Genomic DNA, 120,670 nt, shown 5'->3' with positions numbered 1-120,670 from the left:
GAATTTAAAAATGGCACCTTTGGGAAATTCTAAAATTTTCGTTTAGTTTGCGTATTATGATAGACCTTTTTTTCGGGGGGGGCGAAGGGAGATGCTGGATAGAGATATAAAATTATATTTTGAAAAGGAATCTGTTAATTCAAGTTTTGTGGGACCTTTTTTAAATATCGAATTCTTCGCATGTGTAATTTTAATTTTCTGGCCAGGAAAGATTTATAGGTATTGTGATAAGGTCGCATAAATCTACGACGAATGATTTCAAATTGCAAATTCAGAGTGCAATATACGTGATGAAATCATGGGACTATATAATAATTTAATTGTTATTAAAATAATATTAAGTTATAAAAATATAGTTGTTATTAAAATAATATTAAAATGCTGGCAATGTTAAAAACGCAGGCTCGAGAGCCACGTATGTCTCTCGCACGATTGATGTATAGAATTTGATTTTTGAAAAAAAAGATAAGTTTCTCTCTTGTCGAATTGTATGTAGCCATTTTTCTAGCATTCAATAAATTCTTTTTATGCTGTGTTTTCTTTTCAACCTGATGTCACAACCCAAGGCTTGCATAGCGGTTGCGGCCACTACACCACAGCAGTAAATATCAAAAGTTGGTGGCAGCTTTTAGGGATTGTTCCTGAGAGTAAATTTAGGAACGGACTTTTTCGCCTGTGAACATTGAGTTTTATGTGAACAGTCAAGACTTTCTTCTCTTCAAGAACGATCTAATTTTGTGTGCAAGGACAGTTCGCGTGGTGAAGCCTCTTCAGTGACAAGTGATAGTGTGTCAGAAGGGAACGTTGGAGGAAGCGTGATCTAGTGCCGCAAAATAGGGGAATTTCCCGGAAGAATATCCAAGTAGTGCCAGGAGAATCAATCGAAGGCGTCTTCAAAATTGGTGAGTACCATTTTTGTGATTTTCGAGAAGTTATGCCAGTTATTCGAGACTAGGCTTATTTTGGATACAGAGCAGGAAAAGGTTGCCTCTTAATTAGCATTTTTTTATATACGCTTTGTTTGTAGGCATAGGTATTATCATTAAATGTTGTAAGGCAATTTGTGTTCAGAATTGTTAGGGAATTATTCAGTTTTGGAGAGATAGACCTGTTGTTGTTTTTGTGTTATTGTTTTTCGGGGTAGGTTATTTTTCTTTAATTTTCCATAATGGGTGAGTTTATGAGGAAATTTACTAAAGCTCTGCTATTGGAGTTAGCGGAGGAGTTTGAAACAAATGTGTCTCAGGAAAATAGAGTAAGAGAAATTAGGCAGGCTATTCTAAATGCCGAGGACTATGAAGAAGATGCTGCGAAAGAATACGCGGCAAGAATTTGGGCTGCGGCTGAGCAGAGAAAAGCAGAAGAAATAGCCGAACAAGAGAGAGCAGAACGGGAACGTGAACAAGAGAGAGCAGAGCGGGAACGTGAACAAGAGAGAGCAGAACGGGAACGTGAACAAGAGAGAGCAGAACGGGAACGTGAACAAGAGAGAGCGGAAAGGGAACGGGAGCGAGTGTTTGAATTGGAAAGGTTAAAAAGTGATGAATGTGGTTCAGACTAATAGCCTAGCTTCCCCGGTTTCGAAAGTTGAACAATCTAGAGAAAAAAATGTTAATTTGAAAGATCTAGTACCGCGTTTTGAACCGAGTAATATAGATATTTCATTATTCTTTATGCTATTCGAGAAACAAGCTCGAAAAGAGAACGTTAATGAGATTCATTGGGTCTCGCAATTAATTCCTTTATTACCTCACGATGTAGCCCAGTTAATAGTGAAAGAACCAGCGGATAAAGGAGATGATTATTAGCATGTTAAGAAATTACTCATGCAGAGATTCAAGCTTAGTTCTTGGGCACTAAAAACAAAATTTGCAGAACATTCTAAAAAAAACGGAATGTTATGGGTGGATTTAGTGTATGAATTGAGAGTGTATTTAGAGAATTGGTTGGATTCAGTAGAAGTTCAAGATTTTGCAAGTCTTAAGGAACTTATGCTCATCGAGCAAATTAAGCGGCGAGTCCTTCTATAAATAAGAGAGCACTACTTAGACAATTGGGAAAAATTTAAAACAGCTTCCATTTTAGTAGAGAAATGCGACAAGTATGAGGCTTTGCGAAGAGATACGAGGAAGTTAGAACAGAGAGCACGGTTAAAGAAATCATTCGAAAAAGATAGAGAGCGGTATATAAATTCTAACTGTAGTTATAATCAGAAAAGTAGTGGTCATCAAAGAATTAAATCAGAGGAGCATAGAAAAGTGGAGGCTCCTAAAAAGGCAAGTTTTCAATGAAGCAGGTTTCGAGAAACAGCGGAAAATAAGGTGTTACCAATGTGGAAAGGACGGACATATCCGACCTAACTGTCCATCGCTGGAAAAGAATAAGGCTAATCTGGTGAATAATCTAGGAACGGAGAGTTTAGGAAAATGTTTTGAGCCGTATTTCAAGAAAGCAGTAATTAATGGGATAGAGAGATAATATCTGAGAGATACTGGAGCTGGTATAGGTAATAGTACTTGGATTAATACTAGTGACTTATTAGGGGAAACTGTATGGGTGAAACAGCCTTCGGACACAGAATGTAAATGTTTACCTTTGGCGAAAGTCACCATTGAAGGTGATTTTGGTGTGGTCACCACAAAGGCAGCGTTTACTCCGGTAGAGTTAGATAAAGAGTACTATTGGTTAGGGAATAAAACTGCACAGTTGATTGAGGAAATTAGGGAACGACCGATTCTCTTGAATGCTGTGGAGACTCGTAGTCAGGCGCATGCGCGCAGGAATTTGTAGAGAGCGAGTGCAAAAGACTTCGATTCCAGATCGGAAGAAAAGAAAGATATAGAAAGTGAAAGGGCTTTCAATAATGAGCATTCGGAAGAAAGGAAGTTAACCAGTAATACGGAGGAGAACATTAAAATTCCAGACGTCAGTTTAGAGGAAAGGGCTATCCTTGCGGATGTTTCGCCAGCAGAATTCTCGGAAGCACAAGGAACAGAAACTCATAATAATGTTCTGATAAAAATCGAGATTAGTCGTGGGTTAAAGAAATGACATAGTCCAGGTCGAACAAATAAAAATATATTGGGAATATCAGGTTACATGGGAACAAGCAACCACAGCTATACACACCAGGCAGGGATAGAATGACAACAAAACTGTTGTTGCCAATTCTCATAAAGTAAATATTGGGACTGGCACATTTACATATATTTTTAACACGCCCCCTTGCCAGTCACACTATTTGCAAGATACTTACATACTTCCACAAAAATTTATCACGCTGTGGTTGTACACATTTACAGAAAAACAATGTAGCTGCTATTACATGCTTAAACACTATTGACTTCTACTTATGAATTACATCATTAAATGAACACATATTAAGTTATACTGGGAGACACAATGTTTACATAAAAGCAATTAAGAAAAATTTGTATCTAGGCTTCTTTCTGAAACTTTAAGTCAAGTCTCTACACAGACACTATCAGTCGTACACTTCAAAGGAGATCATTTTTACGTACAAGTCCCGGCATAGTTCATGTCACGTAAAAGTTTTTTTGAGGTCTGCTTAGTTAGGAGATCAGCGAGATTGTCGCTGGATCGCACATGATCAAATATAATCACATTTTCCTTCACTAGGTCTCTCAGAAAATGAAATTTAATATCAATGTGCTTACTTCTTTCAGAAGTAACATGGTTCTTTGCTAAGAAGATTGCTCCCTGGTTGTCGACTAGCACTTTTTGAGGTGAAGCAGCTAATTCACTACAGATTTCCTTGATCAAATTTTTAATCCATAGGATTTCCTTCGCAGTGTGACACATTGCCACATACTCTGCTTCTGTCGTCGATAAAGCTGTTGTGGATTGCTTCTTGCTCGACCATGAGATTGGAGCACCTGCGAGTAGCATTATATAACCACTATAAGATTTACGGTCAGTTCTGTCACCTCCCCAGTCAGCGCCTGAGTAGACTTGAAGTGGCTCACCTGTCTTCTGGAATCTCAACTTTCTGTGTCGTGTTCCCTTTAGGTATCTTAGAATGTGCTTCACACCTCTCCAATGTTCTTCCGTGTGTTTTTCATTGAACTGGCTCATATAAGTGGAAGAATAAGCCATGTCTGGGCGAGTACCACAAGTCAAATATAGAAGACTTCCTATAGCTTGTCTATAAGGGATTCCCTTGCTGTTTTCTTTGATTTCTTCCCACTGCTGTTCATCTACATTTTTATATTTTATGCTGGGGTCCAGTGGTGTGGATGCACATTTTGCTTCAGTCATTTTAAATGTTTCTAAGATTTCTGATGCATAAACGATTTGATCTAGTGTGTATGACCCATTATCTTCTTTGCATATTCGCATGGATAAGATCTGGCTTGCAGGACCTAGGTCCTTGACACTGAACCTTTTCTTAATGCCTTCCTTGAATTCATTTATCTCTGGCATGTTTCCAACTATCAGGAGGTCATCAACATAAACTCCAATTATGATGTTCTTCTCATGACAAAAGTAAATACAAGGTTCTGCATTTGATCTTCAATCCATACTGGATCAGGAAGTCATTCAAGCAAGTATTCCATGCACGTCCTGATTGTCGAAGACCATAGATGCTTTTCTTCAGGTGGCAGACAAGGTGTTCTTTCCCTTTCTCAATGCAGCCTTCTGGCTGTGCCATATATATGTCCTCTTCTAGGATTCCATTAAGGTATGCAGCTGTTACATCCATTTGGTGAACTTCTAGGTTTTTCTCTGCAGCTACGGCAAGCAATAATCTTACAGATTTGAGTTTGATGACTGGTGAAAAGGTGTCTTCAAAGTCCACTCCAGACATTTGCAGATAGCCTTTTGCTACCAATCTGGCTTTGAACTTTGCTCGGTTCCCAATCTCGTCTTTTTTCTTACGAAACAACCATCTGGATGGTATTACCTTAGCTCCTGGTGGTTTTGTAGTTAGCTCCCAGGTTTGAGCTTCAGTGGGGTTCTGAATTTCTTTCTCCATGGCTTTTAACCACATGTCAGCTTCGGGTGATTTCAGGACATCTTTTAGGGTTACTGGGTCTTTTTCTTCAGATTGTTGTATCTCTTGGGCATCGTACAGATAGAAGTCTTCGAAACGTTTAGGAATTTTGGTTTTTCTTTTTTCACCTCTCTCACTTCCACGGGTAGGATTTCTGGCTGCTACTTCGATTTCAGGGTCTAGGTTATTAGCAACGTCTTGTATTTGAGCAACTGATTGGCCTTCATCTTTGTAATCTGGAGTAGTTTCAAGCTGTATGTCTGGACATCTTTCGGAATTTCGGTAAATTGGATCTGTATTGGGATATTCGGTTTCATCCAAGTTATTTACATCAGGAGTTATATAATCTAGAGATGAGTCACGAGCTTCTGTTTCAGGTAGGTCCAAAGGATATTCTGATTCAAAGTCTTGAATTTTAAGGGTAGCTTCTTCTGCAGGATTGTCACACTTGCTCAGTTTTAAAGGGAAAACATTTTCTTCAAAAATGACATCTCTGCTGACGAAAAAATGTTTCTTCTTCAGATCATACAATTTGTAGCCTTTAACTCCTTTAGGATATCCCACAAAAACACATTCTGTAGCTTTAGGATCAAGCTTGCTTCCTCTTGAGTGTGAGCGAACATGGCTCCAGGCTCTGCATCCAAAAACTCTGAGGTGGTTTGTTTTGCTTCCATACCCGTTCGTTCCTCCGGAATATCGCCATCAATTGCCATAGATGGCCGCTTGTTGTGGAGATAGGCCGCAGTGGCCATTGCTTCAGCCCAAAACCTGTGATCTGCTCCGGACTCAATAAGCAAGCATCTCGTTGTGTTTAACAATGTTTGGTTCAGTCTTTCAGCCAGACCATTTTGTTGAGGCGTGTCAGGTACAGTTAGTTGTCTTTGGATCCCATGCGCAGCAAGGTACTTGTCAAACTTTCCACTTATATATTCCCCACCATTGTCACTTCTCAAGAATTTGATTTTTCTGTTTTGGAGATTTTCTACCATGCAACGGTACTGCCGTGGTATAGTGAGAAAATTCATCCGTGAAAGTCACAAAGTAATTTGAGCCTCCAATGGAAGGGGGAGAAATTTTGCCAACAACATCTAAATGTATAACTTCTAGGATGTCTTTAGCTTTTGTACTAGCGGCTTTTGGAAATTTCTTCCTTTTCATTTTTCCCTGAATACAAACTTGGCAAGGTTCATTTGCTAATACTGTTGATTTCAGGTTTCTGTCGATGGGGACAATATTGTTTGTTGTACAAGAATGTGGATGACCAAGTCTACGATGCAGCAAGTCGGCACTTTCAGTTTTCGTAGCGTAGGTAGTTGCTATCTTTTCTTCGATTATGTATAGTCTTCCTTTTTTCTCACCAGATAAAAGAGTATCTCCATTCTTATCAATCACTTTGGCTTTTCCTTCAGCAAATTCTACTTTTAAGCCTCTTTCTTCAATTCTACCAATGGATAATAGATTTCCTCCTAGTTCTGGAACATATAGGACATTTTCAATAGTGATGTTTTTTTCTCCGTCTTCTTCTCCAACAGAAAATGAAATATTTCCAATTCCAGTGACCTTTATTCTTTCTGAATTAGCAACTTCAACTTCAGATGTGTACTTCTTAAGGACTGAGAATTTTCTTTTATCAGAGGTCATGTGTTCTGTAGCTCCGCTGTCTAAAATCCACAGATTACTTTTTCTTGATTTTTCTTCATTTGCCAGAAGTGCAATGTTTGTCTTGAGGTCAACTGCAGTTTTGTTTCTGATATTTGGCCTCTTCACAATTTTTAGATATGTGCCCCCACTGGCCACAGCTGAAGCATTTAGTATTTCTTCCTCTGTTAGTTTCTTCTTCATTTAGCCTTTTAGCTGCATACTTCTTCATTTGTTTTCCAAATGCAGGCTTCTTCTGGTTAGTGGCAAAACTTTTAGTGTGAAGAGCTTGTTCTTCATGATACACTTTGGCTGAACTCTCATTTCTGACTATACGTTTCTCTTCTACGAGTAGCCTTGGTTTCACAATTGTAGTTGTCAGATTTGCTTTCATCCAAACTTAGGATAAGCGATTCATAACTTCTAGGCAGTCCCAACAGCATCACTAGGGCCACTTCTCTATCTGTGAATGCATATCCACCATTAGCTAATTTTCTATGTAAGTCCATTAATCTTGCTAGATAGGATTGGACAGACTCATTTGGCTTCATATTTATGTTAAAAAATTCTCTCATAAGCTGCAGTACGTGAAGCAAACCGAATTTTGTATGCATTTCTTTTAAACAGTTCCAGGCGTCTCTGGCTCTAATACAATCTCCGATATCATCTAGAAATGTATCTTCAACTATGAGGAATAATAGGGTAAGAGCTTCGTCATTTTTTTTTCTCTCCGCTTCATTCATTTCAATTCCATATCCGGGTTCCACTGCTTCCCAACATCTCTTCTGCACCAGCACGGCACGCGAACGTATACACCATGTGTGATAATTATCGCCGTTTAGTTTCGGCATTTTATAATCTTCAGATGTCATCTTTTAAGTAAATATATCGAGCTAAATTAACCAAAACAATTTTTATTTACTTCGTTAAAGGATGGTTATCCAGCTCACTTCAGATTCACAACGTGGTTAAGCTTCGGCGATCGGCGCGGTTAGGCTTCGGTGCGATCTTCAATCCTGGATCATAATGGCATTTCCTTTTGAGCTTTTCGTGCTGATAACGTGATAAAAATCGAGATTAGTCGTGGGTTAAAGAAATGACATAGTCCAGGTCGAACAAATAAAAATATATTGGGAATATCAGGTTACATGGGAACAAGCAACCACAGCTATACACACCAGGCAGGGATAGAATGACAACAAAACTGTTGTTGCCAATTCTCATAAAGTAAATATTGGGACTGGCACATTTACATATATTTTTAACATGTTCAACACCAAACAAAATTTATTATATCGCATACTGAAGGAACACAAGATCTTCAGAATTCGATATTCGAAAAACCTACTTCTATCAAGACGTTCTCTTCTGAGAAATTGCTTCCAAATAACCTTGCTGTAAAAATGATGTTCAATTATAATGCTGAATCAAATGCATATTCTATATGGCGTGCAATGTATAAGGAGACATTACCAGCCATTGGCGAGTTTTCTTTGGATGAACTGACAAATCATAAAGTCAGGAAAAAGAAATTGGGACCTCATCCAAATATAGTTGTAAATGTTGAAGAGTGTCCTATCTCAGTGATTGATTATTCGAGATCAGATCTACGGACAGCAGGAACTTTAGCATATGAAGTATATGGAGGAGCCAATCCTTTTTGTTCTGTAAACTGTTGTTTGAAAAATGATTTTTGTAGCATTTTGGAATTATATTTTTGTAGATTTAAATTTGTTTGCATAGCGTGTTTCATTTTTAAAATGGTTAGAATCAAATGTTTAAGTATTAGCATTTTGTAAACTCAAAAGGTACTTAGTGTAGATTCAAAATTTAAATCTTTTTGTTATATTTTTGCATTTATGTTATCTAGAAAATAAGTGCAGGGTAATATAACTGGCTTCTCTATTATCACTTAAATGGTTACCACTTGTGTTTTGAAAGCAGTGAAAAGTATTTAGAATTTTTCCTTCCATAGTCAAGAAAAATTCCTTTATGAGGGGAGGAGTTGTGATAAGGTCGCATAAATCTACGACGAATAATTTCAAATTGCAAATTCAGAGTGCAATATACGTGATGAAATCACGGGACTAAATATAATAATTTAATTGTTATTAAAATAATATTAAGTTATAAAAATATAGTTGTTATTAAAATAATATTAAATTGCTGGCAATGTTAAAAACGCAGGCTCGAGAGCCACGTATTGATGTATAGAATTTGATTTTTGAAAAAAAGATAAGTTTCTCTCTTGTCGAATTGTATGTAGCCATTTTTCTAGCATTCAATAAATTCTTTTTATGCTGTGTTTTGTTTTCAACCTGATGTCACAACCCAGGGTTTGCATAGCGGTTTCGGCCACTACACCCCAGCATGTTTTGTGATATGGCTGAAGTTATTAAATTTGCTTTTAAAAATTAGTCTTCTTGAGTTGCTGTATCAACCGATAAAATTCAAAATATTTTTTTTTAAAAAAGGATACATTAGAAAGAGATAAATTATCAGATAATGTAACAATGTTTAAATTGAATTCTATAGCGGCCAAAACGGATATTTTCTTTGAAATATGGTACCCGGAATTTTTTGTGATTACAATACTTCCTTTACTTCGTACAAGGAAGTAAAAATTTAAAACAAATATTTTAAAATTGAGAAAGGCTTAAATAATAACTTATACCAATCAAAAACATGCTATGCTTGCAAAATAGTTCAAGCTTTACTAGATACATAAATGTACCTAATCATTAGCTTCGTTAAAGTTACAAAAATTGCCAGTAATCTACCGAGAATTTGTGGCGTCCATGCCAAGGCGAGTTGCAGGCTAGAGGTCGTGCAACGCATCATTGTGTAAGTGTTCATAATGTTTTGTTCTTCAGTGCATATAATGTACAGATATGTCATTATTATAAAGTAATAATGAATAAAAACTATACTGTAAAAGTAAATAAGGAAAGTAACCACAATAAATCAGCTAGAGAACTTTTCATTAAATGTGCTTCTTTTTAAAATTAGTTTGATGCCATCTTCTTGACTTTCATGAGGAAGTTTTTTTGTTCAAAGTTTATAGAATGGAATACATTCGTAAATATGCTTGTCAAGTTGATTCCTCTCTTTTGGGGGAGGGGGTGTACTCTTCTGTTATCGGGACCGGATTAAAAAATGTATGTATGCATGTATGTATGAAAGTGTGTAAATACATGCACACACACACGTGCATACATACCTGTATTTCTGAATTCGGTTTTGATAACAGAAGAGTACCCCCCCCCTTTTTTTTTTTTTCAATTAGACATTTCTTCCTGAAAGACCTTTTGCATATAAAGTATTTCAAAATTATGGGATTATTTAATGATAGCAAAGCAGTTTAGGGATATTTCTAAAAGAGGGAAAACTCCTTTCAACTTTCAGATTTTTTTGCTCAACAGAACGAAGGTCTGGCCACTGAAGCTCCTGAACCCGTATCGAAAACTGTAAAGAAAATCGACAGAAGAGGATCCCCAAGGCAGTGATTTACCGTGCCCTAGCAGACAAGATGATTTTGAAAATACTTCAAATGATAACTTGCATGAGAGTGAATCCTTGCGTCCGAAAAAGCAGAGACAGCCTTCTTATCTGGCAGACTATGTAACTTATTAATAAACTTTGAGAGGGGTTGTGATACTTCTTTGGCAATATGAAGCAACTCCAATGATGGAACACAGACAAAAACTTTATTTAGCACTCAAAATGGCAACATACAAAACAAAAAGGAAAAAAAAAATTCTAACATTTTAAAATAAATTACATTCTTCGTGCGAGAGTCGCATGTGGCACTCGAGTCTGGTTTCAAATATTGCCATTCACAAATACCTTAATGTTAATCTATTTGAATTATTTAAACTACAAGATTTTAATAATGTTTAAAGCTGTTACAACCTCTCCCCCAACGGAGAGACTTTTACCGAAGGGAAAAGTTCTGTAAAATTCGAAAGTTTATAAGCTCGGCTTGCTAACTTCTCTCATGAGTTTCCAAATTTCAGAACAAAAATGTTAAGTTTTAAACAAATACTTTTACACCACATTTTAAGAGAAAAAAATGGAGAACGTTCAATACATCAGTTGAGCATACATTAAATAATAAAATAAATTCTAAACGTGGTTACATACACTAAGTTATTATATTACTTAATTCTACTCAGAACATCTACGTTCTTGTGCAAAGATCTTTTGCGATGAATGACCTTAAAATTATAAGGTTGTAATGAGAGTGCCCAGCGCATCAATCTAGAGTTACATTTGGCGTTGGATTGTAGCCAGACCAAAGGGTTATGATCAGTTTGAATCAATTCTTGCTGACCATCCAGATAAAAATGCAGTTTCTTGATAGCGTAGATGATAGCAGCGCACACCTTTTCAGTAGTACAATAATTCTTTTCAAATTTAGTAAATTTTTTGCTTATATACAAGATACGATGTTCATGTTGTTCATCATCTAATTGGCATGGGTATCCATGCCATTGTCTGAGGCATCGGTTTGTATAATAAACCTTTTATCAAAGTCGGGAGCATACAGAATTGGTTTTCTGCATAGCAACTCTTTTAAATTTTTAAAATCTTTGTCACATATTTCAGACCATTGTATATTTCCTTTTTTTGTTACCCCCTTCAAAGCGTCCATGAGGGGTGAAGCAATTTCCGAAAATCTCGGTATGTACTGGCGATAATACCCTACTAGGCCTAAGAAAGCACGTACTTCTGTTTTGGTTTTAGGTGTAGGATACTCCTTTACAGCGAGGATCTTTACTTCATCCGGGGTTCGTTGTCCTTGTACCACAACATGGCCTAGGTATCTCACTTGATCCTGTGCAAATTTACATTTTGATGGTTTTAGTCGTAAGTTTGCTTTCTGTATTCTCTCTAGAACAGAAGTTAGGCTTTTAAGGTGCTTTTCCCAGTTTTCTGAGTAAATGGCAATGTCATCCAGGTATGGTACAGCGAATCCTTCGCATCCAGCCAGGACTTTAGTCATAACTTTGCTAAAAAAATGTTTGGCATTTTTTAATCCAAAGGGTAAACGTAGAGGCCTGAAACTTCCAAAACTAGTTACAAATGTTGCATATCTTTGGGCTCTTTCTGTTAACGGAATTTGCCAGTAGCCTCTAGATAAATCTAATAGGGTAATATATTTTGCTTTTGATACAGTTTCTTCGATACGTTCTTCAATATTAGGCAAAGGATAGTATTCAGTTTTAGTAACAGCATTGAGTTTACGATAATCAATACAAGGCCGAGGATCCTTTGATGAAGATTCTATCAAAATCATGGGAAATGTATAATCCGATTCTCGCGGCTCTATAATTTTAAGATCGAGCATTTTCTGGATTTCCTTTCTGAGAATTTCAGTCTGTCGGGGTGGCAGTCTGTATGGCTTTATTTGTATTGATTCGTTATTTAATAGCTCAATATCGTGACAAACTAAGTTTCTTAGTCCAGGATTATTTGAAAAACAACCAGAATATTTCCATAAAATCTTTCGTAAATCTTCTATTTGCTCGGGTTTCAACCTTTTCTCGAGTTCATTCTCCTCTATGATGTCCGAGAAATTTAATATACTTGGATTGGAAGGTAAATGAGTTTGGAATTGATGGAATTGTAAATGGATTGGAAGGTCCATTTCTAAGTCTCCTTCCACTTCAGTTATCATATTAATCATTTCTGGTCTTTTGTAATATGGTTTAAGCATGTTAATGTGATATACTTGATTTGGCTCATTTTGTTCCTCGAAACTTACAATATAATTGGGTTCTGAAATTTTCTGCTCTATTTTTCCAGGTCCTTTCCATTGTACTTCTAGTTTACTTTGACAATTCGTTGATAAAACAAGAACTAAATCTCCTCTAGCAAATTCTCTTTTCACTGCGTTTCGATCGTACCATGTTTTCCTCCGTTGTTGAGCTTCTTTCATGTTTTCCAAGGCAAGTTCTTGGCATTTCTTCATTCGATTAATAAGTTCGAAAACGTAACTGACAACATTATTACTTTCTTCAATCGATTCTAGCCACTGCTCATAAAGTAAAGTGACTGGCGTTCGTAGGTTTTTGCCATGAACTAATTCTGCTGGTGTAAAACCAGTGCTTTCGTGTGTGACTGTTCTGAGAGCAAAAAGAACTGATGGTAGATAATTCTCCCAATCCGAAGTCGCTCCTATACATACGACTCTTAACATCCTTTTCAGCGTTCTATGGAATCGCTCAACGGGATTGCTCTGCGGATGATGCACAGAGCTTCTTACATGTTTAATGCCAAAACGCTCCAAAAATTCCTCTGTCAAAGCACTGACGAAAGAGGTCCCCTGATCTGTTTGGATCACTTTTGGGAAACCCATACGACTGAAAATCTGTAAGAAAGCATCAATCACAGATGGCGAAGAAATGTCTGTCACCGCAACAGCATCTGGATATTTGGACGACATACACAGAGCTGTAATAACCGTGCACGATGGTCGGGCCAAACCTAACTTTCACGGGCATAGCCCGCGTACGGTGATCGGGCCAGAAGTGAATATTATGTGGAATATTTGATACGCAATTACGAATAGTATTACGTGGAATATTTGATGCAATAAATGTGGTCGAGGCAAGTATTACAAAATGTTCATTTATACAAAATTCCAAAATACAAAATTAGTAATCTGTAACGGTATGATATATTTCTAAGCATTCTGGTACATGTAACGGAACTTTACACTTTATACACTCGTGTTCTATGTGGATTTTCTCGTACTTGATCTGCATACTGATTCGTTTCGGTTACAATATCGTTTCAAAATATGTCATCAAATATTAGATTAAATATATCAAATCCTCCTCTACTTCCCCCTAATTTACATAAGGCTTCCTCTCTTATGACAGGAGTCATCATATAGTCCCAGATTTTTGGACTATTTCTTATTTCTTTCCAAAGCCAAGACTCTGGTAGTTGATCGTCATCGGATATATCATCAATAATTATTCGCCTATACTTTCTTCGAAAATTATATAATTCGTCGTATTTACGATTGCCCGGATTAGTGTGTTACAACACTCGTGCAAATGTATTGAACGCAGCGCGAGCTTGTATACAATTTCGGCCCAACATCTTCGAACCTAAATCGTAGGTTAAGGGGTTAATATTGTTGGTAGCACTAAAATTATATTACATTGAACGGCAACAGTCATTATTAGTTTAAATATTGCTCTTACAATGTAACAATTGTTTTATGTGCAATTTTAGTTGATTCGTACCGCCTGTTGAGAACCACTGTCTTAACGTGTGATAATGCAAAGCAATTGATAGATTTAGTTTGTTGTTGGTGACATAAAATCGTAAATTTATTCTCTAAATAGTATTACAGTCAAAAGTCGTTAATTCGGACACCCATAATCCGGACCTCAAAGCTAAAAACTTTCTGCGCATGCGCCGCGTTGACACATGCGCATAGGCGTTTACGCTTGCGCGTAATACCTTTTACCACTGCGCATATGCGTTTGCGCAAGCGCAGAATACGTTTTCGCGCGCGCGTTTTATGTATAACGGACGGTATAATCTAAAATTATCTAATTATCTATTTCAGTTAATTTTGATGATTGCGTTGTTCCTTAATCTTCGAATTGGATCCGGTTTATTATTTTTTGAAGACTGTAAGAGCAATTTTATAAAAGTAAACTTGAACTTTTGATTATGTCAAATAGAATTTCCGTTTCTGGAGCTCCCAAAGGATCGTACAAAACGAAAGTATGTTTCGATGTCCATCAAACAAAAAGTGGAATTGCTGCAAAAAATGGATAAAGACATGAAGAATGTGACAGAGAGGTTAGTGAAAACGAAAAAATTTCGATTGACAAGTTAGTCGGTATTCTCGGCACAACAATTAACGGGACTTGAACAGCGGAACTTTGTAACTGAACAAGAAATTGTGTCTGTTTATAGAATTAAAGAGAAAGTATTATCACATAAAACGAAGCAACTTAAAACAACTTACATTGAAAGAAATGTTTAATAAAGTAAACAAATAAATATTAAGCTTTTTTTTTTTTTTGTAAATTTTGATACCCTTTAGATTATAATTGTTCTTTATTTCATAAATTAAGGTTTCATATTTTTAATTTTAGAATTTCTGCATGCCATCTTGCGAGATTTAAACTGATGATCTATAATCCGGAATCGCCGAAGTCCCGACGAGTCCGGATTAACGACTTTTGACTGTATTGAATCTATTACCCCCATCAAACTATATGATTATTTTTTCCTTTTTAGTACCTGAATTACCATATGCATTTTAAATAAAAGTTTATTGTATATTTCTTTAAATCGTATTTTATTTTATGTATTTCAGCCTCAATTACACGTAATAAGCGATGAAATTTTTAGTCATAATTAAATCACATGAAGCAATAAGTTAGAGAAAATTATGGAGTAATGAATATTAACTGAACGTCATTCGGAGAATGAAGAAATCGCTTTAAATTTTCAGTTTCAGAAATTGGATGTAATAACGATTTTATAACGAACATTTTAGTTGAAGCCAAAATGAAAAAACTAATATGACCAGTTCGTCATTAAGTGTGCCAAAAAGGTGGCAAACTTTAAAGAGACTTTTTGGCAAGAAACACTTTTTTCTTCTGCCTACTTCAGGCTGCATATTATTTTCTTAAAAAGGGTAGAAGATCTCTCAGTTAATACTTTTTTATCGTTTAATAGAGCTTTAGAGAGATTAGTTAATATTTTTCCAACCTCCTCGTTTTAAAATGAGGACGAAAAGCTTGTTTTATAATCTGTGAAAATTTCAAAACTTTATATCCTATACATCTTGAGATGCTGAAATGTTTATATCCTAAACACAAAATAGTTTAAAAAATTAAGTGATTTTCAAAAATTCGCAAAAAATTTGTAATTAAGTTACAATTTTCATAGCAATTTTATTAAAAAGATTTTCACTTTATTCGACGGTGCAAACACTAAAATTCTGCTATGCTGAGCTTGTTCGTTAAAGGAATATATGTGCAAAAACTCGTTCAAATATCAAATAAAAAATCTGCATCAGTTTTGAAAAAATCCCTTCAGCACATCTTCATCGACCAAAAGTTTATGTCCAAAATTTGAGCTAGATTGCTTATGAGAAAGTACGTTCAAAATGATGACAACGTAGCAGTCATACTGAAATACGATGAATAACACCATGAAAGCATTTAAAGGAGAATAATACACAAAATGCATTTTAGCACACTGTTTCCTGAAATGCTAAATATTTACCTTGGAACACAAAGGCGAAGCATCTTCATTAATGCATTTGTTCATCAAGTATGTTTGTGTACGTGTAGAACTTTTCTGCTTAATGTTTGTGGCATGTTAACAAATATGAGAATGAATTAATACTCACAAAGACAGAATGCAGAATTGGAAACAAACTCATTTTCATAGATTGTGGCCACTTCCTACTTTCATTCCATTCTTCTGTAATCTTACCATTCGGAAATCTACCAACTCGGTCAAAGAAAATATCTCAGTTCGATTTTGATTGACAGAGTACCTGTTTTACCTAATTCGTATTGCTATATCTGGAATTTGCTACTCATTCTCCTCCGATTTGTTTTTTGAATAACGAATTGAAGTCCATTGACCTTGAAAGAAGAATTTCAATAACTATTTTGCGTATGTAAATAGGAGTGGGCTTACGAGACTGCAATCAGAAAAGGCCCCAGCGTTCCAAAACAGCCTCCAAATGTGGCCTGTCCAAATTTTTTTTTTAAAGTAAGCATATTTGTGTCTTAAGTTGAAAAGCTCTCATAAACGTTAGATGAGCTTCTTCTGCCTCAGCCCATAAATCGCCCATCGTATGCTAAACATATTTCCCCACTGTCTTCACACTGAAGTTTCTATATACACTGGTCATCTAAATTAAAGGAGAATGGCAGAAATAAAACGTAACTTAAAGAAACTTAAAAATTATTAATAAAAATTGTACAAAAGCATTAGTTAACAGAAATTAAAGTGTTTCGTAGTTGATTATTCGTAAAATACCGAAATTAAAACCGAATTTATTAAATTTGGAAAACAGTGGAAAAATTAAGTCACCTCTAGTGGAAAATAATGTTCTTTAATATGATGCATGGTCATCTCGAATAGATATGCATACTCCCATTTTCATTTCGTAGACTTCACCAAAATGGTAATATCTTGTGCAATTGCATGCCACGCTTCTAAAAGTTCACTTTTTAGCTCCTCGATGGTCCGGGGAGGAATTTGGCACCCTAAGAATCCCACATCATGTTCAACTCGTGTTAGTAAGGTGACCAGTCTACTCGAGTGATATCTTCTGTTTGCAAATATTTTGACACTATATATGCTGGATGAGACAGAGTATTGTCATCCATTAGCAAAAACTGTGGGCCAACAACACCCCTAAACACGATATATCGTCCACATACCTCCAAACGATCACAGAATCTCCTTGAAAGAGACGTAGCTCGGTGTGGCCATTTATCATGAATTCTCCCCAAACCATTAAACTGTGGTCACGGAAATGGGATATTTTACGGACAAAGGAAGGCAAGCTGAGTGTTCCTTCTTCTCTCTAGATCAAACCACGTTTAGAATCACTTTTCAGACAATATCTTGACTCTTCAGTAACTAGGTTCAGTCGTATTGGGTCCATGGAACATGATGACGACACCAGTTTAAACAAACACCTCTGAATCGTTTTCAGAGACACATTTTATTCCATATTATTAAAGTATTAATGACGTTATAGTTAGAATTTTATATTGTTTCAAGTGATACTGTTATCTCTTTATTAAGTTATATGCTTATTAAGTGAAAATATCTTTCTTATTAAGTTAAAAGCTTATCTGCTATCTTCGGGTGAATATGAAACCATGCAATGTCCAAAATAATTTTTGGGTGAAGATAAAACCATGACTTTATGCAATTTCCAAAAGAATCTTAGGGTGAGGACTTCACTGGTGAGAGTAGTACCTAAAACCTGGAAAAGAATACAAGTCGATGTCCTGCAGTCGTACACCAAACATGGTTTTTTTCTCAACTGGATAAATCATTCGAGCCGCATGTTGGCTACCATAAACAAAAGACTCACTTGGAATTTTTAATAGTTTTAATTAACAAAACACATTTAAGATAAAATATTACAAGTAAGGGCATTATAATTACAAATTTAAGTTACAAAGTAAATCTCGAGGAACAACATCTTGGGGAAACAGCGTGCTTAGTTCATGACTCCCATACATCGACTGATGGCTATTATCTTTTTTTCGCCGCTAGGTGACGCTTACTGAGCCATGGGGTTGCACATATATGTATTTTTTATAATAATTATTTTAGGTGGCTAGTTTCTTAGATTCGCTATTATCTGTGGATATGGTAGCACAAGTACAGGGCTTAAATTCAACTGTATTCCGGAATCGCTACAGCTTGTATGTTGTCACCATCGTCATTGTCTTTGTAACCATTACGTCCTTCTTCGCAGTTCTTCAGAACAATCAAGAGCATCAGATATTCCCATCTTCTTGAAGCTCTTCACTATTATTGCTTTATCAATAAAAGCCCATACACCCATAATCCATGAGAAAATCAATTCAATGGATGGTCTATGGACTTTTCCGGTTCTAGTAAAATTATGCAACCCAGCTGATACCCATTCGTTATTAAATTTCAGAGATAGTCTTTGAATGGTTTATTCACTGATCCGTCCAACAGTTGCAGAATTCCTTCTGGAATAATAACATGGGGAGTGTTTTTTCGATTCATTTTTTTTTTTTTTTCATGTCTTCTTCTACCCGTGGAAACTATCCAAGACTTAATAGATTACATATATTTTTAGCCTTTCATTAAGTCGGATGACATAGAACCTTTCTCACGTGCTTTAACTATGATACCACAAGCAAGTTTTAGCTTTGGCATAGTGTTCCATTTAAAAACTACAAAAGTTTGCAATTTTTTACCATCAGCAGTCACTGCTAATATTACTGTTCAATGTACCTTTTCAGCTCCTGTAGTTTCTACTAACACAGAAGGTGCTTCCTTTTGTTTAACTGTAGTCTTATTAGGCATGCCAAAAATACAGGAGTTTGACTTGCTTTTCCTAAATGTCCAAGATTGTAATCTTTTCCTTGCTGGATCATGAACCTGTAAAATTCTAGCAATTTATCTTCATAAGTCTCTGGTAGCCATTTGACAAGCATTATTCTTCCCTATAAACTAAGTCTATTTCTTCTCATGAAATGATTGATCCATCCTCTGCCCACTTCACATTGCTAGGGCTCGTAATAGCGCATTTTTCGCTTTATCCCTCGATTTCTTTGCGTCATTTCAGGTGACCCAGCTATGGCATTTTTGCTTTGCTCTGCTACGTAATTCAGCACTTTACTATCAATTTCTGGAAATTTTCTGATTTTCAGTCTCCAAAACGCTCTTTGCTCTGAATTTATCTGACTCAGCACGTCTTTTTCTTTAACTCTAGTACTGAAACAAAATAGGCTGAACACTAATACCAGGTTTAACACCATTAATTTCAGCGAAATTTAAAACCTTTAATTTAAAATTTTGCTATGTAGCTATAATTATTTTCCTTTCCCATGAGTCTAAAAATATGTAACACACGACAAAAGAAATATCTTTCTTTATATTCCCCCCCCCAAACTGCTGCTCAGACGGTATAAAGGTTTGGGGAGCCAACTGTGATAACCAAAGGATTCGAATCCCAGAGAAGGCCCGTTTGTAACTGTCTGTCTCTGTTAAAGATATAGCTTGTGCAGTTTAATATCATAATCCTTATTATAATTTTATTTACAACCTCAATTTGACAAATAAATTTTTGTATGAAAACCCCATTCAAAAGTTATCTACAATTCCAAATGATAAGTATTGATATAAGGTAGATCTAAAACCACAAATAAACAGGTTTTATAAGACATATCTTAGTTCACCTCTTATCTATGTAACAATATGAACTGCACAGTTCAGAGTCGTAGCTAGGTTTTTCAGCGCCCAGGGACAACTGAAGATTTCGTGTCCCCTACTGCTTGCCAAGGATGGAAAACATTTAATTCTAAAATGTCGTAACATCAGTTTGGCGCCCCTTGGATTCTGCACCTGTGGACAGATGCCCCTCTCTGGCTACGCCCCTGGCACAGTTGTGCATCCAGCCATCTCAAGGAAAGTATTACCAACTCAATAGAAAAATCCAAAACCACCAGAACAGGGAGATGGCACCCAATCACGTGGCCTGGCATATAAGCATAGACAAAGACCCAACACATTCATTCTCTTTTCCCTTTAACAGCAATCATGCACTTAAGCCGAGCCCACATCTCTAAAACTATAAGCATTGTATTTATTACAATTACACTGATATTCAAATTCACTTTTACATATAAAAAAATAATGATATTTCTTTAAATCTCCAATCAATGTAATCCATTTTTGCAGGAAATGCGTGAAAACGAGCCTAATTAACATTATTTATTCAAAAATGATCAAATGGTTTCTGATATGCAAATCAAGGCATTTCAAGGCCTTATGCATACAGCCATCTGAGAGTCAATCGAGCAATTTGTGTAAAATAAATATCTGAGTGAATTTCTGAAATACAGTATTTGATTTCTGGAAATAAAGACTGATGGCTTTGAAGTACCATTTGAAGGAATCTGTGAAGTGGCAAATCATCAACCATTTAGAAGCAGGAAAAACAATACATCTATTGCTCAACAGTTGTGTTCAGAGCTCACAACTGTCACTGAAACTGTTGTGTCACAGCAAAATGTATACAGAAGTCTTAATGAAAAAAGGCTTCACACCAAAAAGACAAGAGGGATCATTTTAATTGATAGAAACAGCATCAGAACTGGAGTAAACACCAATGGTAGCAGGTTATCTTTACAGATAAGTCAAGGTTTAGTTCAATGCCTGTTTCTATACTTCTTTACATTTGGATACTGTCATGAATGTAAAATTTTCTTCTGAACATTAAGGAATGTGATTGCAATAAGGATGTGATGATATGAGAAGAAGAATAATCAATGGACATACATATGTGATAACACATTTTCAACAATGGATTTGCACTCGACCAGAAGTACTGAGATGAGGTTTTAGAACTTTATGAAAGACTTTTCAGAGATGCGTGTGGATTTGACTTTTTATTTATGGATGATAATGCTCATCCACATCGAGCAACATTCACTGATGAATTCCTTGAAATAGGAGACTGAGACAGTAAAATCTTCTGATCTTAACCTATGGACGTATGGAGCAAAAAAGCAGTTGCACAATATGAAGACCACATTGCTGGAGAAGAGGAACTTATTCCCAAAACTGTGGATAGCAACGCTGTTACCAGTACGAAAACATTTTGCAATATGTGTGTACAAGTCAGAGGAGAGCACATTCGATATTAAATTCATAAAGGCCTGAATTTTTTCCCTGGGTTATACTTTCTTTACCCCTCAACTTTTTTGTAACATATCATACCATTTTTATTGTTTCATACTACAGCTATCTATCATATGCAGTGCTCTTATTTTTTTTTTCCTCCTTTTCTTTTTATATTTTCATAAAACCATAGTCCAAAATTTTTTAGACATCCATGATTTCATGCACATAAAGATAATTTTAGACAGTGTACATAGCTGAAATGTATTTGCGGCCTATACGCTAACAGTTTGAGACTACTGATCTATGTAACAATCACTTTTCTTAGGAAAGAAACCTTGTCTGATTCAACTTCAACTGCAAATAGTCTCAAGTTTTTGGCCACAGTAAACTCTTATGTTTACTTTCAAACTTACATCCAGTATTTACTTGTAATTCAATTTCAATAAAACTGCTATTATGTAGTTTCTTTCATTCCATTGAAAGAGGAAGAAAACAACAAAAAATGTATTCAATAAAATAATTTAATTAACAATATTTACAGACAGATATATAACTTCTATCAGCAGACCATAGTTTCATTACTCAGCATATCCCTGAAATAAAATTATTTTTATCAATTGCACATTTTGAAAGACAAAACTTTCTTTCACTATTTAGTTTTAAATTAAAAATTAGATTACATTAGGCAGAATTCTCATCCATTTTTGACAATAAAAGTGAAACATACAAATTGAAATTTTTGAAGTTTTTGATAAAACAATGTAGGAAGGAACTGCAAAATTTTTACATCCCTAATTTCTCTCACAGAAATAATACATGTGTTTATTACCATGTCATTTCCCCTATGATTCCTCAGGGATATACTATTTATATCGTTTTAATTATGTTTAACTAAGACATTTTTTCAAAAATTACATATGAAAGTAAATTGAAATTCCATTTCAAATTTTTCGACATTTTGGAAAAGATTAAAAGACAGAGCATGTCTCCTTATTTATTTGTTCTTTTTTCCCTCCTGAATCAGAATAATCAAATAAATATAATTATAGGCATTCACAAGCAATGTCAAAAGAGAAATTAAAATTCCTTTGAAACCAATCTGAAGACACTTTTTAAAAATAAATTCAAATTATTTTCTGAAACATTTAATTTTGCTTAACTTCCTTCAAAATTACGATTTTCTTCATTTAAGACAGAAGTTAAGTTTCAGTTCATTAAAGTTAAACTATAAAGCCAAAATATACTGTATACAAATTAACTTTAAGATTCAAGCTAATCCATGCATTATGGAAATGAACCAGTCAAATAAGAGATATATGACTTAAGATATAGACCTTATTCATAAATTCTTTAAATTGACTAACGAAAATTGTATGCATGAAACATAGACATTTGACAGGAGGCATACTCTAAGGATGTCTATCTCTGTGATGGAGACTGCTCTCCAATTATATTAGGCAATGTAAGTGAGAGTATATTATGAATATATCAAACACCAACTAGTCTTTTCAAAGGAACATTCATTGCTGATACCAGACAGATTGCTGACACTTGAAAAGGGTGGTAATCAAACAAAAGGAAAAACACTGCATGAAAATAACATTCTAGTAGTGTTCAAACATTAAACAGATCCTAGTAGTGTTCAAACATTAAACAGAGAATCAAAATACACTGCATTCCATGGAGGTTTGACAGTCATCAACTATACCAGGTACTACAGTTATCACCTTGATCTCAGATAATGTGCTTCATTTGAGCCAGAGCACCACTGGCCCGCACATTAGGCTGTGCTACAGATGTGACACATCAACTATTTCATGCAGTACACATATATTTATAAGCTAAGAAAATTTTTATTCTCCAGGATGGTGTTGTGTGAGTTGATGGTAACTCCTTCATGGTGGGGGACATGCCATGTTAGAAGCACATCTGTTATGTTAGTGGTAAATGTAAAGTTGTTAATGTTAAGAGTTCTGTTAGAAATAAGGGGAAAGCTGTACACATCTTCTGTTAAGAGTAAATGTAACAGAAGTACATGTTATGTTAGGAGTCTTTCTTGATTGCAGCAATATACAAATTTCCTAATTGTAAACAATTTGATCTGCAATACTTCCTAAGTGCAGTGGCTTGTATGGGAGTCACAACGCTGACTCAGTGAACAATCTACAGCAGTGGTTCCCCTGCTTAATAATGAACTCTGTTCTAGAGACTCTCCAAATTTTTCACTGGCTCCTATCCTCCCTAGATTTAAATCCTAAATGGCATTTATAAAGCATTCAGTACACTTTACTAAATGGAACTATATTAAGAATGTCAAAATGCACCTGAGTTGGTATACCATCACAGATGACTAATAACTTATTAATTTTATGCGACATTGTATAGCTCTTTGAATGAGCACAATAGGAACACTGTATTAGCTGTGATTCAGTGTACATCTCAATTTTAATACTAGCATGTCCAGATGAATAGTATCAGAAGTGATTAAATTACACTATATAAAATATTTATATATTTTTCTGACTTATGATGTTGCAGAAGGAACCTTTCAAATATTTTTTGCCATATTACTAACATGCATGCAGCTAGCAGCTGAGTGGTAAAGGTGTTGAACTGGGAGTCAGTTTGGGGATCCGAATCCCAGCAAAGGGGTTGGCTGCATGGGCGTTTCCATGGTTTTCCCCATGTGTAACATGTATATGTGAGCCATATTTCCTTAGAAAGTCCTCCAGTAGGGCATCCCTCCCCTTAGGCAGATAACTTCTTGGCTGTAATTAAATATACCATACCATATATGCATGCACCAACAACTGGTAAAGTGCATGGGCCAGGCCTTAAAAATAAGTAGGATCAATAGCAATTTGACAAAATATAAACTTGCATAAGTATTGTAGCTAGATAAAATAGAATTGACTTCTCCTAGAATGCATTATGGAACCTTTTATTAAAAAAGCATACAATTCCAGGGTTTGTAACGGTCCTTACAAGTGCTTATAAGTCCTTATATTTGAAAATAAAATATAGAGGCCCTTATAGGTGCTTACTTTTTCTTTAAAGCCCTTATTTTTTTGTTTTTAGTGCTTATTTTTTACTTTTAGTGCTTTTTTTTTAATCCTTTGTTTTTAATGAACGCGCATTTTTCCCCCGTACCAAAGCCGAAACTAAATAAACAACTTTTATTCCTTACATGCAATGTCAGATGGTGAATCATACTCCCGAAAATTGCTTTCCCCCCTTCCTCTGCATTAACGTAACCTACAGTGGCGGCCAAAATTGTAGACACTTGTGGAAATTTTTATGTTTTTGAACTTTGTATGCTTATAGAAAATGTTGCGTTTCACAAAATGCAAACTTCTATATATAATTTTAAAGAGAATTTATTACTGAATTCAATACAAAACACGAATTTCAATTATTTGCAATGCAAAAAAAGTTCAACGATAATAGTTATTGATATACATTAGATAGTGATGATTGCAGTGAGTTATCAGTACTTAGTGGTTACCCTTTATTTTTTATTACAGCTTCCCATCGACGTTTCATTGAGCTGACAAGTTTTAAGCTCTTCAATCGTTATTACAGGATGCCAGGAAACAATTATAGCCTCAATTAGTTCCCTTTTACTTGATGGGCGCCTCATTCGGGCAAGAGTTTTCAAACGGTGCCACAAATGTTTGATAGGATTGAGGTCAGGACTGTTTCCTGGCCATGACAGCAATTTAATGCTCTTTGTACGAAACCACTCTTTCAATATCTTAGCAGTGTGGCAAGGAGCAGAATCCTGCTGAAAAATAAACGAAGCATTGTTGGAAAACAGATCTCTGATGGAAGGTAGAAGTTTTGGTTCTAGAATAGTATCAATGTATTTTCTGGCATTCAGTGTATCATTGATGACATGAAGGTGGCCAATACCATCTGCTGACGTGCATGACCAAATCATTACACTAACTGGGTTCTTCACAGTTGCTTGAATGCAGTCAGGATGTAGCTCTTCTCCTATTCTACGTTTTACATATTTTCGCCCATCACTACCGAATAACGATATCTTAGTTTCATTACTCCATATAACTTGTGACCACTGATCATCTTCCAATTAACGTGTTCCTTTGCCCACTGTATTTCTTTCTTTCTTTCTTTCTTTCTTTTTTTTTTTTTTTTGTTGCTGAAAATTAAGATAAGGCTTTTTTCGTGGAATTCTACCTCTCAGTCCAACATCTGTTAATCTTCTCCTGATTGTTCTTGAACTGACAGAAACACCAGCATCATTCAGATCACTTCTGATGGCCGCTTATGACATTTTTCTATCTTGGAGACATAGCCTTTTTATACTTCTGTCATCAATAGATGTGGTGCACCTTTTTCGGCCTTTTCCTTCTTTGTTTTTTATTGAATTTGTCTCCTGATATCGTAAACAAAACTTTCGGACTCCAGATGTAATCACTGAACCACCCACCTGTCTTGCAATTTCAGCATAGGTAACTGTGTTTTTTATTTATATTAAAGTACATATAACTTTTTTTGTATTGCAAATAATTGAATTTTGTGTTTTGTATTGAATTTAATAACAAATTATCTTTAAAATGATATATACAAGTTTGCATTTTGCAAAACGTAACATTTTCTATAAGCATACAAATTTCAAAAACATAAAAATTTCCAAAAGTGTCCACAATTTTGGCCACCACTGTATAGTGCGCGCGAGAGTACAGACAGGTGCACGTCGTTCTATTGGCCAAAGAATTGCGAAAGGTGCACTTCATTCTATTGGCCAAAGAATTGCGAAAACGTAGAAAATTCTGGTACATTCGGTATTCTTTTCCTCCCACCCAAATACTACACACGTTTGAATTTCTATCAAGATTTTAATAAATTTGTATTCTCGTTCCGCGTGGTCAGTTCATATTCGTGTTTATTATGATCGTTATGCTTATATTATGAGCATATGTATGAATATTTATAATAATATAATTGCAGTAACTGCTGAAGTATAGATAAACTTCAAAAAAAATGGGTGTGTTTTTACACAGATTAGCTTTCTAAGGAATAATATTCGGAATGGCTTAAATAAAAGGAAAGTAATCAAATAGTCAAAATAATTTCATTTTCTTTGCCAATACATTATACAGTGCGGAGGTTGGGAGTTTCTCCGCAAAATCTCTATTATTGAAGCTGCGGACTTTTTTTTTTTTTTTGTCACTGTCCAATCTGGATTGAATAGGACTAAAAGTTTTTGCGGTCTACCCAACTCAAACGAAGATTGATTCTATTCCAGAAATTTAATACAGTCTGTTGAAAATTAGAATCAGAAACACCCCAGATTAGTAAGTCTCTTTCTTTTCCTTTATTTAGTTCTTCTTTCTCGGAATACCAGCAGGTGTTGATTCCGATTGCGTAATATCACATATGGAAGAATTACCGCAATAACATTTGCGGTATTTTCCATTGATAATTAATTTTGATGTTCAGTCTGAGATTTGTTTATGAACACTTAAAAGAGTTTTACTGTGCTTTCTAAGCAGAATATTTCTCAGTTCCATTGGTTTTTATATGATGCACATATCGAAATGTCAAAATCATTTATTTACCCTAAATTTAAATCTAAAGAACGGCTACAATCTCCCCCACATCTCTTTTTCCAGTCACTATCTGGAAAATTCCGGAATTTCCGAGTATGCTGGTTAGTTAAGCTTTTACTGTTAAAGGATGACTGAATGAAGCAATTTCCCGTCTTCTGATTTCAGAAATGTGCCTCTTTTTTACTTAAATTACTTTGCTTGGGATATATGTAAAACTGTTATGCAATGAAAATTTAGAAAATGTTCAGAATTTTGATTTAAGTTAAATTATTTAAATATTAATGTGAGTGGAAAAATAAATTGTATTTATTATTAGGTGCCAAATGAATACAAGTAATATGGCTTATTATTATTTATTTTCTATATTTTCAACTGAAATATCATCATTAAATTTTGTAATATAGTTTAGTTCTGCATAGTTTTTTTTCCTCTCATTGTAAACTAATTCTGTAAATTGAACTGTCATTTAAAATTTAAAAAAAAAAAAAAAAAAAAGTTAATTGTTTTCCATTGTTGAGGTAATGCTCATTCTCTTAATAAATATTGCATTGCTCATATTTTAAATTACAAGTCTAATTTTTCTTTTAAGGTTATGCAGTTGTGTATAATGTAATTAGACATGTGATTATTTTTTCTTTAAAATGTGCTTGAAAAGTGCTTATAGGTGCTTATTTTTTTAACTAAAATGTGGCTATGAACCCTGAATTCATATCCAATAAATGAAAAATTCCATAAGTATGCGATATCCAATTTCCAGAGATACCAGATATCTTGGAGAGCCCTTTTACAACTGTTATACTTTACAGGAATTTTTCCTTATGAAGCTGTATCAAAAACCATTTGCATTAAAAGAAGACAAATTTCAGTACTTAAAAACTAATAAAACAAGTACTCTGTTTAACAGTATCAATTCAATATGGTTTAAACATTACACAATGAGATCAAGTTGCTTGTCATGCCTACAAAAATTCCGTACTGAAATTCATCAACACATATACGGATTGAAATAAATATTTTCCAACCAATTATTGTATTATATCAAATATCCTTTAATTGGAAATTTTGAACCGGGCATTTTACGTTTAGATCCTACACTTTACACTATTCTTAGCGTGATACCAATTTTTCAAAATAGCCGTTGTTTCTGCATTCTCCATTCTTCTGTTTTTCCATTTATATCTGATAGGGAATTTCACCATCAGCTCACATTATTAAATTATGAATTACACAATAATGTTCTCATATTTAAAAGTGCCACATTATTTAAAGCCTTTCAAAAAATTGTAATTTAAATATTTCTGAATAAAAAAGTATCTTAAGTTACAAAATCAATCTCTGATGAATATCTGACTTTTTATAAATCTTTTAGTAATTTTAAGATCATACTAATAGCTAATTCTTTTTAATGCAAAACATACCTTTCCTTTTTTCTTTTTGAAGACATGCAGGTATTCACATCAGCTGCTCTTTTCTTTTTTACACCATCAGACACAACAGACATTGAATTCCATATCTTTTCCTCCTCTTCATCAACAATGTCTATGGCTTTTGGTTTTGAAACTTTCTCGGTCTTAGTATTTTCCAACGGAGGCTTAAGATTTGTTTTAAGCAAAAGGCAGTTGAGTCTTGTTTTCAAATAAATCTGCATAAGTAGTTAAAAAAAGGTAGTCTCTCATTAATTTTTTTTTTTTAAAGAAAGTACAGTTCTTTCATTACAAAAATAAATAAATAAATAAACTACATTTATTTTAGAAGTTAGTAAACATTTATACTAAAGTAAATACTGCCAATCAAGTGATACGCTTAATTTAGTATTAATAACTTTTCTTTTATGTAAACCTGATATGTACTAAGGCAAGTTAGATTTTGTAAAGTAAGATTAAAATTTGGAGCCTGTTTTCTTGTAGAACAACAAGCAGTTGTTCTACAAGGCAGGCTGAAGGACTGGTTATACTGATGCACATTTTCAATGCTGAAGGACTGGTTATGCTGATTGATGCACACACTCAAAACCTTAAAAGACTGTGGAGTTCATCAAAATAGTACAATAAAAGACTATATAAATAATAAAATATACAATAAAGTGAAGCACATAAGCCATTCAAATTCGCATTTAAGTCAGTTATGTGGCATTGAGTTCATAAAGAAAGTGTTAATTTTGTCACTATTTTATATTTGTTTTATGTATTTTTGACTGCTGGAATGATCAGAACTAATTTAGTCAGATAATTTCAACAAAATGTGTTTGTTTCAAACACATTTTGTTTTCCAAAATAAATATTACAAGCAAACTGAGGGATTAGCCATGGGAAGCCCCCTCAGTCCCATCCTGGCTGATATCTACATGCATTATTATGAATCAAAATTGTTTGAAACTTTAAAATTCCCGGCATGGTTCCGCTACGTAGACGATACTTTTACCCTGTTTGAAGGTAATAAAGATGATTTGAATAAAGTTCTTTCAACAATGAATTCTATTGATCCTGCTATTCAGTTCACTTTTGAACTTGAGACTTGCAATTCTCTTCCGTTTCTCGACATTCTGGTCACACGTAACATATCCAACTTCAGTACTACAGTTTACCGTAAACCTTCATCGGTTTGCCTTCCACCACACTTTAAATCATGTCATCCGACTAAACAAAAGTTAGCTTCATTTTATTCCTATGTTTTCCGTGCTCTTCAAGTTTGCTCCTCCAAAAAGTGAATCCTCCCTTGATGAAGAACTAAATTATTTAAAAGCTATAGCTATTGACAGGGGATTTTCACCCAACATTATTAATCAAGCAGTTAAAAAATTCTCATCTCAACACACTAAAAGCCACACTCTTATTTTAGGAGATTATAAAAATTCTGTTGTCATTCCCTTCTTTCCATCAATTAGCTATAAAGTTGCACATATTTTGCAGAAATTTAACTTTCGGGTTGTTTACTCTCCCATCAATAAAATTCCAACTTCTATACTCAAGGACCCCATTCCGGATATGAATTCCTGGGGTATTTATAGGATTCCTTGCCAGTGTGGTTTAATTTACATTGGCCAAACTAAGAGAGCCTTAAAATTTCACGTCAAACAACATGAGGCATATGTTAGAAAAAAAGAAACACAGAAGTCTTCTGTTGCTCAGCATTGTTGGTCCGAAAATCACACTTTCAATTTTTCTGCTGCCAAAATTATTCAAAAAACATCTTCCATTGGAGAACTGGATTTTCTAGAGGCATTTCACATTCATAAAAATCTTTCTGTTCTAGTTAACGATCCTAATTCCAATCCAAATTTGCCTTCGGCTTTTAGAGAAATTATGTTTTAGTTCTGGTTTCGCCAACAGATGGCGCCACTTGCTTATTCTTGTCCATGCTTTCTTATCTTATCTAAACATTATTTCCTATCTTGTTCATTTGCGGTTTTGCAGCTGAAGATGATGGTTCGGTAAAACCATCGAAACTAGTCCTGTGAAAATTTTTTAAATATAACGCTGATTTTTGTTGTTTGACTTCTGAATTAGTATTTATTCGGCGTGTTATTGTGTCTTAATTATCAATCAATTCACATAGATACTCGAAGTCATTTCTTGAACAGATTCATTTCACAACTGGCTAGTATTTTTGTATACAACATGATGAAATGACTTGTTTTTGTAGTATAATATGTATTTACCTCTAAAAAATGAATAATGAAAAAGGCCGATTTAAAAATGTTGATACAACTAGCTTTAATTACATTGATTTCGTGTTATTTTTTATTACATTTCAGTCAAGAAGAATTTTACTGTATTAGAATGCCAAGTATGAAAATGAAAACATCCAAAAATGGCAATAACCTGAACCTCTAAACTTAAACAAGCATGAAAAAACACTTAAACGGGTTTGTAAAAAGATGGAAGAAGTGAATTACTTATTTATCGCAAAATATCTTCTATTACCAACTTCTTGACAGGAATTTCAAATGGACAGATGTCAAATGGCTGCATTTCGCAAGGGCACAAATGACTATGCCTTATCTGAAGTGACAGAAAGTAATTCACTCAGCCTTTGCTTACCATCACAGAGTTCAGGCCAAGGCTGTGGAGTAAGAGTCATGGAGTCGGAAGTCAAAGGAGTTAGGCAGTTTTAGAAGTTCTGACAAGAAAGCCCCAACAAGAACCTCAAATTTACTGAGGCACATAGCACGCTTACATCCACAAATTTTTGATAAAATTGTGGAAAAGAAAAAGGCATGTGCAACAGAAAAAAAAGACATCAGGACCTTGTACTCCTACTGGTGGATAAGCTTACCTCATTAGATTTTTCACTATAGACAAGATAACTATAACTGCTGAGAGCTGTAAAAAAAAACTTAACTTAGTAGTACAAAATTGTGTATCTCTGAATGTCAAATGGCTGCAAGAACCTCAAATTGAAACAAGAACTGCTATTCCGCACCCTGCATTCCAAGGACTTAATGGCAAAATAACAATGAAACCTGGGATTTCATAAGACAGGGAAAGTGTCCAAAAACTTATTCGCAATGACACTATGAGAGAGAAACAAAATTTGAAAAATGACCTCAGAGGGAAGTTCATACACATAAAAGATGGATGCAGCTACCAGACACAAAGTGCACTATTTTGCAATTAATGCTAGATTTATTAATGATGATTGAGTGATCGCTACAAAGACGCTGGCAGTAAACAATAGTAAAGCTCATCACGATAGCCATTATCTCCATAAATTGACTGAAGGGGTTTCAAAAGAGTTTGAAATTAGGAAAGAGCAGATTATATGTATAGTTACTGATAATGCATCCAATATGGTTAAAACAATAAATGAAGATGAAGAAATTGTTACAATACATGAAAAAAAGGGCTGCTTTAGATATTGAAACTTTTCAAAAATATTCATATGAAGCTTTAGATGATGTTGCTGAAGAGGCATCAAAACTCTGCCAAATCCAGCAAATGCGTTTTGCAGTTCACACTTTGCTGGGTTGATGGAACCTCATTGCTGAATTTAGGCAAGCAGTAATAGCAGCAAGAACTCCCAAAATTGATGCCATTCTTAGGAGGTGAGCAGGAAAAGGAGCAATTATTGATCAAGCAACGCAATGGTGAAGTACATATTTGATGATAAAGAGGTTGTTAGAATTAAGAACTTTTTTTAGAAAGAGTAGATAACTCTAATGTTTCACTAACAGAAAGGCTGTGGAATAATCTTGCTGAAATGGACTCTTTTTTTCTACACAGTATATAGCAAAAAAAAAAAAAAAAAAAAAAAAAAAAAAAAAAAACCCTACATTCTGAAGAATTAACAGAAGGCTTGTTTCTGCGACAATGGAAGAATGTAACATTTGTTCTTTCTGAAATGGGAGGACTTAACTGCAGAAGGAATCATTTCCTCAATGAAGAAAAGAGAAACTAGTTTGCTAGACAATGAGATTTTGCTGAGTTCAACATATGTTGATACAAAACACCAAATTTTGGTAGATTATGAACAAATTAAAAAGGCAAAGAAAGCCATCCATGAACTTTCATATTCTCAGAACATTTGGAGTATTCAAATCAGCAGCGTTAAACTGCAGACACTAAAACTGAGTCTGTATCATCCTCTTCCAATGATGAATTAGGTTTTGAGAAATACACTGGTTATCATAAATTAAGCAAAAATCACGATTACTGAAAAAGTTACATGTAGAATTTTATGAAATTTACCCAATATACAACACATAGTAAGGTATAAAATAGCATAAAAATAAATTATGGTAGTATAGAAATTAGCACATGTATAAAATGAACAAATTGAAGGTGTCAGTTTGCTATAGGAAAAGTACCTTCAATAGGGAATATGGTCGCCTCTAGAAGCAATGCAGCACATACAGTGATGCGTGATGCTTTCAATTATGCGTTCTATAAGTTCCATAGGAAGTGAGAGCTATTGCTCTTGCAAAGCTGTTGCAAGGGCGGCAAGGGTCTGAGGGAGCAGACTGAGAGCAGCTAGACGTCTCTCTAAAGCATCCCAAACGTGCTCGATAGGATTCAAGTCCTGGGATCGAGCTGGCCATTCCATGCGCATAATTGTTTCCTGTTGAAGATAATCATCTACGATGTGAGCCCTGTGTAGTCTTCAGTTATTGTCCTGTAACAGGAAAGCATCACCTATTGCCCAGGCACATGGGCACACATAAGCATCAAGGATGTCATCTCTATAAACCGGAGCATTCACGGTTTCCGATGGAAAGACATGGAGGTCTGTGTGTCCACCCAAAGAGATGCCACCCCAAACACAGACACTGCCTCTTCCGTATGAATCTCTTTAACGGATGATAACGGGTTCCAGGTTCTCTCCACATCAAATAACGTCTACTATCACTTTCTAGACTAAATCTGGACTCACCCGTAAAGAGAACAGCCCTCCACTGGTCAAGCGTCCAGTGGACATGTTGTCGTGCCTACTGAAAATGGTCCCTCCTATGGCGTGACGTGAGCGGCACGCAAATGGCTGGTCGTCTCGCATACAGACTACCTTCGCGAAGCGTTCTACGCACAGTTGACGTTGACACCAACCTTCCAGTGGCTGCAGCAAGGGAGGATCTAATAAGAGTCAGTCATCAGCGCTCGTCGTAACAGTTGGCCGTCCTTGGCTGAACCTTTCAAACCACAGATTGGCCTCCTGAGGCCGAATCTGTGATTTGAAATCACCTCCAAAGTCTATGAACCACAGAAGGACTCACATTTAGCCATCTGGCCACTTCTGTTTGACTTTATCCTGCCTCTAGTCTCCCAATGGCTCTCCATCGTAGTTCTGCAGGCAAATGTTGCCTGGACGTCATTGTTAGGAATTGGCTATCTCAAATTTCTGATGTCACTATCACAGTGAAATATGTGGGCTTGCTCTCAAACATGGACTTTTATTCTCCTCCCAGATGACGTATTCTGAGTGCAGCGCCACTAATTTGCACATTGCAGTTTTACTCAGCTACTCTTACTTGACAACATATTCAAATTTTACACGGTTTGACTTATTTTTTAGGGAGTTATCGCTATTTTTGTGATTTTTCCTTAATTTATGATAACCAGTGTATTTGGATAATACTGAAAAGGCTAAGGTAAAGCGAATGAAAATAAAGAATCAAAAGCCTTTATCTATAAAAATATACAAAAAAAAAAAAAAAAAAAAAAAAAAAAAAAAAAAAAAAAAAAAGGATTTCTGCACAGCCCTTGAAGAAATGTGACCACTCTTGCAAGATACTTGTACAAATCTATCCTGAAATTTAAAAGTAGCCCTAACAGTAACAACTCAATTTATTGTGGAAAGACTATTCTCAGTTCTGAAGTTTATCGATTTGGATCTACGGTCCTCTACCAAAGGACCAGAGCTATACTGTTTTTTAGAAATTACTAATGTCAGTTTTTCCATTTCATAATAAATGCTAATTAATATAAATAATTTGCTATGACATCATCATTATTATTTTTGTTTTTCTGTAGCATCTATTACTTCTTTTATATGCAAAAAAAAAACAAGCTGAATATTATCAAAGACCTTGTTATAGATTTTTGCAATTTTAAATTCTCTACCAATAACAAGTACAATAAATATTACTGCAAAATCAACTTCCTACATCCAAATTATGACAATATTCAGTTCAGCAAGATTTTCAGAAAATGTCAACAACAATTTCTAGCTACTAAAGTACAAATCTCAGCAGCTTTCAAGTATCAAAAACCTCTTAGCAAATTGCTAATTAACCACCATGATCTAGCTTCTACAGCCCATTGATACTGCAAAGAGCTTCAATACAAAGACCATGTAGACAAATTTCATAAACATATCGTTACTGGCAATTTAACCATAGTTCAAAACCAGCTTTAATGGCAAAAATCACAGTTTTAATAGTTTCGAAAAAAATCTTGATGTGTTCATAGTTAAAACTAGTTACAAATTAAATATTCTAAATTCTACCTTTATGGCTTGGAAACATGAAGTGTTAGAAACATTGAAGCAAAGAATTCGAAGGATTGAATTTAACAGCAATTTACCACAGAATTTTCTCAATCCTCTATTGCAAGATTTGAAACAAAAATTCATAATAACCAAAATTGACAAAGCTAGTAATAATTTCAGCATTATTTAAAATTTTTTTTATGTCTCAATTAGTATTGAACTGAATTACACCATTTCTTAACTTACCAATACACAAGAAAATGTCATTGGAAAAAAGCTAAAAGCAATTCATAAAATACTACAAATTTCACAACCATCTAACTACAATAGATTAGCAAATCTATATGCTCTTCCTAAATTCTATAAAACACCACTTAAATTTAGATTTATAGCAAATGACCCAAATAATTATGAAAAGAATATAGATTACATATTAAAAAATCTGTATTTTAATTCATCAACAAGTTAACAAACAACACAACTATAGTTGGATTACTTATAATAATGCTCCAGTTCTCAACAAATTTAAAAGTTTAGAAATCAAGAACATTAACTGCTATGACTTTGAAAGCCTTTATACTTCTCTACCATTAGAAGACATTTTTACTAGTTTAATGACACTTCCACAACTTTTTCTTCACATGCTGAACATCCTTTGAATTGAAAGATGGAAAACTTACCTGAATTGTGCATTATTTAATAACTGCATTAAATTCAATAATAAGATCTTTCAGCAGGTGAAAGAAATACCAATGGGAGCAAACAGTTCTACACAGATATGTAACCTATTTCTTTTTGCTTATGACTATAAATTCAAACTCAGTTTGAATAATAATAAATTAAAGTATTTTGCAAATACATTTAGATACATTGATGATATTATAACTTTCAATAATAATTCTGTTTTTGAACAATTCAAAATTTATCCAAATAATTTAACACTTAATAAAACTAATACTAATCAAGATACTATCGAATATCTAGACCTACTCATAATTAAACACAGCAAAATTAAATTATATGATAAAAGGAGGAATTTCCAGTTTAATACTATTAAACTAATTAATTGGAACTCTAATATTTCTAGAAAAATAAAAGATAACACTTTTTATAGCCAAATAATCAGAATAAAAAATTCTGAATAAAATGAAATAAAATGTTCTGAAATAGAAGATTTAAAGGAAGAAATAATAAAGCTAATTAATGTTCAAGTTAATAATAATTTTTTTACTCTTTATGGTATGATAACATTACCTTAAACCTTAACTGGAGGGTAATGGAGGATATTGAAGAGTTAAGGGATTCTTGTAAATATTTGTAAAAATGTATATAATCAATACTGGATTCTTTCCTTTTACTAATGAAGTGCCAACTCTTTTCAAAAGTCTCAATTATAGCCTCAATTGAGTGAAGATTTTTATCTTTTTCTAATTTTCCTTAGTTTTTGGCCAGTATTTAATAAGTTTTAACTAAACATATTGAAATACAGTTTTAATAAATTAAGACTATTACAATAAATTTCTTACTTTAATTAAAACCATTTTTTTTAAATTTTCAAAATTAAAATTATTTTTATTTCAAAAACATTTTTGGTTTTTTACAATCCTTAATAATTTGCAATCATTTTTTCACATTACAGTTAGCATTTTTACAATACTTCACAGTTACCGGGGGGGATTCCTCCTTCCCCCCTGCAACAGTTCACACATTTTACATTACTAAATGTTTATAGAATAGGTTTTTAAATAGATCTAGCAGATAGCAGCTTAACACTCAACTTTATATTAGCGTCCTCTATTTATATAGTTAGAAGAAACACACTACTTAACATCACTTAGTTTGGCATGCTGCTCCACTCTTCAGTGCAAATTCAGTTGGTAAGTTAAATTAAAACTTACTTTTTACTTGCCTTTACAGTATTATTTCTGTATTTTTTACAAATAGCACCTAGTTTCTTTTTGATTTATTTGCATAATTCATGTCAGGGATGTTTTTTGTAGGCTATTACAATAAATTTCTTACTTTAATTAAAACCATTTTTTTTTAATTTTCAAAATTAAAATTATTTTTATTTTAAAAACATTTTTGGTTTTTTACAATCCTTAATAATTTGCAACCATTTTTTCACATTACAGTTAGCATTTTTACAATACTTCACAGTTACCGGGGGGGATTCCTCCTTCCCCCCTGCAACAGTTCACACATTTTACATTACTAAATGTTTATAGAATAAGTTTTTAAATAGATCTAGCAGATAGCAGCTTAACACTCAACTTTACTTTATATTAGCGTCCTCTATTTATAAAGTTAGAAGAAACACACTACTTAACATCACTTATTAGTTTGGCATGCTGCTCCACTCTTCAGTGCAAATTCAGTTGGTAAGTTAAATTAAAACTTACTTTTTACTTGCCTTTACAGTATTATTTCTGTATTTTTTACAAATAGCACCTAGTTTCTTTTTGATTTATTTGCATAATTCATGTCAGGGATGTTTTTTGTAGGCAAGAGTTTCGAAATTACTCTTACTCGTTGTGCCCATGTCTCGTACGGGCAACCAATACGAATAAATTTTGTCATGCCTGTATCACACACAGGCTCTGTTTTTGCAATAAAAAGGTCAAGGAATACCAATTTTTATCGTGCCTGTATCAATTCTAATTACACAGATGGCAGCACAACACTTGTAAGTTGATTACATAACAGTAGCATGTAGATGCAAAATATTGCTTCCGTTAGAACATATTTTGAAAGGATGCAGTTTCAGTGGTCATCACTTTTTTGTGTTTTAATGTTTGTAAAATGAATAGTTCAAGTGAACAAGAAGATTTAAGTCTTGAAGAATCGGGAAGTGATTCAGAAGGCAGCTTTTTTTAGATGTTTTTGATTCTGACGATAGTGACGATCTCGCGCAACTTTACCAGGGCACCAGTGGAATCAAATTATGTCGGATGTCCCAGATATTTGTCCTCCACGTTTTCAGTTCAAATTGTTTAAAATTGAACTGAAAATTGTTTAAAATGTGAATATTTCATTTTAAGCCAGTTTTACAATATTAGGAACATTTAATAAATGATGAAATAGTTGATGCAATTGTAAAAGAGACTAATCATTATGCTGAGCAATCAAGTAATGTTGTTGGGAAAAGAAAACTGAAAGGTAGAAGAGAATTGAAACCTGTATCGGCACATGAAATCCATTTGTTCCTTGCACTTTCAGTTTTACAAGGTATTGTAAAAAAAACCTGAAGAAAGCATGTATTGGACTAAGAAAACATCAGTAAAAACTCCTTTTTCCCCGTAAGATAATGTCATATAATCGATACCGTGAAATAAAAAAATACTTGCATTTTGTAAACAATGATTCTTATGATCCAGAAAATCATCCTAGCCCAAAACTCTACAAAATTTGGCCTATCTGTGAGCATCTGAATAAAGTATATCAAAAAAACAATTACTCCAGAAAGAGATATTACCATAGATGAAACGCTGATGTTGTACAAAGGACGTTTATCCTGACACCAATACATACCCTTGAAAAAAGCAAAATTTGGTATCAAAACGTACATGCTAAGCAAATCTAGTTCTGGTTATATATGGTCATTTATCATATATACCGGGAAAGGTACTTTGTTTCATCCTAAATTCCAATCTCTCTCGGTACCTTCACAAGTTGTTATGACTCTGATGATGCCATTATTGAAACCAGGTTACTGCACCAACTTAGATAATTATTATACTTCACCAGAATTACATAATATCCTTTAGACTTACCAAACAGATGTGGTTGGAACTGTTGGACAAAACAAAAAAGATTGATTTACCTTTAGCATTTAAAATTTAAAAACTGACGAAGTTATATCATTTAGACACGGCAAAATCCTCACTCTCAAATGGAAGGACAAAAAGGAAGTAACAATGTTATCATCTTTTCATGATTCTGAAACTGTCGAAGTAATGACCCAAAGTAAAAAACTGAAAACAAAACCAAAGGTAGTAATTGACTTCAATAAAACAATGGGAGGTGTGTTTTCCCATTGTTTTATTGAAGTCAGTGTTTTCAATTATATAGTTTATAAGCGTTCAAGTTTATAAGCGTTTTCAATGCTTATAAAAAGTTTATAAAAAAGTAGGTGGAAAAAAGTCACATCTCAAGTTTTGACTGGATTTAATCAATGAAATAATTGACAAATACCATACTTTTATCAGTTTTTCAAGACGAGGTCATCTATGGAGTAAACACCATCAAATCGTTTATTTGAATGACATTTTTTAGAACCTATACCACCTACAACAAAAAAAAAAAAAAAAAAAAAAAAAACTTCCAGAAAATGTAAAGTGTATTCATAAAAGAAGAATGCAAATGGAAAACGAATTAGGAGAGAAACAAGGTATTATTGTAAAGCTTGTAATGTAGGACTGTGCATACCATGTTTCAAATTTCACCATATCCAGAAAAATTATTAATTTTTGAAAAATATTACAGTTATTATTGATGTTGAATAAAAGCCTCACCATTTGCATATACTAGTGTGTGTTATTTAAATGTACATGATTTCTCTCTCAAATTTACATGTAATCTTAAATGCCTGTATTCAAGCTTTCCTCGCTGCTTGGGTGTAAGAGGATAGACAAATATAAAGTAAAACAAGGTAAGTTAATAAAAAATTTTACATATTTTAAAAATACTGTATAATTTAATGAAAAATATAGTATTTTTTATATAAATTTATTTTAAATTTCATAAGCATTAAAAACATTAATAAAAAATTCATGATTTTTGAATAAATTTTGCGACAAGTAAGAGGTTAATTAATTATTCCAGTCTATTAAATTATTCCAGTCTTTACTTGCTAATTTCTCGAAATTCCAATTGTTTAAATTTCTTTTTAGTAATTGACAACATTTGTTTTTACTTTCGGTTTTGAATTTTCCTTTTACCCTTGCCTACATGGACGACGAAACACGAATTGAATAATTGAACAGTTAGGTTTGAAGGCAACTTCCCCTTGATAAGTCTGTCTCCTGCTTGCTCAACAATTATTCAATTATACATTTTTATAAATTTTTAGGATTAAAAAATTTATTGGAATTATATATTATACATTTATTATATATACATAGATTTTGATACTTGCACTCGATTTACATATGCTCTCAGAATTTAAATGATATTGTACTGTAGATTAGTTTGCAGCAATAATTAATCATATATTTGTAATTCAATTTCATTTAAAATTTACTTTAAATTTGCTTTTTGCAAATAGAGAATGTTTGTTAAATTCAAATTATTTAAATTTAATTTAACTTTACTATATTCTTTTAAAACAATTATTGTTTATATACAGTGGTGGTGAAAATTGTGGACACTTTTGGAAATTTTTATGTTTTTGAACTTTGTATGCTTATAGAAAACGTTATGTTTCACAAAATGCAAACTTGTATATATTATTTTAAAGAGAATTTATTACTGAATTCAATACAAAACACAAAATTCAATTATTTGCAATACAAAAAAAGTTAAACAATAATAGTTATCGATATACATTACATAGTGATGATTGCAGTGAGTTATCAGTACTTAGTAGTGTACCCTTGATTTTTGATTACAGCTTCACATCGAAGTTTCATTGAGCTGACAAGAGTTTTAAGCTCTTCTTTCATTATTACACAATGCGAAGAAACAATTATAGCCTCAATTAGTTCCCTTTTATTTGATGCGCGCCTCATTCGGACAAGAGTTTTCAAACGGTGCCACAAATTTTCGATAGGATTGAGGTCAGGACTGTTTTCTGGCCATGACAACAATTTAATGCTCTTTGTACGAAACCACTCTTTCGATATTTTGGCCATGTGGCAAGGAGCAGAATCCTGCTGAAAAATAAACGAAGCATTGTTGGGAAAGAGATCTCTGATGGAAGGTAGAAGTTTTGGTTCTAGAATAGTGTCAATGTATTTTCTGGCATTCAGTGTCCCATCGATGACATGAAGGCGACCAATACCATCTGCTGACATGCATGACCAAATCATAACACTAACTGGGTTCTTCACAGTTGCTTGAATGCAGTCAGGATGTAGCTCTTCTCCTATTCTAAGTCTTACATATTTTCGCCCATCACTACTGAATAACAATATCTTAGTTTCATCACTCTATATAACTTGTGACCACTGATCATCTTCCAATTAATGTGTTCCTTTGCCCAGTGTAGTCTTTTTTTTTTTTTTTTTCGTTGCTGAAAATTAAGATAAGACTTTTTTCGTGGGATTCTACCTCTCAGTCTAACATCTGTTAATCTTCTCCTGGTTGTTCTTGAACTGACAGAAACACCAGCATCATTCAGATCACTTCTGATGGCCGCTGATGACATTTTTCTATCTTGGAGACATAGTCTTTTTATTCTTCTGTCATCAATAGATGTGGTGCACATTTTTCGGCCTTTTCCTTCTTTGTTTTTTATTGAATTTGTCTCCTGATATTGTAAACAAAACTTTCGGACTCCAGATGTAATCACTGAACCACCCACCTGTCTTGCAATTTCAGCATAGGAAAGACCACTTTCTCGTACGACAATAATATTACATCTCTTTCTAGGTGTCCAATCTACTCTTTTATTTGATGTCATTGCTTCTTGACTAAATATTAAAAATTTTTACAAAAATTCCTACTTGTAATTGCAGTGTATAAGAAACAGGTCCTTCTTCTACAGAACAAAGCAAAATAATGAATTGTTTCAAATGTAAACATGATGTCAGCTTCTACTGGCAGTTACTAAAATTTGATTGGTTCTCAGAACAAGAACAGTGATTGGCCAGGAAAGCTAGACATTACAAACTACTTCATAACTGTGTTTTTTATTTATATTAAAGTACCTGTAACTTTTTTTGTATTGCAAATAATTGGATTTTTGTGTTTTGTATTGAATTCAGTTATAAATTCTCTTTAAAATGATATATACGAGTTTGCATTTCGCGAAACGTAACATTTTCTATAAGCATACAAAGTTCAAAAACACACAAATTTCCAAAAGTGTTCACAATTTTGGCCATCATTGTATATATATGTATGTGTGTGCGTGTGTGATATTTTGGCAGTTCTGAAACTCAGCATCAGAGTTCAAGCATGCTTTTAGCAGAGTGGTAAGGCGATATCCAAAGAAGACACACAGAGGAATTTCACATTTAATTGTACATATTTATTTACTTCAAATAGCAGATCAATTTCCTTTTCCGACTTTTTATTAATTATTAAGTTTTCCAAATTACCTATTCAATAATGATTAAATTTTGACTTTCTGCATCATAACATTCTAACAAAGAACAGAAGGAAGGACAGAGCAGGGCGAAGTATAGCACAGGCGGAGAGGCGAGCTTCTGACGCAAAATTGTGTGCATTTGTTATTTATAGTAGCGGTTACGTAATAGGCTAGCAAATTCTAGAAGGTACTGGTCTAGGGTAAAGATCCTGAATTGCAGAAAGTTAATTAAAGGTTGCCTGTTCGTGAAGAGCAAAGCCATCATATTTTTTTAATATTTTACATATATATATATGAGGGAGGAGTCTTTAAAATTCCAGAAGTTGGAGTTTGTCATTTTCCCTACCGACTCCACAGCCCTGGTTTAGGAGGGCAAAAAATATGAGGAATAAAATGGATAGCATGGTTACAGTTAACACAGAAAAGCAGCAGTAATTCTTTGTGGATGGTTTGATTTTGGTTTTATGTGATTGCGGCAAAGCCTCGAGGGCTAACTGCCTAGAGGGAGGGGTGCCTTCGTGGAGGACTTTCTAAGGGAAACTGGCTTGTATACACGTTACACATGGGGAAAACCATGAAAATGCCCATGCAGCCAGCCCATTCATGTAATTCGAACCTCAGACCGCACTACCAGTGTTCAGCGACGTTACCACTCGGCCGTTGGTGGGCCTTTGTGGATGAGAGAAAAAGTTTTGCTTACATAAACTAAAAAGATGGTATGATGATTTAAATTACAAGACAGCAAGACTGAAGGTATTGTGTAACAATTTAGTATAGAAAAATACTAACGATGTTTATGGCTAAGATCATTGAAAGTTTAATGAAGCATTTAGGATTACTTCTAAATAGATAGTTTATATTTCTTAAAAATGTAAGAGCACAATCAGAACTTGAAATCTACAATACAAAATATTAAAATATTACGTTAAAAATGTGAATTATAATATTTGAAGATTAATTGATAAAACATACTTTCTTTAATAACTTGTGTTCATTCAAATCATGGATCCTCAAGAACCTGTCTAATCCACAAGATGCAACTAGTGGTAATGTTGGATGACACTGGACACAACGAATGCTACCAGCAAAGCCTTTAAACACATGGACAAGGAGTTTTTTTCGTAAATCAATCAAAGCCATTCTACCTCGACCACTGCCTACTACAACTTGGTATTCATTATGTGCTAAAGACAAAGATATTAAAGGATATTTCTCAAACTCCATATTAATGACTGGTCGCCTCTGGGCTTTAGGATCATACAGACGAATCTAAAAATTAAAAAATATATAATATTGAGAAATAAAAATACTTAATAAAATGATGGTTTAATATAATAACTATGCTACAGTACATCTGCAGCCATTTTGAAATTTAATATTTCATCAAAATTTTATTAAGATTTTTTCACAATATCTTTCTTTCATTTAATTCGATAATAACTAAGCAAGAGGAAAATTAAAAACAAATACTAAAGAAAATGTACTTTAAAAAATATACCTTTTTACAATATTTAATGTTAAGAAGCTAATTTTCACATTCATATTGAAAATAATCAATTTTCAATAACTGATTGGGAGGACTGCTTATAACTGGCAATTTAAATAAATAAATAAAAAAACTTTAGTGCAGTTTTAGAAAGAAATTGTCAGTCTTTCTTTTGCAAGAGGAAATAATTCTACATGGTCAATAGGTTACTCTGAACCTTCTTTATTTATAGTAGATGGCAGCTCAACACAAACCAGTCCATATATTTTAGCCATGTTTAGTTTTTTAAGACCCTCATTTTTCAAAGAAATCTTCCAGATTTTTTTAGGGTATAAAAGGAATTGTTTGAAAAGAAGTTTCTATGTTATGTTTTTGGCTGTAATCTAATCTCCTTCCATATTAGTTTAAAATTTTACCTTGAAATCTTGCCTAAAATTAAACGGCGAACCCTAGGTGTGCCCAGACCGGGCTCACCGATAATCTAGGACAGCTGAGAGTCTGTATTCTTTGTTTCTTCGCATCTCATTAATCAGTCCCTTAGCAACAATGCTTGTTTCAGCACTCTTTTCGAAGCTGTATTCAATCAGTGTGCCACTTTGGGCACACACACAGAATTAAAACGATAAGTGCTATCTTCACAAAAATTTTTTTGTGTATTCCTCTAGGCCTAATTAAACTGCCTACCTTTTTTTTTTTTTTTTAAATCAAAATTCCAACTTTGAAAGGTAGCGTGCCGGAAAGGGTTAAATACCAAAGACATGTGATACCTTCTATGGAGCAAAACAGAAGGGGAAAAAAGAAAATGTTACTTCTCCTGCTATAGCGGCCTCTGAGACTCAGTCACCAATTAACTGAGTTATCTCGCCAAAATCAGGCTGCGTATTCTGATACCTTGCCATGTGATTGTATATTAGCTCCAGCTGAGTGTTTTTATACCTCGCAACATAATCGTATATTAGCACCATATTGCATTTTTGCTTTCGCTGCACATTCTTATATTATACAATTTTGATGGGTTTTCAAATTTGCATTTTTTATTTTAAAATATATCCACTTTTTGTTGAATATGACATTAACAATCTTTAATTTTCAAGTAATCAGGTAAATGCCATATCAGTTTTTTAAGAAAGAGGTCTTTTACCTGGCAAAAGAGTATGCAAAAATGGCCACAACCTGAAACTTTATGTTAACGACGAAACCATTTGGAGATGCAGTACTAAAAACTGCAAAAAAAAGAAGGGTTTCCATGTTGGATATTGGTTCAGCAGTTCCAGAACATCATTTGTCACTATTATCAGATTTATTTATTCTTGAGTAGAGGAGGTGATGTCCATGAAATGATGTAACAAACAAAATGTGTATGAAAGTGCTCTAGTCGACAAACAATTACATGCAATAAAATTATAGGATTCTTTAAAAATATTCTTAGGAAACCAAAGTTAAGAATTACTATAATAATTATATATTGTGTTATTTACTTTTACTTTTATGCTTTACGAGTTTGGCGAAATTATAGCTGAGATCTTGGCACAAATGTAAAATTGCCATATATGGTTAGGAGCCACTATAACAAACAACTAACTAAAAAACAATCATCATGAAGCTAAATTTTGTCAAGAATGTCCAATTCTTGCATCTGCATAGCATTATTTTGTGGAAATATAAACTAAAGGAGGATTAGGCTATTCCAACATACTTTACTGTTCCATAACAACATTAACAACTCCTAAATGTAGTTTTGTAAAAATCATGATGACATATAGTTTTTGTGGTTATGAAAAATATTAAAAAGCAATAAATTATGTGAATAACTAATGGTTTTAGAATACTTCCTATTTACTCTACCTACTCTATTTTATTACTTATGTTATTAAATAAATATGTCGCATTTCACACACGTTTTTCTAAATTTATTCACTCTCTCTCAGAGACCAATTTGTATTAGTCTATATAGTTACAGCTGGCAATGCCTTCATGCAGAAATTTCTACAGAAACTGATTTGTATTTGTATTAGACATGAAAATAATCATGAAAAGCCTACATAGCTCATTAAATTAAGAAAAACTCAGGACAAATTATCAGTTCTAAATCAGGACTTATCCACTATTCACTTCCAGGGACTAATTAGTTCTTTTAACAGAATACTTCAAATTATGAACTTTGATCACAAGGCAAAATTCTGATACATAATTTGAACAATTCCATATACCATAGCTTTTGTAAAATATACACTATATAAATAGTTGCTCATGCATACCAGAAGCACAAAAATCTTACTTGATGATGCCTTGTACAGGTGACAATCTTGTCATCGGGTTTAAATTTCATATCAGTTACCCAAACAGGAACCCTTAAATCTAAGAAATCATTTGGTACCTGTAAAAAAATAGCTCACTTAATTTTAAAAATTCATATATAAACAGAAGCTTTATATTTTATTGATTATTTGCCTCTTAAAAAAAGTATAAAGAAAGCATAATGGGATACTAAAGCAGAAGTATGTATATTCGTGCAATCTACATCCACTGATTCAGTATCAAGGGTTTACTGCAGCCCTAAAAAGCTTTCCGAACTTTGTTGTAATAAATGGTTCATAAGTGCGAGACAAGTGAAAACAGACACTGTGAAATTCAATAGTTTAAAAATATTTAGTGATGTCTATTATTATAATCCCAACTATGAGCACATGGTTTTCCGTAAAGTTACCTGATCTCGAAATGCGTTATCAGTAGCTAGGGGGCACTGGTCTCTGTCCATCTGGAACTATCATCACAAAACAGATACAGCATCAAAATTAAATAAAACTTCCCACACTATATAACATTAAATTTAACATGCTTTACAAAAGTTCAAGGCATGGATACAAGAATAAGAAATCACAGGTACTTAAATGCATAGTACTACTGCATGCTTCCCATGTGATAAAGATAATAAATGATAATAAAAATTTTGAGGGCAAAATTTAATATGTTTTAAAGATGTAATTCTAAATTTTAGATTGTATCTTTTCAAAATATTGATTTCAATCAATCTGGCACAGAAAAGGATAGAACAAAGAGTTACGATATGTGAGAAACAAAATTTAATATGTCTTAAAGATGTAATCCTAAATTTTAGATTGTATTTTTCCAAAATACTGAGTTACATATGTGAAATAACAAATTATTTCTATACACTATATACAATTTTATATCTACAAGTTTCATACATTTCTTACAATACCCAATTCTTAAGATAATTTTCAGAATTTAAATAGCCTTTCATATAAAGACATAATCTCGTATATCCATGCATTTCCTGGCATTCAAACATGGTCCCAACAGTGGACGTACAACTTGTAACCATAATGTCTTCTAAGACAGATGTGATATTTAAAAGGCCCATCTTTTCCCCAAAATAGAAATTACACCTATAATATCAAAGAATTTAAAACAACTGCTGCTGTCTGAACAGAAATTAAGTATTTCCTTCTTTCTAATATGATTCTCATATTTTCGGCATTGTCAAAGCAGAACGACGTCTTAAATTTCATTACTTCAGTCACTGGGAGGAGGGTAATTTACACTTGCAAAATTTCTTCATAAAATATTAGAAACAGGCTCATATTAGCATAATTTTATTCAATATTTTCATAAACTATTTTATGAAAAATTAAAAATATGAAATTTTAATAAAGCGCTAATTTATTTTAAAAGCCTAAAATCCAAATTACATCATGAAAACATCCAAGTTTGAATGTTTTATGTTTAATATTTTTAAGAATGAAAATTACTTCAACTGAAAACATTTATCATTGTACATAAAATCTACATCACAATTTTCCAAACTTTGTTCTATGAAAAATTATGAAACTCAAGTTACATAATAACATTGTCTGCTTTGAACAACTCTTAAAAAAAAATTTAAAGAGAAAACAAAGGGGTTTAAATCTTGTGCATAACATATTTTGTAATCAGGGGTGCTTGTGGGACACCAAAAAATCCCCTGAAACTTTTACGGACTTACTACCGACATTTTGGAGTTTCGAGAAGGGGGGGGAGAGAGAAATGAAAAATTACAATTATGAAGTATTGAATGACCTAATTATAAAAGTTCAATGAATTACTTTTTTTGCAAAATTAATAACCATAAATTTTCAAACATATAAACTACTACATTTTATGTAAATATTTTTAATTACTTGAATTAATTCTTTAAAAAAATTATCTAATTTCTGCTGCTTTTTTTTATTTTCTGATGTTTGTGGGCTTGTCTTTCTTTTGTGGTGAACTTCATAATTGCAGGAAGGTTGACTTTCATTTTCCTCATTTACAATTGAGAAATTTCCTCGAGAACTGCACATGCAGAGGTAGAAGCAGTTTGCTTTTCTGCTAATGTAGAAGGTTTTTCAGATTTTTATAGGTGACTCATCTGAAATACATGTTTTTAAGTCCTCTTGATATGTTTTCCAACTTCTGTTCGTATTCAGTAAGAGATCTTTGTGAATTGGATCAGTCATTGGATTTTTTGAGCCACATTTTTCACATGAGGTTTCTTTAGAAGCCATTAAATCATATTTAATAGTCTGCACTGCATCTAGGGAATCAATCTTAAGAGAGGTTCTATAGTTAGTGACAAGTGTATCCATTAAGTTGAATGCACTTTCCACTAATGGGCCATGGAAGCAGCTAAGGCAGGTTTTGACCAATTTAGCCAATGTAGGATACTTATAATCATTTGTGAAATCATCTTTTAAATTAAAAACTTTAGACCAATATTTATCAATTGTACACTTGACTTGATTTCCACTTTCATCAGATGTGTAGAGCATTTCTTTGGTGATATCAATACCACTCTGGTATAACCTTATTTCAGCTTCTACTTTTGACTTTTCATTATCACTAAAAATATGGGACATAAAAGGTGATAATTTTTCAAAAGCTAATATTGTACTGGTTTTACCTCTTAGCTCTGGATCTAATGCTGTAAAAGTAATTAGATATGAATTTTTAAGGGGTAATTTCTGTTTCATATGCTGTGCTGTATTAGTATAAGCTTTTATCAGAGAAATTTGGAATTCTTTTGCTATTGGATGATTTTTTGATAATTTCTTCAGGAGAGTGGAAGCTTCTGCACCATTAAATATTACTTTGCTATGTAGATGGAATTCTGGATTTGCGACATCAACCTTTAATAAATCATTATAAGATGTGCACTCTATATTTTCTGGCTTCATAAAAAAAGAGAAAAATTTTGCCATCAATTTATAAATACTGGAATGTATTAATGAAGCAATTTTTTTTTTTTTTGTTTGTTTCAAATAATTTAATATATGTGTTGAACTCTGGTAATACTGCTGAATATAATGCCATATGCAATAAAGTTTTGTTTTGCATAACAAATAACCCATTTAGTATTCTTTTTTTCCGAGCTAAAGCATCCTTTGTGAGTTGTTGGGAATGCAAGCAAGAATACACCCCTTCAACAATTTTTTTTTTTTCAGCTGCAGAAATATTTTTTTTATTGTATACAGTTTCAACATAAGAAAAATAATCCCCTTTATCAGTTTTATCCAAGTAGTGAAAATAAAATGCAATAAGAGCATCCCACAGATCTTTGATTCTTTCTAAAACACATAAAATGTACACCCACCTATGGTCAGGTCTCTTTAAGGGCATAAGTTTTTTAATGGCAAGGGATTCACAGATTTTGAAAAAATTTTCTCTTTTACTGCAGCTTTTCATATCAAAATAGATGTCATCAAACAAATCGTCTAAGTATCTATCAAAACATGAAGCAAATTTTTTTGCACAGTTATTAGTTGTGTGACATGTGTCACCATCAATATCTAATAAGTGGGGTGCTTTGTTTGATCATACTCTGGTTTCAACACCCTTTTTTTTCTCACGCATGGTGTTACATGAGTCCATTAATAAACTAATTAAGTTTGCCCATGGAATATTATTATCTTCAATAGTATTAACAACTGCTTTAAAAACAGCTTCTGAATTGCAAGATTCCATCTTTAGAGATGCAAAATGATGAACTACAACTTCATTTTGATTGTTGTCATAAAACTGCACCAATATTGCCAGTATACTTTCTTGAGCATTGCTAGTACTTTCATCCAAATTTAGAGAAAATGGAGTCTCCTTTAAAGTTTTAATGATATTTTCCTTAATAGTTTTTGCGAGCCCATATTTCATCTTATAACATGCAGTAGTCCTGGACATTTCCAACGAGTTTAGTACCGTCTGATCGCGGCTCAACTGTTTGCAGAGTTCAATTAAATTGGGAGCTACATTGAAAGAAAGAGAATTCTCGGCGATAAGTTATTAATACTTTTTGGCGTGCTTTTCTTGTCACTATATCCAATGGCCGAGCATCAGTCTCCAGTAAGTCATCAGTATTTTTTGAATTAGCATAATTACTTAGTCATTGAATGTCTAATGCACTTTGAATATTTTATGTGCGTCACAGTTTTAGAATGATTTGTGAAAGCCTTGAATCCTTCCCCACCATACTTCAGCAGAGAGTTACAAAAAACACAATATGCTTGTCCAGCAACATTTATTTTCTTGCACCATGTGCCGATGGTATCCCCATTACCATCTCTCCGTTCAATCCAATTCCACCTAAATGCATTCCGGACACCTTCTTCTAATTGTATAATATCACTATTTATATCGAGAAATTTCGTAGTGAAATTCTCTTGCGTACATAAATAAAAAAATATTTCAATAAACGAAACGAAAAATTTACAAGTGCATCAATAAATGAAACGAAAATTTTACACAGCGCAGGAAAAAAAGTTGAGAAGCGGTCAATGACAAATAGCTAATACGGCGAAAAATCCCCCTTCTCTACTTATTGGCGCCACACCAGGAGAGATTGATCGCACATCTGATCGAACGAAGTCTCTCCCTTTTTTTTCTGCTGCGGCTACTTTCTGAAAAGAATCCAGAAAAGAATGTCTGAGAACCGGTGGGAATGAGTCATAACTCGCAATAAGGAAAGAACAAAAAAGAAGTTTTTTCCCCCTTTTCACGCATTATCACTGCCTTTGGAGAAAGAAAGGAAAAGTTTTCACCACACACACTGACCTTGCGTTTTCTGCTTTCAAAGCAAACAAAATTACCCAGATCAAAATAAATAATTCATTATTATTCCTACTTCCTTTTGAACAACGATCCCCGGAATTTTCGGGTATCGAAGTTCAAAATCCCTGGAATTCCGGGGTTTCCCTGGAGCACAAACACCCCTGTGTAATGTAATACGATACTAGGTGGCTTGTGTTGGCTATGAAATACATGCAGAATGAATTCCTATTATTGTTTCAGTTCTGAGCTCAAAAGTGAAGAAGTGTTTAAAAGTATCATTTCAATATTTTAAAACTGTAAATTATCGTTTGACATTTTACTCCTTTCATATACAATTTTCATCAATACTAATAAATAAGTCTAATATTTTTATCATTAAACTTCTATTCTTTTAAAGGGAAAAAAGGGAATATTGTATTGTTCTGCTATGAACGAAGATATGCGAGAATATTCTGGATTTCTTCATACGAAGAGCTTGAAGTCCTTTTACTACCTTAGATAACGGGTAACTTTTCGAATGAAGAACTTTAAAAGTTTTTTGCCTTTTGTAAAAAAAAAAAAAAAAAAGAGGTGCTAGGCTTTGTGACTATATCATGACACCAGATGGCCAACATGTACCTCTGAAATCTGTGGCCCCCCCCCCTTTTTACTCTGTATGTTTGGTTAAGTTCTGGATTTTTCTTTTCAGTCAGATTAGATATGTGAAAAAGTGATAAGATCTAATTTTATATTTCTCACTGCATAACAATAAATGCACAGTATAAAAATTTGTTTGCCACTGTTAGCCATGTACAAACTGGTTTGTTAAAATTTTTCAGTCCTAATCTTTATGTACCAATGCACTCTTGATTGATTCACATTACCCTGTTTAACAATTTCAGTTTGAGGCAAGAGGTTTTTATATAGTCAGCACTCATGTCAATTTTCTCTTTTCATCTAATTTCAGCACATTCTGCTTCAAGCTATAGATGGTATTTTTAACTTTTAACAAGCAGCTGTTTTGAAAACATCTTCCAGTTTTTAAAAGCTTTTATTCAAAACAAAATTTGAAAAATCTCTTATTTCTGAAAACTTGCTTATTTCAATTTTTAGCATAATTATTCAAAATAGAAAATGGCCCACATGTACAAGGGAGTAAAACTATCTACAATAAGAATGATGTGTAACAATGCTTCTTTCTTTTCACTTAGGAAATGGTGCTATCTGGAACTGGTCACCAGTAAGATCAACCAGTACGTTTATACTCTTATCAAACAAATAATTCCATTATATCATTCATTGATGAGCTCTAACTTTTAAAATTTCAGTGAATTTTCAAGATTTGAAACAGATATATATATATATTTTTTTCATTCCCATGCTTTAATTCAAGCAATGTTAATATTTTTATGATTGACCTAATTGGCATGATTGGAAAGCAGATAACAATCTTTTAATTTACGAAACAATTTCAGAATTCTTACACTGTACTGAATTAATAAAGCATATCAACCATTGGTGGAAATTTCGGCAATAGTCACCAGTTGTTAACTATGGAACTCTAAAGAACATGATCATCCATAATTGGCACTAATAGCACTACTTGATCAGTAAATAAGATAATACCAAAATTTTTGCAACTAAGATGAATCATTTCTGTTTCATCAGCAACAGACTTTTTTCATTTTGGCAATGGTATACAGCATTATTTTTTTGGGGGGAGGGGAATTAATGAAATTATATGCTTTCATCACCAAGGAAAATTAAAAAAAAAAAAAAAAAAAGAGAGAGAGAGAGAGAGAGAGACCAAGAAAAGAAGAAGGGAAAAATAAAAGAATTTCACTCATTTTACTTGATATGTAAAAATGAAATAACTGTTTCAATAAGAAATAATACTGGGGTGACTCTAATGGAATGATGGCATTGGACAACTGGTAACCTGTTGCGTACATGTGCTCAAACATATTTATTAATGTTCTAAAGAAAGCACTACTAACAATTATCATAACAAATTGATAACCTATAGTTGAATGCACAAAAACAATTATTTAGATAGTAAGTGCAGTTATTGTCTTTATTATGCGAGAATCTTGCTAGCAGCATGAGCCTCTTGTGAGTTTCAAAGCATTCAGGTTACCCATTCTGTCTGGAACATTTTCCTGACTTGGTCATGCTCTTTTAATATAATAGTTTTACTTTATGTGTTCTGGTTCATTATAATCGAAGACAATATCAGAGCAGCTGCAGAATCATTGCTTGGTTAGCCTCCTAAAATCTAGAGACTTTGATGACATACACATTGCAGCTCACTGAAATTTTCTGACAATAATCTTGAAATTTTGGCTTTTGTAATGTCCAATGGAACACCATTATCGAATAAGATATTGCTTCAGTATATCAAGCATGTCATCTCACACCTTGCATCAGCTCATAATCATGTACAACCTAACAGCATGTCATCTCGCACCTTGTATCAGCTAAACTGTGATACCAGCTTTGGATTGTGACTTGCGAGGGAACCACCATAATACTAAGACTCAAAAACATTTAATTTAAACATCAAAAGCGACATCTATAATACACAGATGCATAAATAAAAAATAATAATAAAAATACTGCTCTCTTACTTCATTTGAGGAAGCCCAAATAATAATTAGTGATTTATGACTTGCACTCAGATAAGGTTCAATTATAAAATTCTGTTAAAAAATTCATTCAGATACACTACATTAATGAATTAAAGAATATGGGATAGAATATAATTACATTTTTTGCTTTAAAAATAGGAGTTTGGGGAGCTTGTAAATCCCAGATTTTCAAGTCATTTTCTTTTCCACCAGTAGCTATGTGAAATGTCTTTGTAGGGTTCTGCACCATTCTACACAAGTTACCTTCAGTATTTATTTCAATATCCTAATAAAAATAATGATATAATACTTAACATCATTTCTATTCCACATATGAATAGTTAACAAATTGGCATATATTTATAACACCTTCATATATTTAAAATAAAAGTAACACCTCTTTTTCTTCCTCTTCATTCCATAGTTTTACAATTCCAGATTCAACTGCAGTAACAGTGTGCCTATAACAAAAATTCTGAAAAAGTTAGTCAAGAGAGATATATGTACGATATAGCAAAATACAATAGCTGCTTTAAGAATAATTGGCAACCTCAAAATTAACTATTCTAGATTTGGTGCTCTCCCCCTAAATTCATCTGTTCTCCTTTTATGTTATGCTAACCTAAAATTACCCAATCACAGATTAGATGTAGATGTATAAGTACTCTTGGAACAATAAAATATGTCATTCTTTTCTTAGCTTTGCTCTTGCTAAGATATCCTCGCTGCTCTGCTTGTCCGTCTAAAATGATGTCACCCCCGTTAACCAGTGCATAAAGAAATTAATTCATTATGATTGGATAAATATGGATAATAAGATAGTTTTATATGCGTGAAAATAAAGATTGGGAGTTCATCAAAATTCATTTGTGTTGGTGTCATCTGTTCGTCTTTCCACTCAGCCAGCATGACTATGCATTAAAAATATGACAGTTTAAAAAGTCGACGGGATTCAAAATCCATTGGGGTTTCCTCGCGCATGTTCGAATCCTGTCAACTTGAAAGTTTGCAGCTCAATCTGTACGATAATAGAGATATTTTCATCAACAAAAATTTGAAAGACCTTTTTAGTGAACAGTTACTTATATTACTACTTATATTATTATATGAAAACATTTATTAATTTACCTTGTGGAACTATTATCAACAGGCAAAAAAATTTTCATTGGACACTCAAAGACATTAGACATTTTGACAATTTTAACAATTATATTTGTATTAATTTATTGTTTAGTTTCTTTAGAAATTACTTGTTTGTAAATTATCTGTTGTTAAGTATTTCATAATCCATATATGAGAAAGGTCATAAATCATGACGAGGCATAGGAAAACCTGCTGGCTATGTCCTTGATGCTTCCTCATGCCCTTCCTTATATGATAAACTTTCTCTTGCTTCCCTTATTTACTAATGCTTCTTCTGAACCCTACTCTCCCAACATTTCTTTTGAAGGGGGGCAATATGTAACATATAACAAAATACGACAGCCGCTTTAAGAATAACTGGCAACCTCAAAATTAACTATTCTAAATTTGGTGTTCCTCTAAATTCATCTGTTCTCCCAAATTCAAGATCCTTCCATGTTATGTAACAACATGAAATTAACCAATAACAGATTCGCTATACTTATAAATCATATTTAGTATAAATACTCTTGCCACAATAAACATAATTCTTTTCTGCCCCTGCTAGGATATCCTCACTGCTCTGCTTGTCCATCTAATAATTGCTGTCGCCCCCGTTAACCTGTGTATAAAGAAATTATTGTAATTCATTGTGATTATCTATTAAGGTGGTTTTTATATGCGTGAAAATAAAATTGGGAGTTCTTCAAAATTCATTTGTGGCATCATCTGTTTGTCTTTCCATTCAACCAGCATGACTATGCATTACAAATATGACGTATATATGTGTGTGTGTGTGTGTGCACGTGCAAGATATAAAACATGAAAGAAGCTACTAAGTTACTATAGTTCTTTTAATTAATTTTAATTTGGTTACATCCCCTTCCTGTCCTAAAACTACCAATATTTGAATCTAAAGCATGTCACATCTAAATTAATCTGCATTATGACATTATATAACAGTAGCATTGTAAATATTTTTTTAATCCAAAGAAAGATAAAAATTTTAACAAAGAGGCAACTCTATAAACATCATTTTGCTAAAATGCACACTTACTTTCTTCCCTTCCTCTCACTATACGAACATGCGCTGCTCATGACAAGTTATACAAAATTGTGGACGATATGTAATGAGGAATATGTATCCTAAAACTTATCATAAAAAAATAATATTCAACACAAAAAAATATGGGTTGAGTCTACAGCTACATCTGCTCAGGTTTTCCTTTTCCATTATATATGTTATATATGTATACAGCTCTATCATTCTGTATCTACAGCAGGTTTCTTAAATTGTGGGTTGTGGAACCTGCAGCAGGGGGCCGTCAAAAATTTTAGAAGTTTTGATAGTTTTTTAACTTATTATAATAATTTTACAATTACCAAATATTTTTACACAATGTTTCTGAAAATACATAAAAATAATACAGACAAAGAAAATAATGAAAATGTTTCGATGCTTTCTTTTTATAATATAAACGTTCCTTTTCCTTGCTTTGCACGTGACACTGTCATTTCGTCTGTTACTTATTTAAAATTTTCACATTGTTCTATGTCTTAATATTAGAAATTGAAGTTAATGACCTAAAACTGCAATAGTATATTACAGTAGAAGTGAAAAATTGACAGTTTCAGTCATGAGTGTGTCAGATTTGCACAATATTTTATGGGGTCCACATAATTTTTGTAAATATTATGGGGTCCTGGGGGTCGCGACTGAAAGAAGTTTAAGAAACCCTGATCTACAGTAAAGAATCTTAAGTTATCTAAAAATTTTATTATACAGTCAAAAGTCATTAATCCGGACTCGTCGGGACTTCGGCGATTCCGGATTATAGATCATCAGTTTAAATCTCATAAGATGGCATGCAGAAATTCTAAAATTAAAAATATGAAATCGTAATTTATGAAATAAAGAACAATTATGATCTAAAGGGTATCAAAATTTACAAAAAAAAAAAAGCTTAATATTCATTTGTTTACTTTATTAAACATTTCTTTCAATGTAAGTTGTTTAAGTTGCTTCGTTTTATGTGATAATACTTTCTCTTTAATTCTATAAACAGACAATTTCTTGTTCAGTTACAAAGTTCCGCTGTTCAAGTCCCGTTAATTGCTGTGCCGAGAATACCGACTAACTTGTCAATCGAAATTTTTTCGTTTTCACTAACCTCTCTGTCACATTCTTCATATCTTTATCCATTTTTTGCAGCAATTCCACTTTTTGTTTGATGGACATCGAAACATACTTTCGTTTTGTACGATCCTTTGGGAGCTCCAGAATCGGAAATTCTATTTGACATAATCGAAAGTTCAAGTTTACTTTTATAGTATTGCTCTTACAGTCTGCAAAAAATAATAAGCCGGATCCAATTCGAAAATTAAGGAACAACACAATCATCAAAATTAACTGAAATAGATAATTAGATAATTTTAGCTTATACCGTCCGTTGTACCTAAAACGCGCACGCGTAAACAACATTCTGCACTTGCGCACATGCATATGCGCAGACGTAAATGGTCTTACGCGCACGTGTAAACACCTATGCGCATGTGTCAACGTGGCGCATGCGCAGAAAGTTTTTAGCTTTGAGGTCCGAATTAACGACTTTTGACTGTATATAATTACACTCATAATGATGATGTTTAAAGAAGAATATGTGTTCTAAAAATTAGTTATCAAAGAATAAAATTATGTGTTGAATCTACAGCTACAACTGCTAAGTTTTTCTTTTCTATTAAGAACATTACAGGTCTTCAACCCATGGCCCACTGAAGGCATTTTAGTGGCCCCAAATTTGAATTTGAAGAAAAATTTGAATTTGATTGCAAGAAAAATTGCTTTGTCAGCTTTTTGTCGTAAAAAAACTTTTTTCTCTTATTCTTGATATTCACAACATTTTATTGATATGCCTGATATTACCTGAGATAAAATTTTCTAAAAATGACGAATATTTTAAAATTTTCACTTTATCTAACGTAATTTTAAAAATAAAAAAATTGACTATGCATAAAATCTCAATTCCATACAAAGGGTAGATTCTCATTTCTAACAGGTTTGTAACAGATGCCAATCTTTCGTCAATACTTCACCAAAGGTTACCTTGAGCATCCCGCTCAAGGTACCGCATGAGTTTAGTGATGAAAAATGGTTCAGAGACTTTGCATTTCTCATCAATATCACAGGTCATCTCAAAGGTTTGAACTACCGCTTACTGGGAAAAGACCTACTTTTTCGTAATCTTTATTGCTTTGTGAAAGCTTTTGAGACAAAATTAATCCAGTGGGATAGTCAGTTGTTAAATACGAATTCCACTGACTTTCTAAAATTGATGAAGTGGAGTGACCTCAAAGCTACAAACTTTCTGTGAAGAACTCTACAACATGGAATTCAAATAATCATGAATTTCAATTTTGAAAGAGGAATTCAAAAGCAGATTTTCCGATTTTTGTGAAAATGAAATTTTTAAGAGAATATTCTTGTCATTTTCAGTAGATGTTAGAAGTGTTCCACTTGAACTTCAAATTTTTCAGTTTGATTCTGCAGTAAAATGCAAGATTCTTGAAAACCTTCATTAATTGATTTTTATTCGAAGTACATGACCAAAGACTCCAGGAATTCGTCATGCACTCTTCATGTCTTCTATCTTTGGCAGTGCCTACATATGTCAAGAGCTTTTTAGTAAAATGCAAATCCTAAAATTGAAAACAAAAACACGGCTGACAGACATTTGGAGGAAACTTTACGAATTGCATCAACAAACATTAAAACTAAAGTAATTACCATCTCCCCCGGCAGTAATGTAAGTTTTTTTTTTTCTTTTTTCATTATAAATGCATTTTGTAACATCATTCTGTACAATCATCTTTACATTTTTTTTCCATAGTTAAAAAAAGTTGCAAAACATTTTAATTTTATCCCCATTTAACTTTTTGGAACCAATGTATATATATCAGGGCTGTGGAGTCGGTAGGGAAAATGACAGACTCCTGGAATTTTAATAACTCCGACTCCCTCATATATACATATACACACATATATATATATAGTCAAAAGTCATTAATTCGGACACCCATAATCCAGAATGATCTATAATCTGGACCTCAAAGCTACAAACTTTCTGCACAAGTCCCTAGACAGCCACATCGGAAGTAAGTTTACAGACATCCTATTTCTAGACAGTAAATACTGATCCTACGGATTTGGGCACTTGGGCCGCAATGAGCCTAGGAAGACTTATGACGAATATTACAAAAGAAAAGTAAGTTTTTTTTTTATTATTTTCACATTGTTACTTCTAAGAATAGTGGGCTGATCTTTGGAATATGGTAACTGGAAGTTTGGCGATATTTTGGAGGCGATAAAGGTTAATACCTAGGACTTTGGTAATAATGTGAGAAGTACTCAGTTCCAATTACGCATTATTTTGTGTGAGAGAAATGAGAGATCATGAGATATGTCATGTGACATTAATGGACGAATTACAGTTCTTTAATCGGAAAAGGGGGGATTTTGGAAAACCGTAGTACTATATTATTTTGTATTAAGCTTCATTGTGTGTTACGTGAAATAGTAGAAGTGTGCGTGCCACGTAATGAAGATTCTCAAGATTAGGTAAGTATTTTAAATCATTTGAGGATATTATTTTTATGCATTGTTCTAAATGTAAGGAGTAAATAAATTAATATGATATTATTGGAAAATTGTTATTAGCAATGATTTAGTTTAAAGTAATTAGGATTGTAATCTAATTTTTATTAATTGAATGTATGTGCTTATTTATATTTTAAGTAGTGTTTTTTAATTTAATTATATTTTAATTTAATGATCGTGATTTTGTGAGTTATATGTTTGTAGTATTTTGGAATACGTTTGAGTAGAATACATTGAGTATTTTCATGCATTTTCGTGAAATTTTTCTAATTTATGAGAAAAAAGCAGTGTACATGGATATAGTGAAGAGTGTGCGCAATGCCATTTTTGTGCAATTCTGGAAAGTTTTTTTAAGTAAAATTAAGTCGACGTGTACATGGTTTAGTGATATTTTAATTAAATGATAGTTATTTTGTGAATTTTATGTTTGTAGGAATTTGGTATATGTTTCAGTTGAAGTAAATGTGCATGGAAATAATTTAAATGTTTGACACTAAGTATTTGTAACCATTTGTAATGTTTGCGGTATGAATTCGTTGGTGATGTTTATAATATAATAGATAATTTAGAGGTAAAAGTTTTTGGATATTTTATTTATTTTATATGTGGAAATGTTCATCTTTGGAAAGGGTATATACTTTTTGCGATCAGGTAATTTCATATATGTTCTTTTTACCGGATTTAAAGATTGACAAAATTTTCATGCATTTTCGTGAAATTTTTCTAATTTATGAGAAAAAAGCAGTGTACATGGATATAGTGAAGAGTGTGCGCAATGCCATTTTTGTGCAATTCTGGGATGTTTTTTAAGTAAAAATAAGTCGACGTGTACATGGTTTAGTGATATTTTATTTAAATGATAGTTATTTTGTGAATTTTATGTTTGTAGGAATTTGGTATAAGTTTCAGTTGAAGTAAACGTATATGGAAATAATTTAAATATTTGACACTAAGTATTTGTAATCATTTGTAATGTTTGCGGTATGAATTCGTTGGTGACGTTTATAATATAATAGATAATTTAGAGGTAAAAGTTTTTGGATATTTTATTTATTTTATACATGGAAATGTTCATCCTTGGAAAGGGTATATACTTTTTCGCGATCAGGTAATTTCATATATGTGCTTTTTACCAAGTTTAAAGATTCACAGAATTTTTTTGCATTTTCGTGCAAATTTTTGTAATTTATGAGAAAATAGCAGTGTAGATAGATAAAATTAAGAGTGTGTGCAATGCCATTTTTGTGCAATTCTGGGATTTTTTTTAAGTAAAAATAAGTTGACGTGTAAATGGTTTATTTGTATGTGCTATTCTGAAAAACACGCAAGGAGTTTGCGATTGTGCACTTTTTCCCAATTTTGCAGTTAATATTTGTCATGATTAAGCAGTTTTGTTACATAAAATTTCTAGCATAAGTGTAATTTGGCTAGTAGATTGCTGGAAAAAGTGTTCAGTAAATAAAAAGAAACATGTCTTTACTTCGTGAAGACTAAATGGCGGCGAAAAAAAAAAATAGAGGGTTGCTGTAGCAGAGTTGGTCGCCAAATTTTCGCAAAAAAATCACCAAGTTACCATAATCCAAAGATCAACCGAATAGTGTTCTACTGTATTTTGAATTAAGATGGCTACTTTAAATTCGATACCTAGAATTTCTAATTCTTTAAGAACTAGGCTTACAAAATCCATTAAACTGTTACATCAAATTGTGTTTGGAACTTTAGTGATCGAAAAAATAGAGAGAGATTGCATAACTTTTGTGGTTTTCCATCTGGTTTTAATATTGAAGAAGCAAAACAAAAATTACTTCAAACTTTCACTGCAAATGATTTTATTTCTGTGTGTAATTTGTTACATATTAATTATGAGTCAAGCACTGATAAAAACTGTTATTTAATATTGAATAGTCTATGATTTTAAGCTTCTAAAACCCGAAAATGACGACGATGAGTTATCTGAAAACGAAAGTGTTTACGATTCTGATAAAAATTATGATGTTATTAATTCTGTTCAGTCAGAATCACCTCCCACAAATAATTCAGTAGATCAAACCATTAGGACACCTACTAATATTTCATTACATTTTAGAAACTGTTTCAGAATTTAACGGTATTAATACATATCCAGTCGAATCCTTCATTTGCGATTTAGAAGAATCTTTTAAATTATAAGTTATCTGAATTACAAAACCTTTCATGATTTAATGGTAGCCAACTTTCCCGGCTGACAGAATAATATCCAACTACCAAAAACATCAAATACAAGGCAGTAAAAAAATAAAAAGAAGAGTATTTAAAAATTCATACCCATTTACAAGACAAATTCCTTTGATGGCACCTTCTCCAACTTGTAATCTGTAAGAAGCTGGAAATGACTGGTTTTCACAGTCAAACGTCTTAACAATCTGACCTCTGTGACCTGTATATATCTAAAAAGGCCGTCCAAATTTACAAACTGTATTTTACACATTTAATATTATACTTTTAAAATCGCAACAAATCAATGGTCATAATTTATGTAACTCTGAGTTTAAACATAAAGTGAATGCATACAGACAAAACATTCCCTTGAAACACATATAACATATCTGCTCATATAAAAGTTATATATTTTTAATAATAATATGAAAAGACTATTGAAGACTTTTGTTGTATTCAAAGTTCTAGAAGTTTTTATACACAATTTACTTCTGTACCTTTTGTGACTTTTTCTTACTTTAAACTCTATTTGAAGGGAAGTCTGCAATAAAATACACTATTTTGCCCACAAAATGGCTTTGAATCTATTATTTATTCTTAAGCAATCATCAATAAATTTCTAAAAAACGAAAAGAAACAAGAATCCACTTGTAAGTAGGTTTATTAATTAATATAATACTTGATTAAACACGTACACTGACAGAAAAAAAGTGTGACAGTTCTGTATCTCGCGTTCTACTCAGTTTTTTGACGAAATTCAACTTGCATTTTTCATGTCTCAAAAATAAACCACTTTTCAAAGGCATTCTGTCCTGAAAAATTCTACAGCAGGATGAACAGTAGTTCCATAAGCCATCTCCAGGTTCCTCCGAGACTTTCTATATGTTGCTCGAACACCAAGGAATATAATTAAAAGGCTCACCATTCACTGGATGTTATGGCAAATGAATGCCTGTTTTAGTGAATGGTGAAATCTCTCAAGCAATTCATTGGCTCCACAGTAGTAGTCTGAATTCAGTAATGCAAAATATTTCATTAAGAGTGAACACGCATGGCTCATATTATTGGCCTTGATTGGTACTTCTGCAGATAGAAATTCCGAACCTAGCAATCCAATAGGTGAAAATCCCTAGACTATGGTGTCTATAAACTATGGTGTCTGCCAAAATATCCTTCATTGGTATTTCTTACGGTCATCAGGAGAATTGGTTGATGAGGGTTAAAAGGAAGGAGTATCTTTCCAAGGGTGGGAGGGTTTGTAGCAAAGTCCTTAAAGAAAGTACATCATTTTTAACAACCACCATCTTTTTATTTAAAAAATTACAGATACCTAATGCATGCGCATCTTTTCCACATTTTTATGCAAGGATGTTTTAATCATGAGGTCTTTCACATCTCACGCTGGTTATAATTTTGACAGCATAGCAATGCAATGATGTTACACCTGTACATTCCCTTCTCCTTTGGAAAAACTTTCCTTTAGTTTTGACACGAGGGAAAAGTTCACCTCACAACTTCTCTGATTCACACTCATAGGAGGTAAATTGCCTACCAGTATTCCAAAGACAGTAAAAAGCAACTCAACACACAAAGTGATGAATATTTTCACTAAAATATTCACAAGTTATAGCTCCACAAAGAAATCATTTGTAGTGACGTAATACTGCTGTGAAATCACAAAATTTATCAAGTTTGCTACAAAAGCTTCACTCCAGCTACACATAAAATTGCAGCACACTCTTTACTTTAGGTCACCAATTATGACAATGTTTTGACACCATTTTACTCCATTGTCAGGTTATAAAAAACTTCACGACTTCACATGTTAAAATTCAACATGACAACAAAACAATTCAAAACAAACTTTATTTACCATTTAAAAGGTAAAAATGTATCTCGCAATAGGCTAAATATTTAAAATGAACACAATAGACGAGAAGTGAGTCTCTCGGGGAAAAAATTCCAAGTTTTTGTCTTCACGCTATATTGATGAGCATGAATACATATTGCACAGTAAAAATGAATGGACTAACCTTTGAAATATGGTAACAGGTAGTTTGGCGACATTTTGGTAAGGTGATAAAGGCTACTAGCTAGGGCTTTAGCAGTGTACATGGATAAAGTCAAGAGTGTGCACAATGCCTTTTTTTTTTTTTTTTTTTTTTTTGTAATTCTGGGATGTTTTTTTAAGTGAAAATAGGTCCATGTGTACATGGATACCATGTATGTGCAATTCTTAAAAACGCGGCAAGCAGTGTGCGATTCTGCACTTTCTCCCAATTTTGCACCTAATCTTCATCATGATTAAGCACTTTTGTTCCATAAAAGTTCTAGCATAAGCGTAATTTGGCTAGCAGATCGTTGGAAAAAATTGTTGAGTAAAAAAAAAAAATGCCTTTACTTCGTGAAAACAAAATGGCGTCAAAAAAAAAAAAAAAAACTAGCAGGTTGTGTAGTAGGGTTGGTTGCCAAATTTTCGCCAAGTTACCATAACCTGGAGATTAACCAATGAATGTTGCCATTCACTGCAATGAGAATGTCCTGCTATAGATAAAAGCAATGACTAAATGATGAGTATGACTAAAATTATAAGTATCTAATATAAAAAGGTACTGAGAAACAAAATAAGAGAAAACATCTGAAATGCTACTATAGTGAATTCCAAAACAGAAACATTGTTTACTTATTCAAAAAAGAAAACGAAAAGAAGAAAGTCTCTGAAAGCATAGTCTCCCAAAATCCAAATTATAAATTTATTCACAAATGTTAACACTTAAATATCAAATTAAAACTCACTTTCTTTTCAGATGTATCATCCCAACACATGGCAGTAATTTCTTCATCTTTGTTTTCAGCAGTTACTGAGTTTAAATTAGAAAACGACCGTTTGAAAATTTCAACACCTATAAAAAACAACATTTTGAACGGTTTAATATTTACAATAAATTGATATATAAGATTAAAAAAAAAAGAGAGGGCATTCTTAAACATTAGACAAATGTAATTTAAAAACACATGGTAAGAATAAGCTATGGTTGTGCCTCTTTTTTTCACGTAAAAGGCAACGTAAGAAAAATGCAAATAATTCATGAGACAGTATGTACCATTAAAAAAAAAATGGTTAATCTTTGGATTATGGTAACTTGGAGATTTTTTGGCGACCCTGCTACAGTAACCTGCTAGTTTTTGTTTGGACACCATTTTGTTTTCACAAAGGCTTTTTTTTTTTTTTAACTCAAAATTTTTTCCCCAACAATCTGCTAGCCGAATTACGCTTATGCTAGAACTTTTATGGAACAAAAGTGCTTAATCATGACGAAGATTAGGTGCGAAATTGGGAGAAAGTGCAGAATCGCAAATTGCTTACCGCAAATTTTTAAGAATTCCACATACACCGTATCCATGTACACATCGATCTATTTTTATTTAAAAAAAATACCCCAGAATTGCACAAAAATGGCATTGTGCACACTCTTGACTTCATCCATGTACACTGCTAAAGTCCTAGCTAGTAACCTTTATCGCCTTACCAAAATGTCGCCCAACTACCTGTTACCATATTCCAAAGATTAGCCAAAAAATAATATATTCCATACTAGTACATTAGAAATTAACAGTAAAATTAAACATTACAAATTTAGGTATTCATTTTCCTTAAAAATACTGAATTTAATTACATGTTTTCCCCATTTAAATTGATAGTTATCCGCAGTTTATTCATCTTCTATTTCCAAAAAGGAAATTATCATCTGAATTGCATGAAAACCTCCGATTAATTTTCTGATGGGGGTTTTGCACTCTTCAGATGGGACAAGATATTTTGTTGGAACTTAATCAAGTTCTGATCTTTAAAAATTTCAAAAATTGGGTTAATATCCTTTTTTGATGTTTATATATTATTCTGTAGATTTCACCATAGCTTATTCTTTTAAATTCGGGACTTTTAGCAATTTTCCAGTTTGGAACAGAATGGAAACTTTCTTTAGCTATGTTAGGGATTTTTTTGTTTGCTTCATCTTTTTTAAACATTTGAAGTCTCTTTTGGTATTCACAGCAGCCTGAGTGAGAAGATACAAGGCCGTGTTTGCATAAACACATTTTGTTTTCTCCTCAGGCTTTAGGATGCATTGGGAGCGTCTGTGATTTTGATCACATTTGCAACATTTCTCGTTAAAACATTTATGTTGGGTGCGTCTGAACCACTGGCATTTAAAGCACTGGGTTGGATGTTTGTTTTTCTTATTCAATGGTTCAATATGCAAGTAAAAGATTTTATTCATATTGTGGATGGCCTTTCCTTCTTTACATTGGGAGACTTCAGTGAAATAAATTGGTAGCTTTTATGGAATTCAGTTTGCCTTGTAAACTGCTTTAACTACAAGGAGATTTTTGTCAGGTTTTGGAATATCACATCTTATGAAACTGTGGTAAATGTTTTATAACTGCTTTGATGGCTTTTTCGCTCTCTACATGTGAGGAAGTTTTAACTTTTTCTTCTCCAGGAAATCTACTATATTACAATAATCTTCTATTACTATGGTGCAAAGAAATATGACTCTATTCCCCATCTAGAATTCATATTTGTTTTTTTCATATTCCGCTTACAGTTTTATCTAATGATAACCACTAGATGTGTTCTTCCGAAATAAAAATGGGGGGGGGGCGGGAGTTTGTTTAGTAGAACAGTTTTGTTCTTCCATTTCTTGATCATAATTTAAATTTTGAGGGAGTGGAATGTGAATATTAGTGGATTCCCTATAACAGTTTACAAGTATAATAAAAGATATGAAAACGTTTTAAATAATACCTTTCCAAAACGTTTTATACATCCATGGTACATCCATGGTAGTTACGCGTTTTCTTTTAGAATAATTAAAATTAGCCTACAATTGATTTACTTCTTTTATCATAACAAAATACAAGTATATCATGAAAAAAGTATATCATTGAACTAGCAAATTATAAACACAGAGCACCTAGCCTCCAATGCTAAATCCCTAAATCAATGTTGTTTTTGAAATATACAATAAAAAACATTAAATATTTTTATAAATCTTTGCTTTATTGAAAGATGACCTACAAAAACATGAATTATTATGAATTTAGTCATATAAGCTTTTAAAAAACTTGAATACTTTACAGGTCTTAATATGCAATAAGTATACAAGAGCAAAACAGACCAGAAAATCAACTTCAGATACGGGGTACACGTGAAAATTTGCTGTCGCTGTTCTTTCGTATGCCGGAATGAGACAGTAAACGGATTTAGTCACATAAACCTTTTTCACAAAACTTGCATACTTTATATAATAAAAATAAGTATATTATAGCCAAAAACAAAACAAAACAAACCTTTCAGGAACCCCACTTCAGATCCGACGTACACGTGAAAATCACTTCCCGCCATTCTTACGGCTGCCGGAATTCGACAGTGGTCGAATGAAAAGATTTATTTCTTCCTTCGCGAGAGGAAAAAATTAGCTACTGTAATGATAGATAGATGGCGCTTTAAATTCGTTTCCGATATCAAATAAGTCTGAACCACGTATGGAGGTACCTCCATGGAACCACGGAGTATAAAGAAGGAGGGAAAACTGGTATTACAACTTTTACAAAGTAGTAACGTCGAATTGTTTTGAAGCTCTCGCTACAGTTCCTGATCCAGTGGCTATGGACTGTGCTGATAATTCCGAGAAAGCTGATAAAGATCTTATGTCTGTTTCTAACGCTAAGACTGGTCATAAAAGTGAACGACTTCCACCGATTTCCTGCCCAAGACCGGATGTGAAATGGGAGCGAATTGAGAGGACAATTTAACAAATTTGATGTCAAGGATTACGTTGGTGTTTTGACTAACGATAAAATCACTCTGATTTTTAATACAGCCGATCAAAGAGATAGAGCACTAGCTGTGCTAATGAAAGATGAAGTGCAATTTAGCTCCTTTCGCCCTAAGAAAGATACACCGCTGAAAGTAGTTATTCGCGGATTGCCTGACGACTCGTCAGTGGAAGAAATCAAGGCTGAGTTGGTTAAAGATGGATTCCCTGTATTAAACGTAACGCAGTTTACCAAGAAAATTGATGGTAAAGAAATAAAGTTACCAGTTTTCTTTGCATCATTCAAAAGGAACGAAGTGAGTAGAAACATCTACAGAAAGAAAACTCTGCTGGACCTTAGAGTCAAGTTTAGAAGATACAGATGCAATCTAAGCAACGTGATTTGCTTCAGATGTCAACGATATGGACACGGTCAGATGTTTTGTAACAATTCGCCAAGATGTCTCAAGTGTGGGCAGGGACACCTGACCTACACATGCAAATTAGCCAAAGAACTGAAACCTACTTGCGCGAACTGTAAAAAGGATCATATTGCTACTTCGAAGTTATGCGAATTTAAACCAAAAATTCGTGGTATTTTGTCTCTGACAGGATGAAAAGGACTGACACTCTGACATTCATTTGTCTCTGACAGCATGAAAAGGATTTCAGCGCGGAAGTCGCAGTCTATGAATATGTCTCCGTTGACTGAAATACCATTACAGAAAGAAAATAGTATGCCATCAGACTCCCACTCAGATGCTATTACTCCAGCTAAAGTGGATTTCGCGATGGATAAAAACCTTCAGATGATTGCAATCAAATTCCTAGAATTTGTTGAAATATGTAAGAAAATTGATTCGCCGCAGGACAAAGTATTACTTGCTCTGGGAATGGTTGAACAGATGATAAAAATGGACTTGTAAATTTTCTATTATTCTTTTGCATGATGAATTTGATGTTAACTTTGCTTAATTTCGAGTTTGCTTGCTCGGGCTTCAGGGGATAGCACCGCCCTCCGGACTCTGCGTTCCTGCTCTGGTTAGTAGACACGCCTACTTCTCATGACTGACACCTCCCTCTACGCCTGCCATGCTTTAGACCTTCTTTTTCATCACTTCAATAGTTCAGCTACAACTTCAAAATTTTTTAAAGTCGTGTGCTTATACGCAACTCTTCATGAGCTGGAAACAGCTCAGCAATAATTTGTCTGATTGATTGATTGTACTACAACTTTTCCCCAAAATGGTCCACTTTTGTCGCATTATTTATAGAGGGCGCTGCAATCGTTAGCTTTTCTACTTTTCGTAGGATTTGACATAGGCAAAAATACAGAAAATACGGATTTGATATCAATTTCCATCATGAGTAATTCTTGTAATGCAACCTGCTTCGTCCCTGGATGCAACAGTGGTTATACATCTGTTAGGCAGAATAATAAAAGCTTGGGAATCAAGAATCCAAGTATATTTAGAGCTCCAAAGGTGAGCAACATTTATATCATGTCTGATCACAGTCAGACGAATTTACAACTTTACAGAACGTCTGGATTGCTAGTAAATATGAGGGTATTTAAAAAGTAATAGATTGGAAATTAGTTAAATATTTCACAGAACTTTAAATTAGAAATTAGTTAAATATTTCACATAATTTACATAATTTATGTGCATTTGTATTTCGTGCATGAAAGCAGGCAATCCTGAGATTTTAAAGTTAAATAAATTTCTGGAATTATGCAAGAATGATGGAATATTTGCCTCTTTATTTCATTTACAAAAAAGAAGATTAACTCATTTCCCCTTCTTTTCCGTTTGAAGTAGGTTTTTATAATAAATGGAAATGAACACTGTGCTGCATAAAATTAACTTTACTTGCATGGTTGAGTGAAAACATAACAGCAGATAAGTGCAATGAAAAATTGATTTTCCATGAGATAAATTCAGGATATTAAATAAGTTATGAATATTATAAAATCATGTCACCTAATCACATAATTGAATGGCTGTTAAAAATTAAGATTTAAATCTTGATACACTGCACAGTGAGAAACATTATGCACAAAGATTTTAAATTTGAATGTGTAAAACTATTCAAGCGTTATGTGCTGCAATTAAATTTTAATTTTCCATTACTATTTTCAAATTAAATTTTAATCATTAAACATAAAATTTCTTTCACTGCGAGTCTTTAATGGTTGAAAAAAAAAGATATTAAATTGAGAATAAAAAAGTAAATAATTACTGCAAGAGAAAACAGACTTTATTTTACATAGTTAATGATATTTTTTAAATACCGCAGCAAGTATACATTAGGTATTCTGATATTAAACTGGTAGTTTTGCAACAAATGTAATTATAGTCTATTAGTAAATGATCAGTTCAATAAATGAAAATAAAAAATAGGGGACCTTTTCCAGTAAAACATAACACATGCAAAGCATTTTTTTTTTCCAAAAAAGCTACATGTACCAAATTGAAACTTAACATGGAAAAAATATCATAACATTATAGCTGTGATAAAATTTTTCTGAACATAAGAAATTCATCTTTTAGGCTATTGAATAGGATAGAATTTTCCTCCTTTGGAAAGAAAAAAGGACATGTACTTTTAAAATAAAAAAGATCTGCATTATATTTTTAGTTAAAATACTGCATTTATTGGTTAGAAGTTAGTTCAAGCAGGACAAAAGTAAAGATAGATTTAATTAGTCAATATTTTTTACTCTTTATATTTAATTATGAATAATATACACTGGTGTGCAAAAATTAAGAACGAGACGAACGAGTATTTTTTCAAAATAACTTTGTACAAAAGCTTTCCAAATCAACACATTTAATACCGTAAGATCCCCAATACGTAAGGACATGAGTAATGTAAGCAACACTTACTAAAAGAGAAATCAGAGGGATAAAAAGAAGCTTTATTGAAAAAGTAGCATGGAGCGCAATGTGACTGAAGGCCGAAACATCCCTGTGATGGGTGTCCAGCAAGAAACATCCGGTCTTTAATAGGGGATATGATCTCCCCTGACTGCTAGGCAGGTTTCACAGCGTCTGCCCATGCTGAGAATGAGGGTGTCAAAGAGTTGTTGAGGCATTGCTGCCCATTCGTCTTGCAGCGCCAGTCGAAGCTCCGGAATCATTACTGGTGGTAAGGTACGAGCTGCCAAGCGTCTGCCTAGAAAATCCCATACATGCTCGATGGGATTGAGATCCGGAGATCGTGCCGGCCAATCCGTACGTTCAATATCCTCACTCTCTAAGAGCTGTTCGGCAGCTACTGTGCGATGACATGGTGCATTGTCGTCCATGAAAAGGAACTGCGGACCCATAGTGCCTATAAAAAGACGCACATATGGAAGAAGAATCTCGTTACAATAACGGGTCCCGTTGACGGAACCTGCGTCGAAGATGTGAAGGTCTGTACGACTACCAAGCATGATGCCTCCCCAAACGAGAACACCGCCACCTCCATACCTGTCCCCTTCAATGATGTTCGAGGGATGATTGCGGCTTCCCCGCTCTCTCCAGATGAGTATGCGATGAGAATCGCTACTCAGACTGAATCTACTCTCATCTGTAAATAGTACTTGTCCCCGTTCATTGTCTCTCCAAATCCGGTGTTCCCAGCACCCTAGAGAACGCCTTCTCCGATGGGCAGGCGTTAGAGGTACACACCGTACAGGGCGTCGTGCAAACAGACCACCACCGTGCAGTCTTCTGGCCACGGTAAAACGCGATATCGGTCGTCCAGTCGCCTGTGTCGTGTGTCTAGCGATTTCTCCCGCTGTCTGCCGCCTGTTTCTTCTGACCTGTAAAAGCGTTATCACATTAGCTGTTTGTTGCCGAAACAAAACGTTTGCAGCAACAGTTCTGAGAAACGGCCTTTGGCGAAATAGGGTTACCATCTTCACTTGGCAAACAGGCTGAAAGCCAAACAAGAATCAATTACCGCTCAGATTGGCGAAAGTGACGTTTCCTTTCAAGTGACATTCGCTTCTTCGTGTTGTTTTGTATTGCTCACACGCTTTTCGTTTTAAACTTTATTGTTAGTAATGGGAGATAATAGAAAGGTGATTGCTATGAAGTTAATCACTTTGATCTCCACTCTGGCACTTCATGTAACAGATAAACACACTTCTGGTTATAGCAATCAATTACATCAGTAATAGCCAAATTCTGTATACACTCTAAAAATAGTTTAAAAACATGTGCTGGATAAGTCTATTTATCACACATCGCTTATGTGTATTTTCTGTTGTCTGCATTTCAATGAAAATTTGATGGCTCACTGGAAAATTTGTGATCTGGTGAAAGCATTTTCTGACTAACTTTATGGCTCATAATTACTGTTCTGTCCATTCAAATGACAAAAATCTATATGACTGATATTTACATCCTCACAGCCAGCAGATACTATTTAGCAAAATGAAGATCAAATAAAGCATATGAATACATGAGCAATCAAACATGTGCGAGTTGTTTACTGTCCCATAGAACACTCGGTAATATACCTAAAACACATTAATTATACCAACTCTAGAAATTAGGTGTTCACATCATGAGTTTGGTTTATGGTTTGATTTATTGAGATTACAGCAAAGCACACTAGGGCTATCTGCCTAAGGGAAGGGATGCCTTCGGGGAGGACTTTCTAAGGGAAACTGGCTCGTATACACGTTACACATGGGGAAAACCACGAAAGCTTCCATGCAGCCAGCCCGTTCGCGGGATTCGAACCTCGGACCGAACTACCAGTGTTCAGCGACTTTACCGCTCGGCCGCTGGTGGGCTCAGTTGGTTTTATGTGATTACCGCAAAGCCTCGAGGGATAACAACAGGAGGGATCCCTTTGTAGAGGATGTTTTAAAATTGGCTCGTATACCAGTTACAAATGGGGCAAACCAAGGAAATGTCATGTAGCCAGCCCGTTCGCGGCATTCTAACCTCAGACAGAACTACCAGTGTTCAAAGACGCTTCGGCCACTAGTAGGCCCATGCACTTAATTGGAAAGTGCAATTCATTATGTAAACAGACATGAAGGTGATAATCAGTTGTGCGCTGTTTTAAGTAATCAAATGTTATAAATGCACAGCTGTTACATTTCTTATTATTTATTAGTCATGTTTTTATTACGTAGATCATACGTATGATATAATTATGAATTAACCCAATAACAAAATGTGTACACTCTTTAGTACTCAAATACTTATCAATTATTTTTCAACTGATTATTACATACCCATAATAATTTGCAAAGAACTGATAACTATGGTTGCTGCCAATTACATAATCGTTATCTGAATTAAAAGTAATTTCAAATAAACTTCTTGGCAATGTTCATTTTGTATTCATACATACATATATATATATATACACATCTAATAAGTCATATATTTACATACAGATAGAGAGATGCGATGTTTTAGAAATTGTTAATATATATTTATTAGTATTAATGTAATGAATAAGATTTATATTAATGAATGTATATACAAATGTTTTTCATCATGCATAATAATAAATCTATAAATTTCCAATGTTTCAATCTGTAGCATTTACAATAAAAGTATAGTTTCTAATGTATCTATAATCCAAAAAGTATTTGATTAATAACATGAAAATAATAGACAAATTTAATGAGTATTCTCATTATTACATAAGCTATGCTTTTCTTTTTATGCATCTTTTATGCTGTTTAAAATGTGTCACTGATTATGCAGTTAACAATTTAAAAGATAAGTAATTAGGAGAAAAGCCGCGCATATACAAACGGATTTTAAAAAATTATTCAAATTTAAGAAATAAAATTCTATTATATAACAGTGTTATAATACACGATCAGCACGAAATACGACAAATTTGGCGAACTTTTGGCTACGAACAATTTGTAAACAAATCCGAACTGCAAGAACGTCGTAAAATACTGTCAACTCTGAAATTTCCACGATTATATATTTAATGAATGTATACACATTTAAAAAATGACTCAGGCAGTTGTATTACAACAAAACAGCAATAATTAAATCGGCCTCTATTTCCACCGTCTATCACTTCACAGTGAGAGCCATCGCCATATTGAATGTTACCCGTCATCCTTCAGAAGCTGACCTTTCGTCTGATTGGTTGAACGTTCGAGGAACACGTCTCCAGCCGAAACATTTTGGAAAAAGTTTTAAAATGTTGCTCGTAGCCGGGATACGTTCCTCCTAGCTAGACGAAACATTTCTCAGAAGCCTGCCGCTTAAAGGCCTGCCGTTTCTTGGAATTGTCCCGGGTAAGCGCGCGCGTCTATAGATGTGATAGCAACATAAGGCAATATACCGGTCATCTGCGGGTGTGGTTCCTCGTGGATGACCACTACTAAACCCCCGGATAGCTGTTCCTGTAGTTTGAAATTGTCTCCAAAGTCGTGAAACGATGCTGTGAGCAATTCCGAACTCTGCAGCCACACTTGTCACACTGCGGCCTTCCTCCAACTTCCCAATGATTCGACTTCGGATAAAAGCATCCAGATGTCGTCTAACAAATTGATTATTCGCCACTTCTCGCTGAGGCAGCAACTCGGTGTGATTTTAACTGCTATACGGCGTGCAATCTCTTTGCCAGAAATACTGATCTTACACCGACAACATGCTTTATACTACTCAGACACTCCCCCATTACGTCTACCTGCATATCTGCGCATGTGCTACCGTACAGCACCTTACTTAATCTCCTGATTGGTCTTTCTGTCCGCTCTGCCTCTTCGTTCAGCTGATATGCTAATTTTTCGACTTCGTCCTTAATTTTTGCACACCAGTGTAGTTCAGCATAACCAAGCGTTCAGAATACTTAACTGAATTCAAATCCGAATTCTATTTTAAAATCTTTTGAAATCAATTTGAAAAATACTTCTCAAATAACAAATATATGGAAATTTTTAACAGAAAACTATAAAAATATCAAAATCAAAACTGACATCTGATTCATAAAAAAGAGTAACTTATTATGATAGTAACGAAAATTTACTGACTGAAGCAAAAAATTCTATAAGCTTCATTAAAATTTCGCCACAGTTTATATCAAGCTGTGTATCTAAGCATTTTACAAAATAAGAGACGCGAAGAAACTATTCTAATTAAATTTAACATATACACAGCAAGTATTATTACTAGTAATATGATTATTTTTCTAAGGGGGAGGGACTGAAAAATAATCATTAAATTAATCATTCATAAATCTTCAAATTAATCATTCATAAAAAGTACTACAAGCCTTACAGCATGAAAGCTGTAAATTAATTTTATAATTTGAGGAATAAAATACAATCATTAGTGAGCAGAATATTATAACGCTGATAATAACGCAATGCAAGACATTAAAAACATAAACATTTTTTCATTCGGTCGTAAGCTTCGCCGCCTGGCTACTCAATAAATGTTTACATTTGGAACTACTAAGATGGAACAACAGCGCCATCTAGTGAACGCGTCATTTTAGGACCGTTTTTCTACTAGACAGTTTCACCTCCTTCATTAAACTCCGTGGTCTGAACTCATTATATTACTTTCTTGTCGTACATTGTTTTCTTGTCGTAAGGAGCATAACGGAAAAATCACTGCAGGTAATTTAATTATTAAAATTAAAACTTTATATCACTATACTTCTTGTATATTTCTGATACTGATTTTTCTACGCAGTATAATATTTCACACAATACTAAAAGTCTCTGTGATATGTTTTAATGATGCTATACCCGTAAATTACTTTAATTTGGAATATGACTGCAATTCTCGCACAGATTTATAAAGTATTCTGACTGATTATATCAACAGAATGCCTATGATATATTCTTTACATATAATTTTTTTCAAACTCGCTTAATTTTATTAACAAGATGCGTTAATAATACGATATGATTTTTAAAACTGATATTAATACTTCCGTAATTTCAGAACCGTAGCTAGGGTTTTCAGCGCCCGGGGGCAGCTGAAGATTTTGCGCCCCCTTCTATGTGCCAAGAATAGAAAATATTTCATTCTAAAATGTCATAATATCAAACTGGCACCCCTTAGATAGTGCGCCCGGGGACAGATTCCCCCCTTGCTTTACCCTAGCTATGCCCCTGCGTACTTTCCATGGACTGATAAAAGCGTTTAGAAACAAATAAACGAGAAACCGGTGCATTAAATTAATAAGCAGAAGATATACAATATACTAACGTAGCACATTATAATTGTTAGAAACAAAGTTCTCAAAATGCAACCACATTCCTGAAGAAACCGATTTCTAATGCACAGTACTCTAATCCATTCTCCTCTTTGGATAACAAGAAAATATTACAAGGAATCAATACTATCTTTTTTGTTATACGTCGCTTCCGAAATATTTACTTTTACTCTATAAAAGAACAAGTTGCAACATTTGCATCAACAGGTCGTGGATCGTTTCCAGCAATAGTAAGCAGATTGCGATTCTCATCTCAGCCGTATTTCTGTTTTGGTGACTTTGCTATTAGACGGCGAGCATTCTGATACAATCGCAAATAGGAAGAGATGCAAGATTTCTGTAGGTTGTAGGAATATCTATTAATAACTTTCACTGGCGTCTCGCTTTAGCACACGGTATGCTTTATTGCCGTAATGAAATAACCTCCTAGGTCACGTGACGTATGTGTAGCTAATGTAAACAAACAAGGTTGTCCTGTTGCGTTATATTTGTTCAAAATTCAAGAATTTACTTTATTTTTATTTATTTATGAAAATTTCATTTCATCTTTAATCATTATTTCATCTTTTAATTAACTTCGTCTGTTTGGTATAATTTTGGTAATAGTTATATTTTAATCTTATTTTCATGATACCCATTGTTCGCTGCTTTACTATGTTTTCATTGTTAATATTTATGTATGAATTATTTCCTTGATTTGATAATTAATTTCTTTATCAATTTGCTATGATATTTTATTAATTTGATTTTTAAATTGCTGTTTAAATTTCCAGCTTCTCAGTGTTGACAATTGCCTATTGCCTGTTTCATGTACGGTTGTTCAAATAACAGGATCATGGACGCAGTGGCGTAGCAAGGGGGGCAAGGGGTGTATGAATGCCCCGGGCACCGCTCGCAGAGGGACACCAAATGGTCTCCAAACAAGATTTTTATCATTTTTATCATATCACTTTGTTTTTTTCGGTGGGGCGCCAAAAAGGTATTTTGCCCCGGGCTCCAATTATGCTCGCTACTCCACTGCATGGACGAATTAATCCGGTCAGAGTTATCCTGGACATCAGCCATTATATCACACCACTCGAAAGGGCCATTACTGACTGGCCTAAGTTTGCCAAAGCTCTAAACAACATACGTTACACACTGCCAACAGGACATAATGAGAGTGACATTGATAGTTTAGTTAAGGACTTTACGGATTCAGCATTACATACCCACAGAAATGCCTGTAAAATTATCAAAAATTCTAAGACCAAAAGAAGCATGGAACTTAATTACGTAATTAAAAGACAAAAAACTGCAAGAAGACAGTACCAACGCACTAGATTTCTTGCTGACAAGCAACTGCTCAATAGATTGAATGATGCCGTCAGGTCTCTAACAAATTTTCAGTCACAACAAAACTGGACTAATTATCTAAGTTTGCTTCCTACGGATGATAACTCCTCCTGAAGAGCATGCTCTAGATATAGGAAATGCTACAATAATATTCCGCCCTTTAAAGGCCCTGACAAGAACAATTACACCGAAACTGAGAAACCAGAACTGTTAGCTTCGCATCTGGAATCTCAGTTTTGCATAAACAACACGCATGACACAGCAACAGAACATATTATCTTTGACTTCCATAACAATTACACAACAAACCCACTCACTAAAAACATCGTTCCAGTCCGACCGTCAGAAGTTATTAGCTATGTTCAGAATTTAAAGAACAACAACAGCCCCGGTATTGATCAAATCAACAACAAGATGATGAAGATGCTATCACTCAAGTTAATATTCAAGCTGACCAACATTTGTAATACTATACTTTGATGGCAATACTTACCACAGGAATGGAAAACAGCTAAATCGCCAAAAACCGGTGAACCGTCTACCAAAGCAGCACCAAATCCTGTCATCTCGCCGCTTCTTTGAGAGTAGGAGCAACGAATATCCTTCAGACTCCTCCCGAAAACCAAAGGCTAGATTTCGAAGCTCTTTCCGGCGCGTTGGAGCTGCGCTTTGGGAAGAAATGTTTAAAAGACTACAGCAGAGTTCAATTAAAATCCCGTGAAATAGAAGACAACGGAAACACTCCAGGAGCTCGCCACGGATGTTGAACCGCTGTTTCACCTCGCCTTTTCGGAGTGCCCGACAGAAAGAAGGGAAATCCTATCGCAGCAATACTTCATCGACGGCATCCGGGATCCTGAAATACAGAAAACTCTGCGAATGGTGGATGTGAAGGACATAAAAAGTGCTCTGTTGTACGCCGTGAAATTCGAGGCAGCCCAGCAAGCAACTCGTTAAGATCGCTACCCAGTCAGAGCTGTGAAAGTCTACCAGCCAGTGGATCAATTGATGGCTCGTTTAGATGATTTATCCAGACTAGTCGACGCTTTGATACGGAGTAGGAGTGAGAACAGACTGGCTCTAAGGTGTTGGAGATGTGGTGCTGAAGGCCACATACAACGGCATTGCAAAACAACCCCAGGGCACGGAAAATAGAACGGATGATTTGACAAGGCCAATGAATGCCTTGAGACGGAATATTGGTGAGAGGAAACCGACCCTAAAGTGCTGGAACTGCGGTGTTGAAGGCCACACACGAAGGAACTGCAGAACACCCCAGAGCACGGAAAATAAGATAGGCGAGTTGAAAGGACAATTAAATTCCATCGGACGAAAAATGAGTGACAAGAAACCAAAGTGCTGGAACTGTGGAGCTGAAGGCCACGTACGAAGGAATTGCAGAACACCCCCAGGGTACGGAAAATAAGATCATTTGCCAGCAACGACGGAGGAAACAAATGAATGACCATATCAAGATTTCTACAGTGAGTGCCAACAGCAACGTACTGTCGATCAAGGGGCATATCGATGGAGTTCCTTGCAATATGATCATTGACACAGGAGCTAATGTTACCATCATTCGGAGAGATTTAGCTCAACAGTTTAAAGATAAACTTATTTGGACGCCATCCTCTGTTACCCTTCAGACTGCGTCTGTTGACAAGATCGACATAGCTGGGAAGTTAAACGTGAACATCAGGTTTGGAAGTGCCGCCTACCATCACACGGCTTATGTGGCCGATATTACAGATCCATGCATTCTCGAATTGGACTCTTTAAGGAAATACAATTTTTCCTTAGACTTCAAAAACAAAAAGCTGTTCTCAGCATCTGGGGACATGACTATCCATCCTCAAAAGGGATCATCGCCCGGAAACGCCGACTTCTCATGTGAAAAGCCCTACTCAGAAGCTGCCGAAATCATACTAGGGTCGAAGAGGAACACCAGACTACCGCCTATTCTCCCTCCCATATGCTCTTCGGTCGAGACCTTCGTCTGCCTTGTGACCGGCTGTTTGTTCGCCCTATGGATGCGCCTTCATCGCCTGAGTAATACATCCAAGATCTCCAGACCCGGTTTGAAGGGATGCACCGCTCTGCACGAGCGCGAATCAACTTGGCGACGGAGAAAGTAAAGACCTGATGCGACACAAGAGTTACTGGACATCAATTTCGCGGAGGAGACAAGGTGTGGTTGTGGAACCCGATTCGACGAAAAGGACTCTGTCCGAAATTACAGTCACCTTGGGATGGTCCGTATACAGTACTAAACAAGCTGCATGACGTTGTGGTTCGGGTCAGTAAGTCATCGAACTCTAAACCTAAAGTTGTTCATTACAGGTTAGCTCATTACCATAGTACGTAGTCTAAATAATTGTAAATAGTGTAAGACCATGGTCCTTTTTGTTTCTAACTGTGTATTTGATTTGACTTGTATTTAGTATTTGTTTTGTATTTAGTACTTTATTTGTTTAAGTTATTGCATTTATTGATCATGTTGTTTGATATTGTAATGTAATGTTTGTTATTGCATTTTTGCCTTAGTTGCTAGTTTGGCTTCCTGTCCAGGGATTGTACTGCCCGAGACGTGCAGTCCTTGGGGAAGGGGGCAGTGTTACGGATTTGGTATTTAAATAGTTAATGTTAGTAGAATTATAGATAAAATTGTTTTATTCCCCGTGCAATGCAGCGCGTGACGTATATTAAAAGAAAGCTAAGCCGGAAAATTAAAAATACAAGAGTACGTGCATTTAACATTTAATAATAATAATTTGTTTTGATTTCGAGAAAATACCAGAAAATTCTCGCACATTTAAAAAGCTTACATAAGCGGCATGAAGACCTCTCAATTCGTTAGTTAGTTTGTTGTTGTTTTAAGAGTTCTTTTAGAAAACTGCTTGTTGACTGTAGCGAATTAGCTTTCTCTAGCTGTTTTGAATTAAGTTCTGTTGAACGTTTGAGGAATTAAAAGATAACTACTGTGAGATATTGTAATACTGTACGAATATCTGAGAAAATTTAAGCATTTTGTTTGATTTGTCGTGATAATAATAAATTTTGTTCATTTTTCATCGGACTTGTGCATTCAATTCATAACGAACCCGTACACACGCAACAATATTTTTATTGAATATTTTGACTGTTTTGGTGACTACGTGAAATTAAAAGCATTTCTGAAAATATAATAAAATATTTCAAAACATCAGGGGGAAAAATATATAAGACAGATTTTTCAAAATCATTCATCTGTTAGACTTTGCGGTTAGAATACATTCTTAACAAGCCTAAGATTACAGGTTCGATACCAGCTTTTTAAAATTCATTAAAACGGTATTGTTATTAAAATACATAATGAAGTCAATTAATAATGAATAAGCATTGAATAATGATATGATCAATTAAAAATAATTACAGGTTAATTAAATAATAATGAAATAAATTAAAAAATAATATCATTCCAATACGTAGGTGAAGACAACGTTGCAAGAAAAATGCAAAAAAAAAAATCATCGTTGCAATAAAAACCAAAAATTTTGGAAACATATCGTTGCCACAAAATAAAACCGGAACGCTAAAAAACATTGTCATTCAAACATATCTGCATCACTTTCGACAAAATACAAGATGGCTATCTAGTAGATGCAAGATCTGATAGTCACGTTATCAGGTTCTGTGTTCGTCCTTACTTGCTTTGGGAACATTAACTGTCCTGACTCGGAACAGGGAGCTTACTAAAGCTATGTTCAATAAATTTGGGAAGTAGACAATACACACAGGAAGGGTATACGAAACCCTTTATTTTTCTCTCTTTACAATGATTTCCGGAACTTCGGAATACAGAGACCAACCACTTGTGTTCTGAACGTAAGAATATAAAAAAATATTAACTAAAAATCTAACTAAACTAACTTTGGATTAATAAATAAGTGCCTAACTCCAAGATTGGCTGTATATTAACAAAAAGCCGTATGTAGTACAGAGAACTGCTAACACTACGATACGTTTAAAATTATCAAGAGGATTAAAACTCTGGCCTTGAAGGCAACCAACAACCGAGTAAAACTAGTATGGCAAGCGGCCTGCTTCTAATAACTTCTTCCTCTCTCTTGCTTGACAAAAAGCCACAACTTAAGTACTTGGCGTTCGCAAGACAAATTTGCATAAATAAGTTAAAGCTTTTAATTCTAGCCGGAAGTAGAAAATAAGAAGTGATAGTAAAGATTTAAAATAAAATAAACGTTGGTAAAACTTAGGATCTTTACAACGTGAGGCAAGAAAGTGGCGGTCAGGCTCCCTACCTGTAACGTCACTTCCCCTACCATGTGCCTTTGGCTACTACTACTTCCGCTATTCAATTACCGAGACTTGCTACTGGTGATCAACAAGGAGGAAATTGTTCGTCAGGAACAAAATACGCCTGACGTTAGTAAAGTACATCATTAAAAAAGTTCTGTTATTGGAAATGTTATATTTCCAGAAACGTCTAATGTGTTTTTTTCGATAGAGGAATTAATAAGTGGCGAAATATGAAATAAGAATTGAATTTGAAAAACCTATTACTTAATTTTACGCACAGAGGCAGAGAAGAAATGGTTGGGGGATGTTTCGCTGCCTTTGGAATAAGAAATTTAATGTTTATCGAAAGTAAAGTGGATTGGGATAAATATATAAATATTTTTAAGGAAAGCCTGAAAGCGTATGCGAGAAAACTTGGAATGCAACGTACATTCAAATTTTATCATTATTACGATCATAAACATACAGCCCTAAATATTTGGTTGTGGTTATTAAATAGCTACAGCTGTCTTGAGATTATCAAAACGTCTTCATATTCTTCGGACTTAAATCTTACTGAGTTGGAGGAAAAAATATGGAAACACGACATTTCTTCAAAAGCTTTACTAGTTGAATACATACCAAAAATCCATGAAAAGTAATTTTAGCTAAAGAATATTTAACAAAATACTGAACGTCACGTTATTTTCGTGTTTTTATTAAATATAAACTGTTTATTCAAAGTGTCCGAATGCTTATGCAAATTCATTTTCAGAGCTTTTTAATACGGTTTTTTCCCCCTCAAAACGTTTTGAATAAGTTTTTCAAAACAAGTATATTTTGTTTCTATTGGTGCGGTTTGGTTTGGTTTATTTAATTACGGCAAAGCACACTAGGGCTATCTGCCTAAGAGGAGGGATGCCTTCGTGGAGAACTTTATAAGGGAAACTGGCTCGCATACACGTTACACATTTTCTGTTGGTGCGACTTAACGCACTTGTCTGACAGTAACATCCGAATACGCCCACGAAACTCATCGTGGCAAGAAGAACAAGATTGCGCTTGTCGTTGGCTAGAGCCTTGAGCACCATACAGGTGACAGTACGACTTCGCTCAGTTCAGCTCTACTTTTGATGGATAGCACCTGGGGGGCGGGTCCAAGGGTCTCCTACCCCTCTTTTTCTACCACCAACCTTTCGAAAGGATTTTCGGCTAGCCATAAATTTCGAGTGCCCCATGCCGCAAAGACACTATACATTTACAAAGATCCATGACTTCTTCGGGATTCGAAGCCGGACTCTTCGGTATCGCAGTAGGCTCTCCTAACCACTATACCGTCTGGGCGGCACAAGTAGATTTTAAAATAGATGATCAGAAGTAGTATATGTGAGAGAAAAATAAGGTGAGTAATGTTTAGTAATTGATATTTTCAAATAAAACTGAAAAGCACAAGTGTCCGCAAAAAATGTGAGCCCATTTACAGACCATTTTAAATAATAATTTTTAACAAAAATGTTTTAAATAACTTTTCGCAAAACGAGCATGTTTTTTTTAAAAAAAAAAGGTTGTAGAAACATTAGATATTTTTTGGAAGCAGAAGAGATGAAAAATTACCAACCGCCTTCGCTGGGAATCGAACCACGGACCGCTGGAATACCGGGCCAGAGTGCAGAACCACTACACCACAAAGCCACGAATCATCATCCAACATCCTTTTAGTTCGGGCGCCACTGTAGAGACATTAGGTTAATTAGAAAAGCCGGAGAGATGAAAAATTAGCAAACGGCCTTCGCCGGAAATCGAACCACGGACATCTGGAATACCGCCCCAGCGTGCAGAACCACTACACCACGAAGGCTCGCCAAGAAGGTGAGAGAAATAGCTTATAAGGTGATTAACAGTATATATGGGAAAAAATTAATTTATGCGCTAATACTCAGGAGCTGATATTTGCAAATAAATCCGGAAAATACATGAGTCAGAAAACACAAATGAGACACTGTAATGGGATCCCATCTATTCATTTCGGACAGAAGCTAAGATTTTTTTTTTTTTCCAGTTGATGCACATTTTACACCAAAAGTTATAGTTTATACAATGCATGTAAATATATGCATCATTACTTCGAATTTAAGACGCACATTGTACTTGAATTCTAAACGAATATTTAAGCAGTTTATTTATGCCAATGTCTCACTTAAAAACGATCAGATCTTAAATAATTAAAGTCTTAAAAATCAAAATGGTATTGTGGTGGGTATTTTTCGACAGTAATTATAAAATTATTTGTATTTTTTATTATTTAGTCCAGATTGCAGATTTTATAATCTAAACTTAAATTCTACGGTCACAATTTTTACTATTATGCCTGTTATTTCAACTCTAATTTAGCTCAAATTATTCGTTCAGTTTTTCGATTTTAATATCGTACTGTGTTAAATTCAGATTCGGCCATTTTTTAAAATTGTGACCAATCCTTCGATTTGAAAAGCCTTTTGGGCTTAAATTCCATAGTGGCCTTTTTTTTTTTAATTATTATTTTTATCCTGCTTTTCGATTTTAATTTCCTATTGCGATTTAAATTCGAAGTATTTATGACAAATCATCATTATCACCAAAAAGAATACTATGAACTTCTATGTTAGACCATGAAAACTAAAGCTATAATAAATGACATCTTTTTATCCAGATTTGAAGAGTAAAATTGCAACTTGTCCTAAGTAAAAATAAATAAAATGTTCGGTTTCATGAGTAAAGCAACTTCCAAAATTATGACCAACAATACAGTGCCATGCGGGATTATATTTCTTGTCAAACTCTTTCTTGATGCAGCCAGCAGTGTCTTTTTGGATGTTGTACTTTTCTAACGCCTGGGTTGCAATATTTACAGCATTCTGCTGCATTTCTTCCGACATATCAGCCTTCTTGATCACAACCTTAGCATCCACAAACGTTTTGCTTCCTGGAAAAAAAAAATAAATAAATAAAAATAAAATAAAGGTAATTAGATAAAATCCGGTTGAAAGTTAATTAAAAGGGGACAGATGACAACTTTTATGGAAAAGATCGCCAAACTACTGATATATATATACACCCTATTTTACGAACTATAAGACGCACTTTCTTTAAAAAATTGTCTCTAAAATTTAGGTGCGTCTTAAACTGCGTGCAGACGACGGTATAAAGGGTATAAGTGGTTTCAGCTGAGCTGGCAATCAGTTTGTCACAACTAGTACGTCACAAATTTGGTTTATGGCTCTTGGCATAAAGTTCGAAGTTTTCAACTTTATGCCGACTTGGGATAAGCGTCAACCAGTCACAGCAAACGAGCGAAACCTGAATGGGAAAATAGAGCGGGAAAGCTGTAGACACATCCAAAAAACGCATGCGCAAATTTAGATCTCTAAGTGGGGTGCGACTTAGACCAGCACCCTCCCCCTGATGTGTTAGAGATGCATGTGAAGTCGGTCATTCTGCTGATATCATAGTAAAATATTTAGTCATGGCGGCAATAAATTTTTTATTAAATAATTATTGCAAAAAATGAATGATTTGCTTTTGCCTAAGCCTGTAGTTAAAAGACGCAAAATACAAACTGTTCAAAGCAAAATTTGAATTTTTACCTGCTACAGAGAATGCATGCATTTCTATATATCTACACGCATCAAAATTTACGAAATTCTGAGTTTCATGTATTTTTTATCAAAGGAATTTATTATGTATTCCCCTTTCATTTACATGCATAATGCATTATCAATACAACTTCTATAATTAAGACACAATAACACGCCGAACAATACTAATACAGAAGTCAAACAACCAAAATCAGCGTTATATTTACAAAATTTTCACAGGACTAGTTTCGATGGTTTTACCGAACCACCATCCTCAGCTGCAAAACCGCTCCACTTCTGTATTACAACTTCTATATATGTTAAAGTTCATGGAATTTTTTTATTATGTTTTAATTTTTTAATTTAATTACTTCATATATATATACGTATATTAATCAATACTCTTTAGGAAATAAATTATTATATATATATATATATATATATATGTTAAAAGTCCTGAAATTCTCTTTCTTCACCCCAAATATATTATTTTCAATTTTATATTTTGTATAGCAGTATGTCGAAGCAATTTTTTTTTTTTTTTTTTTTGCAAAGAAATCGAATATATTGCCATTCATATATATATATATGCATATACATACATATGTAAATAAAAATGTATGGCATGATATTTCATAAAGACTACAATTTAAATTTTTTCTAAAGACAGCACTTTACGTTACATTTACACAAGTCTTTATGAAATATCATGCCATACATTTTTATTTGAGGAAATGCAGTATGTGATAAAAAAAAAAAAAAGTAATATTTATCGTTTCCCGCTTACAGACAGTTTTAAATAATTCTGAACTGACTGCAAAGACAATTTCCGTGATTTTCGTATTTCTCTTCTTTTCCTCTATTGGAACAATCCTTCCTCTTTTGAGTTGACTGAATTGAAAATAAGCATATACACATTATCTAAAGTATTTCTGTATTGATTGTTTAGAATTGCAATGTATAATTTAGTGCATCCTAAAGGCATTATATGTTAGTCGTTTTATTCGACAGTAATAATGCAATGATGATTGTGTTTTTCAGTTTTAGGATTTGTTACATTTGCATTCCACATAATACTGCTAAACCATGCTATAAAATTTCCCTGTAGAGATCAGAGATCTATATCAGACCTCTATCAGAGGCCTTATTTGCCATTTAGAATGCAAAATAATATATTAATTCTCTCTGTGCACCTAATGTCTCATATGATTATGAAAACTTATTAAAAACGTTGCAAGCTTAGTGTTATTTTTTCAAACATGAGTATTTATTATTATTATTATTATTATTCGGCAATATATGTCAAAAATAAGATATATTACTTTTATTAAAGATGTTTATTAGTCAAGGCATAAATCGTTGTAAGTATAATTACTACGAGCCTTGACCAATAAATATCTCCGATTAATTATATTTGTTTTCAACTAATGATTTTATGTTGCTACATGATTCCAGGTAAAATAGCTTCCTAATTCAAATGAGTTAGGATTTATTTTAATTTTTGTAGTATCTATATCCTGCCTTTCATGTCTTAAATCGTCTTTCTGTTTAATTATCGCGTACAAATAAAATTCCGATTGATTAAGTGTGAAGTTTCTTTCATTAACAAGAGTTTCTCAGCGATTAAATTTGGTAAAATCAGTAATAACTTTTAATGGAATTAAAAATTCTATTATTCGTATCAAAAACCTTCTAAAAATAAAAAACTTGGTTCTTCACATTCTAATGAAAGCAAGACATTTTCCAGATTTATAAATGATAAGAATTAAATATGAAAATTTAAGTTCAGTTTAATTATAAGCCCGTCAAATGAATATTTTAGAAAGCATCCTTAAAATTAACGAGGACGAAAGTATCCCTACTCATGGACCTTATAAGGTTCACGTCCCTACTGTAGTGACGTCACGAACTGCGCGCCGTGGCCTTGAGTTAGTTCTAGGAGGTGTTGGTTGAACACCTGTGCCTGGTTCGGCGTGGCTAGAGAACTCTTTTATAGTGGAGTTTAATCGACGGAAAGTTGAATACTTAGAAGCTGCGATTACCTGAAACAGAATAAACGTTCTTTATGGCCTCTATCATTAAATGCACAAAAATAATCCCCCTGTTTGTACATCTTTGGCTAGATATGTTCCGTAAAATAAGAATTTTGCTCTTTCGTTCGGAATGATAGAAAAATTCTATATCATACCGTTCCGCCATGATGCACACCAGCAACAAAGAAGTCAAACAGGGAATTCCTATTTTCACCGTTTAAAAATAAGCAGTTTTAAAATGAACAAACTAACATTTAAAAACAAACAGCTGGTGACCGGAAAGAAATACTGTTATCTCTCCTACCTTCCACACCAAAGTAAGGTCGGCAAATTTTAATCATTGCGAAACAACAAAGAATGAAAGATTGTAATTATTATCTAACAACAAAATCACCAAATTCAGCCGGCTCCCTGCATTTCACTTTTGCTGAATACTCATCTACTGGTCATGTCACATGTATTAATTGGAAATCATTATTCATTTCAGTAATTATTTCAAAAAGAAAATTTTCTTCATAACCTTAAGGCTGTTCGTAGCAATCTCACGAAAATATAAGTTATTGCTTAAAAATCTAGAATGTATATTGCGCCAAGGTAGTTGCGTTAATACGTAAGTATTAAGGAAACTCATTCTCCAATTCTAGTTGGTTACGAATTATCGACCATCGCGTTGACCAACTGAAAGTCTTCAGATTTTATATTACGCCCAAAGGGGATTTTTTTTCCCCCGTTTACACGCACATACACGTTTGGAGAGCATTTGGGCTAAAAATATTTAAACACAACATATCTTTAGAATTTCAAATAGACAATCTCGCGCGCTGGATATATAAAGGTATTTTTCAGTACAATATTACTATTGCTCGCTTTGAAATCATTGAGTTTGTTAATCAAAAATTCGTTAAAGTTTTACAAAATATGAAAGAGATAATAAAACAAATTCGGAATTCAGAATTCCGGTTTTCAGATGCCTATCTTCGGGTAAAGGCCTACGTTATTCAGAATTTGATAACCCTAGGTACCGTTGTTTTTTCACATTACAAGAAACATACATACATACACGCAGATTCTTCATTCTTTAATTTTTTTAAATATAATGCAGGGCGATAATATTTGGTGGGAACAATTTGAGAAGTGATTCGATGCAAAATGCCGTTTCGAAACTAATAGGCCCTTCTGGGCTAAAGCCATTTTGGGCTAATAATAAGGTAAGGGGTTAATAAACATAAACCTTGCAAGTACTTAGAAAAATGCTAGAAATGGAACTCACTTTTGCGATGGAGCATCATATTAAGTAAATTATCTCTTTCGTATGTCATATACGCTGGCTGCCTGTTGTTTGAGATCCAATGCAGTAATGTGACAAATATACCTGTATAGATTAGTACAAGCCATCCTGGTAAAGAACGATCAATTATCTTAAAACTCAGAGCACAGCAAATAAAGAAAATTACACGCACATTCACAGTCATATTAGTTTCAGATACGAAGCACTAAAATGAAGCAGTTTCATCATTTGGGAACTATAAATGAAAGCAGAAGCATCACCTAGTAGGTGATAAGAGCATTCAGTTATCAGAACAAAGAAAAACAGATAACACTCTTAGTCTGCATTCTTGACAGTACCACCTATTTGATATTAAAAATGCTCTGTCACCCCTCCCCCCCAAAAAAGTAGCAAATAAATAAATAAATAAATCTGAGAGCTTTCAGATTTTAAAGTCCTACCAGAAGATTTGCAAACCTCTAGTGCAACTCTCTTTCATGCGCATATATATATAAGATATACATTATCGTTCAAAAAGAAAACATTCGATAACATATTAAACGTTATAATGATATATGACTTATTTAAAAAATCTGAAGCCTACACCACATGACTTCCTTGTACGGAACATTAAATTATATGCATTTTTCTTTTTTCATTTCATTTAAAATTATTTCCTCGATTTTCATTAGAGATATATTTCTCATTCAATTAATTCAGTTGTCATTTCGCGACAAGGCAAAAAAACATAAAGCAAAAACGAAACGTAAAACTTTAAGAAGGTTAACAACACAAGTAATTAACAGAATATCTGAATTATTGGAACCGGATATTGTAGATAGAAAATCATTAGAAGAATGTCAGATGAATCTACAAGAAAAAGCAGATCAGATATTTAAGTTAGATCTAGAAATTGAGAATTTAATTCCTGAAGTATCTGATCTGGAAACAGAAGTCGAGAATAATCAAGAATACAGAGAACGTATCATCTACGCGAAATCGAAAGTCAAGAATTATCTCCAGAATTCAGGTAGAAATAAGGCAGATTTCTCGTTGAAGAATAATTCTTCACTTATTTCGAATAGTGAACCAGACAAACTGAGAATAAATTTGCCGAAACTTCATGTAGAACCATTTGAGGGTAATTTAGAGAAGTTTCAGGAATTTTGGTCACAGTTTGATAATGCGATTCACAGTAACGAACGCTTATCTAAAGTAGATAAATATAATTATCTTAAAGCTTTCTTGAAAGGACCAGCCTTAATTAGCATTCAAGGACTATATGGTATCGGAAAATAATTATGATTTAGCACTTGAATTGCTTAAAGAAAGTTACGGAAAAAAAGAAATTATTGTAAGATCTCATATTAACCATTTATTAAATTTAAATGCAGTAAAATCAGCTTCGTATTTTAAACAGTTAAGGGAGTTATACGATAAGACAGAAATCCAAGTGCGGGGTTTACAAACTCTTGGTGTCGAACTGAACTCGTATGGAAGTTTGTTGTTTCCACTACTAACCAAACTTATTCCAGATTCCATTGTGCTAGATTTTTATAGACAGCATGAAAGAGACGATTCTTGGAATGTAACAGAATTATTAAAATTTCTTAGAAGAGAAATAGAAACGCGAGAACGAACATTTTTGTTTCGACAAACAAGGGAAATTAATGACTCAGTTAAAACCGTAGACTATAAATTGTCACATAATAAATTTTCGGAAAAGTGGAATAGATTTCAAAAGTTTAAAGGTAAGCAGCAAGATTCGATTCCTAACGCAACCCCACTGATGAGCACATTTCAGAAAATTTGCATTTTTTGCAATAATTCTCAGCACAGTTCTGAAAATTATGATAAGGAACGCGAACAGAAATTAGAAAGTTTGAAACGGAACGGGAGATGTTTTTTATGTCTGCAAAAAAGTCACATGGTCCGTTTATGTAAATTAAAAGAGCGCTGCTTGACATGTAAGCGTAAACATTCTAGCTTGATTTGTGACGCCAAATGCCTCCCGCGTCAGACAGAGAGTCGCGAAGAAATGATGAATGACAAAATGAAAGATCAAAATAGTGTTGCGATGAATCATGATGTATTATCTAACGTTTCAACGTATTTGAAGAAAGCAGTAATTCACGATAGTGAACCGATCGAATGTTTGATAAATACTGGAAGCGTTGTCAGTCTATTAAGATTTTCGAAATTACGATTGCCAGTGCAACCGGAAACAAAAAAAAAAAAAAAAAAATGTTTGGTATTGGGAGCGTAAATCACGCATCTGCAACAACCTTGGGAAAAGTTCATGTCTCACGAATCGACGAAATCCAAACCGCGAATTTGTTTATAGTAAATGATGAGGTACAGCCGTATGACCTAATTATTGGGAGAGATATTTTGAACGATGAAATGTTGGCTTATGGCAAAATAGGGGATTCGTTTAACATATGGTATGCTAATAAAATTCCATTCGCGCAGTTGATAAACGAAACGGAGCGTAAACATATTAAGTTATATTCTGAGAAACCAAGAGAAATAAAAAGTAACACGATAAACTTTGTGCATTCTGTAACTCCAGATATAAATAATGGACTAATCTTATTTCAAAACAAGCATGGAAGTCCGGATGATGGAGGTTACAAATGGTAAGGTAACAGTCCCAATTATGAACATAGGACACAATAACATCAGATTAAAAGAAAATTAGTGTATCAGCAGGGTGATAGATATAACAGAAGATTGGGAATTAAAGGAAGTAGACACTCGCAATATAAACAAAGATGAAGAACAAAACCATGTATTTTCCATTTCTCAAAATATTCACCAAATAAAGATAGATGATATAAAATTTCATGAGGCAACTACAGATAGTGAAAGAACTGATCTCTTAAAATTAGTAAATGAATTTAGAGATTGCTTTGCTCTTAATTTAAATGAATTAGGTTGCACGAACGTAGCAAAAATGGACATCAAAGAAATTGACGGGAGTAACCTGTGTCTTCTTGCCCATACAAAACGAATGCAGCTGAATGTAATGTAATAAAAGAAATTGTTAAGGAATGGAAAGATAATGGGATAGTTTCTGAAACTAGATCGCCTTACGCTAGTCCAGTGTTACTAGTAAAGAAAAAAGCAGGGGAATACAGACTGGTAATTGATTACCGCAGACTTAATAATCAGACGATAAAGGATAATTTCCCTTTGCCTCGAATAGATGATTTTTTAGAATGTTTAGGAGGATGTAAAATTTTTACTACTCTGGATTTAGCCCATGGCTATTTGCAAATAATGTTAAGTGAAGATGCTAAATTAAAGACAGCGTTCATCCCTCCAGATGAAACAGGACAGTTCGAAAGGATGACATTTGGGTTAGTAAATGCTCCTTCTGAGTTTCAGCGCCTAATGTCGTATGTCCTAGGCTCCTTGTTCAATACTAAGGTGTTGTGTTATATGGATGATATACTTATTCCTGCAAAATCTTGGGAAGAGATGATTTTCAAATTAAAAGATGTATTAGAATGCCTAAGAAAAGCAAATTTAACCTTGAAATTATCTAAATGTGAATTTGGGAAAAGAGAAGTCGATTTCTTGGGTTTTATTATAAACGAAGATGGTATTAGACCGGGACCTAGAAAAATAAAAGCCATAACACAATTTCCAGAACCAAAGAATGTGCACGAAGTGAGAAGATTTTTGGACCTGACTGGATTTTTCAGACGATTTGTGCCAAAGTATGCGTTAAAAAGCGAACCATTGACCAGATTGACAAAGAACAATCGAGACTTCGAGTGGAAGCTAGAACAAAAGAAGTCGTTCGAACTATTGAAGAAACAACTGACTGATAAGACCATATTAGCTCACTATCAACCGCATGCAGATACTGAAGTCCATTGTGATGCAAGTGTAGGAGGTTTGAGTGGAATGCTAATGCAACGGGTTGAAGATGGAAAATGGCATCTTGCTTATTGCGTCAGCAAGAAAACAACAGAAGCAGAGAGAAAGTATCATTCCAGCAAATTGGAGTTAATGGCCATTATAGGGACGTTGGACAGGTTAAAACAGTTCTTAATCGGCATAAGATTTACAATTATTACTGACTGTCAAGCTCTAATATATATGAATGCGAAGAAGACTACAAATCCTCAAATAGCCCGATGGGTGTAGTTTTAGTCCTAAAAGCATGAGGAAGAGTGCAGTGGTGAAATTCCATGATTTATTTGGTCACTTTTCGGTAGTGTGGTGTCGTGGCCGAAACCGCTATGCAAACCCTGGGTTGTGACATCAGGTTCAAAACAAAACACAGCATAAAAATTTTATTGAACGCAAAAAGAATGGCTACATACAATTCGACAAGAGAGAAACTTACTATTTTCAAAAATCAAATTCTATACATTTTACGTGCGAGAGCAATTCGTGCCTCTCGAGCTTGCGTTTTTAACATTGCCAAGGATTTAATTATTTCAATAAAGACTATTTTAATAACTATTGAAAACGTATTTGTAAGTTAAAAAAAAATAATTTTCAGCTTATGCTCACGAGACATCCTTGTCCATGTAAATCTTCAGTCTCTTCTTCTTTTATGTAACCTTATCACAACTCCTCTCCTCATAAAGAAATTTTTCTTGACTATAGAAGGAAAAATTCTAAATACATTTCACTGCTTTCAAAACACAAGTGGTAACCATTTAAGTGATAATAGAGAAGCCAGTTATATTACCCTGCACTTATTTCTAGATAACATAAATGCAAAAATACAACAAAAAGATTTAAATTTTGAATCTACAGTACCTTTTCAGTTTACAAAATGCTAATACTTAAACATTTGATTCTAACCATTTTGAAAATGAAACACACTATGCAAACAAATTTAAATCTACAAAAATATAATTCCAAAATGCTACAAAAATCATTTTTCAAACAACAGTTTACAGAACAAAAAGGATTGGCTCCTCCATATACTTCATATGCTAAAGTTCCTGCTGTCTGTAGATCTGATCTCGAATAATCAATCACTGAGATAGGACACTCTTCAACATTTACAATTATATTTGGATGAGGTACCAATTTCTTTTTCCTGACTTTATGACTTGTCAGCTCATCCAAAGAAAACTCGCCAATGGCTGGTAATGTCTCCTTATACATTGCACGCCATATAGCATATGCATTTGATTCAGCATTATAATTGAACATCATTTTTACAGCAAGGTTATTTGGAAGCAATTACTCAGAAGAAAACGTCTTGATAGAAGTGGGTTTTTCGAATATCGAATTCTGCAGATCCTGTGTTCCTTCAGTATGCGATATAATAAATTTTGTTTGGTGTTGAACATTATCATGAGTTTCTGTTGCTTGTGCTTCCGAGAATTCTGCTGGCAAAACATCCGCAAGGATAGCCCTTTCCTCTAAACTGATGTCTGAAATTTTAATGTCCTCCTTCTTATTACTGGTTAACTTCCTTTCTTCCGAATGGTCATTATTGACGGCCCTTTCACTTTCTATCTCTTTCGTTTCTCCCGATCTGGAATCTAAGTCTTTTGCACTCGCTCTCTCTAAATTCCTGCGCGCATGCGCCTGACTACGAGTCTCCACAGCATTCAAGAGAATCGGTCGTTCCCTAATTTCCTCAATCAACTGTGCAGTTTTATTCCCTAACCAATAGTACTCTTTATCTAACTCTACCGGAGTAACCGCTGCCTTTGTGGTGACCACACCAAAATCACCTTCAATGGTGACTTTCGCCAAAGGTAAACATTTACATTCTGTGTCCAAAGGCTGTTTCACCCATACAGTTTCCCCTAATAAGTCACTAGTATTAATCCAAGTACTATTACACAGATCTATACCAGCTCCAGTATCTCTCAGATATTCTCTCTCTATCCCATTAATTACTGCTTTCTTAAAATACGACTCAAAACATTTTCCTAAACTCTCCGTTTCTAGATTTTTCACCAGATTAGCCTTACTCTTTTCCAGCGATGGACAGTTAGGTCGGATATGTCCGTCCTTTCCACATTGGTAACACCTTATTTTCCGCTGTTTCTCGAAACCTGCTTCATTGAAAACTTGCCTTTTTAGGAGCGTCAACTTTTCTATGCTCCTTTGATTTAATTCTTTGATGACCACTACTTTTCTGATAATAACTACAGTTAGAATTTACATACCGCTCTCTATCTTTCTCAAATGGTTTCTTTAACCCCGCTTTCTGTTCTAACTTCCTCGTATCTCTTCGCAAAGCCTCATACTTGTCGCATTTCTCTGCTAAAATGGAAGCTGTTTTAAATTCTTCCCAATTGTCTAAGTAGTGCTCTCTTATTTCTAGAGGGACTCGCCGCTTAATTTGCTCAGTGAGCATAAGTTCCTTAAGACTTTTAAAATCTTGAACTTCCAACCAATTCAACCAGTTCTTTAAATACACTCTCAATTCATACACTAAATCCACCCATAACATTCCGTTTTTTCTAGAATGTTCTTCAAATTTTGTTTTTAGTGCCCAAGAACTAAGCTTGAATCTCTGCATGAGTAATTTTCTTAACATGCTGATAATCATCCCCTTTATCCGCTGGTTCTTTCACTATTAACTGGGCTACATCGTAAGGTAATAAAAGAATTAATTGCGAGACCCAATCAATCTCATTAACGTTCTCTTTTTGAGCTTGTTTCTCAAATAGCATAAAGAATAATGAAATATCTATATTACTCGGTTCAAAACGCGGTACTAGATCTTTGGTTTGACGGATAAACAACACAGAGATTGGGATTCAAAAATAAAAGAGACGGAAAGAAATCTTAACAACATGGTAAACAAAACTACAAATAAGACTCCATTTCAAATGCTACATGGGTATTCTCCTATATTTAATGATGGAATACTTAGGAAGTTAGCATATGAAGATTCAGATGCATGGAAAGACCCGCGAGAAATCCAAGAGCAAGCGCGAGGAAGAATTGAAGAACAGCAAGTGAAAATTAAAAAGAGATTCGATGGAAAGAGGTGTCGTACACTAATATTTGAGCAAGGAAATATAGTTGTGATGAGATGTGCTCCTAAGGCTACAGGTCAACCTACCAAAACACAGCCGAAATATCGAGGGCCATTTATAATAACGGAAATATTACCTAGCGATACCTACAGAATAACTCAACTAGAAGCGAAGAATCGAGGTCGCTACTTCACTACTACTGCTCATGTGAGCCAGCTGAAGCCATGGAGGTGCGATCCCAGCTCTGACGATGATGATGACGACGGCGACGATGAAGATGCTGACCAGTTATCAAGTTTAATTCCTCGACGGAATCCAATCAGATCTGTTCGTAAAAACTGATGGAAGTGCTCTTCTATGCGATTAAGGTGAGATCTTTCCTTTTTTTTGTGTGTGTGTGCTTATCTACGTATGTTTGCTGATAGAAAACTTTAGAAACTTTGAACTTTTGAACATTAATTCACTTTGAACTTTTGAACATTAGCTGAAAGACTTAAGTGCATTTGTTTTGAACTTATCATTTTAGGACTGATAAAAAGTGAATAATTTCATATATATCACGTATTTAGTAATGATTTACAGAAAATTTTCGATTATTATGCTAATGTATCAAAAATATGTGAATTTATGTATGTGAAAATATTTTAGTAAGTTTATTATCATATCAAATTTTAGTATAATGTTGTTAGCATAAATTTAGGTATTTTGCATAATGAAACTCGAAAGGCATACGAAACGAACGTGCGCCAAGATATATATTGGCGAGAGAAAGTAAAGTTCGCGTGCAATGCAGTATATTTGACTTTCACCTTAGCTACGTGCAGTGTATTCGATTTTCACTCTAGCTACTTATATCACGGCCAAAGGTCTAATTCAGTTAGCACTTTCTCTTTTCAGGTACCGTGTCAAAGTATGTTCCTGTTTTTTCTTATTGCCTAAATAGGTATGCTTGAAGATGTATGACTTATATTTGTATGTAAGTTATCTCCTTTTCGATAATTCAGTGTTTTAATGTCTGTGAAGATTATTACTTTTTGTTATGATTAAGTTAAACAGAATTCTCCTATTTTATCAAATAAAGATTTCGTAGTTAATTTTTTTGACTTATGATTCTTTAATGAAAACTGCGCCTGAGGAAACTTACTCATTACGCCTTCAGTGCTAATGCAAAAACCAACAAATGTGTATTCTTCTTAGTGTATTATTAATAAGTACGTTAAGCATTGTGTATAAGAGTTGAAGTAGAAAATTGTATTAATTATAAAATTGATTTGTACTCCGAACAATCGGGACGATTGTCAGGTCAGAATGACCGAATGTTATCAGCCGATAGATGGCATTGTAGAAAAGCCGCCGATAGGGGGCGCCCGATATCAATCGAGAATAAAAAAGCGAGGAAATGTGATTAAGGTTAACAGTCGATTCGAGTGATTGCATCTCTGAGCGTGAAGGTGCTCTGTCCCCTCGTTCTTGCATTTTGATTATTTTGCGTTTTACTAAAAAAAAAAAAAAAAAAAAGGTTGGCATTCGTTGAACTATGTTCATCAGTTTGCCGTAAAAGGCCTTGCCTTGTACTGTTTTATTTTCACAAATGGATCGATTTTTCGACTTCATAGGTTCGGAAATCACGAACCTACAGATGATTCAGGAAGATAGAAGCTATCTGACTGAAAGAGAAGCTCGTGACCTGTCCCTGTTCTGCAAATTTAGGGCACTTGCCAATGATGAATGCAGACCACTAAATGAGGACAAACCAGACAATGTTTCTAATGATTCTCCTGCTACTGCTGCGGTTCCCCCATCAACAAACAGCATGAAAAATGATTTTCCTCCCCGTCCTAATATTAAAGCTAATGTCAGAAGAGCGGAGAGCCCAGCAAAGTCTGAAGAAGATTTTACGAAATATAAAGCACTAGATGCCAGTTCGGACTCTGACGACTGCGCTCCCAGAGGAGATACCACCCGGAGACCCCGAAAGCAACCAATCAGAAAGCCGGAACCACTCCAAGCAGCCACAACGAACCCTAATTCGCCCATAGATGATCCCAGCACTGCTGAACCAATATCCATGGAAACAGCAACCATTGATGATGGAAAAATATATGAAATTCCACCGGAATCAGTAAATCCTAACAAGAATGGCGGACGGCTTCCGCCCTTCATTGTAAGAGATACCAACTTCAACTGGAATAAAGCTAGAGCGCTCTTAAAGAAGCATGGACTGTACTCTGAAAGTGACTACTTCGGTCAGCAAATCCAGGACGGATTCAAGATATTGGTAAAAATACCAACTATTTTTAAACAAGTCCAGAAAATTCTGAAAGATGAATAGGTGAGTTTCCACTGTTTTGAGCTACCTGCATCTAAAAATTTAAAAGTAGTAATCCGGCATTTACCGGCTTACATGGACATCAATGAAATTGCTGAAGAATTAGTCGCCAAAAATTATGACGTCATCCGTGTCAACCAATTGAAAAGACGAAGAAATGGTGATGTAATCAACCTCCCCCTCTTTCTCATTACTCTTAAGAGAAATGACAAAAATAAGAGAATCCATCAAGAATCTTTCCTTATGGAAATGAAAATCAAAGTTGAGGATTACAAGGGAAGAGCGGGACCCTTGCAGTGTTATCGCTGCCAAAGGTTCCACCACTCGCAAGCGAACTGCAATCACGAGCCGCGTTGTGTTCGTTGCGCTGAGGCGCACGAAACTTTCAATTGTTCAAAGGATAAATCTGAACCTCCGAAATGTGCCAACTGTTTGCAAGTTGGACACACAGCCAACTATAGAGAATGTGAGAAATTTCCACAGCAGAAAGTGACTCCCAAAGCTAAAACGTTCAATGAACGTATAGTGACGAATAAATCATATGCTCAGGCATTAACAACGGGACTCGCTCCGGAAGCTATGAAAATGATGACAGAGGCCAAACAAATGTTCCAATAACTAAGCATGTTGGTCACTTTCATTAAGGAATCTGGAATTCCTTTTCTGTGCAAGAAATTAAGTGATAAAAACTCAACTACACATCAGGAACGAAATCCGGAGTCCCAAATTCATGGATAATTACACCAAACGGCTGACAACTATCCGTTTCGTTTTCTGGAACGCCAATGGCCTCCATAATCGAATTGGTGAATTCGAACAATTTTGTATTGATCACGATATTGACATTGGCATGATAACTGAGACTCATGCGAAACCATGCCATCGTCTTAAAGTTCCGAACTATGTTTCATACAAATGTGACCGTACTACCCATAGAGGAGGGGGTGTTTTGATTTATGTGAAAAGACAATACCCGTCGTGTCTCATAAATTCATGCACCTATTTTAATTGTGAAACTGTAACTGTTCAAATTACTTTACCGGTGTATGGTGACATAAATTTCTGTGCAGTGTATAGCCCACCACGAAATCGACTCTCTGAAACTTTCCTGGACTCTATATTGCCTGAAGACTTCCCTACGATTGCTGCTGGGGACTTTAATTCTAAGCATACAGCATGGAATTGTAGAAGAGGCAATGCCAATGGAAAAATTTTACATGAGTATGTCACAAATCACCCTGTAGTATTGCACTCCCCAAGTGAATACACATATCGACCAGACCGGCTAGAAAAATCAGACATTCTAGATATTGTTCTAGCGACTACAACGGTTCCAATGGCATTAGATGTTATTCACGAACTCGACTCTGACCATCTACCTGTAATTGCTACCTTAGGAATTCCTAAACTCTCGACTAATACTGTTGCAAATAACTTTTATTTGTGATTATATTTCCCATTTGTATTTTATAACATGTGTGGCAACACGCTTTTTATATTTTTCTCTTGGCAACTTTTTTTTAGTTGTTGTCACTGTTTTACTTTAGCATGTAGAATTTACTGTACTTGTGCCATTTTGTGTTTCAATATATGTTAATTTAGATGAATCTCTGCTTATTTATTTATCTCCATTCCTAACGTTAGACTTCATCAGGTTATGGGTACCAGCATGATATAACTGTGCGGGGAAATTTATGAGCGAAGTGGAGATAAACATTACCGGCAGTTCGTAAGCCTAACACGGCAATTCTTAAGCCTTAAGTGAGTCGGCAAATTAGTTCGCAAAAATGGAAGCTGCAAAGATATTGGTTCAGCCGTTATGCGGAAAAAGTGATTGGCCTATTTGGAAATATAGAATTAAGTTCGTATTAAATTATCACGAAAACGCTTTAGAAGTCGTGGAAGGAAAACTGAAGAAGCCAGAGGAGCCTGATCATGCGGCCGCCGAAGAGATTCGAAAGAGATTTAGAGATGATATGAAGGTTTTTAATAAAGCAAATAATTGCGCTATGATGGTTCTTACGAACTCCATGACTGAAGACACTTTACAAAAGGTAATGAGATTTGACAGCGCAAGAGACATTTGCCTGGAACTTCACAAAGTATTCGAAGATTCGTCCGATAACCAACTTTATAACATATGTTTACAGTTCTTCAAATTCAGTTGGTCAAATGATGATATGGCAGCTCATTTGTCAAAATTGAAAAATCTATGGAATGAACTGAACAGTGGGCTTGAAAATAAGGAAGAAAACAGACTGCCAGAAATGCTGTTGATTTGTAAAATATTGGATACTCTTCCTCCCAATTATCGTACTTTCAAATCGAGTTGGTTACTTCTTAGTGATGAAAAGAGAACTTTAGATGAATTAACTACACAATTGTGCACCCATGAAAGAGAATTAAGGAAAGATTCAAATTTTTTAGAAACTTTAGATCAGGAAGCATTGATAGCAAATCCGGAATTTAAGCGGAAATCATCTATTAACAAGAAAAACAATGGCAAGTGTAATTATTGCCACCAGAGAGGACATTGGGACAGAACATGCAAGAAATGGATAGCTGATGGAAAACCGCCGAAACCCAGTCCACATATAGGGCCGAACAAGGGAAGTAAAAACAGTGTTGCTGCAAATATGACACTTCTAGCTGTAGATGATACAATATTTTCTGCAGAAACGAATTCTGATGATTGGTTTATTGATAATGGGGCCTCGAAGCATGTCGTCAATAACAGGCACTACTTTATAGACTTCAAAAGATTCGAGCTTCCTCATAGCATCACTGTGGCAAATGGAAAGTCATTACCAGCAATTGGAAAAGGCACCATCAAGATAATGACCATTGTAAATGGGATGAATCAAATCAAAAATCTTGAAAATGTCTGGTATGTTCCAGAAATAAGTAAAAATCTATTTTCTGTGTTAGCATCTCAAGATAGAAATCAAAACAGTGTGTTTGAATCAACATTTAAGGACTGCTATTTAAAAATAGATGGTGAAATAGTTCTGCATGGAACAAGAAATGCTGGTGGGGGTCTCTTCAAAGCCGTGATGAAGACCTTAGTTCCTGAAACTCACATTGACATCAACATGACTGAGAATAATGAATCGACTCTCCAACTTTATCATGAACGATGGGGTCACCAAGATAAAAAGCATGTAAAGGCCATTGTAGAGAAAGAGTTGAATATTAAGATTAAGTCTGATATGAAATTATGTGAAGCTTGTGTATACGGAAAATCCCACCGTTTAAAGTTTGGAACCAGGAAAGCGGTTACAAAAGCTGGAGAATTGTTCTCGACAGATATTTGTGGGCCATTTGATCAGTCATTTAGGAAATACCGTTACTTTGCAATCTTCAAAGATGCCTACACCAAATTTCGATACTGTTTTTTCTTAAAGCACAAATCAGAAGTAAAAGATGTGCTTGAAAATTTCATAGCTCACGCTAAGAACTTAGGGCATACGGTTAAAGAAATGCTCAGTGACAATGGTGGAGAATTTGACAACCAAGCCATTCGCAAGATCTTGAACAAGCATGGAATCTCCCAGAGGCTCACAGCTCCATATACACCAGAACAAAATGGCAGTGCTGAACGAGAGAACAGAACAGTCCTAGAAATGGCCAGAACTCTCAAATACTCGAATGAGGAAGTGGACTTTCCAGCTTTCCTATGGGCAGAGTTCGTCAGTACTTCAATTTATATATTGAATAGGACAGGCAAGTCTTCAGTTCCTAATTCAAGCCCTTATGAATTATGGATGGGAAAGAAACCCAGAATAAAACACATGCGCATCATTGGATCGACTTGCTATACTCATATCCCAGTTCAGAACAGGAGAAAGATGGACAAAAGGGCAACTAAAGGCTATCTCCTTGGGTATGATGGAGATGAAAGGTACCGCATTTACATCAAAGAAACCAGTACAGTAATCTGTTCCCGAGATGTCATATTTGAAGAGAAACCTTCCATGATTGGAAACATTATAACATTGCACCCACAACAAGTTTCTGGAAGAAATTCATCTCAAGATGATGAAGTTGAAAATAAAGTAATAGACGAAGGCCCTCAACAGGAAAAGAAGGAGGTGGAGGATATACCAGAAAAGGAGACTCGACCCAGAAGACAAATTTCAGCGCCTAAGTGGACAAAGGATTATATCATGGAAAATTCAGAGATTTATGAAGAAAATCCTCCAGAAATAAATGGAATTACAAGTGGAATGCAGTGCAGCTGACAATCCGAGAAACAGAAATATGAAGGCTCAACACCCAAGAAAGCTTTCCAGAATGATCCTGAAACTTTAGAAAAGGCATTAACTAGTCCAGATGCAGAAAAATAGAAGTTAGCCATGGAAGAAGAGTTGGAAAATTTGAAACGAAATGAAACTTGGGACATAGTACCTAGGCCAGAGGGAAGGAAAGTTGTGAAATGTAAGTGGGTCTTCAAGAGAAAACTTAACAAAGATGGACAAGTGGAAAGATATAAAGCTCGTTTAGTTGCTCGTGGCTACACCCAAGTCGAAGGAATTGACTACAAAGAGACGTTTTCTCCTGTAATAAAAACAAAATCAATTAGAACTTTATTAGCATTCTCAGTTGAGCAAGACTGGCAGGTTCATCAACTTGATATTACTGCAGCCTATTTAAATGGAAGACTGAGTGAGACAATTTTCATGGAACAGCCACCCGTGAGTCTGCATGAGAAAACACACAGAGAAGTTTGCTTGCTAAAGAGAAGCCTTTATGGACTTCATCAGTCTGGGAGAGAATGGAATATGTGCCTCGATAAATTTCTGAAATCAACGAGCCTAACAAGATCCAGAGCAGATCCTTGTGTTTACTTCAATAAAGAAAAGGAGTTAATTGTAGGTGTGTATGTGGATGATCTTCTTGTAATGTCCAGCAAAGAATTCATCATTCAGGAATTTAAGGATAATATTGCAGCTACATTTAAAATCAAGGACTTGGGAGAAATACATCACCTTCTTTCAATTAGGGTAAGCAGAAGGGAAGATAGCTGTGTGACTCTTGACCAAAGTGTCTATGCTAGTGAACTCTTGGAAACAACCAATATGCAAAATGCTAAAGGAGCATCAACACCATTAGATCCAGGTATGAAATATACAACAGCCACTAAGGATAACATGTTGAATGCTGAAGGAGCATTAAAATATAGGCAGGCTGTTGGAGGACTCTTGTACCTAGCAGGAGGAACAAGGCCAGATTTAGCTTTTGCTACTACTTACATGAGCCAATTCAATAATTGCCCAAGCAAGGAACATTGGGCTGGTGTACAACATATCCTTCGTTACCTAAAACAGACCAAGGAATTAAAGCTGACTTTCCAAAAGACAGGAAAGAATTTGGACGTGTTTTGTGATTCTGATTGGGCTAGTGATAAGATTGACAGACGATCATTTAGTGGCTATGTGGTGCTACTAGCAGGTGGAGCTGTCTCATGGAGCAGTAAGAAACAACAGACGACTGCATTGTCAACAGTAGAAGCTGAGTACCTCTCAATGTGCCACGCAGCCAAGGAAGTACTGTGGTTCCAAATTTTTTTTAAAGAAATTGTGGGAGAACATTTTTTAAACCTTCCACAAAGCATATTTGTTGATAATCAGGGTGCCATTTCTTTAGCCAAAAACCATGTCACTTCAGAGCGTAACAAACATATTGAACTCAGGCATTTTTTCTTGAGAGAAAAGGTTGAAGAGAAGTTGTTAAACTTTACGTATGTGCCTTCCAGTTCAAATGCAGCAGACATGTTCACAAAGAATGTGCAAAAGAAAGCCTTGTTCAATCAAAGGTTCTGTGTAGGACTGAGGGAAATTTAATCAAGGGGGAGTGTTGCAAATAACTTTTATTTGTGATTATATTTCCCATTTGTATTTTATAACATGTGTGGCAACACGCTTTTTATATTTTTCTCTTGGCAACGTTTTTTTTAGTTGTTGTCACTGTTTTACTTTAGCATGTAGAATTTACTGTACTTGTGCCATTTTGTGTTTCAATATATGTTAATTTAGATGAATCTCTGCTTATTTATTTATCTCCATTCCTAACGTTAGACTTCATCAAATACGACCAGAACTTACACAGACTGGAGGCTTTTTGAAAATTTGTTGAAAGACTGGACTTTCCCTCAAAAAAGCCTGAGTACTGTTATTGATATTGAAAATGAAATTTCTTCATTAACCAGTAAAATTAATACCGCCACTGTAGAGGCAAGTGATATAATTAATGATAGAGAGAAACTTTATAAATTACCCTCAAATATTCGTTCGCTAATGCAGCAGCGAAATAGGTTAAGAAAACGTTATCACGTGACCTCGTCTCCACTAATCAAGAGGAAAATTAATAAGATCAGTAAAGAAATACAGAAACTTATTAAACAACATAAGGAGGAACTATGGCAAGAAAAAATGCTGAATTTGGATGCCAAAAATGGTACATTTTGGAATTTCATCAAAAATTTAAAAACTACGTACACCAGTAACCGACCACTGCACTTCAATAATAAGGTTGCGACTTCAGACCAAGAAAAGGCAGCCATGTTTGCTTCTCACCTAGAAGATCAATTTTCGCCCAATTGCTGACCCGTCGATGCTGATTTTGAACTGCACACGCTCTCCAAAGTGAAGGACTGGCTTAATTCATATACAGCTAATAATTTAATGAAGCTTGCAACTCCATCCGAAGTTCAGTCCCTCATTAAAAAATTGAAGACCAAAAAAGCCCCGGAGCTTGACGGCATCACAAACACTGCCATGAAAAACCTGCCTATCAACGTTATATGCAAGATTACTTCTATCTTTAACGCTTGCATGACTCACTCTTACTTTCCACAACAATGGAAGACGGCCAAAATTATTATGATCCCCAAACCAGGGAAAGATCATATGCAAACAGATGGTTTCCGACCTATCAGCCTCCTGCCTGGACTTTCTAAACTTTACGAAAGAATTTTACTTGCCCGTATGAAATTGCATCTCCAAAAGCTACCACCGGAGCAATTTGGATTCCGTGAACATCTATCGACCACCAAACAATTAGTAAGAATTACTGACTTTGTGGGACAAGCACTTCACAATAATTTGAATACAGTTGTCCTCATGCTAGACGTGGCGAAGGCTTTCGACCGCGTTTGGCATGAGGGGCTAGTTTGCAAATTGATCGATCTTGATTTTGAAAGAGAACTCATTCTTGTGCTACTTTCTTTCATATCGAATAGGAATTTTAAAGTCTCCGTTGGAAACTCCCTCTCTACTAAAAGAATCATGCTGAGCGGTATTCCTCAGGGATCAGTTTTAGGTCCGATAACTCTACTTGTTCTACGTCGCAGATTTCCCGAAAATCCACTGCAATAACAATGCAATACTTGCATGCTATGCTGACGACACTGCTGTCGCGGTGAAGTCAGCGAATCTTAATCATGCAATTAAAAAACTACAGGAAAACGTCCCTTACATTGAAAACTGGTGCAAACGCTGGAAATCCCCATTAATGCACAAAAATCCCAACTCCTCATTGTCAGAAAAAGAAAGAGAAATGCCCCCCTTAAAAAGGAACTGTTACTGTTTAACGAACCAGTGCCAATTGTCAATAAAGTGAAATATCTTGGCATAACTATCAATAATCGACTTACCTGGACTGCACATATTGAGAATGTTCGTAACCATGCACTAAGAGCCATGAAATGTCTCTTCCCAATTATAGGATAATTTTCAAAATTGGATCTGTATAAGAAAAGACTAATTTATCTTAGTACCGTCAGACCAATTATGACATATGCGGCACCAGCCTGGGCTACCGCCACTGAAAAAGATATAGAGAAACTCCTCTATAAGAAAAACACTGTAAAGCAGGCTAGCTTCCTTTTTACTTTTAAATTACTGGCTCAGATTAATAACTTAATTAAAGAATAGTAATTTTGTTCAGAAAAAAATTTGTTTGTGCAATACATTTCCAGCACCCTTCTTACGATCAGTTAAAAATTGCAAGCATTTTTAAAAAATGTCAACACTTGCTACCTGACCAACAACTTCAAATCAAGCCCTGTTTTAAATTTGAAAAGACCTTAGGTCAACTAATTATCAACCACCACAATATAATAGACTATAGCATATGTCATTGCAAACTTCCTGTTTGCAATTAATATGTAGATCCGTATCACCAGCATATTGTTACAGATCTCAATATAATTGAAGATGAGCATTTACGAGAAATTATGCAACTTGGCACCAAGTTTCGTCCAACTTTCAATATTAATAAGCACTTTTGCCTTAAACAATTCAATAATGATTTTGATAAATTTATAATTTTAGTTAGTAATAGAACCAATTTACCTACTACTACTTTTCTAGAATGGAAAGCTGCACTAATTAAAGAATTTCAGCTTACGCTTTTCAAGTTACCTAATTTCAATTATTTACACAATAAAACGCATCTAGAGACTCTTATTCAGAAACAGCAAGATAACTTTATCATCACAAAGATTGACAAAGCTAGCAACAATTTTAGTGTTATTTGAAAAAAGTTTTATTTCGACCTTTTGAATAAAGAATTGAATAACGCTTGCACCTATCAAAAGATTACTACCAGCACTAAGATTCTTCTCAATAAATTTAATGCACTTCATAAAAAACTTAAAATCCTTCCTCGCAAATATAATAACAGATTTGCAAATCTATACGCACTGCTAAAATTTCATAAGACTCCGGTCAAATTTAGGTTCATTGCCAATAGTACCAAAAGTTATCTAAAGGAAATAGATTATCTCTTTGCACAAAAACTGCGTCTAATACGTAACTTCATTAATAATTCTGATTTTAAAGATCTACATTGCAACTGGATGATTTCAAGTAACGAACATGTTCTAATAACCTCAAATACACTTAAAATAGAACATATCCAACGACTTTGAAAACCTCTATATAACTTTGCCACTTGAAGAAATTTATACAAGTTTACTTGCTTTTCCTGAATTATTTCCCCAAATTTCTACAATATTAAATGCTGAAAAATGGCAACTTTTTCTTTCATGCGTATTTTTCAATAATTATATTCAATTCAACAACAACATATTTAAAGAAATACAGGGAATTCCTATGGGGGTAATTTTTCAACTTCTGTCTGTGAATTATTCCTTTTACAAAACAATTGACTTTTATACGTTCACTCAATAAGGAAGATCATAAATTTTACCTACACATCTTTCAGTATATTGATGATGTAATAGCCTTCAACAACTTTAACAAGATTGAAAATGCTAATATCTACCCTTCATGCCTAAAATTTAATACTACAAATACCGTGCAACATGATATAGTCTACCTTGATTTGCATATTATAGATTACAATTTTTTGAGTCTATGACAAAAGAAGAGAATTCAACTTTTCAACATTTAAATTAACCTACTGGAATTCCAATATTTCTAAAAGAGTCATCCTCAACACAATTTACTCACAGCAGCTTAGAATTAAAAGAATCTGCAATACAACAAAACACCTTCTAGAAGTACTATACTTCGTCACAATATTGAAAAATAACCTTATTCCTCAAAAAATAATTAAAAAAAGCTGGCATTAACTTTATCGATTTTTATATTTTTTGAGTTAGATAATGAAATTTTATGCTTAAAGCCCTATGGGGCGGTATAAAGTGGATGTCTGATTCTGAAGATCTAATGTATAAATGTACAAATAATTCCTGTCACAACGTCTATTTTTCCTCTTAAATTTGGCACCATACTTTTAATTCTATTTTTAAATAGTGCTTCAGTGGTGTTTCAACCAAGACATCTTTAAAATTCGCAGGATCTGTCTGTCTCCATTAACGATGATTTTGTGAATAAAGGATAGCAGGAATAATGTGGTGCTCGAGTAAACTTTGGACGCTGGACTATCTGTGGAGCTGTCAAATCACCTTATTAATCAGTTTACAAAGGTATTCCCGAGTAAAAGGAGTGTGCGGTATGGACTTCCCCCCGTGAGTGATTTTTTTTTATTTGTTTTACTTTAATAATTATCTTAATACTCAAGCAAGAGTCGTCATTTTAATGTTTGTTGAAATTTGAGCAATTACTTAAATTAATTAATCGATGTGGAAATTATCGGTGTTTTTAAAGGGAATAAATACTTAAAGTTAGAAGATGAAATGGGAGAAATACTGATGTTACTCTTATGATGCAGTAGGATTTGATAATGCTAATCTTAATTTTTGTAAGCCGTAATTGCGTGTGACATTATGTGTTACTTTTCATAGTAAAAGTATTTGGTAGGATTACTGATCAATTATCCATTATTTAGTAATATAATAATATTCTAGAATTTAATAAATGTGTGTTTAAAATTTAATTGTATTTGTGTATTTATCTTGTGTATAATTTACTGTGGTCTGTCATGTCCCTCCATTTGAGCCGGGAGGTTTTTAAGAAACATGGAGTTTTATTGAATTGGGGTTATTGATTTTTCCTTTGCATAGGTTACTCACAACGCGAACCTAAAAGTTAAATTGTACTACCACTATACGAATGTTTATAAGAATGTCGATATGATATATGAGTGTTTTGAATTATTTGATTTTTTTAATTAGTTTTGTCCGGCACCAAGTGTTGAGTCAATGTCTAAAGTTTTAAAAAGGTATATAAAACACCTAATTTTTAGAACCCATAAATTTAAAGTAAATTTTCGAGTTATTCAACAATACTAAATTTTCAGATATTCAACACAAAGGTCTTAAATTTACTCTCAGAAAGAACTAAGGGTTATAGAAGAAAGCATGGATTTTCATTATTCTAGAATGAAAAAGTGAAATTATTATTTAATATTTTTATTTAATGTAATGACTGCAAAAATGTACACCTTAATTTTAAGAAAGTATACTGATCTAACACAATTTTTTCAAAATGCTTTGATCATGTATAAAACAAATTTTTGTTTATTGAATATATTAATTTTAATATTTTATGCTAACCATAACACAATATAAACCTGAATAGCTACTAAATAATTCTCGTTCTTCTTTCTGTGTAAAAAAATTGCATCACTTACTATCAGATCTTTGACAACTCAGGATACCAAACATAATCATTACTCAACCACCTGTAATTATAATGCACTTGCTGGCCTTTTAAATGCTAATTAATAATATATACAGTGGTGGCCAAAATTGTGGACACTTTTGGACATTTTTATGTTTTTGAACTTTGTATGCTTATAGAAAATGTTACGTTTCGCAAAATGCAAACTTGTATATATCATTTTAAAGAGAATTTATTACTGAATTCAATACAAAACACAAAATTCAATTATTTACAATACAAAAAAGTTATAGGTACTTTAATATAAATAAAAAACACAGTTATGAAGTGGTTTGTAATGTCTAGCTTTCCTGGCCAATCACTGTTCTTGTTCTGAGAACCAATCAAATTTTAGTAACTGCCAGTAGAAGCTGACATCATGTTTACACTTGAAACAATTCATTATTTTGCTTTGTTCTGTAGAAGGAGGACCTGTTTCTTATACACTACAATTACAAGTAGGAATTTTTGTAAAAATTTTTAATATTTAGTCAAGAAGCTATGACATCAAATAAAAGAGTAGATTGACACCTAGAAAGAGATGTAATATTATTGTGTTACGAGAAAGTGGTCTTTCCTATGCTGAAATTGCAAGACAGGTGGGTGGTTCAGTGACTACATCTGAAGTCCGAAAGTTTTGTTTACGATATCAGGAGACAAATTCAATAAAAAACAAAGAAGGAAAAGGCCGAAAAAGGTGCACCACATCTATTGATGACAGAAGAATAAAAAGAGTACTATGTCTCCAAAATAGAAAAATGTCATCAGCGGCCATCAGAAATGATCTGAATGATGCTGGTGTTTCTGTCAGTTCAAGAACAATCAGGAGAAGATTAACAGATGTTGGACTGAGAGGTAGAATTCCACGAAAAAAGCCTTATCTTAATTTTCAGCAACGAAAAAAAAAAAAAAAAAAAAAAAAGACTACAGTGGGCAAAGGAACACATTAATTGGACAGATCATCAGTGATCACAAGTTATATGGAGTGATGAAACTAAGATATCGTTATTCGGTAGTGATGGGCGAAAATATGTAAAATGTAGAATAGGAGAAGAGCTACATCCTGATTGCATTCAAGCAACTGTGAAGAACCCAGTTAGTGTTATGATTTGGTCATGCATGTCAGCAGATGGTATTCGTTGCCTTCATGTTATCGATGGGACACTGAATGCCAGAAAATACATTGAGACTATTCTAGAACCAAAACTTCTACCTTCCATCAGAGATCTCTTTCCCAACAATGCTTCTTTTATTTTTCAGCAGGATTCTGCTCCTTGCCACACGGCCAAAATATCGAAAGAGCGGTTTCGTACAAACAGCATTAAATTGTTGTCATGGCCAGGAAACAGTTCTGACCTCAATCCTATCGAAAATTTGTGGCACCATTTGAGAACTCTTGTCCGAGTGAGGCGCCCATCAAATAAATGGGAACTAATTGAGGCTATAATTCTTTCTTGGCGTCATGTAATAACGAAAGAAGAGCTTAAAACTCTTGTCAGCTCAATGAAATGTCGATATGAAGCTGTAATAAAAAATAAAGGGTACCCTACTAAGTACTGATAACTCACTGCAATCATCACTATCTAATGTATATCGATAACTATTATCATTTAACTTTTTTTGTATTGCAAATAATTGAATTTTGTGTTTTGTATTGAATTCAGTTATAAATTCTTTTTAAAATGATATATTCAAGTTTGCATTTTGTGAAACGTAACGTTTTCTATAAGCATACAAAGTTCAAAAACATACTTTTTCCCATTTAAATTAATTGTAAATAGTCGTTTGATATATACCATTTTGTTTTTAAATGTTCAATGAAAGATTGCTTTCATTATGTATTAAAAAATCTGATTTTAATTAAAATTTTAAAATTGTTCTGTAATTATATCAGCTTGACACTATTAATTAAAATAGCCATAATTTTCAAACTTTAAATTTCAAGATAGTTATTTCTTGTAAGTGCGTAGTGCATATTAATAACTCATAACCTAAAATAGAGACAATACGCCAAACTTATGGAGTATATAATCCTTGCTGTTTAATAAGAGAGAAAAAATATTAAAAACAAGTCTTAAAATATTTTCATGCTTCTCAAATGAGATATATTTCTTTCAAGAGAGGTAGCACATAAAATTGTCATTTTGCTAATGTAATTAATATTTAAACGCTACAATTGTCAAATTACTTAGCTAACACATTAGAAATAATTTTTCTCTTGCAGTAAATGCTTCTATATTGTAAATCTTATGTCGATCAAGAATTCTCTTAACCTGTTCAATAACCATACGATTGCCATTAACTCCAATTTGCTGGCATGATAAATGCTTCTATATATTTTTTAACAATTTCCATAAAAATTAAAATTTGTAGGAAACAATTTCCAACATTTAGGATTGTGCACTGTTGTAGTTTAAATGAGAAATCAACTAGGATTTGATAAAATAACAGTTATTAACAGACTTCAGAAACAAGCATGAGACGTACCTAGATATAAAATGGTTAAAAAAATTTCCGCAAATAATTGTTCCAATCAACAACTGCATTGCATATTAAAAAATCAACTGAGGTCAGCCCATGGTACCAATGGTACATAAATTTTACAGCTGTAAGGAAATTTAGATGCGATCCTTCAAACCAAGTGTGAGTTCTGAGACTTTTTTCTGGGCAAGATATAAGATTGACATGTTATTTTGGTGTATCGTATTTGGTAAAACACATCATTTCAGGATTATTTTTACAAAATTTTCAGCTTCGAGGAATCCCCTTTTTTTCTCTAGTAATTTCACTGCTTCATCCTTTTTTTTTTTTTTTTTTTTGTAAATCCCAGGCAACTTTGCTATTGAATAAGAATTTCTATCTATTGAATTAAAGAGAAAGTGTTAGCACAAAAAATTAAACAAGTTACATTGAAATAAAATGCTTAATAAAGGAAACAAATAAATGAACTTTTCTTTTTTGTACATTTTGATTCCCTTTAGGTCATACATATTTTGGTATTTCATAAATCATCATTTCATATTTTTAATTATATAATTAACATCTTACTGGATTTAAACTTAAGATCTAATATGCAGCAAAATCCCAAATCTGAAATTGCCAATGTCACGAATATTCTAGATCATTGACTTTGTACTACTTGTATATCTCTAACAGCAGCCAGTATAAAGCCATGCTATGCAGGATATAAAAAATTGCGGTAACAGTTTCTTTTTCAAGGATGTTCATGGTCTGAACAACATTTTGTTGTTTCGCAAATGCTGCTTAGCATAGCCAAAAACAAGTCCAGCAGACATTAAAGTAAATCGATGGAACATCGTCCATAATTTTTTTAATTTCTGTGGCATATGCTCAGAATGAGAATGTCAAACAGGCCCCTATAAATAGGTTCTGCATGCTTTCATAGAGTACTTGGAAATGCATCTTCTGTTTTGAAATGACATCAAAAGGAACAATTTCTAGATTTCATTACAAATGCTTTATATATTGCAGTCCAATCTGGTTAGTATTGGAAAAATGCACAACCCAAGCTGTACGGCATGTAAATTATATTCATTTAATGAGAATAAGAAAGTGTAATAAACAAATAATAACACATGAATATTTGGTTCAGTTCACTCATAAAACCAAGATGACTTAGCTGATCACATTTTGTTCCTATCTTCAGCAAGTTATCACATATTTTAACACTGTTTTTTTTTTTTTTTTTTTTTTTTTTTTTGCAGTGCTCATATAACAGAAAAAAAGTACCTACATTTCTAATAACAGTTTTTAAATGGAACACTATCATCATGAGTTATAAAATACACTTTTTATGTCTTGTTAGGGCAAGTTATTAAATTATAAATTATAGAATTTTTTAAAGTGTGAAAACTAACAGTCTCTTAATGAAGAAAAAGTTACAGAAATGATAATTACTTGTGTCTAAGTAAGAAAAGATATATTTATAATTTATTTAAATCTGTTATTAAAGGGATAGTAATAATCAATTACTCAAGTATATGTTAAAATCTAAAATAAACCTAACACTTATAACTGTAATAATTACTTAACATGATCTTTCAAAATATACTATTACCTAACTATGTTACTTCTGACTAACATTTCTTACATGATAAAATATTTCTCAGATTGAATTTTCCTTTAAAACTTAAATACATATTTTAAATATAAATATAAATGCCATATGTCCCCATATATATATATATACAGTGGCTCCCAAAAGTGTTCGTACACTTATGATTTTCACTGAAATAGGGCTATCCATTAATTAAAAGTAAACTTTCTGAATGAGATTTTAATAATAAGATCTATAATCTATTCGCAACAAAATTACATGAAATATTTTTAAAATATAGTGAAACTTTATTTTTAAGAAATTAATAATAAAAAAATGACAAACGTTTTATTTCACAAATGTCTTCGTACACTTCAAAAAAATCTTGACATATTAGTAAATATTTTCATTTTTCGTTAAATTAATATTAGTAGGATATCCTTTAGCATCCACAACAGCTTTTAAATGTCTGGGAATAGATTTTACTAATTTTTTTTTTTTTTTTTTTTGTAATTTTTGTATCAATGTTCTTCCATTCTTCCATCATGGCTGTTTTGAATTCGCTTTTCGTTTTGATGTTGTGTTTCGTACTTTAACCTCCAACTCTTTCCAAATATCTATGGGGTTTAAATCTGGTGACTGAGGTGTTGTTTTCAAAACCTGTGGACAATTACAGAGACACTACAGGCGAACGTTGAGAGCCGTATATTGTGTTGTTCGGAAAGTAATTTCGTTTTTTTCCCGTCAGAGGACTTAATTACATTTTTTCGAAACCAACTTCACACTTAAGCCGCATAACCATTATATGTCTTGAGAGCTGATATTACAAGGCTTGTGTGTGAAAAAGTTCTATTAATTCTACGCAGTAGTTTTTGGTTGGTGCCCTTTTAAATATGGAGAGCAATAAGCAGCATTTTCGTTATATTTTACTTTTTTACTTCAGAAAAGGTAAAAATGCTGTCCAAGCGAGAAAAAAATTGACGGATGTGTATGGAGAAGGCGTGTTAACAGTACGCCAGTGCCAGAACTGGTTTGCAAAGTTTCGATCCGGCAATTTTGATGTCGAAGATGCAACACGGTCTGGAAGGCCGGTCGAAGCTGACAAAGATGCGATAAAGGCATTAGTTGATGCAAATCGGCGAATAACCACACGAGAGATTGGTGAGAGGTTAAATTTGTTGAATTCGACTGTTTATGGCCACTTGAAAGGCCTGTGCTTAACCTCAAAGCTCGATGTGTGGGTGCCCCATGTTCTTACGGAGTGAAATTTGTGTCGTCGCATTGACGTGTGTGATTCGCTCCTCAAACGTCAGGAAAATGATCCATTTTTGAAGCGGATTATTACTGGGGACGAAAAATGGGTCGTATACAACAATGTGAAACGCAAGAGGTCATGGAGCAGGAAAGATGAACCGGCTCAAAGCGTTTCAAAAGCCAACATTCACCCAAAAAAGGTGATGCTGTCCGTTTGGTGAGATTTCAAAGGAATCTTTTTTTTTTTTTTTTTTTTTTTTTTTTTTTTAGCTTTTACCGGACAATACAACTATTAATTCGGAAGTCTATTGTCATCAGCTGGACAAATTGAATGATACACTTAAACAGAAGAGGCCAACAGGAAGGGTGTAGTGTTCCACTAGGATAATGTGAGACCTCATACAAGTTTGGTCACTCGCCAAAAGCTTTTACAGCTTGAATGGGACATACTGCAACACCCACCATATTCTCCAGGTCTGGCGCCTTCCGATTATTATTTGTTCCGGTCCCTGCAAAATTTTTTGGATGGTAAAACCTTTACCTCAAATTAAGATGTCAAAAACCACCTGAATCAGTTTTTTGCCAGCAAGGACCAAAACTTTTATGAGCGGGGAATCATGTTACTGCCAGAAAGATGGCAAAAGGTGTTGGACCAGAATGGCCAATATATAATTTAATAAAATATTTATTCATTATACGAAAATTGTCTTTCATGTTCCCCCACCCCCCCAAAAAAAAAAACGAAATTACTTTCCGAACAACCCAATACTTAGGATCTTTAACATGATTGAAAAAAAAGTTATTTCCAATACTCAAATTTTGGGCAGATAATTTTAAATTGTCTCTTAAAATATTTAAATAAAGAAATGATTCATTATGCCATCAATACATAACAAATTACTTAATCCTGATGCTGTCATGCCCTCTCCTACACACAAGAACACCTCCACTGCCATGCTTAACTGTTACAACTAAGTTCTCAGAATGAAGTTCCTCATTTTTTCTTCTCCATACAGTTATTCGACCATCGGAACCAAAAATGTTACATTTGCTTTTGTCAGCAAATAGGACATTATTCCAGTACAATTCGGGTGTATTTATCATTGATTTTGCGAATGAAAGCCTAAGCTTTCTGTTTTTCTTACTAACAAAAAATTTTTTACGGGCAGAATGCCCACGTAATCCAGCTTCTCTGAGAACTCGTCGAACAGTTTCAGGTGAAATTGAAGTAGAAAACTTTTCATTAAATTCTGCAGAAACTTTTACAGCACTTAACCATGGGTTTCTCACAAATTTTCTAATAATAAATCTCTCATCACGTTTAGTTAACTTTCTCGGTCGACCTTTTCTTACCTTGTTTTCAATCCGATTTTCTTCTTTAAAGCGTTTTATCACTTACTGCACTGTAGAATGGGATAAATTAACTAATTTAGCGATATTTCAAATTGATTTACCACTACTATGGTGAAAAACTATCAATTTTCGAATGGTGTTTGTAATTTCTTTACGACTGCGACCCATTTTTCAATAATAAATAGAATATTATGAAGTAAACAATAGAAAATTAAAGTAAACGATTTTTTAAATGCCACCCCAATGCAAAAATTTAAAAAAGCGGCAAACGATAATTTTGATTTTTATTTTATCCAAAAATATTTCAGTGTACCAAGACTTTTGTGAGATAAAATGTTTATCGTTTTTCGATTATTAATTTCTTTAAAATAAAGTTTCGCTATATTTTAAAAATATTTCATGTAATTTTGTTACGAATAGATTAGAGGTTCGAATCCCGCGAACGGGCTGGCTGCATGGGCGTTTTCGTGGTTTTCCCCATGTGTAACGTGTATACGAGCTAGTTTCCCTTAGAAAGTCTTCCACGAAGGCATCCCTCCCCTTAGGCAGATAGCCCTCGTGTGCTTTGCCATAATTAAATACACCATACGAATAGATTAAAGATCTTATTATTAAAATCTCATTCAGAAAGTTTACTTTTAATTAATGGATAGAGCCCTATTTCAAAGAAAATCATAAGTGCACGAACACTTTTGGGTGCTTATGTATATATATATAAAGGAAAATATATCACACTTGGTAAGTGTTTGTATATGTTACAAACTAGACAACGGAAGCAAAGGAAGATGAAATGAGTTAAATAAAAACTGTTAAAATGAATAAATTATTAACTTTTATACATCCACTTGATATTTTATAAGAAACAATAGATATCTTAACAGAATGATTTAATAGGTAAATATATACATGTTACAGTTACAGAGTTATTAATACTGAACTATATAGGCTAAACTAAGAATAGTCATTATTAAATTAGAAAGAATCATTATTTTATTGTTCACTTTCAACCAAATATAATCATTATTAAATATCATGGTTTACTAAATCCCCAAATTTTACAGGAAGGATGTAATAACACAGGTGCTGAGACATGGTACGTACAACTCCAGCATTCCATAAGCCGGAAAAAAAAAAAGCACTACTACCTACATTGCTATCATATCATATGAGCTCATGCTCACCTGAATGAGTTTTTTTTTTTTTTTTTTTTTTTTTTTTTTTTTTTTGTCTGTCCCGTGTACACCTAATATTTTTCTTTACTGTAATGCGACCACGCTAACCATATGCAGTGCTAGTAACTGCCAATAGCTCAACACGTAGTCAAGCCATAAAAAAAGTCGGCGATCAAGTAACACGCTGCAAAATACGATGTTGATGTTGATGTATTTAATTATGGCAAAGCACACGAGGGCTATCTGCCTAAAGGGAGGGATGCCTTTCGTGGAGGACTTTCTAAGGGAAACTGGCTCGTATACACGTTACACATGGGGAAAACCACGAAAACGCCCATGCAGCCAGTCCGTTCGCGGGATTCGAACCTCAGACCGAACTACCAGTGTTCAGCGTCTTTACCGCTCGGCCGCTGGTGGGCCGCTGCAAAATACGACATATCATCACGATAGTTCGTCCATCTCTGCGCATGCGCTAGCCACACAATTTCGCCAAGACCTCGTAAATCGCCAAATTTAGTCGCGGGTTGCGTTTTCTAGGGAGAAAGTAAAAATACGCATTGGAGGGCAGTGGAAACGCTCGGGGATTTGCCCACCCTTTTCGAGTTTCCTCGTTACCAAGGAAAACGGCTATAATCCAGGTCTATTTTTAATAATTTTTTTCTCTAAAAGATTTTTTCTAGGTCTTGGCAAGACCGATGTTTCACTTCGTCTACTATATTACCTTTTCCGATTTGATTTAAATATAATTTATGGTACTTTTACAAAGTATTAACTCTTTAAGCTCGCAGGTCCACCCATAAGATCTTGTATATTTTGACTAATAGCATATCGCTTTATTTATTATTATTATTATTATTATTATTTTTTTTCTGTACATCGGAATTGCCTTTCCATTATTTATTTATTATCTTTTTTACACCTTAATGTGTCAATGTAAGCGGACGCGTCGGGAAATTGGAACAGAGAATTGAGACTAAAGTTTGTGACATAGTAGTTTATTTAATTCATTGAAACATTTGTAGCATACAGTTTCAATTGTCTGTTTCTGCGAAACGCGTGATGGAGTTAGCTTAGTTCGAAATTCATTTAAAAAATTTCCCCTGACGTGCCAAAATGAACTTCGAATTGGGCTAATTAACCATTTACCGCTTCTTAATATATATATATATATATTTTTACCTCGATCAATTGATTAATATTTTACTGTGTTTTAAATCTGCTTAATTCGTTTAACATACAACTTACTATTTTTGTTAATATTGTAAATATTCAAATGTTGTATATTTCTCTTTTTTTCACACATTTCATAGCAACTAAATTACTTATGTTGAAGTTTTCGCGGAGCCACAGTTTTTGGCAGCTTTTTAGCGTGCGTACTAAAATTTATCTTCTAACTTCCTTAATTTTGCAGCACGATGCGCAAAATTTTTGACCACATAGGTCTTTTATCGTTTGTTCTTTCTACTTTACTTTAAATTATATACATATATATATTTAATATACGTTTGGTGCGGTCGATTGCAACCAAAATACGAGGTGCACATCTACATGTTATAGCAGTCCTATATACAAAATTTCAACGTTCTGAGGCTACTTGTTTTTGAATTATGCGAGATACATACGCACTTACGCACAGAAACGTTTCAGAAAAATTAATGAAAGGGCGAATACCTCAAGATTTATTTTCTATTATTATTAGATTTCGAAAGTAAAACTATGCATTAGGAGCTGATGTTCAGAAGATGTACAGACAAATACTTATTGAACCATCTCAATGGAACCTGCAGTTGATCTTGTTGAAAGAATCAGATAGTAGTCCTGTACAGACTTATCGTCTAAGGACTGTAACACACGGAACAGCAAGTACACCATTCCTTGCAACAAGGGTCCTGAAGCAGTTAGCAATGAATGAAGCAACTGACTTTCCTCATGCCTCAAGAGCCATACGGAAGGACTGTTACGTGGACGACATTATCACTGGAGATAATACGCTGCAAGAAGCCAAGGAGTTGCAGACACAGTTAACCTGTCTTCTGGAATGTGGTGGAATGCAGTTATACAAATGGTGTTCAAATAATCCAGAATTATTGAAAAATGAAGAAAGTGCAACTCAGGATTACTCCCTTCAAGTTACAGATAAGCCTCAGATTACAAAGGCCTTAGGAATGTCGTGGAATACATCTACAGACTGTTTTTCTTACAATTTAAAGATACTTGACATTGAATAAACAGGAACGAAAAGAGATGTCTTATCAACAATAGGTCGCCTCTTTGATCCGTTAGGTCTAATTGGAATTGTTAACGACAAAAGCTAAAATATTTCTACAAAACCTTTGGCTTCTAAAATTAAATTGGAATACACCTCTTCCTAAAAATTACTTTGAAGAATGGAAGCCATTTCTGCATACTCATTGGCTATTAGTTAAAATCCACCTGAAATTATCTCAGAATTTTTTAATATCTAATATAATGTGTTTCATTAGAAGAGAATATTAATATATAAGAATTGTTTTCTTTCAAACAGTTGTCATATAATGTTATAAAGTTAGTGATTAGCTGAGAAATGGAATTTTTTTCATTTTAATCATGTTTTTAATGTTCCCTTATGATAGTTGTTTTTGCCAATATATGCAGTTATTTATTGTATTTTGTAAATATTTGCTTCAACGTTGAGTCATAGTTAGTTTTCAAGTGCAGTTTAACAAAAATCTTTTTAATTTGACAATTTGAGAACTTCTTTATTCCCATCAATTTCAAAGTTTGACCATCATATAATAATGATCGTAAGTAAATTATATGATTACACTTCAAAATAAATAACATAGTTAACGAAAATGAGATTTTGGAAAGTTGCAGTCTCATTTTTTATATAATTGTTAACGGGAAAGCTTTGAGTAGGTATCATATGAAGCTGTATATGAAGCTTCACTATGATTCATAATTCAGAGAATTTTGGGTCAGTGCATAATGTTCACCCTGCATAATCTTTGCTGCTCTTAAAATTTTGTCAGCTGATGCCTCTAAATTCCACTCCCCAGTGCCAGGCCTCGTTGTATGTAATATTAGATACTTTATTTATGTAATCATGCATAATATTATTCATGTCTGTACTATTTAAAAATACTTTGATTAAATTTTCATATATATATATATAATTAATTACCGTACAAGAATATATATATATATATATATATATATAAAGAATAAATTTCACAAATTTAAATAAAAATGTGTTTTTTTTATTCATTTCATATATATATATATATTTACGGTTCTGAATGTATTTTATGTTTTTTCTACATGGAAGTTTTTAGAATGATGATTACACAATTTGCACAATTATGTACAAACAAACACGGAAAGTGTACAGGGCGATATTGGTTGAAAGGTTGCCTTAGTTGCATTTTTATGCCAATAGTAGACATACAGATCGTTGTTTGCCATTTGATTTCCAGAATTTGTTGTGGCTATAGGTGTTGTTATTTGACTTGATTTCTTAATTGTTTTAGTCATTTTTAATCATTTTCTGCTGCTTTACAGCGCATGCTGTGTTATTTAAATCAAGTGTTTTATATACAAACTAATATTATATTAATTATAATTATGTTCTAGTGCTTAGAGTTAAGCTTTCTAAAAAGAGATTTAAAATACTTATAACCAGAGACTGTGACAAAATAGATTAAAGAATATTTGTCTTTGAATGTACAGAATTATAAAGCTCATTTTTTTCATTTGCTCAGATTTTCAAAGACATGTGAAACAGCTTTTATGGACAACTATTTTTCTATTTAGTTTGGCATAAAATTTTTTTATTTTTATTATAATAAGAAAAGCTCTGGTATTAAATCTTTTAAATATTTTTGATAGAAATATTTTATATTTATTTGTGTGTGTAACCATAGTCAAACCTGAATTTTTCTAAAGTTTAACATTTTCAGTTTAAACAGGTTTATAAAATTATTTAAAATTTTTGTTGTCTAAGGAATTTTATTATACAGTCAAACGTCATTAATCCAGACTCGTTGGGACTTCGGGGATTCCGGATTATTGATTTTTCCGGATTATAGATCATCAGTTTAAATCTGGTAAGATGGCATGAAGAAATTATAAAATTAAAAATATGAAACCGTAATTTATGAAATAAAGAACAATTATGATCTAAAAAGTATCAAAATTTACAAAAAAAAAAAAAAAAAGCTTAATATTTATTTGTTTACTTTATTAAACATTTCTTTCAATGTAAGTTGTTTAAGTTGCTTCGTTTTATCTGATAATACTTTCTCTTTAATTCTATAAACAGACAAAATTTCTTCTTCAGTTACAAAGTTCCGCTGTTCAAGTCCTATAACTGCTGTGTCACCGACTAATTTGTCAATCGAAATTTTTCCATTTTCAATAGCCTCTGTGTCACTTTCTTCACTATCGGAAGCAAATTATAATGATGAGGAATTTGATTTAAGTCATATCAAAGACGGAGTACATCGAGATGAAATACTACATTTAGTAAAGAATTATAAGCCAAGTAAAATAAAAACATCTGCCCTGAAGATAAGGATAGTGCTGACAGATCAAGTTAAAATTCATTGCGCGCCACGGTGTCCCCCCCGCAGAGCAGTGTGAAATTGATAAACAGATTTCGGAATCCATTTTTCGCAGCAATTCCACTTTTTGTTTAATGGACTTCGAAACATACTTTCGCTTTGTAGATACTTTACATATTAGTAAATATATATTGGAAATTCTATTTGACATAATCGAAAGTTCAAGCTTACTTTTATAAAATTGCTCTAACAGTCTGAAAAAAATAATAAGCCAGATCCAATTCGAAGATTAAGGAACAACGCAATCTGCAACATTAACTGAATTAGATAATTTCAGCTTAGCTTATACCGTCCGCTATACATTAAACGCGCATGCATAAACGTATTATGCGCATGTGC

General features: G+C 33.9%; 2 protein-coding genes across 2 annotated transcripts; both read right to left on the bottom strand.

Moving 5' to 3' along the window:
• Positions 1-21,558: 21,558 nt before the first annotated feature.
• l(2)k09848 (WD repeat domain 74 lethal (2) k09848) lies at positions 21,559-66,447 on the bottom strand. Its single transcript, XM_085814160.1, has 9 exons — positions 66,300-66,447; positions 63,744-63,850; positions 61,056-61,177; positions 53,373-53,436; positions 53,115-53,261; positions 45,568-45,666; positions 42,776-43,072; positions 28,050-28,273; positions 21,559-21,648 (listed from the first exon to the last, which is right to left on the bottom strand). Exons 1-9 carry the CDS (start codon positions 66,352-66,354, stop codon positions 21,615-21,617), a joined length of 1,149 nt encoding a protein of 382 aa, XP_085670286.1. The 5' UTR covers positions 66,355-66,447; the 3' UTR covers positions 21,559-21,614.
• A 16,145-nt stretch (positions 66,448-82,592) lies between these two features.
• On the bottom strand, positions 82,593-87,771 carry LOC146998344 (dynein light chain 2, cytoplasmic-like). Its single transcript, XM_085814159.1, has 2 exons — positions 87,505-87,771; positions 82,593-83,549 (listed from the first exon to the last, which is right to left on the bottom strand). Exons 1-2 carry the CDS (start codon positions 87,704-87,706, stop codon positions 83,269-83,271), a joined length of 483 nt encoding a protein of 160 aa, XP_085670285.1. The 5' UTR covers positions 87,707-87,771; the 3' UTR covers positions 82,593-83,268.
• Positions 87,772-120,670: the final 32,899 nt, after the last annotated feature.

The sequence above is a fragment of the Stegodyphus dumicola genome, chromosome 3 (assembly GCF_044657685.1).
Source record: "Stegodyphus dumicola isolate Sdum_Otavi_A_Nest chromosome 3, ASM4465768v1".
NCBI classification, from domain to species: Eukaryota; Metazoa; Arthropoda; class Arachnida; order Araneae; family Eresidae; genus Stegodyphus; species Stegodyphus dumicola.
Note: the sequence above shows the minus strand (reverse complement) of the source record. Positions and strands in the feature narration are given on the sequence as shown.

Coding starts and splice junctions, on each gene's coding strand:
- LOC146998344 (XM_085814159.1), bottom strand. CDS start 87,706: ATGACTGTGAATGTGCGTGTAATTTTCTTTATTTGCTGTGCTCTGAGT. Junction 83,550..87,504: donor TATGATGCTCCATCGCAAAA/GTGAGTTCCATT, acceptor TTTTTTTTCCAG/GAAGCAAAACGTTTGTGGAT.